Source organism: Plecotus auritus, assembly GCF_963455305.1.
Source record: "Plecotus auritus genome assembly, chromosome: 3".
Classification (NCBI taxonomy): Eukaryota; Metazoa; Chordata; class Mammalia; order Chiroptera; family Vespertilionidae; genus Plecotus; species Plecotus auritus.
The window spans coordinates 43,246,007-43,389,803 of NC_137772.1; the positions used below are offsets into that span (position 1 = coordinate 43,246,007).

General features: G+C 45.6%; 2 protein-coding genes across 6 annotated transcripts in view; one reads left to right on the forward strand and one right to left on the reverse strand.

The window, feature by feature from the left end:
- The first annotated feature begins 315 nt into the window (after positions 1–315).
- STK24 (serine/threonine kinase 24) lies at positions 316–107,858 on the forward strand. Its single transcript, XM_080658856.1, has 11 exons — positions 316–784; positions 48,963–49,193; positions 79,818–79,874; positions 85,222–85,330; positions 85,598–85,755; positions 95,824–96,009; positions 98,425–98,570; positions 99,922–100,051; positions 101,240–101,308; positions 102,550–102,686; positions 106,830–107,858. Exons 1-11 carry the CDS (start codon positions 743–745, stop codon positions 106,864–106,866), a joined length of 1,302 nt encoding a protein of 433 aa, XP_080514982.1. The 5' UTR covers positions 316–742; the 3' UTR covers positions 106,867–107,858.
- A 2,894-nt stretch (positions 107,859–110,752) lies between these two features.
- The window catches only part of FARP1 (FERM, ARH/RhoGEF and pleckstrin domain protein 1), a 309,946-nt gene continuing 276,901 nt past the window's right edge, over positions 110,753–143,797 (reverse strand). For all 5 annotated transcript variants that reach the window (XM_080658853.1, XM_080658851.1, XM_080658855.1 and 2 more), the window contains exons 17-27: positions 136,833–136,914; positions 130,486–130,723; positions 126,965–127,095; positions 121,376–121,444; positions 121,055–121,144; positions 120,289–120,371; positions 120,100–120,212; positions 119,392–119,558; positions 114,524–114,631; positions 113,935–114,086; positions 110,753–112,261 (exon numbers count right to left, since the gene is read on the reverse strand). In XM_080658853.1, coding sequence (XP_080514979.1) covers positions 112,180–112,261; positions 113,935–114,086; positions 114,524–114,631; positions 119,392–119,558; positions 120,100–120,212; positions 120,289–120,371; positions 121,055–121,144; positions 121,376–121,444; positions 126,965–127,095; positions 130,486–130,723; positions 136,833–136,914 — 1,315 coding nt within the window. In that variant the 3' untranslated portion in view covers positions 110,753–112,179. The remainder of the gene's footprint in view (positions 112,262–113,934; positions 114,087–114,523; positions 114,632–119,391; positions 119,559–120,099; positions 120,213–120,288; positions 120,372–121,054; positions 121,145–121,375; positions 121,445–126,964; positions 127,096–130,485; positions 130,724–136,832; positions 136,915–143,797) is intronic.

Below are 143,797 nucleotides of genomic sequence, written 5' to 3' on the forward strand. Positions count from 1 at the left end.
GCCCGGAGCCGTTCCCCTGGGCAGGTGGGGTAGGGGGGCTAGCTTGGAGAGCTGGAGGAAGATGGCAGAGTAAGAGTTGGTATGAACCAGCGCCAGACTTCCTAAGCTCCCCACCGAGCCCAGGCCAGGCCCCTTCCCCGCGCCGGGAGGACCCCGGCTGAGGTTCCCTCCCCGCATCCAGCGCCCTTCTCCCCGTTCCACCACCGGAGGCGGGAGCAGCTCGCCCGCGACGCTCGGGTCCCTGCCAGCCCGGCAGGCGGCGGCGCAGGCGGTGCGGCCTAGGGCGCCGGCGGCCGCGAGCCTCCTCCCCCTCCCGGAAGCGCGGGGCGGGGTCCCAGGCCGGGCCGCGGAGGCGGGCGCGGGGGCCGGGGCGGGGCGCGCGGCGCTCGCTGGCTCGGCCGTCTGTGCGCGCCCACTCCGGCTCCAGGCCGCCGGGCTCCCGCCGAGCAGCAGCGGCAGCGGCGGCGCAGCAGCTCGCGGCGAGGCCCCGCGCCCCTCGCAGCCGCCCCCGGGCGCCGTGCATGGAGACGCCGTCCGCCGCTCGCCGCTGAGCCACCGTCCGGCCCGGGACCCGCGGGGGCTGGGGTGGCCTCGGGCTCCCGCCGGCCCCGCCGAAGCCGGACTCGGGCTTGGCCGGCCGCCCCCGCCGCCCGAGGACTGCGCGTGGCCCGCGGGCCTCGTCGCCCGCGTGAATTGCCGCGGCCCGGCCGTCCCGTCCCAGGAAGTGGCCGTCCCGATCGCCATGGCTCACTCCCCGGTGCAGTCGGGCCTGCCCGGCATGCAGGTAGGCAGGAGCCGGGCCGCCGAGGGAAGGAGGGGGGAGAGATGCGCGGGCCCGGGCGGAAGCGGGGAACTTGGCGGTGTAAACACGGCCCCCCCACGCCGCCCCTTCCGGGGTCGCGCCGGCCCCTCGCGCCGCGCTCCCGGCCCCCCGGGCGCCCCTGCCCGGCGCCGCACTCTCGGGCCTGGGGTGGGGGCGAGGGACCTGGGGCTGCGGCCTGGAGGCGGCCCTCGCTGGCTTGGAGTCGCGGTGGTTAGGGAAGGATGCGGGGTGCCGGTGGGGTGCGGGCCGCCTCGCCCCCCCCGCTACCCTCTGCTCCTAGCGTCTCGGAGCGGCAGGCCCAGCGCTGCTCCAGCCCCCGGGGAGGAGGGCGGTGGGAAGTGCCCTTGGAAGCCCTGGCGCCGTCTCTGGGCCCTGCGCGCCGCAGGGGGGCGGGGGGCGGGGGGCGGCGGAGGCCCCTTCCCCTCCCGCGGAGCCGGCAGTTAAATTGAGGCGGGAGGGGAGCCCGGGGCGCGCTGCGACCCGTCCGGGCCCGGCCGGCCGGGCGGAGGAGGAGGGTGGGGTGGAGGAAGGTGTAGCTGCCAGCCCCACTTCCAGCGCGTTTGTTCCGCCCGTTTCCTTTTGGTGCAGACGGAGGGGAAAGTGCGAGCCTGTAAACCTGGAACCAGGAATCAGTGGGACAACATGCACTCGAGTGTCCCGAGTGGAGGCTGACCCGGCGAGCCCGGGGCACTGGGCTTTTTTACGTTGAGACTTGATTGGATCCAGATGAGTTCCTCTCCAGGAAACCTCTTCGCTGATACTTTGTGGCATCTTGCCTACCAGTGACTTTTTTCTGGCGGGGGGGGGGGGGGCGGGGGGAGGAGTTGAATTTCAAATTTACACGAATACATTCACGTTTTTCTTTGTTGGGGGCTGTTTTGGGCCCTTTGAAAAACAAAATCACCATCCTTGGCTGATTTGTAATGTTGTTAAGCATGTAAGTGGTGGCAAAGTAATTGGGACTGAAATCTCGATGTAGTTAGTAGGGTATGTCCTTAAAGTTTTGTTCTCCCAGTTTAGTTAAGCGAGTGAGCCTAAGAAAACAGCCACAGTATCCAAGCGGATTATTTATTTTTAAAGGCATCTACCGGCTCATGCTCTCTTCCTTCGCTCTTGAGGGCTGAGAGGAACAGGGCTGGGACCTGGCCTCCTGGAAGTCGGGAATCTGTTCCCCTCTTCCCAGGCAGATCATTTTCTCTCTCTCTCTTAAACCATAAAAAGGAACCTGGATTTCACTGTTACGGTTTGAAATAGAAAAATAGTAACATAATGTTGCCAGAATTATAGTCCAAGGTTTGTTTGCTTTTTAAAGGAGTAGCAGTTTAAGTTAGTATCTGAAGAGTGTGCTTCAAGAAAACTGCCCTTGTATTTCATCTAAAGAGTTTTAAAACTCAACAGGCATTTAAAACCTAAGCTTCAGCTGACTGCTAGGTGAAAATCAGATGTGGTTTCTTGGTATTTCCTAAAGTTCCTGCTTTGGTTTGGTTTGAATTGGAAGGCAGGGTGAACTGGGTGAAAAATTATTTCTGACCAGTAGAGCAAGAAGGCCCTCTTGTAATGATAAAAAAAAATAAAAAAAAAAATGCTTCCTTTAAGACTGACTTACGCTGTTAATCAGGTTGCAGTCTAGCACAAATGCCTCCCTTAGTGTTTACCACGAGGTATTCAGCCTTTGTGGAAAGAGAATTAGTTTGAAAAGGTACTTAAAGCCCCACTGGCCGGTGCCCTGAAGTCAGTATCACATGGTATCAGGTCTTAGGACTTTTTTTTGTCCTCACTTTTTCCTTTTTTCAAGGGTGTGGACCAACATTTTTAAATCATGGGCAAAGAAGGTGAATTTCCTTTAATAATTTTGCCTCTCAAATAAATACAGTGTATTTCCTAGGTAATGTTACAAGGGAGCAGTTTTTATTTTCCTTTTGCAGTATAAAAGCTGATGAGTTTTTATTTGGTTAAAACAACCACATTTGCAGCTGTTACAGTGTCAGAAGTGCAAAGGTGACTTCTGACAGTCATCCCAGCATTTACAGCTACGAACTGTTTGATACTATATTTGTATTGTACATCTACAAACTCTATAGTTGTTTTTAGTGTGCCATTTGGGGAAGAACATCCTCCCCCCAAAAAACAAGCACATTTATTTTCTTTGCATTAGCAGCTGCTGCTGCCCGGGGAGGCTTTCTTCAGAGTTGTTAGAGTATTATGTTACAGGCATGCCTGGCTTTGACTGTTCTCTAGGATAAAACAGAACTACTAACCCTTCTGTGCCCTGTCCTGATACATCACAGGTCCCTTGCTTTTTTTCCTATCTCGTCTCCTGAACAGGGCTTATAAGGAGCTCACTTAAAAATTTCAGAAAGGCATCAGAGTGCATTGGCAGCCTAGGCAAAGATGCTTAAAAAATAAACCTGAATGAAAGGACATTTTAGTATAAACATAATTTTTCACTATTTTGCAAAGCATTTTTATGTCTCTTGATTCTTACTGGTACCACTTGAAGCGTAGGTATTATCTAGATATGGAAACCAGCAGAGCCTCATTGAACTGATGAAGGTGAGATAGTGGTGTGTGGCAAATTTGTGACTTGAAACCAGGTTATTTTCTACCTTTAAGGCCATACTTCCTACCATGATGTATTATTGCTTTATTATTACTTTTGCAGAAATTAACATTTATTTCATTTCAACTTGGGTTTGCTGAAGAAATTAGAAGTATAAGACTGATATTTTATTTATTCAATCAGTTATTGAACACTCTTGTGCCAGGGCCTAGGTGATTGATGTCTGTAAATCTGAATGACTTACCATTATAAATAAATGTTTAATGGAGGTTGCCAGGGGCCTTTCCTTTTTTACCTTCCACTCCTCAGTTTCATGTTAACACGAAGGGTGGGGGTGTAGAAATCATGAACTGAACGTGGTAACCACAAGGAGACGTGAAGAAATTAGGTTGATTTGTGGATTTAACTACAACCAGTGGTTCTCAACCTTTCTAATGCCGAGACCCTTTAATACAGTTCCTCATGTTGTGGTGACCCCCAACCATAAAATTATTTTCGTTGCTACTTCATAACTGTAATTTTGCTACTGTTATGAATCGTAATGTAAATATCTGTGTTTTCTGATGGTCTTAGGCTCTTCAGCAGCGGTTCTCAACCTGTGCTAGCTGGGTCGCCTAAGACCATCGGAAAACACAGATATTTACATTACGATTCATAACAGTAGCAAAATTACAGTTATGAAGTAGCAACGAAAATAATTTTATGGTTGGGGGTCCACCACAACATGAGGAGCTGTATTAAAGGGTTGTGGCATTAGAAAGGTTGAGAACCACTGACTACACCCTGTCCTTCATTGAACATATGGCGTTTCATTCAACTTAATTAAGATTAAAAGAAAATCAAGCATCAGTTCCAGGAAAGTGCAATGAACAGCTTATAGTTTGCATCAATTGTAATTTAAAAAGAATTAGATTTGGTCTACAAATTTCTATTACAGAATTTCATCAGTCACTTTTAAACTTTTCTGGGCCTTGACCCCTGTAAGAAATATATTTTACATCAACACCTGAAGTAGTTGTGTGATGTATTTTATTTAAAAAAAAGGAACTGGTTGCAACACTAAATTGATTTCACAGCTGAGTGGTTTTGACCTAAGTTTGACCTAAGTTCAATTAGCATGTTTTAAGGATGTCATAAGTATAAGATAGTGTCACATTTCAAAGTATAGACATAGCTAAAAAACGGAAAGTTCCTCCTGGTCAGCATCATCCTTCCATTTCTCTAGCTGCTTGGGGAAACCTTTGCCTGAGAACGCCCCTTTGTGTGGGGAGACCAAGAAAGACACTTAATGGCCAGTTTGGATGCATCGGGAGCTTTTCTCAAGTGCTCTTGCTTACCCTGGGGAAACCTGTGTGCTCTGCAAAATCTGGGAAATGAAGGCAAACAGAAGGACAGCTGCATTTAATTGTGGCTTAAGTGCTCTTGTCCTATTTTTCCCTCTTAGTGTCACATTTCCGTAGTTTTTTTCCTGTTTCCATGGAAGAGGCCTCCCCATGTTCAGCCTGTTACCATCGGCACCTTGGGGAAAGGTTGGCATGTTACAGTGTGGACATGAGGGTATTTGTGTGTTAGGTTCTGAAAGCGCTTTGAAGGAAATGTTGAGCTGTAGAAGTGTGGACTAGTGTTGGAAAGCGTTGGGCTAGGTGGGGAGCCTGTGTTCATGCAGCACATTTGTCTGTGGAGTGTGCTGTCGCAGCCATGGGAGGTGTAGGTGAGAAACGCCTTTGGGCCTGTCCTCAGGATCTCAGCAGCCTAGTGAGGGCCCATTCAGATGAATAACGGAGGTGCTAGCTGTGGTTGGGAAGCTGGTTTTCAGGGCTGGGGGAGGAGGGGCATCTCAGGCCCAGGGAAGAGGGCCGTTGTGGTAGGAAAATGTGGAAGGAGTTGGATTCTGGCGAGTGCTCTGTGCCAGTTTGGAAGGCAGCAGCAGTGCTTTAGCTCAGAGGAATCCCAGGGTAGTGCGAGTAGGAGTGGAGAAGACTGAGTGGTTGGAGGTCCCAGTGCCAGCAGGATAGCCATGTGGACCTTTTCACAAGGCTGACCAAGCCTTGGCCATCTGACCTCTCAATGACCATTTTATAGTCTTTCATTTATTTATAGTCTTTCATTTATTTATTCTCTTATTGCTGGAGCAATAGGGAAAATAAAGGCACATTTTTTCTATAACTGTTAGTTGCCTAAAGTTGGTTTTTTTTTGAATACCTATTTTAATACTTTATATTCCCTCTTTTCCTATGTCACCAAAACTTAACAGTGTTAACAATTTCTTTTGCTTAAAAGTGTGTTTTTGGGCCCTGGCCGGTGTGCTCAGCTGTTAGAGCGACAGCCCACGCACCAAAGGGTCTCAGGATCCACTCTCAGTCAAGGGCACATACTGGATTGGCAGTTTGATCCCTGGCCCCCTTCAGGGCACATTCGGGAGGCAACCAATAGATGTTCTCTCACATTGTTGTTTTTCTCTCCCTTTCCTTTTTTCCACTCTCTGAAAATCAATGGGGGACAAAATATGTCCTCAGGTGACAATTAAAAAATTATAATAAAAGCTAGACCCTGGCAAAGACTGCACCTAGTTCTGTGCTGAAATAAACTATAATTCTTTCCTAGTACTTGATGACTTAATAAAGAACCTGGTCCCATTACTGATAACTAATTAACCTTGGGAAAGTTACCGTTTGAGCCTAAGTTTTCTCATCTCTACAATGGGGTAATTTTTTAAAAAAAGTGTTGTTGCGGGATGAGAGTTGTCAGAAGATTTTTAAAAATTAAAATATATAATTTGGAGGAGTCCAAGGCATTTTGGTTCGCATCTCAGATCTGGGAACTTTTTGATAGTATATTACATAGAACCAAGGGAGCTTCAAGTAGAAATTGGTCAGATTAGATTTTTTTCTAGGCAGCGAATGTAGCACAGTGTTCCAGAGGAGAGTGGTGAGGATAAGTGGCAGTTATTGTCAGTATATTCTTGTTCCTTTTTGTAATCTTTGTCCTCATTTTTGAGCTACGGCTGGAGTGGAGCTGAGCTTACTTATTTCATTTGATGCAGGTTGACTTTGCTTTTCAGTTGAACAGTGTTTTTCTAGGACCTTGGTTCTAGATGTAGTGTGAGTGGTTACTGAAGAAATGAGGCTGTTGGTAGTTGCTGCTGCTTTCTGGTGTATTTTTGCAGTCCTACTAAAGCCAGAGTCAGGAGTCCTTTGATCTCTTGAGAAACATACCAGGGCACTCTCTATTTGGGTGATTTCTCCCAGTGATTCAGAGTTGCCTGCTTGGAAACTCATACCTGCAGGAAACAGACCACACCCAACCAACTCTTCTGTGGCTTTTTTTCTGCTTTAGCTGAACATTGTTATCATGAATGGAATCTTGTGGCAGGAGTGCAGAAAATAGAAGTTGCCCTGTGATATCCCTCTCTTGCTGCTTAGAGTCAACTGCTGTCATTGGACCAGTCATTTCCCATAGTTCATATTTTTGCATTGCAGTGTATTTAAAACTCTTTTTCTTGGGAAAAGAAAAAGAAAAACAGCTATTGCAACACCTGGCTCCTGGGGGTAAACATGAGTTTCCTAATCTAAAACTTGGCTCCCTGGTTTCCAGGGTTGAGATTAGAGAAAATAAAACAAGTTGTACCTTTGTTTGCTACAAAGTATAAGACATCCCAAATTGTGGATTACAAAGTAGTCTATGTACACACCCCTGAACTGCAGAGCCCTTGTTGACTTTAGGGACCTTTCATTATGTTCTCAGGAATGTTCTTCGTCAGCAAAAGGAATCTTACCTGGTCAGCATCCTGTTGGTATCTGAATAAATTGTGGGAACATTTCAGGTTTTATGTTAATGCTTACCAAATATGTAGCTGTTTATCTTCTTATTATTTTAAGTCTCTTTCTATTTTTAAAAAGACTTTTAGGCCTTGAGATTTCAAAGGACCATGTAGACCCAAATCCTTTTATAAAATTTTAAATATTTAGGATTTTAATTTATAGTTTATTAAAGAAATAATACATGTCTTACAGAGTCAGATGGCTTCATAAGGTTTGCTTGGAAAGATAGCAGTTACTCATCCCTTGCCTCCATTTTCTCCTCCCCAGAGGCATCCCCTTTGATCTCTCTTAGCTGATTGTTGTTACTCCTTTGTTTATAAAGAATAAAGATTGCTGTTACTTTTTTTCTTGTTTTCAGACATCCCTTTTGAAGATGAGGATTTAGTTCTCTTCTTGCCTCCTTCACTCTCCTGTTATCTCCCCTTCCTCTACCCAATATAGTTACACTGTAACTTTGGTTAGATCAGTGTGAACATTAATGTGACTGTGTAAACAGTATTCACAACCCAGCCATTAGTAAACCAGGATTACTTTTCAAATCCTTTTTGGAAGTTGTTTTTGGTAATGTACTTAGTTCTGACAGCTGTAACAAAATAGCTTAGACTGGGTGGCTTAACCAACATTTATTTCTCACAGTTCTGGGGGTTGGGAAGTCAGAGATCAAGGTACTGACAGATTTAGTGTCTGGTGAGAACCCTTGTTCATTGACAGTGTCTTATTGCTGTGTCCTCACATGTTCTCTCTTTTCTTAAACTCTATTATTTGGATGTTGGACCTTCTGGACTGGCTTTGGTCTTTCCTTTTGTGATAAAGGCTACCTTCAGATGTCCACTCATGTCAGAGTGGGTTGGAAATCTGAGCCCTCGAATGAGGCTTTTTTAAGCTAAGAGATGTTGAAACCAATATGTGGGGTGTTTGAGTCTGAGTTTGTTGTCGCATGATATTGAAGAATGAAGCCACAGACCAAAGGGAACCAAAGTTTGAAGAAGCCAGTCCTGGAAAAGGTGCAGCTGGGGTTCCAGGAGCAGGCCAGTATTCTGAGCTTTCTTTCCATGTTACAGCCAGGTGTTAAAGTCTATGTGGGCGCGGGGGTGCATCAACCCAAGAATCTAGCTGGGGGGCAGAGGTGGTGAGAAGCAGGAAGCGCATGGCTTTTTTGTGTACATATATGCTTGTTAGTTGCTGATTAGTCCTTTCAAAGAATTTTGCCTTAGTAACATCCTTGAGATTGGTTTATACACCTTACTGTTTTGTGATTGGTAATCTGCAAGCTGCCTGCCTTAGCAACATTCATACATTTTAAAGCTCATGTCTCCCACAGGCACCCTTCCTTTCCAGCCCAGTTGGGGTGCCTTAGTAACTCTGCCTAGTTGGGTTCCTGGTTCTATTCTCCCCCCTCCCCCACCCCTAATGGTCCCAGTCCTTGTCTATCTAGTTTCCCTTTGGCTCCTACTGGACTGGAGAATTGAGAAATGGCTTATGTCAGTTTCTTTTAGCTTTTTATACACATTTTCTTTTGGAAGCCTTCCCTGGAACCTTCTGACCTGCTCCTGGACTGGTGGTCCTTGTTCACAGTTGATGTACCCCTCATGCTGATGCCTGGTCCCTTCTCTGGCCTGAGGCCTTATGCTGAGGCCTTACGCCCACCTGAACACTGGATGGAGGGAAAGGACTCAGTCTTACGTGGCTTCACTCTGTGCCAGAAACCCTCGGTTTTCCTGTCCAGGGAATATGCTTTCAGTTGTTTCCTCGATAGGGGAGGCATGTATCAGTTGCCTGGTGTGAAGAGTGGGCAAGGCAGTCCAGTATCTGACCAGTTCTTTAACTCCTCCTCATTGTAGGTGCTCCCTTCCAGAGGTACCTGTGCTGCCAATTCCTGAGTTTTGGGGATTTGGTTCAGCACGGTGACTGGAGTTGATTCTCTGCTTTCTCCACCTCTTGTTGAGCATTTGTTTTCTCCTCTCCATCTTTTTTCCCACTACCCACTTTCCAGCTTCTGGAATTTCATCGCTGTTGGTCTTCTCTCCCCTTCTTGTACACAGAGGGTTTGGTTCGTCTTTCAAGAAAACCCTCCTTAGTGGGATTTCAGGATTAACCAAAATAGATGTGCATGCTCTCTACCTGGAAGTTACTGTTCTTCAGTCCTATCTAATAAGAGTAATATGCAAATTAACCATCACTCGTCTACACCCACAAGCCACGCCCACAAGCCAATCAGGAGCAAATATGCAAATAAACCCAACCAAGATGGCTATGGCCACAGAGAGCAGGAGGGAGGCTTGGGTTTCCCTGGCAATGGAGGAAGCCAAGCTTTCCGCCTGCCCTTGCTGGCCCAGGCCTCCACTCAAGGCTACAAAGTTTCAATGATAGAAGATACATATCCAAACAGAAATGGTGGCAGCCATGGAGCTGGAAAGAGCAGGAGGCTAGGGTTGCCCCCGGTGATGGAGGAAGCCAAGCTTTCCGCACACCCTGGCCGACCCAGGCCTCCGCTTTAGGCTACAAAGTTTCAATTATAGAAGATACGTAAATCCCAATAGAAATGGCTGCCGCCACGGAGCAAGCAGAAGGCTTGGCTCCGCTCCAGGCTACAAAGTTTCAATTGTAGAAGATAAATAAATCCCAGATACCAGGGCCTCCACTTGGGTCGCCGGGGGATGTGGGCAGCCTGCAAACCACCACAGGCCCCTCGCCCAGGCCGCCCCACGCCCCAAGGAAACCCCCACCCTGATCCAGGACACCCTTCAGGGCAAACCAGCTGGCCCCAACCCATGCACCAGGCCTCTGTCCTATCTAATAAAAGAGTAATATGCAGATTGACCATCACTCCAACACACAAGATGGCTGCCCCCATGTGGTCAAAGATCCTGCCCCCATGTGGACACAAGATGGCCACCACAAGATGGCCAGCAGGGGAGGGCAGCTGGGAGGGACCAGGCCTGCAAGGGAGGGCAGTTGGGGGCAATCAATCCTGCAGGGGAGGGCAGTTAGGGGTGACCAAGCTGGCAGAGGAGGGAAGTTGGGGGCGACCAGGCCTGCAGGGAAAGGCAGTTGGGAGGGACCAGGCCTGCAGGGGAGAGCAGTTGGGGGGGACCAGGCCTGCAGGGGAGGGCAGTTGGGGGGGACCCAGGCCTGCAGGGGAGAGCAGTTGGGGGGGACCGGCCTGCAGGGGAGGGCAGTTAGGGGTGACCAGGCCTGCAAGGGAGGGCAGTTAGGGGAAAACAGGCTGGCAAGGGAGCAGTTAGGCATCAATCAGGCTGGCAGGGGAGTGGTTAGGGGGTGATCAGGCTGGCAGGCAGAAGCGATTAGGGGCAATCAGGAAGGCAGGCAGGTGAGCAATTGGGAGCCAGCAGTCCTGGATTATGAGAGGTATGTCCGACTGCTTGTGGTGGGATCTGCTTGTGGTGGGATCGGGCCTAAATGGGCAGTCGGACATCCCTCAGGGGTCCCAGATTGGAGAGGGTGCAGGCTGGGCTGAGGGACCACCCCCCGTGCACGAATTTCGTGCACCGGGCCTCTAGTTTATAAATGAATGAATGAATAGAATTTTTTTAAAGTGAAAGTTCTATCCCCTCCCCCCTTTATTTTTAAAATCTATTGTTGAAAGTATTATATATGTCCTCTTTTTTCTCCCACGGATTCCTTCTAGCCGCTAGCCCACCCCAGTTCCTCACCACCTTATCATCTGTGTTCATGGGTTATGAATTCAAGGGCAGGACTGCTTGGGGCCTGAGGGTGGGGAAGGACTCTTCAGCCACACTGTTCTCTCCTGTCATTGGAGATTGCAGATTGGGAGATTGCTCCTTCCGTTTTCTCTCTGTAAGTAAGCAGCCCTATAAACCTATGCTTGTTTTTCCACATCCTTAACAGTCAGTGACCTCTACCTCCCTAACTCGAACCGAGAACCCCCTTTTCTCCATTCTGTATCATTTACTGGTCCCAAGATCTTGTGGGCACAGAACCATTTCAGGGAGCCCTCTTTGGAGAAACATTTGCTTAAGTTGATTGATGTTTTGGGGGCTCAGCCCATGGTCCAGAGTTGAGTGTCTGCTTCTTGGGAGTGTGGTGGGGGCCGCGTTAGCCATGGCTGTATGTTTTGTGGCTCTCAGCACAGGACTTGGGCACAGGTGCACAGCGGGTGTTGAATAGCTTGCCAGGGTGGTTCAGGAGCCCGTGTGGCAGATGCAGTTTGCTGCTAGTCAAAGGACTGCAGACTCAGGAATGGAGGGGGTGTCTCTATGCTCAGTGCACCAGCACAAGATGGGGCACTGAACCACGCTGTGCCTTCCACACTTGACACGATGGATGAATGACTCAAGGGTGCAGATAGAAACAGGGAAGGCTGCTCTTTGGGATACTGCCTTAAAGTGGTTTCCTACATAAGAACAAAGTACTTTTATTGGGTAGAAATTTACAGTGATAAACCGCTGAGTGAAAATGAAAGAACTTGGGGATTAGGTGCTAGCCAGCAGCTATTTTAGGCACAGTTTTATAGAACTTTACAGTCGTTTTCAGAGTGGTTAATTCAAAGTTGTTAAATTGCTACCTGAACTCCTGATGAACTGAGAACCTGCTGAAGAAAGGTATTGTTTGAACGTTCCTTTAGTGTGTTCATGAACTTTCGTTGTGCCAAACATTCTAGAGAGGTAATTTAAAAAGAAAAGAAGAACAAAGAATTACTTCCTCAGCAGTTCCAACTGGTAGGGGGATTTGTTTTTCCTTCTTTTCACTATGTTACCTGAGTAGTGGAAGCCTTCTAGGAAGGGAATTGAATTTTATTGCACTCCTCCTTAGGGCCAGGCCCTGTGGTAGGCTGCTTATGCCCTTGGGCTGTCCTTAGGCCTGTGTATAGGACTGGGCTGTTAAACTCTAGTTTCACAGATGACAAAGCTTAATGCTGGGGGTGGGGTTGGGGGAGGGAGGGGCCCTCAGCTAGAAAACAGCCCCCAGTTGGTATCGGAGCTCTAAGCATTTATGGTTTTTGCTTCTCTACAGCAGAATGCCTCCTAGCAAGCATTTCAGATCCTGAGCCTCCACCACATGGGCTCCTGTTTCATTGTGCATACAGCTTCCACGAAACCGTCCTAGTTCAGGGTTAGTCACTGGTGGCATTTGTAGGCACTTTTATTTCCACTATTAAAAAATATTTTTATTGATTTCAGAGAGGAAGGGAGAGGGAGAGAGAGATAGAAACATCAATGATGAGAGAGAATCATTGATCGGCTTCCTCCTGCATGTCCCCCGCTGGGGATTGAGCCATTTAGACAGGGCATGTGCCCTGACCAGGAATTGAACTGTGACCTCCTGGATCATAGATTGATGCTCAACTACTAAGCCACGCTGGCCGTGCTCCACTATTGTTTTTTTTTACTTTTAAAGAAGAATTTGTTCATGTTCCAGTGTTACTTTTAATTGGCATCTTGGAAGTTAGTATTGTAGGTGTGGGGGAAATGACTTAGACTTTAAGATGTTTTCCTTGTTCTTCCTTTATCTCTATTCTGTCTAGAGATAAAGCTCTTAGGCCCTCCTGTGTAGTGGCATGGAGCCTTAGACTGGCTTCTGTTTATTGCCTTTCAGGTATTCCCATATTGTTTTGAACTGGGAAGCAATATTAACTGAAAAACCCTGTAAATCTAGCACAATGGTTTTCACATTTTAGTGTTTATCCTCATCACCTGGAGGGTTTGATAAAATTCTGGCTGTAGGTCTGGGATGGGGTTTTTGTTTCTGTGGCTGCCTCAGGGGCCACACTTTGAGAACCACTGCCTTGGACATTAAAACTCCTAAATCCCTACTGCTCCCTGCTGAGGAGCATACTACTGCGATGCCCGTTGAATCACAGCGCAGTGGAAACCATGCTTGGGACTGTGGCTTGTATTTCAGAAGACTGACTTGGAATCCCTGGTCTACCTTTGGGAGTTGAATAAGCTTTGGATCGAAAGAATTACTGGAGCCTTACTATGTTAGCATGTATTGTAAACTGTTGTGGGGCAGAGGAGCATGTGTGCTCCTGTTGTCTTTATGACCTTGGAACCTTATTTTTTAAGAATTGCATCTCTTGACTTAGGGCTAGCATTCCTGGGGTTCTTTTGGAAAATCCTGAGCCAGAACAAAAGCCCTGAACCTGATAATCTTCCACACTAACTAGTTTTTGTCATGTCACTCCCTGCTGAAGAACATTTGGTGGCTTCCTGTTGTTTTCTGAACAAATATAAACTCCAGCTTAAAATTAAGGGTCTGTGTTAATAATACCCAGCTTCCTTTTGGGCAGCTTTCCAACCACCTCTCCTGTCAGCTCACCTCATCTCCCTGTGCTCCTCCTGCCTTGGAGAACCTGCTCACCCCTGCAGGATACCCCCAGATTCTTTGCCTGGTAACCCCTGGCGAGCTGTTAGTTATTTATATCATGTTGCCTCTTTTTCTTAATTGCATTTTAAGGAAGGACCTTCAAAGAAGGCCAGTACCAACCAGCCAGCTCCCTCTCATTGTTAGGACACAGGCCCCTGGATGAGCACCTGCTGGGGTTGGGGGTCCAGTTAGGAAATAAATGGACTCTCTTCGGGCAGCCTTGGCTTCCTTTTCTTGTAATGTTCTGTTAACACTTAATTGAAGATTTTACACCAGTGTGTGTATATATATATATCTGAACTGGGAAAAATACTCTGGATCAGTAGACCTTTTAATGTTTGGAATGTCTGATATGATTTTTAATTTTAAAAATAGTCTTTATTAGCGTGTACTGCAATTGGCTAGACTTTGATCTTACCAGACTTGCTTTTTTGAAGGTTTTATTTTATTTATTTATTTATTTATTCTTTTTGGGGGGGGGTTGGTACTTTTTTATTTTTTAAAGGTCATTGTAATTTTTCTGTGGTTTGTAAATGGCATATTAAGCAGATGTAGGAGATGGACTGTGACAGGGAAGGAAGTTGTGAGGTTTGGACTCTTTTCCTTTGTCAGTGAAGAATCTGAAGTCTTTTTAAAAACCCAGCTTATGTCATTCAGAATGATTTCCTCCATATTGTCTTCTTCAAGAAAAATGAAGCACTTAAAAGTGAAACTGCTTCATTTCCTGGCCTTCGTCAGGCTGTGTGTGAAGCAGGCTAGGATGTGATTGAAGGGTGCTCACCTAGTAATAGTGGTGGTCTCGGGTCGCACTCCCAAAGGGGTCTGGGGTCATTAGTGCCAGCAGCCTGAGGGCATGACCCCAGCAATTGGGGGATGAAATTTCTTCTCCCCATAGGCATGAAGTAAAGTCATATTTTAAAGTTACCACATAATTTAAAACAGTTTTGAGTTGAAAAGCAAGTTTCCCTAGAGATCTACCTGACTCCTCAGATGAATTACTGTTTATGTGGAGCAAATGGTTTCTTTAGGGTAGGCTTTCTCAGCCACCCCTCTCAAATATGTATGCACATATATGTTGATGTACACATGTGTGTGCATATAAAAAGTGTTATTTTGGTTTTTTTTCGTATTGTAATCTGACTTTATGAGTAAGTAGCTTAAAAGAAGCTCGTGCTATAGCACTCCTGGTCAGAATTCATCTTTCCTCTTTATTTCTAAAAGGCACAAAATCGTCAACATCCTGTAAAATAATTGGAATGAAAAGTTAAGATAAAATATTTTAAGCCTTTTAATGTATTGTTATTACTAGTGGCCCAGTGCATGAAATTCATGCACAGGGGGCGGGGTTTCCTCAGCCCAGCCTGCACCCTCTCCAATCGGGGATCCCTTGGGGGATGTCCGACTGCCGGTTTAGGCCTGATCCCTGGGAAACCGCAGCCAGACATCCCTCTCGCAATCTGGGACTGCTGGCTCCTAATTGCTCACCTGCCTGCCTGCCTGATCGCCCCTAACCTCTCTGCCTGCCTGCCTGGTTGCCCCTAACTGCCTCTGCCTGCCTGCCTGATCGCCCCTAACTGCTGTCCCCTGCCGGCCTGATCTCGCCTCCAACTGCTCTCCCCTGCAGGCCTGATCTTGCCCCCAACTTCCTTAAAACCCCTCCTCAGCCCCCACCTTAGGTTCTGCCTTCACAGTTCACCCAGATTAGGTTCTGATTGGTCGGTTTCTATTCCAGTCAGCATCAAAAGCTCTGCCTCCTAGGCTGCCATTGGCTCCTCAGAGTTCACCCACATTTGATTCTGATTGGTCGGTTTCTATGCCAGTCAGCATCTCTGGGCCTATCAGGGCCTGATCAGAGAGGCGGCGCTAATCAGCACCCCCTCCCCCCCTCGGAGGCCTGGAGAGAAACAGAGGCGCGGATGTTCAACAGCTGCTACGGAGGCTGCAGATCAGACCCTGCCTCTTTCTCTGGGCCTCTCTTCAGGCCTGATCCGCAGCCCCCTCGGCAGTCAGTGCTAGGTTGGTATGGCAACCTAGCACTGACTACAGGACTGACTTCCGGTGTTCAGATGAGTCTTCGGTCGTTTTGGACATTACGGACCCTGGGTTTTTATATATTAGGATTATTACTTTTTCTGTTAATTCTCACCCAAGGATATTTTTCCATTGATTCTCAGAGAGAGTGGAAGGGAGTGAAGAGACACAGGGAGAGAGAGAAACATCAATGTGAGAAAGACACATTGATTGGTTGCTTCCTCACACTCCCCCAACTGGGCCCGGGGATTGAGCCTGCAACTGAGGTACATGTCCTTGAATGGAATTGAACCCATGACCCTTCAGTCCATGGGCCATTGCTCTATCCACTAAGCCAAACCAGTCAGGGCTTCTAATGGTTATTTTAATGTCTTAACTGACTTACCCTGGCCTCCTTTAATGAAAGGCATGTCTCATCTTTAGGACACAGAGTTATAGTCAGATGCACATTCCTGTTTGGCTCTGTTGGTTAGAATAATTTCTCTGCTTTCTTTTGCCTTTGGGTAAAGAAAAAAAATATTCTTTCTCCCCCTTAACATTATTTTTGGAAAACACTGTTACTGTTATTTAATGAGGTTTTTGTAGTTAATTGCTTTGCTTACATTGATAAGCTAGACCAGTGGTCGGCAAACTGCGGCTCGTGAGCCACATGCGGCTTGTGAGCCGCGGTTTGCCGCTCTGTTGACGAATGAGTTTGCCGACCACTGAGCTAGACCATTCACCCAGTGGTATTACAAATTCACCTTGTGCTCCTTGCTCCTTGCCCAGAGGACACTGTATGTGGACTGGGGTCCACAAAGACTCTGTGTGTGTGTGTGTGTGTGTGTGTGTGTGTGTAACCACTCTCCTTTCTGGGCCACCTCTGGGCTGTTGATTAAGGGGCCTGAGGAAGATGAATGGGGAATTCTGCCTGAATTATGTTCTTCTTAATTGTCCTTCAGATGAATACACTGTGTATGTGATGAATATTCTAGTTTTAGAATAGCTTTTATATCCTTTTCTGTTTCTTTATAGTCGTTCTGTTTGATGAAAAAGTGTGGAAGACATGGAAATTTGCAGGACTATGAGAGGCACAAATATTGTGACTTAAAATTGCTGCTGAACGAACATTTACCCCCAAATGGGACCAGTCTGCTTTTTAACAATTTCATAGTGAATGCATTTTAACTGAGGGGCAGTAGTCATTGAAATAATAACATACCATGCATACATGTTTCAAGGTGCATACACGAGTGAGGGACTGCTGGCTGTAACTCCAGCACTGAAGACAGGACACTGGACTCCGGGCTGCCTGGAGCAGCCTATGGGCTGGAGCACTGAGACGGCATCAATCCCACAGTGCTCAGATGTTCCTGCCAAATGGGCTCTTAGATCTTCCCTTTAAGGAATATGAAGAACAGTTGAGTTTCAGGATTTTGGATAAAGGGCATGGACCTATAGTGCCCTTGTACCATTTATATGTAAAATGAATGGAAAAACTTAAGGAGAAATATAAGGTAATAACATGAGAATTTAGCATTTCTGAATTTTGCTAGACCAAATTTGCTTTTTTTCTTTATTCAAATGAAAGATTTTTAGGTACTTGTTTAACTCTTATGAGAGTAACACGGAAATGGAAACTTGTTGGATAGAAGTACAATTAAAGAAAAAGAGGAAGTGTTGTCAGACTGTGTCATAAATATCGTTGCTATTTTAAGCTGAGAAACTCTAACTGTAGAATTTGACCATTTACCTTATAGTATTTTATAAAACTGAAAAACTAACAAGGGATATATTAATATTTTGATTGTAATTTATTCACCATTGTTACAATTTGATGCAAAAAAAAGCAAATTTTTGTGTGTGTCAGAAATAACATTTAAACTATGGGTAGTTCCTGTGTTTCAGACTTCATTTTTGAGTTTGTTGGTTAGAAATCCAGTATGTTTTCTTGTAGAAATTAGTTTATAAATGGTGGTTAAGTTGAGAGGCTAGTCTAGAAAAGTCTAACTGAACTATAACGTTAAGAGTTAAGTTCCTGGTTCTGAAGGCAGGAAGCGAGTTGGTATAAGAGTTGGAAGAGAAAGAAGAATTTCTTTACTCTTGGTGCAGGGCTGGTCCCGTGCAATATATCCGAGTTCAGATTGGTCTGTTGTTGTACTGTGCTGGCCCTCACTGTTACCTCCAGTCTCCTCCTCCATCCTTCAGTGCCTTCTTGATACCATGACTCCAGTGTGATGCCCTCTTTCCTACATCCCTTTAGTAGGTTTCAAAAGTTCTCACTTAAAATTCCTATTCCTTGTTTTAAAATTGATTTTAGTTAGATGTTGGGAAAACACTTATACAGTTCATATGAGGTAGTATAGTCCTTTTAAAAATATATATATGTTTATTGTTTTCAGAGAGGAAAGGAGAGGGAGAGAGAGATAGAAACATCAATGATGAGAATCATTGATTGGTTGGCTGCTGCACGCCTCCCACTGGGGATTGAGCCTGAAACCCCAGGCATGTGCTTTGACTGAAATCAAACCACTACTTCCTGGTTCATAGGTGGACGCTTAGCCACTGACCCACACTGGCCAGGCAGTAGTAGTTCTTTTTAAATATAGGAAGAATGTCTGTTAATCTAAATCAGGGGTGGGGTACCTTTTTTCTGCCAAGGGCCATTTGGATATTTATAATATCATTCGCTTATATAATTCACTTAATATAAATTTATGTTGCTGTGAAAAAAGCTCATAGACTTATTGAATTTCGAGTCCTGTCTATCTAACAGGTGGGATATAAGGAAGTGAAAATTTGATGACATTATATAAAGAACTAGAGACCCGATGCATGAAATTTGTGCAAGAGTAGGCCTTCCTTCCCCCAGCTGCCAGCACTGGCTTCCTTCTGGCACCTGGGACCTGGGCCTCCCTTGCAGCCCCCGCTTTGTCAGGAAGAACTTCTGGTCTAATTAGCATATTACACTTTTATTGTTATAGACTAGAGCAGTGGTCGACAAACTGCGGCTCGTGAGCTCCAGGCGGCTCACGAGCCACGGTTTGCCGCTCTGTTGACTAATGAGTTTGCCGACCACTGGACTAGAGGCCCGGTGATCGAAATTTGTGCATGGGGGGTTGCAGGGGAGGGTCCCATCAGCCCAGCCTGCACCCTCTCCAATCCAGGACCCCTTGAGGATGTCTGACTGCCGGTTTAGGCCTGATTCGGGGGCTGCTGGCTCCTAACTGTTCACCTGCCTGCCTGCCTGGTCACCCCCAACTGCCCCCCTGCTGGCCTGGTTGCCCCCAACTGCTCCCCTCCCTCCCCTGCTGGCCTGGTCGACCCATGCAGCCTGCTGTTCAGTCATTTGGTCGTCCCTCACTAACCCCCTTCCGGCTTGGTCGCCCCATGCAGCCTGCTGTTTGGTCGTTCATCTGGTTGTTGTGGTCGTGACGGCCCCTGGCTTTTTATATATTAGGATGATGTTTAGGGTTGAAGAAATCTGCCAAGTGTCAGACAATGTGCTGGCATTGGGATTAGGTAGACAAATGATAAACCCTGGCTTCAAGGAGTTTACAGTCTAATTAGCAGAGGCATGTATGTAAGCATATATTTCAGTGGGATACACAGAGTTGAAGAAGGAAGTATAACGCACAGAAGTAGCACAGAGGAGGGAGCAATTAACTATTGAGGTGGCAACTTGAAGATTAATAAGGAGATGATGCCTGAGTTCTGTTCTAGAAGAATTTCTGTTCAAGGCAAAAGGAATCTGACAGATTTGTTTTTTTAAAAGAACAGAATGTTTGGGAAAGTGTAAGAATTTAGTTTTGTTGGACTTCAAAGGGAAATAAAAAACAAGAGACATGAGGTTAAAGAAGGTGGTTGGGAACAAGAACCATGCTGAGTGGTTTGGGCTTTAGCCTTTTAGGTGATGTGAAATTCTCAGGAAAATTTGAAGTGGCAGAATGAGACCAATTTGGGGTTTAACAGTTTGGTGGTTGGACTGTAGAGGGCAGAGGCTGGTCTCTCAGCCTGGAGACCGTTCCTGTGGCCCAGGGGAGAGCTTATCAGGATTGGATTGAGTCACCAGTAGCTGGGTGAGGAGGAGGGGGAGTAATTTGCAAGGGAGCTGTGGGTAGATTGGGACATGTTTGTTGATGATGGCGATGGAGGGAGGGAGGGAGGAGTCCTAGGATGGCCTCTAGGGTTCTGGCTTGGGTATGTTGGTTACCAATTGGTATAGAACAGTGGTCGTCGGCAAACTGCGGCTCTCGAGCCACATGCGGCTCGAGAGCCGCGGTTTGCCACTCTGTTGACTGATGAGTTTGCCGACCACTGGTATAGAAGATAAAGATATCTATTCTATCTAGATAAGAATTCTATTTCAGATAACTGGAGTAGAGGTGGAGGAAATGAGTAGATGGTTACATATATGGGTCTGGAACATGGGGGAAGAGCCCCGGCTGGGGACTGAGGCTGGTGGTTTATTAATTGGGTCACCAGTGGTGGAGAGCAGTAGAACAGGTGTGAGCACTATGAAGACGGTGATTGAAAAGGGAGGAGCCTGTGTTTCAGCTCTCACAGGCACCGAGGTGCTCCACCTGGCTTTACTTGCCTTCACAGAGTCCACACTGCTGTCAGTGCCAGGGCTTTTCTACTCGAGATTTCCACATGGGCCCCCGGTGGATGGAGGGGGAGAGAGGGGCAGTGTAATTGGCTAATCTGTTTTCAGTGGGAGCAGATCATGAGTTGATTGTTCATAAGTCAAGAGCAGCTTGTATGTAGTTTCTTAAGTGTCAAGACTTACTTTTTAAAGGTTTTATTAGATAAATCATCTGTCAGAGCTCCAAGTACCTAGTATTTTAATTTTTACCCTAAAACTCATTAATGTGTACTTTCATGGATGTCATTCCTGAAATAGATTAGAACGTAACTTCAAATAATTTGTATAGCAAAATTTAACAAGGATGTTGTTCGGGCATATTGGTTACACCTGCAAAAATTGGTGTAGAAGCCTCTTTGGTTAACTTAGTGGTCGGCAAACTCATTAGTCAACAGAGCCAAATATCAACAGTACAACGATTGAAATTTCTTTTGAGAGCCAAATTTTTTAAACTTAAACTTCTTCTAATGCCACTTCTTCAAAACAGACTCGCCCAGGCCATGGTATTTTGTGGAAGAGCCACACTCAAGGGGCCAAAGAGCTGCATGTGGCTCGGGAGCCGCAGTTTGCCTACCACTGGAACTAAACCAAGGAAACTTTCATCTTAACCCAGATGGATGATACTAAGCTTCCTGTGGTGCTTCTTACCCCACCTGGCACAACCTGGAGAGTAATAAAAAATACTGAAACACTGATAGGGGTAGGATGTTTTAAGTATTCATGTTATTAAAATTTTACTTTACTGTTTGTACAGTTTAAGCATTATAAAATGCTACTTTTATATAAGAAAGGGATGTTGGCATTTCATCTAGTTGGTTTAGGGGCATGATGTTTTAGACAACTTGGGGGTCTGGAAATGATGTTTTATTAAACTTGGCAGGTTAAATCAGAATTCCGGTTTTATGACTATCTTAGCCAGAGGTAATCTTAGTAATTAAAGTGAAATGGCCCATTTTAAAGTTCTGTTCTGGCAGTGGGCATTAAATGTCTGCAAAGTGTGGGCTCTCTGGGATTAACTAGAATAATGGGGGTATATATTTTTTAATAGACTTCATGTCTTAGAGCAGTTTTAGGTTAACAACAAAATTGAGTGGAAGATACAGAGATTCCCCATATATCTCCCTCTGCTACCATCAGTATTCTGCAATAGATTATATTTGTTATAATTGATGAACCTACATTGACACATCATTATCACCCAAAGTCCATGGTTTACATTAGGGTGCACTCCTGGAGTTGTATATTTTATGGGTTATTTTTCTGTATATATAATTTTTTCCTTATTGGCTTCTTCAGTTTCTGATTCAAGCAAAAGTAATTTCTCTTCGTGTGATGGTACTTGGATCACTCTTGTCTCTATCATCATGAAAACTGCATCCACTTGGGGTTCTCAAGGTGAGAGTGTATGAAATTAAATCCTGAGAAGTCAGTGGCTCTCAGCAACCACCCAGGATCCCCATAAGGGAAGATACTGTACTAACAGGACAGTCCTTTTGGTCCTGTGTCCCTCCAATTATTTTGAGACTCTTAAGTTAAAAAACTAAATGTCCACTCTGAAAATGGAGGTTCCCTTTTCTCTACACAGATTCCGCCCCCCCGCCCCCTTTTATTTTTAAATTTTGACTACTTAAAATTTCCCCTATCTTGCCCTTTACCAGCTGGGTCAAGTGGAAGGAGATCTCACCCCAGGGATGGAACAGGCAGGCACTCCCTTAGCCTTTGCAAGTGGTTTGCCTCTGAGCCTCTTCTGCCTCCCCCACCTCCCCCGCTTCTCCCGCCTCCCTGCTTTTGCAGTTTCTGAGGCCCTGTGAAGCTGCTGCCCTCACCTTGTTGACCTGGCCTCATGTTTCTCTCATGTTTCTGACCTTGGTTTGGTACTTACGGTCTAGATCACTTCCTTAACTCCAGTTCTTGTGGAAGGTTGTTAGGGATTGTAAGGAGGGAAAAATGCCACATGGTGCTTCTCCCCTCCCCCCCAACTAATGTGTTTTTTCTTTTTAATTGAGCTATTACAAATATTAATTCACTTAAAATATTATAGAAATAATAAATAACTTACTGTAAAAAATTGAACTCTACAAAATTTTATGATTTTATTCCCCAGGGCTAACTAATGTTGAGAGTATATGTTCTGTGGTTACCTTAATTGCAAAGAATTGTTACTATATCCTCCATTCAGAACTGGAATTCCATTTGATGTTTTCTTTTCTTCCCTATCATAGCAATTCCGTCAGAAATGTCACTAACTTCTAACCAAGACCCCTTAAGCAATCCAATTTCTACCAGCACTTAAGTGCTTTCGTAGTGCTGATGAGACATGATACTCATTCTTCAACCAGTAGAGATTTATTGGATGTCTGCTAGGTTTAATGCACCATGCTAGAGGCTGAGGGAACGGATGAGCTATTTCCGCTGTTCTTAATGCACACACAGCCCAGCTTTGTTGGGCAGACATTCCAGCAAGCAAGTGCTGGGAGTACAAGGTGAGTGATATTAACCAAATTGGGTGAAAGAAAGGAAGTCTTGCTGGAGGAGGTGGCATTCAAGTGAATTTAAGCAATTCTTTTAAAAATTTTAATATATTTCTTTATTGAGCACTTTTTTAGTGCCAGGCACCATATTGGGCACTGAGGACATAGCAGGGACAAAATAAAAAACTAAACGAAATTAACATTGTAGTTGGAACCAGTCAAAATAAATAATTGACCAGTAGACAAGATACTATCAGAAAGAAATTGTGATCATGAAGAAAATAAATCAGAATAATACCAAAGAGCATACAGGGGCAGGGAACCAGAGACTCCTGTAGATGGGTGCAGGGAGAGGGCCTCCCTGGGCATGTAACTTCTGAGCTGAGTCCTAGGTGAGAAGAAAGAGCATCTGTGAGAAGATGGTATCTGAGAGAGCATGACAAACAGGCTACAAAGAACATCAAGTACCTGCTCTGTCAGACCAGCCTTTTCCCCAGAAATAGCAATGCTGGAGGATATTGTCTTCACAATATCCAAGCATAGAATTTTGCAATTCTTATGTTTGTATCTGTATCTACATCTGTATTCAGCAACTCCTTAAGGAGCTACTGGGTAAAAGGCATTCTGGGCAGATAGGGTCTGTTCATAGAATTGTCTGTAGTTTAGGGTGACTGGTGGAGAGGAGTAAGACTCAGTCAGGTTTCTTCTCCTCCTCCGCCTGAGATAATGGGAATAAAAAGGTATTAGAAAGATTTTAGTTTGGAGTGGGATAAAAGTGCTAAAAAACAAAGGAAATATGGTGTGGGTTTCTCCTTATTGGATTGGATAATCTGGATCAATCTTAAGGTGGCCTTGGTGGCTTCTCAGTATATTTCTGATTTGCTTCAGGGACAGATCACAATGAGAGATTGGAAACCTAGGTGGGTCTTGATTTATATAGGCTGATCCTATATGTCTGTATATTTTTTAGAAGTTGAGCTTAATCTTCATTCCTGATACAGAAGAGTGCCATCTATCTATATAATAAAAGCCTAAGCGACCATTATGGTGGAACGACCAGAATGACCAGTCGCCATGATGCGCACTGACCACTAGGGGGAAGACGGTCAACGCAGGAGCTGCCCCCTGGTGGTCAGTGCACTCCCACAGGAAGCGCCGCTCAGCCAGAAGCTGGGCTCACGGCTGGCGAGTGCAGTGGTGGTGGTGGGAGCCTCTCCTGCCTCCACGGCAGCACTAAGGAGCAGCAAACTGAGCGGTAAGGAGCGAGCAGGCTGGCAGTAAGGAGCAAGGGATCATGGATTGCGAGAGGGCGCAGGCCGGGCTGAGGGACCACCCTCCCCAGTGCACGAATTTCGTGCACCAGGCCTCTAGTCCTATATAATCCTATATAATAAAGAGGTAATATGCAAATTGACCCTCACACCCTCACAAGATGGCTGCATACAACCAGGCCAGCAAAGGGGGGGGCGGTTAGGGACGACCATATGACTGAACAAGCAGGCTGTGTGGGCTGACCAGGCCGGCAGGGGGGTTAGTGAGGGATGACCAAACAACTGAACAGCAGGCTGCGCGGGACAACCAGGCTGGCAGGGGGTACAGTTGGGGGCAACCAGGCAAGCTGTGGGGGGGGCAGTTGGGGGCGACCAGGCCAATGGGGGGCAGTTAGGGGCAATCAGGCTGGCACACAGAGGCAGTTAGGGGCGACCAGGTAGGCAGGCAGGTGAGCAATTAGGAGCCAGCGGTCCAGGATTGTAAAAGGGTTGTCCGACTGCCGGACATCCCCTGAGGGGTCCCGTAATTGAGAGGGTGCAGGCTGGGCTGAGGGGACCCCCCCCCCCCAGGTGCATGAATTTCGTGCACCAGGCCTCTAGTGTGTGTGTGTGTGTGTGTGTGTGTGTGTGTGTGTGTGTATACTAATAAAAGCCTAAGTGGCCCTCGCACGTGACGTTGCCACAAGATGGCCACCACAAGATGGCCAAGTGCACAGAGGAGGCGGGGCGCAGCAGCCACTTCATGTGGTGAGGATTGGGGGTCGAGCATTTCCTCTGCCTCATGCAGAGGAGGTGGGTCCCGGCGGAGAAGGCAGGTTGTGGCAGGGGAGGGAAGTTGGGGGCGATCAGGCCAGCAGAGGAGCAGTTCGGTGTCAATCAGGCCAGCAGGGGAGTGGTTAGGGGGTGATCAGGCTGGCAGGCAGAAGCGGTTAGGGGCAATCAGGCAGGCAGGCAGGCAGGCAGGCAGACAGGCAAGCAAGCCGTTATGAGCCAGCAGTCCTGGATTGTGAGAGGGATGTCCAACTGCCAGCATAGGCCTGATCCCGCACATCCTCCAAGGGGTCCCAGATTGGAGAGAGTGCAGGCCGGGCTGAGGGACATCCTCCCCCCACCCCTGTGCATGAATTTCATGCACTGGGCCACTAGTATGTGTGTGTGTGTGTATATATATGTTTTTTTTTTTTTTTTTTCCCCAGAGAGAAAGGGAGAGAAAGAGAGAGAAACATCAATGATGAGAGAGAATCATTGATCAGCTGCCTCCTACATGCCCTCTCCTGGGGCTAGAGCCCATAACCCGGGCATGTGCCTTGACCGGGAATTGAACTGTGACCTCCTGGTTCATGGGCTGACACTCAGCCACTGAGCCACACTGGCCAAGCGAGAAGAGTAGTTTTTTAAAAAATTGGGTCGAATACATTTGGAGCACAGTGTGTTTTATAAATGGTTTCATTTTATTTTCATACTTAGAGTTGGGTCTTCAGAACTAAACAGTAAAATTTATACAAAAATAACATGCAAACGAACGTTTTTTACCTTTGAGCCAAAAGCTTTGGGATTTCTCTCATCTGAGGAAAGAATGGCCCTGCCAGTGAGCTTTCATGGGAGGCCAGTGTATTAGGGAAGCACAGTTGGACTTCAGTTATGGTTACTGGTGGTTTGTCTTCTGAGAAAACCACAAAATTGTAGGAAGGAGGCTGCATACACACACACACACACACACACACACACACACACACACACATTTTTAAAAAAACAGACTTACCTTTTCTGTAAAATTACCTCAATAGGCAGTGATGTTTTGTGAATTAGGATGATAACTTGGTTGTCCAGGGGAAACCTGCAGCATTACAACTCCAGCTGCTGTAAATAAATGTATTAATATGCTAAATGAGTGAGTGAGGTTCCTGTAGAAAAGTCAGGATCATTAAGTGGAACAGTTGTAGGATGTGACTTCCTACTCTGTCAGGTTACTCCAAGCATAGGCTGGCAGGGCAGAGGAGAGGTGGGTGGCATTAGGCTAATGGAGGAAGTTGATAAGCTCAGTTGACTGTATTTTTCAAATGGTTGGAGCAAAAAATTCCCTTAACTGAAACCATTGTGTTTCATAGCATTTTTGTTATCTATGTGGTCTCAGGATGGAGCTGCTGCTGGAGTTGTATTAGCAATAGCCTAACTGTAGAGGCCCCTGAATCACAACCATTGTGGTCCTAGCTCCAGCAATAATTGGGGTCTTCTCTATTATTATTTAGAGCTCACATGAGAGATCCAGATGCACATTGAATGTCATACAGTAGATTAAGTAGTTTATTAATTTTTCATAGAAAAGATGTAGCATGAGGGAGAATAGTGACATATGTATGTGGTCAGGTGTGTAATTTGCGGATAAACTCTTGAGATGTGTCAGGCATGATTTATCTTCCCATCAGTTGAAATGTACTATGTGATATTCATCTGTGTTTCAACTAATAATGCTTGTAATTCTGACAGTTCTGACTCAAGGAAAATGCAACTAAGGTGCATCTATAATGGGAACATGGGAACATTAGTTGTGTATTAGTTTTTTTTTTTTAAATTAGTTTTCCTGTTTTATTCACAGAGAAACTAGAGTATGTATGCATTTTTATTCATCTCTTATAGATGAATAAACTAAGGCCCAGACTCAAACTTTTTAAACAGGGGGCAAGTTCACTGTCCCTCAGACCGTTGGAGGGCCGGACTATAGTTTTAAAAAAAACTATGAACAAATTCCTATGCGCACTGCGGGCCCAGGACGAGTCGGCTGCTAAGCAGGACAGGCAGCGGCACCCGGTGGGCCGGATAAATGTCCTCGGCGGGCCGCATGTGGCCCGCGGGCCGCAGTTTGAGGACGTCTGGGAGAAACAAATAAATAGTAAAAGGTGGAGATGGATTTGAATCCACATGCATTTGGCGCCACGTTATTTTCACACTGTGCCAGGTTCACCAGTAGATTTACCCACTGGAATGTAGAGTTAGGGTTTCCTCTTGAGTTCTCAAGGGAGAAGAGAGGGAATTGGTGATCCAGCCCCATCAATGGTATCACCTACCATGAGGGTTTAACAGCAGGTTGTTTAGTATGGTGAAGAACTACAGCTTGAGATTGATTTATTGGAGTATTTTATTGGATAGGTCATTGAGGCTGTGATATTGAAGCATAGAAAAGGTTACTTGTATGTGTTGTGCATTTTTTTCAGTTTGCTCAGTTGGTCAGAAAGAGTTGAAAGTAAGGCCAAGGTTACTGGCTTGATAGCTGAACAAAACTGGGAGACTGACAGAGGAAACAATGATGGCCAGTTGAAGATTACACCTCCTAATCTTTCCTCTCCCACCCCCATGGCGTCCCCTAACAAGAATCTGTGGACAAGAAGTGTCTTGGTACAAATATTGGGGAAACAGTGCACAGCTAGCACCCTATTGACTTTTTACTATGTGTCATCTTTAAATTTTTTTAATATAAAAAATTGTGCCTTAAGCCCTGGCCGGGTTGCTCAGTTGGTTGGATTGTTGTCTCGTACACCAAAAGGTTGCGGGTTTGATTCCTGTTTGTGGCACAGACCTAGGTTGTGGGTTCGATCTCCAATGGGGGTGTGTACGGGAGGCAACTGATTGATGTTTCTCACGTTGATTTTTTTTTTCTCTCTAAAAATCAATAAATATATCTTTAGGATAAAAAAAAATTCTTCTTTAAAATAATTAGATATAGGAAGAAAGGGAACCTGAGCTGTTAGAGGGCCTTAGAAATCAAGGTGTGAATAACTAAAATGGTTCACCTGACAAGCATGAAGAGATTGTGTTATGTCAGTTTTTAGTTGAGAAAATCCATCTTCTTGGCTCTTTTGAGCCTGTTGCTTGGTTCTCGACACCTTTGTGGAAGTGAGAAACGGGATTTTAACTTTCCATGGTGGAGGTTATGCTACCTGCTTTTGTGGGACTGGTGATAAGAAGACCTGTTGTGGGTGATAATTTGGAAGATGAGCAGCTAGACTGCCTGTTTTTTGGGTTGTTTGAAAGGAAGCCAGGTAGAAACACAACAGCTAATCTTGTGGTAGGTAAGGCCGTTGCTGCCTCTGTAAGCACTTGAGTTGGTCAGTGAAGGAAGAAAGCCTTTGTTCACCATATTCTTGGCAGAATTGGTCACTTTATGACAATATCATCCATAGTTGAAGCTTTTTGACAGGTCTCATAGTTTTATCATAAAAAAAGCAAAACAAAATATAAAAAGGATTTTACAATGAATTACTCAAATGTTATTTGAGTTATGTAACATCTAGTGAAAAGAACGTAAGTGGGTCTTTGAAAGTAAAGAGTGGGGTGTCTTTTCATTTATGGGCTTGGCCATTTGAGATCTGCTTGGACTGGTAGGGACCTGTCTGGAGGGAGAACAGTTTTAGGGAGAAGGTGATCAATGCTACGTGCAGGCCAGCACTTTCTTGACCATGTGTCCATTGTGAAAGGTAAATCATACTCTTCAGACTTTGCTATTGTGAACATGTCATTGTTTTTAAATTTAATGATTTCATATATCTGAGTTACTTCTGTTTCTTCAGTGAAATGTAGAATGACAAAGGTTTTAAGACTGGTATTGAATTATATCATATCTGAAGAATTTCTCATGATCTCCCTATTCTTTGTTTAATCCTCACCCGAGGATATGTCTTCATTACTTTTAGAGAGGGGGAGAGAGGGAGAGAGAGAATGAGAGAGAGAGAGAGAAAGAGAGAGAGAGAGAGAGAGAGAGAGAGAGAAAGGTATGAGAAAGAAACATTGATTGGTTGCCTCCTGTACAGGCCCTGACTGGGGATTAAACTTGCAACCTGAGTATGTGCCCTGACCAGGAATCGAACCTGCAACCTTTTGGTGTACCAGACAATGCTCCAACCAACTAAGCCACTCGGTCAGGGCTCATGAACTCCCAATTTTCAAACAACTTTCATGTTTCCTTTTTACCTTCTGAATAAAAATTTTAAGTGGGTTTAAAAATAAATGCAAATATAGCTGGATTTAAGTTTTCTTGAGATTTTAAGAGGATTTATCTTTTTTAGTATTTTCATTTTGTTTATTGGTTCTCCTTATGGAGAGAATTATTTAAAAGTAATGCAATAATTACAGTGTTTGGTATAATATAATTCAGGATGTTTAATTTAATATAGAAGGACATTTGCTGCTTTTAGCTTCTTTATTATCCAGATTGATTTAGGAAATGGATTAGAGATGTCTGGTAACCAGTCTTTTGTAGCCAGAATGGTTTGATTCAAGAATTCTGGACTATCTTCTTTCTGAAATCAGGCCTGGCCTTCTCTCATCTTTCATTGTACCTACGTGTAGAAAGGTTATAGCCCACTTTTCTTAGTACATTTGTAAAATAAGCTTATTGTTAACAATTCGGACAATGCAGAAAGACATCAATTAAAAAAAACATAGATAGCTCTAGTCAGTTTGGCTCAGTGGATAGAGCGTCAGCCTGGAGTCCAAGGGGTCCTGAATTCGTTTCTGGTCAGGGGCTTATGCCTTAGTTACAGGCTCCTCCTTGGCCTGGGCCCTGGTCGGGATGCGTGCAGGAGGCAACCAGTCCATGTATTTCTCTCACACCGATGTTTCTCTCTGTCATTCCCTCTCTTTCACTCTCTATAAAAGATCAATGGAAAAATATCCTTGGGTGAGGATTAACAACAAAAAAATAAACAAACAATTTAAAAACACATAGATAACCACTGTTAATATTTTAGTGTACAGTCTTCCAAAGTTACCCCTCCCCACACACATACCACAAAAATGGAACCATTATATGTGTACTGTTCTATAATACGCTTTTTCCTTTTAAACATTAGGATGATTTTTATGTCAATAAATCAACATTATTTTGAGTGGCTCGTTGGTATTTCATTGTATGGCTGCAGGATAATGCCTGTAATTCTACACTGACATCTGCATAGGTAGTTTGCAACTTGAAAAAAAAATTATGGAGAACTCTAATGAATATATGAATGTTTTACTCATCTATTTATTTCCTTAGGATAATCTAGAAGTGAGATTTTTGCTGCTCCCTTATTTGCATTTTTAAGAAACAGTGCATACGTGTGTATATATAGAGTCTTTGTTGCTTCTATATGTAGCATCTTCTGTGACCACTTTTATCTTTTTAGCTTCTCATTTTTAAGTGATTTTTTTTGGTCCTCTCTGTCATTGTTTTCAGCAGTGTCGCCTACTTTTGCTACTTTTAATGTGATGTTTACTTGGTAATGGTTTTTATTAACTTATCTCCAAATGTGTTGATCCTTCTTGAGATTGTTAAAAAAAAGAGTGTCCCAGTTTTCTTTAATTTCGGTGAAGAGTCGTAAAGGAGCATTTGTATGAACTGGTTCCCCTCTCCCTTGGGAATTCCTCTGAAAGGTGTTTCCTTCTGCCTTTGGCTGGTTGTATTTCCTTTTCACATCCCCTTTTCTTTTCCAGGCATCTCTGCTTGCTCCTGTGTGGAGTCCTTTGGCTTAGGAGGCATCTCTGCAGAGACTAGTGCAGGGACAGGGAGCCCCTCCAAAGTGCCTGCCCATGTGGGTCAGCTCTGTTCTCCAGCACCTGACAGTTCTCTGCCCGTCATGGAGCCTGCCTCCCCTTGGTCTTCTGTGACTCGATGGTCCAGTTAGAGCTGAAGGGAAGGCTGGGCTCCTCTGCCTTTGGTCCGAAGTGGGCAAGCTGGTCTCTCTCTTCCTTGTTGGGGAAGTAGAGATGCCCTCATCTGCCAGGCCTCCCTGGGCTGCTTTGTGGTATGAACCAGGTGCCCAGAGGCTGGGTCTTGTTACCCCAGAATCCTGCCCTCAGCCTTAACCCCTAGAAAAGGGCATCTCCCTTTCAAAGAAGGTGCTTCTTGCCCCAGGCCTGGCGAGTTGTGGATTAATTCTCTCCTCTTCCCTGGCTTTGGCACAGTTGTCACTGTATTTTGCAGATAGTCTTTGTTATCTGTAGTTTTCGGTTATGGCTGTTTTCTAGTCTTATTGTAGATGGACTTGTTTTCTCATTTTCATTCTTTTAGTTATTTCAGTGTGGATTAGAGGAGAGAAGCATATATGTGTCTTTCCTGTTGCCTTTACCTGAAGTGTCCTCATAGTTATTTTTAAGCTTGGGTTCCATCAACATGACTGATTGCGAATTAGAGATAATCTGTGTTGCATGCTATTCGCATTAAGTATAGGACCAAGAAGGACTTAGAAGTAAAATGAAGTTTCTTTTGCATTAATATGTGGTTTATCTAGAATAGATAGATATCTAGTAGTAAACAGTTAACTATTTTGGTGGGAATCCTTTAAAGATAAGCCTGTTAGTTTAAATATTTCTTTAACAGTGTTTATTGATCACTTTCCCATTGGTAGGAGATGATGTGGGTCATTGTAATCAGTTGGGATAGCAGGAGCCCTGCAGTCACTGGCCCTGCTCTGTTGTCTGGTTCTGACCCAGCCCGCCCCACGAGCTGCAGCAGTGCGGGTAGGAGCCATGCACACCTTCTTTAGAGAAGGGCCTTGCAGAGATCACCTCCCGGATTCCATTTGCAGAATTGAAGAAATTACTGAGAGGAGGATAACTTTAAGGAGAAACTGGCAGATATCTGGTGTCTTTTTGTGTCAGGAGCAAATCCTTTTTTTGGCATACATCTTTATTATTTCAGTAGGGTAGTTTCAGACTTGACCCTGTGGGAGGTGGCTGGCTTTTCCTCTCACAGCTGGGGTGGTCTTCTGGGCCATCCCTTAATTCAGTGATGCCCTTGGGCACTGCCTGGGAGTGGAGGGTTTGCTGCTGCACCAGGGGCACCAGGTTGCTGGCCTTCATTATCTGTGCATTTCCTCTCTTGACCGGTGATCAAAGCCACTTAGGGTCAATGTCACCCTTCCCCATTCTGCTGCTTCTAATCTGTTGTGGGTTAGGAACCCAGGTATTGGCCTTCCTTAGAGTATGTGTTGATTGTGGACCTGAATCTTCTGAGATAGGGATTGGGGTTCCCTCCTGTGAACAGTAGTGCATGTGAATTCAGGGCTCAGGATTCCTGACTCTATTTCTGTGCTTGGAGGCCTAAATTTTTGCTCTGTGCTTCTGGAAGGCTGAGGTTTCTAAAATCTGACCTCTGAACCAAAGTAGAATTATTATACTTGAATAATTGTGTGAGCTTTAGTTAAGTGTATGCATACTTCTTGTTTCAGTCCAGCCAGGGGAGCAAATTTGTTGCATTATTCATTTGATTTTCCCTTCAACTGTTAAGTTCTCTCATTTGGGAATGCAGCAGCTCTGTTATTGGGTAAGGGAGGGCTTTCACTGGAGTGATGAACTTTTGGAGGATAGCATCAACAGCTGGTTTTTGTTTTATTCAGCCAGAGAGCAGAGCCATGCTTGTCTTCCCTCTTATTTTCCCTTTGCTGGCATTTTCAAGCCCAGGATGGCTTCAGTTAGGTGGCTTCCCTAATATATTGTCTGGCTGGAGAGTTTTAAGCTTCTGTGACTAGAGGGTCTGAAGTTTTTCTGTTCCATTATCTCCACAAATACACCCATTCTTGTCAGACTGTACTGTATGTTATGATTTCGAGTTTGGGAATTTAGGGGTCTGAATTTAAACAGGTGTTGTAGCTCAGTGAGTGTTAGTACTGGGACATATAGAGAAATAGAATAAAAGATGAAGACTTATGAAGTGAACTCCATCATCCACTTGCCCAGGTACTGTGGTCTGCTTTGCTTCCCCTCAGTTTAATTGAGTGTTTCCTCTCCATGCCAAGGAGATTTGATACAGAAGGGGCCCTGGGAATTCACAGCCAGGAAACCTGAGTATTAAGCTCAGCCATGTGAGTTTCAGTGTGTCTGTTTCTTAATGTGAAGTAAATGAACTGTTTTGTATGCTGTTTCTTAGATCTAAGACAGTGGTCGGCAAACTCATTAGTCAACAGAGCGGCTTGCGAGCCGCAGTTTGCCGACCACTGATCTAAGAAGTAAGTCATGTATAGGATGGTGTGAGGGATTACCATGTTACATTTGAATGGAATTGAGAATATGTGAGGTTGGCTCAATTCTAGTTAAATCAGTAAAAATTCAAGCTGGGAGGAAGTTGGAACCAATCTACTGGTAGAGATTGATATTTTCTGTGTTTTTTTTTTAGTGTGCTAAGGATGAATGTATTGTTTTTGTCAGTCCTTTTGCCCTTCCCTAACAGACAAGGGAGTTGGCTGGAACTGTCCTGACTCAGCAGTATTTATTTAGGTTTGCACATTTTTTAAAAGGTTGCTTATTTAAGTCCCCATTTTATAATACTTACCGTGGCTGACATAACAGTCAGCACTGGGTTAGTGGGATGTGGTGCCAGGAAAATATTAAATCATGAGAGCTGTTACCATGTCCAGAAAATAATGCAGTCTTGTGAAGACCTTGGTCTTCAAGTTGGGATACAAAATAGGTAGTCTATGATTATAAATAGCCTATGATTAAAGGAAGTTAAATCAGTGAATCCTCACCCTTTCAAAGAAAAGGAAACCATAACACGAAGGTTAGATGAATTGCCCAAGATCAAAGCAAATATGTGTTAGAGGTGAGATTGGAACCAGTTTGTTGCAAAAGCCTACCTATACCCTGAACCACTACGCTTTGCACTTATATAATGAGGAAGTGTATTGTATTTCTGTATCTGTGTGTCTGAAGCCTGGGATTAAGTAAGATATACACGTGAATTCTAGTAGTGTGGAATTCTGGGTAGCAACACATTTTTACTCACTGCTGCGTTATTTTTGCTACAGTACTAGTTAAGAAAATAAAATCTTGCATTTCGAAGCAAGATTGATGTAGTTCTTCCTTGATAATTATGGTTACTGAAGCAGCCTCCTCTTTAGATGCTGTTTGGTGGACATAAAATAGCACAGAACACAAATGAGTCACAGCTTATTCCATTGCTTTGCTTCCTGTATTTAATTCCTTAGGACAGTATCTGGTGCATTTATTAAATTGACTGCTTCTAGGTAAAAAATAATATCTTTCCTGAAAATATAAGAATTATTTTAACTTAGATTATAATTTCCCCAAACCTGCACCTTTTCTGAATCCATTACCAATCATGTGCTTTCTTTTCTACTCACAACCACAAAGGTTTCCCTAATAACTGCTATTATGAAAACATAGGAAACAAATTTTAGAACAACTATTGCACTTCATAAATGGTTGGTCAGGATACGTCTTGAAATGTTGGGATCATATTTTAATCAGCTTGAAGCTTCCTGGACACATTCGCTTTGTGGCCTTTACAGGGTAGAAGTGTAGACAAGGATGGGAAGTTTTGGCAAGTCATGAAATTATGGAAAGAGATAAGACTTTATTATTTTGTTTTTTAAAAAGTCATTCATTCATGGACATTTTAGCACTCACTCTATGCCAAGTGAAAATGCTAGATGTTGGGGTAAAGTGAACTGAATGAATTCTTTGCCCTTACAAAGTGATTTGTGGGAGATGGATGAATACAGAAATGTAACATGCTTTTTCTTTTTAAAAAGCTCTGTTGTGGTATATTTTACATATCATAAAAATGCCCTCCTTACAGGTGTACAATTCAGTGATTTTTTAGTAACTTTACCAAGTGGTGTAGCCATTATCATAAATCAGTTTATAACATTTTCATCCCCAGCATCATTTCTCACATTCTCAGCCCCAGGAAACCCCTCATCTGCTTTTTGTCTCCATCAGTTTGCCTTTCATATAAGTGAAATCATACAGAATGTGGTCTCTTGTGACTGGCTCCTTTCACTTAGCATGTTTTTGAGTTTCATACTTTGCTCCAGTTTATTACTGTGAATAGTATCCCTTTGTATGGAGGTACCACATTTTGTCTATCCATCCACCAGTTGATGGGCATTTAGATTGTTACTGGTGTTTTGCTATTATGAATAATGCTGTTATGAACATTAGTGTCTATATCTTTGGATGTATGGATGTATGTTTTCAGTTCTCTCTCTTTTTAAAAATATATTTTTATTGACTTCAGAGAGGAAGGGAGAGGGAGAGAGAGATAGATACATCAGTGATGAGAGAATATTGATCAGCTGCTTCCTGAACGCCCCCTACTGGGGATCGAGCCCACAACCTGGGCATATGCCCTTGACCGGAATCGAACCCGGGACCCTTCAGTCCAGAGGCTGGCGCTCTATCCACTGAGCCAAACAAGTTAGGGCTGTTTTCAGTTCTCTTGTGAGTTGAGTTTCTGGGTCACATGGTTTTATGTTTAATTTCATGAGAAATTGTCTTACTGCTTTCTGAAATGGCTGTATCATTTCACATTCCTCCAGCAGTTTATTATAGAAAGGGACAACATATTGTGGCTTTAATTGATTTGCCACTACTTCCAATATAACATCGATATATCAATATGGCAAAGTGGAGAAAAGCAACCAATGACAACAAAAAGTGGTGTTACATTATTTACTCTTTTGGAGGCATTTTAGTGTTGTAGACAGCTTAACCCACCAGTGGAAGAATGTGTGGTTCAGGGCAATATGATTGGAGAGAACAGAATGGAAATTGATAATAGTGTACAAAGTGGTGAGTATGTTGAGATATATACACAGTTTGTCCTTTCTATTTTGTCTTGGTGGGTGTCAGGATCTGTGGAATAAGTTTTGGTTATTACCCTTTTCTTTCATATATCTCTCAGCCAGGGACTCCTGTGGCTCATTTAATTTTCCTTACGGTATCCTCCAGAAATTGTGACAGGTTTTAGAAGGACTGAACAAAGTAATATCTTTGTGATTTTCTCAGCAGTGACAGAATTCTTTCACTTTAGTTTGGGTCTAATTTAGAAGCAAAATAGAAGGGATGTCAGAAGTCCTGTGGGACAGAAATAATGATGAGGTGAGCCTAGGAGGTTAGATGGCAGGTGGGCCGGCCTGGGGTTTAAATTTGTACTTTCCTGATGATTAGTGATGTTGAGCATCTTTTTATATATATTACTAGAGGCCCGATGCATGAAATCTATGCAAGGGCCTTGGCCCCCCGCTGCTGCCAGCCATGGCCAGGGGCCTCTGCCACCTCTGCCTCGGCCCCCACCTGCAGTGGCTTCATCCGGAAGGAAGGACGTGTGGTCTAATTAGCATATTTCGCTTTTATTATTATAGCTTGGCCATCTGTATGTTCTTTTTTTTTTTTTTTTTTTTTTTTTTTTTTTTTTTTTTAAATATATTTTATTGATTTTTTACAGAGAGGAAGGGAGAGGGATAGAGAGTCAGAAACATCGATGAGAGAGAAACATCGATCAGCTGCCTCCTGCACACTCCCCACCGGGTATGTGCCCGCAACCAAGGTACATGCCCTTGACCGGAATCGAACCTGGGACCCTTGAGTCCGCAGGCCGACGCTCTATCCACTGAGCCAAACCGGTTAGGGCCTGTATGTTCTTTTGATTCAGGTTCTCTGCCCATTTTTTCCTAAATGGATTGCTTTTTTTTTTTTTTTTGGTATTAAGTTGTATAAGTTCCTTATATAATTTGAATATTAACCCTTTATTGACTATATCATTGGCAAATATCTCCTCACGTTCAGTATGTTGTCTTTTCATTTTGTTAATGGTTTCCTTTGCAGTGCAAAAACTTTTTAGTTTGTTGTAGTCCCACTTAAAAATTTTTCTTTTGTTGCCAAAAAGATATTGCTAAGAGTGATGTCAAAGAATGTGTACTCTTTAGCTTCCAGTCTCACATCTGTAAAAGTCGCTGCTTCAGAGGGTTAGGTGAGGAGATAATGAGACTAGCTCAAGTGAGGGAAGCTCTGGGTACAATGTTGGAAGTGCTCAAACGCTCATGTTTCTTTCTCTCCCTTTGGGGCAGCTAGAGGACGGCGAAAGGAGTGAGGAGGAATGGGGGAGAGAGTGAGGGCATTTGCTGGTGTGCTGAGTGATGCATAGAAGTTATTTTTGAGAGGTCACACAGTTCCTGTTGCCCTTTCAGAGCTGGTACTGGGTTCCTTTGTTGGGATTAGGCAGTGTTACTACTATGATAGGCGATGGACAAAATTTTGTTTAGACGATCTGGATGGTCTAGCACTGGGATCGATAAACTACAGCTGCCCTTGGCCTGTTTTTAAAGGGCTGTTAAAGAACGAATATGCACCTGAGACTGGCCCAGGAGCCTGAGGTGTTTACTGTCTGGCTGCGCACAGAAGAGGGTTGCTGTCCCTGCTCTAGCCTCTAGAGCAGTGGTTCTCAACGTAGGGCACATGCCCCACAGGGGGGCAATTTGATTTTTGAGGGGCAATTCGAGAATGAGTTATTAACAGTGAATTTTTTGCATTTCTTATGATTCTAGGGGCCTCATATAGAGTATATAAATACATATTGTGACATACTTATGCATTTCAGTTCTCTATTATATTTTGAAACTTATTTGCTATTTTTTCATATCACTTACTATTTTTTAAACAATTTCTTCCTCAGTACTTCAGCTGTCTTTTCGTACTTTTATTTTTCTCTTTCATGGATGCCATGTTCTTTGGAAGCTTGTTTAGACCAAGTTAATGGCCTTTTAGACTTCCTCCATGTGAATAGGAGTTCACTTTTTGAATAATAAGAATTATATGTCACAGGGAGGGGCATCAGGATTTTAGAGATGCTTAGGGGGGGCATGGCCAAAAAATGGTTGGGAACCACTGCTCTAGAGTCTTTAACCCTCCCAAGATTACACAGGACAGCTGATTTGGCGGCAGTCACCTTACTGATTGACACAGAGCCACAGGAATTCTGTGAACTATGAGATTAGGTAACACTGAATGCATCTCACACTCTCTCTGGCCTTGCCGCCCCTCTAGGGATAAAAGAACATGCAGACAGACAGACACACACACACACACACACACACACACACACACACACACACACACACACACACACCACCCCCCACCCCCAATAGGATTCCTGTATTCCTGTTTGTGACAAGTCGTCCTTGTCCATGACCTTATTAGCATTCCATTTCAGCCATTTTCCTTTTGATGCCTCTAAAAGCTGAAGGATTTTCAACTAAAGGAAATTTGATTATTGATTGAAATAGATATACACCAAAACTGTTTGGCCTGTTTTTAGAACAGAGTTCCCTGACAGTCACTGTTACTGCAAGCTTTTATTAAATGCTACAGGAAGGTGAGTTCACCTGTAGGGAGTTGGAGGTCGTATCAGATTGTATTCCTTTTGCTGATATTAACATTCCAGTGTAATAACCCAAAGGAATTCCTTGCCAGGTAGGTTCCTCTCTAATCAGGTGTCCTACAAACCTTGCAGCTTACAGGCACTTTCTAGTCCAGAGGATGACCCATGATACACAGAGATTTACACTCTACTTAATACCTGTGGGGACCTTGTTCAAGTGACCTGCCCTTTGCCTCCTGGGGTGGTTGTAAGGTCAGAAAGGAATAGTTACAGAAACTTCTTAGCATGGAGTCTTTGGATGGAGGAGCTTTGGAAAGGGTGCTGCTATTTGTTAATGCTCATTACAGTAGGGTCAGAATCTTTTCCATGTCTTGCTTGTTATTTGCATTTAGGTTTTAATAAAGAAGGTGCCAGGATTCATTTCTCAGTGAGCTATATGATTATTTGGAATGCATTGATTTTTCATCAGGTGATTGCCCAACAATACCATCCTGATTTTGGTATTTGTTTTGGTCTCGGCCTGCTTGTCATCTCAAGAAACCCCAGGCCTTCTTTTTTCAGCCAGAGAGGGCAGCCTTTCATAGAAGAGTGAGTGAACCAGCTACCACTGGGAGAACCTGCTGGGGACTCAGGGTGTAGAAGCTGAGCCAGGACTATGGAGCTTTGTGACCACGGGCAAGTTGAACCCTCAGGCCCCTGCTTCCTTGGCTCCCTCTGCTATCAGTCCTCTTCTGGACCAAGAGGAATATGAATGAGACAACCCAGCAGAGTATTTGGCACCGGGCACACAGCAGAACAGTAGTTGCAGCCTCAACCTTTTGTTCAAACCATTGCCATCAATGAGGATCTGAGAGCTTCTCCAGGCAGCCTTCCAGCCTGGACCCTCTCCCCCGCACACACCAGGGGTACGTGTCCAGACGGCTGCACCCTAAGTCTGAGAATGCGTTCCCTAACATGGCTTCTTCCTGAACTCTGACCTCGGAGCTTCTAACGGTGGTTTCCTAAGGGGTGTGTGTATGGGAGGAGGGGTTATTAGATGCCCAGGCTAGAAACAATAGATTCACTTAGCTGGTGCAGCCAATTTTTTTTCTCATTTTAAATGTGTGTTTTTTTAAAATTGTATTTCCTTTTTTTTAATTTTTTATTAGCTAAAGCAGTTTCTACCATAAATAAATATCCATTTAAAGATGAACAGATGCTGGGACTAGGATTCCCTAAAAGTCCTAGTAATTTGAATATGTAGGTCTAGATATCGAAATTTGTAGGGTTTAACACCTGCCTCAGATTTCTTTTTTTATAGAATATTCAGTTTCTTCTAGATTATGTAATTGTTGCAGGGTTGAAATAAAGTGTATAATACGGAGGAAATGAGTTGCCAGATTGTGGGGGCATTTGTAACGTGTGTAGGAGAGTTCAGGTAGGGAACTGAATCCTGCCATTTAGAAAAGGAAACGGCCTGGTAATGGAAGCAGGCCAGGAGAGCTTGCCTGGTAGTGATTAGTAGATTTCTTGTAATTTGGAGGAAAGCATGTTTCTATATAAACGTGTGATTTGGGCCTCTAATGGAAAAAAAATGATTTTTATATCATTTAGCTAGGAATGAGACTTTTCTGCTAAAGAATATTTGAGAATTAAAGAAATCTGACAGTTCTTTGAGCCAATTGGAGCCATTTTCTGTTTAAAGATCTTTGGTAAATAAGGTTTTTATATTGGAGATTTTTAGATTAACCAACTAGTTAATATGCAAAACACTCTTTGGGGCTAGAGGTGGAGAATGGATATGGCAGGTCAATGACTAGGTTGATAGCAGAAGCAGAGGAGGAAGGGATTGGAGAGGAGAAGAAGAAAATGTGAGCTGCAGGGAGATGCCCCCTCCCCTGCATTGATGGGGTTCCCTCCCAGGTGGAGAAAGTGGGTATGCACTATGAAAATCCTCCAGGCGTTACCATGGCATCCTACTTCCTACAGAGCTTGGAGCAGTCTCCTGGACTAGACCTCTGGTTCTCATCTTGGCTGCATGTTGGAATCTTCTGGGGAGTTTTAAATAACTAGGGCCCAGTGCACGAATTTGTGCACCTTGAAAGGAACTGTGGGTCCACGAGGCTGCAATGGCACAGGGGTGGGTCTTGGTCCATCCTCCGTGCCCCTGCCTGGCCCCTCCTGCCGTGGCCCTGGTCCCCTGTCTGCCAGCAGCCCCACTCCCGCTGCCGCCACTGCCACGTGCTGACAGCGCCAGCCCCGCTCTCACCCACTGACAGCGTGGAGTGGTTGGGGCCAGCGCCAACAGAGGGTGTGAGCGGGGCCAGTGCAAGTGTTGGGCAGGACCGTGGCATGAATTTTCAGTAACCACCAGAGGCTTGCCCCAATGACAGTGACCAGCGCCCCATCTTGGTTTGGTGCCCCCGCTCACCTACTCCACCATCCCGCCTCGCCTGACACCCGCCATGTTCCACGCTCTGCCACCTGCTGCCAATGCCTGCCATGTTCCGCACATGCCCCCTGGTGGTCAGTGCACGTCATAGCGACCAGTTGTTCGGTTGTCCAACTGTTCGGTCTATTTGCATATATAGATTCCGATGCTGGAGTCCCATTCTCAGAGATTTGGGTTTAAGAGTTCAGGGTGAGGCTGGGGCACCGAGTGGTTTAAGGCTCCCTGACTGCAGCCCTTGGTGAGGATCACTAACCACACACAGTGGGAGGGCCACCCTGTAAGCCACCACTGTTCCTCATCGTCTACACCCTTCCCCACAGGGTTTCCTTGTCCCATTTACAGTACTGCATCTGTGTGGTTTTGCTCACTTATGAAGGAGGCTAAGGCCATCTTGGAGACGGTAGACACCATTGGGTGGGTGATTGTTAATTCCATCCAGGAACTTATTACTGTCTTTTGTACCTTTGAAGGGTGCTGGCTGACTAAATAGGAAACTATATTGCAAATTTGTTCCTCCTCCTCAAGGGGAGCCCTGGTTTTCTGAGTCTGAATTTGTTGTAAAAATAAAAGTCCTGACTTTAGACTTTCTTATCAAGTCAAAATGAGAAGCTCCCAATAGATTTCTTCTCTTCCGTTCATGTCAAAATGTGCCTTGGGTTGGCTGCTGGGGGAACACCAATGATCTTATTGTGGGGTGGGGGGGTGGTGCACACTGATGTGTGTTGATGACAGTTCCTGGTAGCAAGACACCCTCCCTGCAAGTGTGTGTGTGTGTGTGTGTGTGTGTGTGTGTGTGTGTGTGTGTGTGTGTGTTGGGGGGCGGGATTCTGAGGGCCAAGGAGGAGGCCAGGGATGTGCCAGCCAAGTTTCTTTGCTGCTTCCACTCCCAGAGTTGAGTGGTTTTTGGACATTGCAGATATTTTTGGCTGAGAAAATTCCCATAAAAGGGCATTTGGCTTTTTGGGGGTCCTGTTTTTGTTTCGTTTTTTATGGTTTACAAGCTTTACATTGGCATTGGATGTATATATTCCTGTATGTATTTTATTAAAAGGGCAACTTGATTTTCAGATGGTGGAAGCATGGGAAAGATCCCGGTAAAGAGTGAGCCTTAAACTTGTAGAATGGGAGAAAAACTTTACAGGGTAATAGGCTTGATTAGACAAATTTCCCACTGTTACTTTCAGTATAGCATGCTTTTTGAAATGTAATGGTTAATCTGATGAGGTGGGTTTCCAGGGCATTTTATTTGCTTGTAATTAGCCTTAAGATTTCTTATTTATGGGGAGAAGAATAAGTTGTATAAAACTAGGAATATGAAATTCAGCCATATTTAAAAACAATAGTTTTTAATCTCTCTTTGGGATTGTGTTGCATTGTGTTATACATGGTATGTTCTCAGTAAGTGATTTGGCCAGTGTTTGATGGTTTCTAAAAATGTATCCAAAGTCCAGTGCTATTTTAAAGATGACCTCACCTCACTGGTTCTTTTTTTATTTTTTTTTAAATATATTTTTGTTGATTTCAGAGAGGAAGGGAAAGGGTGAGAGAGATAGAAACATCAATTGATCGGCTGCTTCCTGCACACCTCCCTACTGGGGATCGAGCCCGCAACCTGGGCATAGGCCCTGACCGGAATCGAACCCACAACTGCTAAACCAAGCAACTTTCCTTATGTTCCTGTGTAAGTAGTGTTACCCCGTTTTATAGACCTGGAAACAGGCTGAGTGGTTCAGTAACTTGCTTAGCTGAGGTCTGAGCTTGTGTTTAGACTTCAAGTGCCTATGGCCTCCTAGAAACCATTGTTTTGGAAAATAATTTAAGCATTCAGAAGGACAGTATTGAATAACTCTGTCCCATAGCTTATTTTGGGGATGCATCTATTGTCTTATCTCTCCAGGTATTGTATAGTCACTGCCCCAAATGAAATATTTTGCAAAACCAGAGCAAAGCTTGGTGCACACTGGGCTGCACAATTTTTTAGGCTATGGCTGTATTTTTCTTATGTCCATGTAATGCTCTGAATTTGGGCTGAGTTTTTGTTTTTGATTATTTGGTTATGTCTGAGACTGCTTTCTAAGGAAGTTTGTGTGTTGCCTAGAGTTAGCAAGATTATAAGATAACGTTCTTCAGTGGTAGATCATCATCTTGAGGGGAAAAGAACCTATAAAATGTTAATCCAGTTTGCAGCCCAGGGCATTAAAAATGTGTTCTGGGAAACAGGAAACGGCAGCCTCTGCCTTTGCTTAAGGGAGTTGTCAGGTTTTAGTGGGTTTGAAATAGCAAATGGGAATTTTCCACCTGTAATGGTGAAATAAGAGTGGCCCCTTTGAAGCTTAAAAGATTTTTTTTGGAATTTGAATAAGTTTGTATTTAAACATTTATTTATTTTTTATTAATCCTCATCTGAGGATATTCGTTTTTCCATTGATTTTTAGAGAGAGTGGAAGAGAGGGGGAGACACACACACAGAGAAACATCCATGTGAGTGGGACACATCGATTGGTTGCCTCCCACATGCATCTTGACTGGGGCATGGGATTAAGCCTGCAATAGAGATATGCGCCCCTGAACAGAATTGAACCCGCAACCCTTCATTCCACGGGCTGATGCTCTAACCACTAGGCCAAAGTAGCTAGGGCTTAATAAATTTATTTTTAAATAATTTAAGACTTATAAGAAGTTGATGACGGGTAGTTTTGTGTGCCCTTCACCTAGCTTTCCCCGGTGGTAATACCATACTATACTGTAAAACCAGGAAATTGATGTTGGCGCACTGCTGTTTACTCAGGTGTAGATCTTAATTCACAGGCCACCAGTTTTGGCCTGTGCTTTCCTAAATTTTGGCTTTTAGTTCTGTGGTTCCATCACCACAAAGAATCTTCCTGTGATACCCCTAACTCATCACTTCCTTCCTTCACCATACCCCAAGCAACCACAGGTCTGTTCTCCCATCACTCTAATTGTGTCACTTCGAGATTTTTCTATAAATGGAACCATACCGAATGCAACCCTTGATGCTTGTACAGTGTTAAAAAGTTGGGTAAGTGGGGGTAGTGGCAGGAAGTGGGACTAGAAAGGTGCTATGGGGTTTAGATTCAAAAGTGTTCGTGACTTCAGTCTTGAGAGACAGTATGTTCCTGGTTGTTTAAGCAGTGAAGGAAGATCATGAGCTTTGAGGAAGCTAAACTGCCAGTTGGTTGGAGGCTCAGCTGGTATGGGTGAGGGAGAGGCAGGAGTGTGGCAGGGGGGACCACATGGAGAGAGACATGTTGGAAGAATGAAGGGTACAGTTTGTAGGTATAAGCAAGGGATCGGGGTACAGGGATTTCCCGCTTTGAAAGTGGGAGATAATAACTATTAGCAGTGGAACACATGGAAAGCCTGGGAGAATCGGCAGATAGGGAAGGACAAGATAACACTGAACAGTCATGATGAGACCTGTTGGTAATAGGGCTACACCAGGCTGGCAAATAGGTTCCACCTCTGTGCCGAGTGGGCTGACTTTTTGGTGGCTGCCTAGTGGTGGGGTGAGGTCTGAGTTCAGCTCTAGGAGGAGCGTCCTGCAGTTTATTAGGGATGCTTGCCAGGTTCAGAAGAGGGGAGGGGGTACCCCTGCCACAACTTCGCTTCCTGGTCTAGACCTCCTGAACTACAGTGTTCTCTTGTCTGTTGCTGCAGGGATAGTGATGTGTAAGTAGCAGGTGTTAGAACACATCAAACTTAGTTCCTTTTTCTTTTCATGGAAAAACAAAAGTGAATAGCTGAAGAGCAGCAATTTTCAACTGTTATGTCACAAGAACTTTAAAAACATGAAATATCTGACCACACACACTGAGTCACAAGAATTTTAAAAACATGCAGTATCTGACCTCTTTTCCCTTAGATTGTCAAATAAAAAAAAATGACAACAGCCAAAACAACAGTAGCTGTCTGGTGAGTGGGATGTTTATGTGCAGGCAACACCACCCCATCCCTCCCAGGGGCATGTGGGAGGAGGGTCCTAGATGGGCTGGTAGACCTTTCTAATTGGGGATGATGACCCGTATTTAGTTCAGCATAAACCTTTCTGAAAAGAAAATTCTCAAGATGTTTGGCAGAATGGCACCTTTGCTACCAAGGAAATCTTTCCTCAGAGAATAGATTCTGGCAGCAGAATTTTGAATGTCCTGTTTGAAATAAGCCATCATTGGCATTGATTTTCTTACGGCCATTGGGCTACACTGCATGGAAATGAGTTTATGCAAGAATTGCCAAATGGCAAGGACCCCTGCTTGTTTAGTGTCCTGCTGTCATCATCTTAGCAGATGTCTCCCTTCTTGCCAGGGACAGTTTTTAGTAGCCCCGTTAACAGTTGCTAACAGTGACAGAGTGCCGAGTGACACCACACTTGAGCAGATGCAAGACCAGCAACTGCCGCTTTACAGGTGCAGACTTGGGAAAGGGCTTGGAGGAAGATAGTCAAGCAGCAGTGCAAACAGCTGGTTCTAAGCTGTCGGAGACCAGGCAAATGGAAAATCAGGCCGTTTATTAACCTGAAACCTATCCAGTCCTGGCCGCCATGCTCAGTGGTTAGAGCGTCAGCCAGACTGAAGGGTCTCGGGTTCGCTCCTGGGCCTGATGTGGCTCGTTTAGGAGGCAACCAATTGATGTGTCTCTCTCACATTGATGTTTCTCTCTCTCTTTCCCTCCCTCCCTCCCTCCCTCCCTCCCTCCCTCCCTCCCTCCCTCCCTCCCTCCCCCCTCTCCCTTTCACTCTCTCTCAATGGAAAAAATATCATTGGGTGAGGATTAACAACAACAAAAAAACATGAAACCTGTCCAGAGTGTAGAACATCTATTAGTCTCCCCACCCCCACCCCTGGAATGGACAGGTTCTTCCTGCAATGATCTCTGTTGAATCTGTTATGTTATGATTAGTTTTGTGTGATTAATTACCCCAGAACTTCATGACCTAAAACAATAATGAGTTAGTATTTCTCATGATTGCTCAGTTTGACTGGAGGTTTTTCTGCATGTCTGCTTGGATTCACTCATGTACCTGTGGTCAGCTAGAGTTGCTGGCCTGGGCTCTGAGGGACAGCATGGGCATCTCTCTCCATGTCTGCAGTGGCCCTGGGTGTGTGGCTAGTGCCTTGGTTCTCAAAGTGTGGTACCCAGGCCACCAGCAGCTGTATCACCTGGACACTCTGGTTCTTGAGCCCCACACCAAATTTACTGAGTCAGGAACTCCGGGGTGGGGCCAGGCAATCTGTGTTCTAACAATTCTTCCAGCTGATCCTGATGCTCCTGAGAATTCAGGCTCTCCTTACCCTACTATTCCCTCCTTCCAGGCTATCTGTCTCTCTGAATTAGGATCCTGTTTGTGTCAGTGTAAGGGGGTTTTCTTACTGGTCATGAGACATTTGTTGACCATCAGTTATTGTGCCCATGCACACTGGTATCGAGGTAAGACACAGTCTTTGAACGCCCTCCGCTTACAGTCTAACACAGGTGTAGTGTGCTGTGGGAGGTTGGCCAGTTCAGCAGGGGAAATAATGAATTCACTTGGTATATATTGAGTTTGCCGTGTCCTGGTAGAAAGAGATATCTAGCAAGTAATTGATTCTAGGACTTAAAACACAAAAGGCAAGGCTGGAGCTAGCAATTTGAAAGTCCCCATGCATGCCATAATTCAAAACAAGTTTCTCAAATGTGGCTATTTATCGGAATCAATGTGTGTGTGTGTGTGGGGGGGGGGGTGTCTTTAAAAAATGTGGACTATGCACTCCTCACCCCCATATGTTTGAGTGTTTAGGGTCTGTAAGTGTCCTAGGTGTTTCTGACCAGCCAGATTTGGGGAACACAGTCCTAAACCATGAAACGGTATAACCTGGAGAGGAGAGAAGAATAGGAGGCTAAGTCTGGGACCTTGGGGGGACTGCCTGTGATTATGCGCTGATATAGGTAGTCGGTACAGGAAGACACCTCTGGAACTAGGGGGCCTGGAAGAAGATGAGTGGAGAGCAGGGTTGTAGACGCCAAGGGATTGGAGAGTTACTAGAGGAGGGAGTTTGAGGAGGATCAGATGCACAGCGCTGCATCATTGGCGCCGGAGCTGGAGCCAGGCTGCAGTGGTGACCAGTGAGGGGTGGGCACCGGACGGAGGGCAACCAGTGAAGCAGGGAAGGGGTGTGTGTGTGTGTGTGTGTGTGTGTGTGTGTGTGTGTGTGTGAAGTAAGTGCAAGAGGGTTATTAATGAACTCACATCCTGGAGAAGAGAAGGATGGATTCAAAGGCCCAGCTTTTAGGATTGGCCCTGAAGAAAAGGAGAGCCACCCTCTCTCATCCTGGGGAGAAGGAGATAAAAGAGAAAGTGTATGAAAATAGGAGAGTTTGTAGCTGCTGAAAATGTCTGTGTCCCTTTTCCCTGGCAACTCCAGGGTGCATTTTTCCTTTATTTTGTTAATTTTTACTGATAGGATTGGTGGGTTTTGTGAGCTTTTACATTGATCAGTGTGCAGTCTCAAATAGGGCCTTTTTGGTGTTAATGAGGCCACCCATGGCTGTGGCACCCCAAGACCTCCCCATTAGAAATGGGCTGGCTGGGTTTCAGCAGTTCCCTTGTAAAGTACTGCTTGGGACTCCTGTGTTTCCCCTTGGAAAGCAAGTTAATGGTTAGTGCCTAGTTAAACCCACAAAGCTCATTTAACTCAGAATGCTGCCGATAATTGCTGTAATGCTGTGTCTGTGAGCCCTATATGTTTATCCATCTATGGACCTCTCTTCTTCCTATGCCTCTTATTCTTTCTCTTTTCAACCCTTCTTTCCTTCTCTTACTCATTTTCCCACATCATTTCAGTTTCCTTGAAGGAGTAATAAGCTTTGAGACTTGGCCCGGCGTCCTCTTGCTCATATGCAGTGTTTCTGAGGGACGGTGTATCTGTCTGTAGGGTTGGTGGCTCCCAGAGTCCTTCCTCACTCGGCGGGGCTGCAGACCGGTGCTTGGGGCTGGGCATTTCCTCGTGGTGAGACGTGCAGCACCCCTCAGCTCTCCTGGCTAAATGCCAGTATTGCCCCTCAGTTTGTGACAAACACCCTCTCATATATTTCCACGTGCCCCCCTCCCCGCACTGCCTCCCCCCCCCCCCCCCCCCCCCCCGCCCCAGATGACAGCTGTTCACACATCTTTGGTCAGAGCTCTCAGGATGGGTATTGGAGTCCCTACAGCTGGATTCCTTGGAATTGGCACTGTGTGTGTGTTTTCAATTAACCAGGTTGGTGGGTAAGAGCTTTTAGAAGGTATTCAAGGGCATGATGTTTACATGACAAAGGAAAACAGGTTGCTTTTTGTTTCCTGGATCTGGTTAAAATATTTAGTTAGGCCATTACAGTAGCTGAAAGTGAAGGTACATGACACAGTATTTGTTGGACTTTAAAATCATGCCTGTTAGGAAGTAAGTAAGGGTATAAATGTTTTTCCCTATTACATAATATAGCTATTTAACCTATATTTTAGTATATAGCAGTGGTTCCCAACCTTTCTTTGGCCATGCCCCACCTAAGCATCTCTAAAATGCTGATGCACCCCCCTCCCCCACATAAAATTTTTATTATTCAAAAAGTGAACTCCTATTCACATGGAGGAAGCCTAAAAGGCCATTAACTTGGTCTAAACAAGCTTCCAAAGAACATGGCATCCATGAAAGAGAAAAGGAATGAAAGGACAGTTGAAGAACTGAGGGAAGAAATCACTAAGAAATTGTTTAAAAAAATAATATGAAGTGATATGAAAAATACCAAATAAAGTTTCAAAACATATAATAGAGAACTGAAATGCATAAATGTCACAATATATATTTATATATTGTTTATGAGGCCCCTAGAACCAGCCAGGTTTGGGGAACACGGTCCTAAACCATGAAACTGTAGGATAACCTGGGGAGGAGAGCAAAAAATTCACTGTTAACTCATTCTCAAATTGCCCCCCTTAAAAAATCAAGTCCCCTCCCCGCCATGGGGCATGTGCCCCACAATGGGAACCACTGGTATATAGCAACCTGAATTTAGACAATTTGGGAGAAGGGAGAAAGTGGAATTTTTACTTAGACAAGAGTGATTTTTCAATAAATCCATATATAGTCAAATAAGTGTTTTGATTTTTATTTACTTTAACTATACAAGTGCTGGAGCCTTTCCCAGCTTTTCTAATCTGTGTATTTGTTTGTTTACACGCTTGCTGTATTTATAGTCCAATGCACACATGTAAGGGAGACTTGCAAATCTTTAAATCCTAAGTGTGAAGAATTGTGGTCACAACCAGCCTAATCCTTAAATGAGGAAGATGGGTCAGTCCTTGAAAGACTATGGTCTGAGTGTTACAAATAAGTACAAGGAAAAAGCAGTCCCAGTGCTGTGAGTCATTGATGTTTCCCTTTCTTTTTCCTACAGAACCTAAAAGCAGATCCAGAAGAGCTTTTTACAAAGCTAGAGAAAATTGGAAAGGGCTCTTTTGGTGAGGTGTTCAAAGGCATTGACAATCGGACTCAGAAAGTGGTTGCCATAAAAATCATTGATCTGGAAGAAGCTGAAGATGAGATAGAGGACATTCAACAGGAAATCACAGTGCTGAGTCAGTGTGATAGTCCATACGTAACCAAATATTATGGATCCTATCTGAAGGTAAGGCTTAAAAATAAAAACAGGATTTTCCATGAGGCAGCACTTGCCTGAGACGGAGCAGTGTGTGTGAAGGACTTCAATAAATAGCACAGCGGGTTTCCAGAGGAAGGAGAAACGTTTCGACCTTTGCAATCAAAAGAACTGGGCTTTGATAGTTTTATCATCTTAAATGTCACTATGGAAACATATTTTTGATAGAAGTGTTTGATACTGAAATTGCCTTTCCAACAAAACAGTATTTCCAAGGGGACTTTGTCATCAAAATGCGTTTCTTACTAAGTTATTATAATGATACCGTTAAACACCTAATTTTAGCATGGCTTATGACAACTCATGCCAACCTGAGAATATTAGTCTTTTGATATTTCGGTTATCAAATGTGGTTTGATTTACCGCTGTTTTAAAGAATTGATAATGTTGCTTAGTGAGCAGTTTATCTACATTTGACTTTTAAGGATTCTAGGTAAGTACTTACTTAAATAAAATAGTAATTATAATACAACATGACACAATGTCCTTGATCTTCACCAGTTCTTTAAGTGGAAAAGAACAGTAGTAAAACTGTTCTTTTCAGTCTTGCATGGAACCACTTTAGACGTTGCAGGGTAAAAATTTCATACCACTAAGAAAGTTCAAGACTATTCCTGTGTTCCAAGTTCCTTGACATATGCTTGTTTTACTGAACTTAGAAATGTAGTATCTTTCAAAATGGGGTTTTGGAAATCTTAAGAACTGGTGAAAAAATTATGAACTAATTCTTGTGGAAACTAAAACTTCATAGGTAGAAAGAATACTTCCAGAGGGAGGCAGCAATACGTCCCAATAATGGAAGACTAGGCCTCCTCCTGTCCTAGCTTTATCCTCTAAATTCTCTATGTTGCCATTTGCAACTTACTCTCTTGTCAAAGGGGTAGTGCAGGCTTTCATTTTTGTGGAAATGTGATAAGGTATAAGTGGAAGAGTGAGCATTTTGAGAACCATTGACTCACTAAAATGAATATGTAAAGCAAGTCAAATTGAGTGGTAATGCTATTTTTTTTTTCACAGCCTAAAGGCTGGCAATATGTCATAGGGTTAAGTGTACCATTTTGAAATGGAAAGGATTCATTTTGGAGTCAGATGTCATCGACATGAATCTTGCTTGTCTGGGTGTGTGGCCTTGAGCAAGTTTTTTATTTTAAATAACGTCCCTGTTTCCTCATTTGTAAAATGGGAAATAATGGAAAATACCTCATTGTTGCAAAGATGAAATGGAATTGCATGAAAGAATCTGACATGTAGTAGCTACTTAATAAGTGTTATTTTCCTTGATTGATTGATTTTATTCATACCTCATCTCTGAAATTACCTTGCAATGAAGGAAGTACCAACTGAGGTCAAAGCAAGGAGGAGGAAGTGTGCAATAACAGTGGATGTTGCTGTGGGTGTGCATTCACTTTGGGACTTAACAGGGCAAAAAGGGAGTACGTGACTTCCATATGGGAAAGCAAAGGTTTCTTGATGTTGAATTTCTATTGAGAAAAAGCAAACATCTAAAGAAACCCAACTTGAACTCTCCACTGTAACTTACTGTCCTTTGTGAAATGACTTCAACAATAGTTTCATGGTAAATTCAGAGTTGGGCTTCATGTGGTATTCTAATGTGTTTTAATATGAATTATGGTACCTTTGGCAAAGGAAATGTGGAAGATCCTTACAACTTTCAGGTGATTTATACCATCTAATATTTAACTATGGAATTAAGGATCAAGTGGTTCAAAAGTATATTCTTCAACCTTAGTTGCTTAGCAGAATTTTTACTGCATTCGGGAATAAATGGCTTTATTTAGCCAAACATGATGTTACCTTGACTGTGTATACTGAGAGATTCTTCCTGGTAAGTCCTATAATTGCCTGAGTCACTAATTATAGAACATACATTTCAAGTCAACCTAACCTTGATCTAGAGATGCCCAGTGAATTTATTTAATCAACATAATGTTGGCTGCTAGAATAACCTCCTAAATGTATAATGGCTCAATATGATAGATGCTTATTTCTTATTCACTGGTAGCCCTACTTTATGGGCAGTTTTTCTCCAAACCAGCAGTCGTCAACCGGTGGTCCGTGGACCACTGGTGGTCCATGAGGTCCGAAAGGTTGGCTACCACTGCTCCAAACAGTGATTGAGGAACCCAAGTTCCTTCTATCTTGTTGCTCCCTTCTTCCATTTGTGGACTTGCCTGCTTTAAGTCTCATGGGGGCAAAAAAATGGAGGCTCCTGTGGGAAGTTTTCATGTGCCTAGGCCTAGACATAGAGCACATTATTTCTTTCTGCCCACATTGCCCTGGCCAGAAGTCAGGCACAGGACCACACCTAACTTAGGCGAGGTTGGAAAATGTCATCTAATTGTGTGCTTCATGGAAGAGGAAATGGGCTTGGTGCTCAGCTAGCCATTCCTTTCCAAAGCCACTTACTATGTTGACTCTCCACGTAGGATAAGAAGTTTTGATAATTTTGTCTACAATGTCTAGTATATTTTACTAGATAGATTGTTGTTTAGAAAATAACTGCCTCAGGAATGCCAGGAATAGTATCACAATTTCTTAAATCGTGTAAAGATGATTCTGTCTCACTTGACTAAAAACATAATGAACTGCTCATGTTAAACCATATTAACTATCATAAGTTGGACAGGGTGAGAATCCAAGATCTGTGATTGTATCTGCCCAATCTTGTAGAACAGAGTTTCATTAATTTCCTTGGCCCAGAGGAAGACCCTCAGTGATGATCCAGAGGCTGTTTTTCCGTCCTCTAGTTAGGTTAATGAAGTTTAAATTAGTATAGTTCTGTCAAGTAAGGTAAAAATTAAATTGATGTGAGAGACAAATGGGTCTTTGACATAAAGTTGAAAAGAATTGTGGTTTATATGGTTGATTGCCCTTTAAAAAACGAACAAACCGTAGTGTTGTCAGAGGTAATATTCTTAGTTTTTTTAAGTAGTGATGGGAGAGAGGGCCTTAGGATTTCACTTAGTGTTAAGGGGCTTTACATTTTCATAGAGCAAGATGGGCCAAAGAGGAAGTTAGCAGAAAATGGTTTCTTTATTACTGGGTTAGTATTAAAAGTTCTCATAATGATGTTTTGGTTTCAATCATCTAGTCTAGGAAAAGAGATTAAAAACAATAGGTAAGTAGTCATCTTTGTTGTAGTATGAATATTAAGGAGACATGGCCATGGTGTGAATGGTTGCTTAATAGTGGATTCAGATCCCTGACTTAGAGTAAAATTTTCTTCAGTTCCTAAAAATTTTTAGGGTAGTTTTACCCATTGGATTCACTAGAAAAGTGATATGAAAAAGTCCCTTGATGAGTTTTAGAAAACAAAGTCCTCTATGTAAGTACAGCTTCTTCTGGTAAAGGACTGATTGTGTTGTGTATGTTACAGATATATGTACTCTGGCATAGTTTTTTAAAGTTATATTCTTTTGATTTGTCATTAGAGTAGTATTAATGAATGAAAAAGCAAGAAAGATGCTAATAGCTTGCCTTTTTTTTTTTTTTTTTCATTTTAAACATGGTATGTCATTCATAGTGCTAAAGCAGAGGTCTTCCCACTCTAGCCTCTGAGCTTTGGGCTAACTGCCTAGCCCAGTGGTCGGCAAACTCAGTCAACAGAGCCAAATACCAACAGTACAACAATTGAAATTTCTTTTGAGAGCCAAATTTTTTAAACTTAAACTTCTAACGCCACTTCTTCAAAATAGACTCGCCCAGGCTGTGGTATTTTGTGGAAGAGCCACACTCAAGGGGCCAAAGAGCCGCATGTGGCTCGTGAGCTGCAGTTTGCCGACCACGGGCCTAGCCAATAAAATGGCCTTTTTTATTTCATTAAATTAAACAAGGAGAGTTAAGCTTGTTTTGATATTTTTTGATTTGTGGCACCGTCATCATTGATCTATGTAGACCCTTGTCTATTTTGATCCATTTTATTATTTCATCCTTCATCTCCAGTGCACTGCTCTTTTGTACCACAAGTTGTGATGTGTCTTAGGACAGCTTCCTTCTTTCTTTATAGGCTTTACCTATGGGCAGGTAAAGGGTCACTTTTTCCTGGAAGCATTTGCTTGTTCAAGTACCAGAAACCTTTCTCAGAAGCCTCCCCAGACCACTTTCCTCATATTTCATTCATCAGAACTGAGTCACAGGCTGATCCCTCAGTCAGCCCCTGGCTGTGGGATGGGGCCACCTCATTGGTTCCCACCAAACAGAATTTACCTCTGGAGCTGGAAGAAGGGTCACTAGAGCTTCCCCAGTGTCACAAAGTCCGGGGAGAGAGAAATAGGGAGGTGGTGGATCAACCAACAACGCCTCTGACAAGGGGTTCTGGTGGGTCCTGCCCTTGATGTGCCCATTTTTGACCATCTGCTCTATGCCACCACCGTTCTGAGAAGTCTGGCATCTGCTCACATATGAGCCCTCCCTGTGGGTATGGCCAGTGGGAGTCCACTGGGAAGCTTGAGCATTTCAGCCAGACAGTGGGTCTGCTGGCTCACCATTTCACACTTGCCTTGAATCCTAGGCTGTTAAATATCATCTTCAAAAGAACATATTGTCCTAGTGTTGAAGTTTTATTTACTGCCTCCTTATTTCTTGGGTAGTTTAACAGGAAATTCTTGCCTAGCATGTATAAATGGTTTTATTTAATCCTCAATACATAGATTATGTTCACCTCTATAGCTCATATGTCTTAAGTGAATGGATTTGGATTTGTTCCAGTAACTATGGCCCACTTTGACATGGATCCAGAAGCCTAGCCAATCTATTAAGAAAAAAAAAAAAATCTTTCCTATGTTGCTGGGAAATTGGAAATGGAGAGCTGCTTCAGCTGCCAGAGCTGGTTGTCACATCAGCCCATGCAGGGTGGCCTTGTCCCTCAAACCTGCCAAGAATCCCATTTTGGTTTTGTGGTCCTGCAGCTTTCTTTGTCTGCGCATCCTTCCTTGCTCTTTGCCTGTGGATGTTTCTGTAGTGGTCCATAAAACGGTCTGGCAGAGTAGCCGGTCCAGTAACTTATTAACACACTTGCTTTCTGCAGAAACGAGTTCCTACTGACAGCTGTGTTTGTTTATTCTTCACCCTTAACATCCTAGGGTAGGTTCTTTGTGGTACCATTGCTTTTTTGTCTGACAATTGAGACCTGTTGGGCCCTGAAGGACTGAATCATGTGGAGTTAGTTCTTGGTCATTTCAAGAGTGGAGGAAGGGTCCTAACCGGTTTGGCTCAGTGGATAGAGCGTCGGCCTGCGGACTGAAGGGTCCCAGGTTTGCTTCCAGTCAAGGGCATGTACCCTGGTTGCGGGCACATCCCCAGTAGGGGGGTGTGCAAGAGGCAGCTGATTGATGTTTCTCTCTCATCAGTGTTTCTAACTCTCTATCCTTCTCCCTTCCTCTCTGTAAAAAATCAATAAAAAAATATATATTTTTTTATAAAAAAAAAGTGGAGGAAGGGATTTAGACATTTCCCTTTTGGAAACCTACCAGACCTAAAGGTTTTTGGTCTATTTGGGAGTCCTTTTGTCCCTGTTATTCTGATTCATCTTAAAAGAAGCAAGTTACTTTGTTGGGGACTTTTCCTCTATCCTATTTGGATATCTAAAAGATTAATTGAACCAAACCTTTAAGACAGAGGCATTTTCCCTCATAAAGCTCTTTATGAGTAGATTGTTATTTTCCTTCTTTCCTTCCTATGGGTGATGCACAGGTATTCTGAAGTACTATTTGCATTACTGAGGTGGCAAGGATCAAATATCTTTAGACATTTCTGTGCCTGAAGGAAAGAGGATTTTTTTTAAAGGAAATTGTGAGATGATATACAATAGAATACATGCAAATAGTTGGCTAACTCTGCAGTTAGTGGGGAAGAATCGATGTTTTGGCTATTTACTGTTAAGTATTACATTGGGTGAGGTGCATTTTTACACTGGATGAGGTACTTAACTTAGTTTCCTGAATTTTGATGATTTTTGGTTGACTTAGTATGAGATTGACTTTGTGATTCATTATATGCTTCTGTTGGCCCTAGTGACTTTCCCCTGTCATTATCAGTGGAGATAGGTCAATGGCAAGGTTGATTCTAGACCAGTGCCTACAGAAGTTAGTTACCTGTATTTTTCATTTACATTCACGCATTTTCTCTTGCTTCTAGTCAAGGCTGGTATAGGGTGGCACATGGGTTTTGGAGTCATTTTGGGGCACATCATTTAAACTGGTCTGATGAGTTGGCTTGTGTTGAAATGTGTGATAGAAGACACTGATTCTTTAAAAGTAACAATTGATTTATACCTCTTCTTTGGGAAGGAAATGCTATTATACTCGCTTTCTGTCCTGAGGTGTAGCATGAGACTTCTTGTCTTTCTCTTGCCTCTTCTATACCTAGGTGGATTCTGGGTACTTTTCTTTTTGAAAGTTAAGATCCAGTCAGAAATCTTTCAGACTTGTCCCTAGAAGAAAGGGGGCATACATATGCCAAATGCAAAACCACAATGATTTCTTTGATTGCAGGGACCTTTGGCCAGCTTGCAGTAAGAACTTGCCTTTAGAAGATCCTTTGGTTCCCTTCAATGTCTCCCTCTCCTCAAAGGGATGGCAGCCCGATGGACAGTGGGCACATGACCCTGACATCGACAGACTTCCGTGGAGGTAAGCTGCTCTGTCAGTGTCGCCCAGGCAGACATGCACCTTCCTCATCAGTCCTGAGCCCTGCCTCCATCCACACCTTGTACACATGTGGTCAGAGAACTTGAGGCTTTTTTCTCTTGCTTCTAGCCATGGCTAGGGTTCTGGCACCTGAGGTAACAAATATTCCTTGTTCCCTGGGACTTAGAAATGAGTGGAATGAAAGGCTTCTGTGGCAGCTTTCTCCTGGTTGAGATGGTATCTTGAACTCATGGACAATCCTTTATGGCTCTGTGTCTGTCTACCATTGCACATTGGGCTTAATTCTGGCCACTGGTGCCATTTGGGGACAAGTTGCAAAGAGTCTGTTCCCGCTTCTCACTTGTATTAGGAAATAAATTATTGATGGAGTTGCTGTTAACTGTTGTGGTGTATACCCTCGCCTGAGTCTGGTGCTAATGTGTACAAATTTTAGAGACCAAGCTCTGAACTTGTTAGAAGGTATTGCTCCAAATCTTGATCCAGGCCAGGCACAGAGGACCAGAATCATACGTGTCTCTAGAAAGTGGATTGCAGGCCTGGACAAGCTTGATGGTTGTTGGCAGAAATGCAGCTTCCTCCTGCTGTATTCTAAAGGAACAGGTTTATCAGAATAAATTAGTGTGTTTCCTAGCATATTTTTGTTGTTTTGTTTTTGTTTCAGTTACGCACTTAGGTTGCAGTGTTGAAAAGAGGAGAAATTTTAACTAAGGTCCTTGGGAAAACCTTCAGGGAGTGAACTTCCTACACTTTTACTGTCTTAATGTAAAACTGAGAGTTTACGTATGGCTGCCAAAATTGATTTTAACCCAAGTATGATCCTTCTCACTTTAATAGAGGTCACATTTACTTTTCAACACTGATGGGGAGAGTGGGTGTTGCAGGACTTGCTAGCCCTTTTTTGGGGTCTTTATTCTAACTCATTAAGATAATCTTTATGACTTGTCAGGATTCTAACCTCATTGGCACACTTAGCGGCTGAGCTCCTGCAAGGCTCTGGCTAGTGTAGAATGTATTAAGAAGATTATCTCCTGGTTCCTGTATGCTCCTTTACTTTTCAGGTCTCTCACTATGTGCTCGCTTTCTAAGAGGTGCATTAAGCCCTGTGCGATCCCTTGCTCTTTCCTTTACGGGCCCTGGGAACAGGAAGCAGCAGCTTTAATGAAAGGCCTCCATGTACACAGTGAACTTCAAAGTAATCGCAGGAGGTTAGGAACTCAAGGTTATTAAGTGAATTTAAATTCTAGCTTCACATATTGGTTTAATAATGTACCAAGTTTGATAACTACTTTTTCTGGTTTTAATCCAGTTTCTGTCTCCATTTTATAATCGGGAGCTTAGAACTGGTCCATTGGAGTAGCTGTCAACTAGAGTGGCACGTTCTTAGTCTCTGACTTTCTATTTTCTTCTTTGAGCAAATAACTATTGGGTCCCTTTACCTATATTGGATGCACCGCAAGTGTTTAGAGTTGTGTCCGTCTTTAACTTGTTTTTAAAAATTGGGATCTCTTGTTTGGTAAGTTGGGATCTCTTATCTGGCAGTTTGGCTTAGGATTGGAGCCCATAGAGCACATTTAACTAGGGTGCACTTGTGCCATTCTGAGAAAAACAGTTTGGAGAACAGGAGAGGAGGTCAGGTGAGGGCAGAGTAAGATGAGTGTGTGGCCTCTTGGATCTGTTTCTTGGAGTTTCTCCAGCACTGACTTAGGAGTGGAGAGCCGAGACAGCATCTTAAAGAAAATAACCTCGATTAGTGTTGGAGACTCTGGGAGAAGCCTGGGTAAGATTTCCCTGGGACAGAGAGCAAGGAGATGGGGAGATTTGAGAGAGAGAGAGAGAGAGAGAGAGAGAGAGAGAGAGAGAGAGAGAAAGAGAGAGATATCAGGGAAATTTCTTAGTAAAGATACTGAACTGAAGGAGAGAGAAAGGAAAGCCAATTGGAACTTTGGGCTGTATCAGACTGTCCTTTAGGTGATGGCTTGTGTGCTGTCCCACCCTAGACAGGAGCTGTAGACGAGTGCTGTTCAGTGTTGGGTAACTTGAGAGTGAACTGGATGTGATCACAGCAGGCTATTCTGTGCACGTACCCAGTTTTCATAGTTTATTATTCAGATAGCATGGTTTTCTGTTCCTAAATTTTAAGAAAGGGAATTTCACTTGAAAAGTCTTCCCCTGAAAGTTTGTCACCGGTGACGTCAGCCTCTTTGCTGTCCCAGTTCCCTACCCACCTCTCTTGGCTGTCCCTGGCACCACCCCCCCGGGGGGGGCGGGGCAGTGTCTGTGCACAGCCTCTGCTCCCCAGGAAATGAGATGGCAGTGTGCAGGTTGGTGTGGCTCTGCTGGGGGTTGCTCTGCTCCTGGCAGACCACTTCATTGTCTCCCTGAGAGGCTATGCAAGTGAACCCAAATTCAGTTCCTGAAAACTGTTTTTAGTCACTTTGGTTAATTAGAGGCTCAAGAATTTCAAACCACATATACGAGGTGTGAATAATGTGAATATAAAAATTTTTGAAACCCTCTGTTGTGGTTCCCCCCCTCCCCCCCTTTTTGTATTCTCATTTCAAAGTTTAAGCAGTAACTTGAATGACCAGGTTGGTTCTAGAAAGACAGTGTGTTGGCTAGTCTGACATGGATGTGCCTGTTTTACTCATCATAAATAATAAGAAGAAAAAAATAAGAAAAGGTGTGGGCACTTGAGGACATTGAAGTGTGTGATGTGTAATTTAAAAATTGTGAGCCTCCCATTGTTCTCATGAGTCTTGAATAATGAAGCTTACTACTAATATCACTCACAGTGTATTAAGTTAGGCCTTCCCAACTTTTGTATGTTGAATTAAACTTCCTCGTCACTTGGAGTACTGCTGAAGTAAGAACTTTCAGAAGCCCCCATGGGAAGATGGGATGTTTGTTTGCCTCAAGTTACATTCCTCAGATTCCAAAGTCCCCTGCCCCTTAAGCCAGTCCTGGAAAAGGTGCAGCTGGGGTTCCAGCAGAGCTAGAAACAAAGCCAGTGTCCAGAGCTTCCATTCCATGTTGCAGCCAGTATAGTTCAGCTTCCAAGTTAATTAAAGTCCATTAGTCCATTGTGGGAGTCCCACATGGCCCTGAGCCATGTGGATGCAGAGGAGCACAGTGTGTGTGTGTGTGCATGTGCTTCCTTTGTTTGGATGTTTAAATATTGCAGTGGCCACATCCATCCTGGCCACTAATTTGTTCCCAGGTATGTCTGGCAGGTAGTCACCCTCCCATGTCATTCAGACTTGACTGGGTATGCATCTATTGTCCAGTCCCTTCCCCCATCAGTCAGCAGGGAACAGACTTAGCAAAGCTGTATAAATGGCATGCCTATATTATTTAGCCTTCCCTTTCCTCCTTTCCTGTTAAGTAATAACCAAGTTATTACAACGGCACCAGAATCTCATTATCATAGGCACATAATTGGGCTCCATGAATGGAGAGGAGGTAATAAAGGGTCTCAGGTTGACTGGTGAGATGCAAGCTATCCAATGGACAGCTCCTAGCTGATAGCTTCCTAGGGGCTCCTAGGAGGAGCTCCATTCTTGGAGATAATAGTAGGTGCTACCTGATGAAATTTTGGATGTGTTTCATTTACCAGGTTTCTGTTCCTGTATTCTCAGAGCATTTGAGACTCTTAAGGGAGGCAAATATGCAGCATTTCCTAAATGTGTTTCCTTGTGGGATCCTCCGTTCTCTTTTTTAATGGTAAATTTCATTCGATACTGAGTCCCTGGCAGATCAACATACCTGGGAAGATGAATCTTAGGAAACATTATGTGGTTAAGGACCTAGTAGGTCTGGAGATGCCAAGTTAGCAGTAAGTAATCACATTCTGCCAGTCTCCTGCTGTTTTGCTGTCTTTGAAAAGCATTTTTTAAAATGTTGGTGTTTTAAAAACTGGATGAATTAACAAAGACCATGAAGCAATAAATAAAAGGCAACTACTGAAGTAGCATGTTAATGTTTTAAACAGTTTTATTTTCCAGTGAATGGTTTTCTGAGTGATGCTGTGGAATTTGAGAGAAAACAAGGTATGAAGTATTTGGCCATATCCTGTTCCTCAGGAAACAAAGTAATGTTACACAAAATCATGAGCTGAAACCTACTGCAGGTTAAAATGTTAAGGAATAGAAATTGTTGGGGGACTGAGGGGGTTCTGATTAACACCATGTAACCTTAAAATCCATTTGTCTCAATTTTTCTTGAAATCATTCTAAAGCTATTTCTAAGCTATCTCTTCCTCAGGTGGGTGTGGTTCATGCGTTTTATTTAATGCGAATTTGAGTGTTAATAAGCTACTTGGTTGGCTGTGTAGAGAGCAACAGTGGGCAAGGCAGTGACGACCCTGGCCCTCAGGTCTGGGGAACATGACAGCCTTTCTCTGATTGGATTCCAGTATCTTTGTTTGCTGTTCTTTACCTTGGTTACTGTTGGTGGTTGGCTGTTTTTGTTGCTTGCTTGTTGTTGTTTTTTTGCCCGCTTTTAAGTACTGCCGGAGCTCCCAAGCCTTAGCTCCAAACTTGGACCTCTCTGAGCCACAGATTTGATTGTGGAAGCATTTGCCAGCCAGCTTCCCTGGAGTATCTATGGGAACTTCACAATCAGCATGCCCAAAGCAGTGAATTCTCTGATGAGCTGGGTCTCTGGAAATCAAAAGTTCCCATAATCAAGGGATTGATTAGAAAGAGCTTATTTAATCTAGAGGTAGTAACTTAAAACAGGAACATAGGGGGGCTTTGAAAACCGCGCATGCCCTGTCCCACCCCTGAACTGGGATCTCTAAGCGATGACCTGGTGGTGTTTATGAATGGCCTGGTTTAAATTCCTGTGGTGCAGCATCTCCCTTAGGCCGACACCTTAGAAACGTGTGGGGCTTTGTAAGAGTGAGCCTGTCAGGACACAAGGCCTTTATTTGAAGCTGTTTTCAGAGGAGCCATGTGGAAGGCCCTCATGAAATTAACCAGCGGTCTCTAGGAGGCAGGAAATCTGGAGACAGTTACTAGAACATTCTTTACCAGCGGCTGTGTGGGATGCCTTAGTTGCTCCCACATCCCGCTTTCCCTCCCCTTTCTGTTAACGTTGCTCCTAGGACTCCCCAGGCAGGAGAACTCAGGTAGGTTGGCTGCAGCAGGTGATCCCCACTGTCCCTTTGAAGGAGGTGGGGAGACAGTGCGGGAGGGGAGTGATAAGCCTTCTCCCATGTTGTTGGCACAGGTTCTGTGGCCTTACAGGCTCTGACACACAACCTACCACTCTGGCCTTTCAGCCTCTGCACAGCTTGTTTCCCTTGATCATTCTTGCTGCTGTAATTGAGGGATGGAGATGACTTTAGGAGAAGTCAGAATGACCCAGGTTCAGCACCTGTTCTTGAGCCCATCACAGTGCCTGTTTTTCTATACATCTTGTCATCCACTCACCTCAACTCTAGGGATGGGAGGAAAAAGCCTCCTTCTCGCCTTTCCTCCAAATGGAGGACACACCACCAAGCAAGGTGGGGCCAGGGTTAGCGTGGGTTTAGAGGCAAAGGCCAGCAGGGGCCTGCTGGGTGTGTGCGTAGAGCTGCCTCCGTGAGCTAGCCAGTAGGACCCTCACCATATCTCTGGAGCACTTAATTCAGTGATTCAAAGACTATGGCCCATAATTTGAAGTGAACAATGTGAGATTGGGAAATTAGGTTTTAGCCTCTAATTTGTGGGGCATCTTTGCTGTTTTTGTGGCATGGAAAGTAAAAGCCTATCTAATAAAGAGGAAATATGCTAATTAACCATCACTCCATCACAAAGATGGCTGCACCCACAGCTGAGGCCAAGTTCCCATAAGGAGCCTTAACAAGCAATCAGCAGGGACCTGAGGCTACACCCTCCCCTGCTCCCGTGGGGCTTGACAGGGGACCTCAGGCCAGCAGTGCTTGACAGGCGAATCTCAGGCCGCGCCCCCCACCCGGCGGGGCTTGACAGGGGACCTCAGGCCACCTTCCACACTTGGCAGAGCTTGACAGGGGACCTCAAGGTGCGCTTCCCGTCCTGGTGCTGGGCTAGGGGACCTCAGGCTGCTCCCCCCGCCCCAGTGCCAGGCCAGGGGACCTCAGGCCGCACCCCCCCACCAGGTGGGGCTTGACAGGGGACTTCAGGCCGTGCCCCCCACCCCGGCACCAGTCCGGGGGACCTCAGGCCACATCCCCCTCCCCAGCACCGAGCCAGGGGACCTGAGGCTGTACCCCCCTCCCTGGTGGGGCTTGACATGGGACCTCAAGGTGCACCCCCAGTGCTGGGTCGGGGGAACTCAGGCCGCGCCCCCCGCCCGGGGGGACCTGAGGCTGCACACCCCTGCCGTTGTGGCTTGATAGGGGACCTGAGGCTGTACCCCCCTTCCCGGTGCTAGGCTGGGGGACCTGAGGCTGCCCCCCGCCTGGTGGGGCTTAACGGGGGAACTCAGGCCATGTCCCACACCTGGCGGGGCTTGACGGGGGACCTCAAGGCACGCCCCACCACCCCGCTCTGGGCTGGGGTACCTCAGGCCATATCCCCTGTCCTGGCACCGGGCCAGGGGACCTGAGGCTACGTTCCTGTCCGGCAGGGCTTGACAAGGGTGGGACTAGCCAGGTCTGGATCTATCCCAAAGGGGTGCGGCCAGGTCTGGGTCTCACGCGATTTTGAGGCACATGTGGGTGGGCAGGGACTTGACTCTGGGTCCCGTGATGTGCCCCAGACCCTGACAGGAGGAACGTTTCCATATACATTTTACTAATTTTCTTTCATCTCTGACACTTCTATTATAGAGAAAGGGCAAATAGCAATATTAATTTATTTCCTCTATTTAATCCCCTTTTAATGTGCACGAATTTCATGCACCGGGCCACTAGTAAGTGAACATAAAATATTTAATATGGTAGGTGTGGGAAAAAGAAATAATACAAAGAGAATTTTCTTGATGGTACTCAAGGTGGGAGACTGCAAACCAATACACAGAACACATGGGGGATCTGACCCAGCAAGTGCTGTAGGGGACGGGGCTGCAGTGGTTGGGTGGTCTCCCGGGGAGATGGCTCTGAGCCAAGACCCGAGAATGAAGGCAGGAAGCAGCCTGGCTGTTTGGAGGAAGAGTGCTGTGGGCAGAGGAGATGGCGAGGAACAGCCTGGCAGATAAGGAATGCTTTCATGTGGGGCTTGCTCGCTTCCTGGGCCTGTGCCAGAATCTGTCTGGTGGAGTTGGGAGGAATCTGGAATATACTTGTTGCTTCTAGAAATGCTCGACTAAGATTGATAGACTCTAAGTATATTAAAACTTGGAAAGGAGAGTGGAATGCGTGCCAGGAAATGATATGATTTGTCCATTTTATCATCTGTTTTGTGATTCCTTTGGGTTGTTTTCTTAGGTTTTTGGCTTATTTTGATTTCAGGGTTACTTCCAAATAACTGTCTAGTTGCCATGCTTCTTATTTCTCTTTTCACTATGTATTGTCTTTAATTAATCTACTCTGCTCTAAAGAAAATGGGTTTTGGGTTTATGATTCTTCTTAAGGACATGAATACAGTAAGTAGAGTCTCTGAAAAGAAGAAATTTATGTACATTTTAATAAACATGATCACATGCACAGCTCTTTGAAACCTCCTTTGAGCAGTAATTTCCCAGCTGTTTACAAATTGGGTTTTTTGTTTTGTGGAGGGGGAGGCACAGCACTCTTTAAGAAGGACCAAATTGTTGGTCTACACCCAGAGGAGACCACTGATGCTGGCCCAGGGCAGAGCCCCGCTGATAGATGCTGCCTCGTTTTAGTCCTGGGTTTCTGGTCGCACAGAGAACCGGCGGCAGCAGCCTGTCGCTGGTCCCGCAGCAGTGGGCGGATAGCTTTTCCCCTGCACAGTAGCCTCATGCCTTCCGTCTGACATGGCGGTGCGACTTCTTTTCTCCATGAGAATTTCCTTTCTCTGAGCAGTAAACAAAAGCTCTATCCTTGTGGCTTGAGTTAGGATTTTAACGATGTTCTCTAGCACTTGTCAAGGTTTGGAGCTCATCCTGGTTGATTCCAGATTTGAGAGAGGATGTCTGCGGTGCTTCCATTGCCTCAGCTCGCAGAGTCGTCATTTCCCTGTATTAATGGGTGCTCGTCTGGGCCCTTGGTTGGAACAGCAGAATTCCCCTCTTCCACATGCACCCACACAGTGGCAGCCTCCCTCCAAGGCCTCCTCTGCTTTGGAAGTCCTCTGCTGCATTCCGCATTGGCCTCAGCCAGCTGCAACCTCTGGGAGAGGGAGGAGCTCATCTGTTTTCTCGGGGAGTGGTTTTTACTATGCAAGTAACTGTCCTTATGTTACTGGGAAAAACAGAAAAGATACATGACGTCCCTGGTGTCAGACTCCAGGGTGACGGGATAAAAGCAGAACCACTTACTTTTTTGGGAGGTGGACTAAACAAATCTGCAAGTAAATTTTACTTTGAAATCATAAGGGAATACATTTTATTTTGCAATCAATCATGGGAAAAAAATTGTAGGCCCAGTGCCAACGATAATATAAAAGGTCTGCTTTGAAATGTTTCTGAGGATGGGGACTGTGGATTCCTTTCTCTCTCCCGAACACACTGTCCCAGTGTAATTGAAAGTCCCTGAAGACATTTGGCAGCTCCAGTGTATGTTTTTCTACCCCAAAAGTTGAATGAATTAAAATTTCAATAGGCTAAATATTTTACTTCATCAAAAAGGAACCCAGCTCTATTTCTGGCTGTTACCTGTAGTTTAAAAGAAGCATTTACTATATTTCTAGTTCTCTTTGTCTCATCATACATGTTTTGCACATTTAAACCTCTGTTTGGAGTAGCTAAACACAGCTGATAGCTAATTATGCCAAGGTCCCCCCCCCCCCCCCCCCGTAAAACTTCTGTATTTCTGAGTAAATTTTTAAAAAATGGTATGGTATATGACGTCACAAATCTTACCTAGGTTATGTAATGAGGGGCTGCGTAGTATGTAATTAAAGAGAAGACTGATTCCTAGTGAGGTAAGTGAACTTTCTCCTGTCTGGTAGTTTATGCAGCAAGCATGACATTTAGGTATTTGGGTAAATAATGACATTTGCTTCAAAATAAGAACAATGGACTGCAGAGCCAAGCCCTTTATTGAATCGTGCCTGCCAGTAACACGTCGTCATGACCACTGCTGACTGACCATGGTTTGCCAGGTGCTGGACCCTGGGCACCTGGGGTTTGCATGTCTGATTATAAATTGAGAACATGTGCATGTATCTAACTGTTCACTGTAAATACACCTGTGCAGAAAATAAAACATTAGGAAATGGCCACAGCGTTGGAAGAGAAGCAGAGGGTTCAAGTAGCAGAAACATTTCCTCAGTCCAGTCCAGCATTGAGCAGACACGCATATTGAAAACTCCCTTTGGAAGCTGTTTGCCTTTAGACCAAATGCTACACAAGGCAGTCATAGTGTAAATATGAATTTGCCACCTGTGCATTTGAAACACATCATATATTTTTGGTGAATCTACCAATTCCATAAATTGTTAATATTAAAGACACCTCATTAAAAATCTGTAAAACACAATGAAGTCTTTATTCTTTCTCACCACACTCACCCTCTGACTTGGACTTATCTGATCTCTTTGGGCTGTGTCTTTATCAAAGAATTAATGCTAAATCCTCAATAATCACTTTTGGTTTTATTGTTTTTGTGGTAGATATTTCTGACATGTTGCATAAGGACCATTGAGATCACCTATCAGAGGGTAAGGTTGTAATTAACTGAAACGTTTCACTTTTGCAGAAAGAGCATATTGTTAACTTATAGCAAGATTTATGGCATAGAACTTGCTCAATTTGGTGATTTGTAATCATTTACTGATGTTTGCTCTTTATTGAGGATTGATACAAGGAAGGAAAGAAAAAGCCTTATTTTACCTCCCAGGGCACTTTTTTCATGCTTCTCTTTGTTACTTCTGTACCCTCAGATTTAGATGATATGTGAGTGTATTTCTTGTAAGCGTCCTTAAGTTTAAGCAGTGATTTTATTCATCTTAATGTCTACCAGCATTCAGCACAGAAACTCCCCTTAATAGATTTATTGCTGTGTTGTGTCAAATCTATGCTGATGGAAGCGAGGAACATCTGTACCCTTTGGGGAGAGTTAATTACTAAAATCCGTGAACACGGAAGCACACAGTTCAAGGTCGTCTCTACCAGAAGAGACAATCCTGTGACGTATGCCCCAAGAAGAGCTTTATAGGGAATGCCCAGTGTTCTTTCCAATTTATTAAAGGGCATTAGGACAATAATCCTTAAACGGGGCATGATGGAGGGCTGTGTGTGAATCCCTCAAAGTATACGCATACATTTTGTAAATTGATGCACTTTCAGCAGTCAGATTAGAGTTCCTTGATTTCTGAAACAGTTAAATGTTAAGAATAGTTACATTAGAATGTATTTTCCTCACTGGAATTCTTTAGAAATTGCTTAGAAGTCATGATTATTTTATTGTGATTCTGGCTTAGGTTTCTGACTCAGTGTCAGAGTATCTGAATTTGAGTCCCAGTTGCTCTCCTTTCTTCCCATTGACTAGGTATCTTAATTTGTAAAATGTTAAGACAGTCCAGCTGGGTGTAGCTCAGTGGTTAAGTTTTGACCCCTGAACCAGAAGGTCACGGTTCAATTCCTGGTCAGGGCACATGCCTGGGTTGTGGGCGCCATCCCCAGTAGGGGGTGTGCAGGAAGCAGCTGATCAGTGATTCTCTCTCATCATTGATGTTTCTATCTTTCCCTCTCACTTTCTCTCTGAAAAAAAAGTATATGTATGTATAAATATGTATGTATATGTAGATTTTATATATATATATGTATGTATGTGTGTGTGTGTATGTGTATGTATGTGTGTGTGTGTATATATATATATATATATGATTACCCTCTGCTTCTCTTCCAACGCTGTGGCCACTTCCTAATGTTTTATTTTCTGCACCGGTGTATTTACAGTGAACAGTTAGATACATGCATATATATATATATATATATATATATATATATATATATATATATGAGATCTCCCATTTCACAGTTGTTTCCAACACTAGAAGACAGTATGATTGCATCAAATGAAATGCTCTCTATGAAGGTATTTAATAACTTGTGAGGTGCCACTGCATTGCATGAATGCAAAATGGTGGTGGGGACCCCACCTACTTGACCAGCAGAAAGACACTAGAAATTCTGGGGCCACCCATTGTGAAGAAGAATGTGGCCGTCCCTAATCCCGTGGAGGACTCGGCCCTCCCCTCCTTCAGTGAATGTCGCCACCCAACACTGGGTCACAGCTGAGTGGCCCCTGGTGGTCAGAGGGGATGGAAGATGGCCTGGGAGGACAGCAGTTCTCCTGCAAGAAAGTGAGAGTTGACCTCTCTTCCTGTCCTTTCAGGTTTCTGTCAAACCAAGGCTGACTGGTTGTTAAGTACAGATACCAAGGCAAGTTCAGGCCTGAAAACACTGCAGACCAAGCTGTGCTGTGCTGAGCAAATCCTGAGAGTTGGGGGGTGGGAGGTGGGGGCAAGTGGTATTAGAAAGTCAGATGAAAAAATGTTACCTGTGCAGAGACTCTCACACATAAAGTTCATTTCCAAAAGCACCTTTTTCTTCTCTAGAAATAAGCCTCTTGGTGCCCAGGCAGCACTGCGTCCCTGCACATAGAAAAGCACTGGTTGCCATAGTACCCTCCCTCTTCCCGGGAGTTTTGTCCATTCCTTAGCAGGAACCTCCTCCACCTCCTTCAGGCCCTTTCCCAGGTGTAAGTATTATGTTGTGATGTCATGAAAAGTCCTGTGGGTCAGGATAGTTGCTAGAATATTCTGTTTTATTCAAGGACAAAATCATTTGAACTTCTAGCTGTCTGTTCGTTTGTCTATCTTTATACAGAAGCGGTTTATTGATCACTTTTCTTATCCATAGTTCTTGTTCTTTCTGAGTAAATTTTAATTTATAAATTACAAAGAAATGATCTGTTTGATTCTGGATTTTCAAATTTACTATCATAAAATATTGCAGTCTGTTTGCATTTAAAATTTTTTTCCTCTGTAATTTTTTTTTTTTTTTTTTTTGCTATACTTGCAAATTAGTGTGTTTGGTATTTTGTTCTTGATTACAGACACTGGAGGTTATTTTTTAAGATTAATGTATAGTCTTATTCTAATATTTTCTGTTAATTATATATGTATCTTTATCTTTATTAATTCTTTACTTTCCTTAGGTTGGTTCCTTTCCTTAGGCTTCTGTCTTCCTTCCTAACTTTTGGGTTGAACATTTAATTTTTTTCTTTTTCGGCTTGGTAATAGGAATACATAGTGCTGTAAGTTTTCCTTTGGCTCTTTTCTGTAGTTTCTGGTATGTATTGTTTCCAACATCATGTTTTGATTTTTTTTGTTTGAGCTAAGGATTTGATCCAGTAATTTACAGTTGCTTTGTTTCCCTTTGTGCTGTTTCAGGTCTTATTGTATAACCTTATTTTTAATTGCGTATTGTGGCCTTTCTCCCATTTCACAGTTGTTTCCAACACTAGAAGACTTTCCTTGCCTTTGTCCTCCTCTCAGGGCCTGGGAAGAGAGAGGGAAGCCTGGGCCCACCCCCTTTCTCCTGTCCCCACCCCTTTTCTCATCAGTGCGCTTATCCTTGGTGTGCGGAACTATTCCCCTTCCACCTGGGTGCCTCAGGATTGCTTTGGGATGAGCAGAGAAGGGGTGTGCCAATGGGATGAGAGGTGGTGAGGCCAGGTGAAGGCTTCAGGACCTGCTGCGTTCTTGGATCTGCAAGTTCCTTTACTCTTCTGGCTCTTTTTCTAGGGCCTGGGCCTACTACAGCTGCCTCATAGGATGTGCTGAGCACTGGTGGAAATAATGTGTGTACGTGGGCACCTAGCACTGTGCCTCACACACAAAAGGTACACCACAGCGTGTTCCTCCTCTCCTGCTCCACCAGGCGAGTCGCAGGCTTTCCATGCTGCAGTCCATGCCCTGTGCATCAGGCTGGTGCTGGGTCCCCACCTCTCTCCTTCACTCCAGCAGCCTCTTCAGACAGTATTGACAGATCATTTTTCCACAGAAATTCCGTTTTTCTGTTTTTTAAATGTAAGGCCTTCTTCCCTATTGGAGCCTGTTACAGACCCACAGCTGCTGTGTCATTCCGCCTCTGCCTTCAGTTGTGTTGCTGAGATAAGACGCAAGTTCAAAATGCACTTGAGAAGTAGGGTAGCCAATGGGGAAAGTGACTCAAAGGGATTTAATGTTCTGTGCTTGTGGGATCATCTTATTATGTAAGGATTAGTAAAATGATAGGGACTGACCTTGATTTACTTGGGATGACTCGCATCCAGGGGTGGGCAAAAGTAGGCTTACAGTTACTTTTAATAGGAAAAAAATACATAATATAAGAATAAATAATAATACAAGAATAAACTGTTACACATACAACTGTAAACCTACTTTTGCCCATACTTGTATATTCTGAGCACCCCTTCACTTAAAAATATTGCTATATATCACTTGTTAGAAAGGAAAACAACTTTTCCTCTACCCTCTTTTTGACTAGGAGGTCTGCAAATTAAAATGACAAAAGACAGATTAAAAGGAGAAAAGTTTATAAGTGTGCATACTCATTAAATGATAAAGATAGAGGCTTATATCCTAATTAAGGAAAAGAGAGGGGAAGAACAAATGTGTTTCTTTAGGAAAGACAAATGGGATTTTACAGCAGATAAGAAAATATGTGCTGCTCTCCCTACAGATGGGAGAGGTCCTGCTTCCTCCTTCAGGCCAGGGGGATTTATGGTAGGTTTATTCTGTTCTTCCTCCTGAGAGCAGGCCCACCCCAAAGAGGGGATTTATGCAGCCTCGCCTCCCAGAAATTGCTGCTTTAGTCAGATAAGGGAAGCTCCTAGCAGTCTTCTTTCTGCATCTATTAAATAGAAGATGTTTTCAGCTTAAAATAATCTTCATACTAACCCAAAGGGCTCCCAGTGGGTCCCCACACACTAAATTTCACTGTATCAGTTACCATCTCTGTGCTGGTTCCAACCTCTCTCCCAAACTCCAAAACCATATTTTTCAACTGTTGCTCTGGTGTATCTACCAGACTGTCCCATCAATATTGCAGAAGTACAAAGAGCCATCTCGGCTTCCCTCTCCTGTCCACCTAGTTGTCCTCTTTCTGACCTTCCTATCTGTATTCCTGGAGTCCTCACTTACTGCGGCTCAAACTAGCGGAAACACTCATCAGTGCCACTTCTAGAATGTCTCCAGGTCTCGCCCTGACCTGCTCATTCATTCTATCATGTAGGTAGTTGCTGGTTACTTCTCCTCCTGTCTGAAAGTTTTGATTTCCCATTGCTTATTAAGTTAAGCTGAAACTCCACCAACTGGCATTATTCTCATCTGCTTAGCTGAACAGGATCACTTGTTTATTCCTTAACAATCCCAGGTATCTGCCAGAAACACTCCTGTCACCCTGCCCCAGTCAGCCTTAGTACTTTTTCTTATTTTTTATTTTATTATTATTATTATTATTTTATTGTCTAAAGTTTTACATATGTCTTCTTTTTCCCCAATTGACCCCCTCCCTCATCACTTCCCACCCCGGGTAAGCCCCCACCGCCCCAGTGTCTGTGTCCATTAGTTATACTAATATGCATACATATAAGTCCTTTGGTTGCTCTCTATCCCCTCCTCCCCTACCATTTGTCTCTAGATAGATCTGTTCTTGTTCATCAAATTATGTTGATCATTATATCCCACATATGAATGAGATCATGTGATATTTATCTTTCTCCGACTGGCTTATTTTGCTTAGCATAATGCTCTCCAGCCATGCTGTTGCAAATGGTAAAAGTTCCTTTTTTATTTTTTTTTAATTTTATTTATTTTTTTTATTAAGGTATTATATGTGTACATATCTTACCATTGCTCCCCCCCACACCCCACTCCCATACATGCCCTCACCCTCCAATGTTTTGCATCCATTGGTTATTCTTATATGCATGCATATAAGTCCTTCTGTTGATCTCTTATTTCCCCTACCTCTCCCTAACCTTCCCGCTGTAATTTGACAGTCTGTTTGATGCTTTACTGCCTCTGTATCTATCTTTTTGTTCATCAGTTTATAATGTTTTTTATTATCCACAAATGAGTGAGATCATGTGGTATTTTTCTTTCATTGACTGGCTTATTTCACTTTAGCATAATGTTCTCCAATTCCATCCAGGTTGCTACAAATGGTAAGAATTCCTTCTTTTTTATGGCAGCATAGTATTCCATTGTATAGATGTACCACAGTTTTTTAATCCACTCATCTGCTGATGGGCACGTAGGCTGTTTCCAAATCTTAGCTATTATAAATTGTGCTGCTATGAACATAGGGGTGAATATATATCTTTTCTGATTGGTGTTTCTGTTTTCTTGGGATATAGTCCTAGGAGTGGGATTACTGGGTCAAATGGGAGTTCCATTTTTAACTTTTTGAGAAAACTCCATACTGTTCTCCACAGTTACTGCACCAGTCTGCATTCTTACCAGCAGTGCATGAAGGTTCCTTTTTCTCCACATCCTCGCCAGCACTTGTCGTTTGTTGATTTGTTGATGATAGCCATTCTGACAGGTGTGAGATGGTATCTCATTGTTGTTTTGATTTGCATCTCTCAGATGATTAGTGACTTTGAGCATGTTTTCATATGTCTCTGGGCCTTCTGTATGTCCTCTTTCGAAAAGTGTCTATTTAGTTCCTTTGACCATTTTTTGATTGGATCGTTTATCTTCCTTTTGTTAAGTTGTATGAGTTTGCTGTAAATTTTGGAGATTAAACCCTTATCGGAAATATCATTGGCAAATATGTTCTCCCATGCAGTGGGCTTTCTTGTTGTTTTGTTGATGGTTTCTTTTTCTGTGCAGAAACTTTTTATTTTGATGTAATCCCATTTGTTTATTTTCTCCTTAGTCTTCATTGCCCTAGGGGCTGTGTCTGTAAAGATATTGCTATGACATATGTCTGCTATTTTGCCACCTATGGAATCTTGTAGGATTTTTATGGTTTCCCGTCTTACATTCAAGTCCTTTAGCCATTTTGAGTTTGTTTTTGTGTATGGTGTAAGTTGGTGGTCTAGTTTCATTTTTTTGCATGTATCTGTCCAAATTTCCCAGCACCACTTATTAAAGAGACTGTTTTTACTCCATTGTATGCTCTTGCCTCCTTTGTTAAATATTAATTGAGCATAATGGCTTGGGTCAATTTCTGGGTTCTCTATTCTGTTCCATTGGTCTATATGTCTGTTCTTGTGCCAGTACCAGGCAGTTTTGAGAACTGTGGCTTGGTAATATAGCTTGATATCTGGTAATGTGATCCCTCCAACTTTATTCTTCTTTCTCAGGATTGCTGTGCCTATTCGGGGTCTTTTTTTATTCCAGATGAATTTTTGGAGAGTTTGTTCTAGATCTTTGAAATATACTGTTGGTATATTAATGGGGATTGCATTGAATCTGTAGATTGCTTTGGGTAGTATGGACATTTTAATGATGTTGATTTAATGATGTTGAAGAACTTAGTTCTTCAAGTTGCAGCTCAAATACCACTTCTCTCTTGGAGTCTCATCTAAGCCTTCTCCTCATTCAGTTCAGATGGACCTCTCTGAACACCCATGGCATTTTGTATCTCTTTTGTGGCGCCCAGTGCAGGCTGTCTGATTGTAGTTATTTGTCCACTTTTTCTATTATGAAAAGTTTCTTAAAGTCAGAGTCTAGATATATATCGTGTTCATAGTAGCTGTCTAAATTATTTAAGAAATGGTAGCATCAGTGAACAGGAAACAAGTTTTTTGAGGTCAGGAACCATATTCTGTACCTTGAATACAATTGGAAGGCTGTGATGTCAGGGAGTCTCTGAGGGACTGGTCTCAGGGTCAGAGAGCTGGTAAGGGTCAGAGGCAGGATTTAAATCCTATCTCAACATTCTGTGTTCATGCCCACATCTTAACAAAAAAGCATCTTTGCTTTAAAAACCATATTGTTAAGGAAGTCTTACCCCATCTATCTACCTATCTATCTATCTATCTATCTATCTATCTATCTATCTAAAAGGCTTAAGTGACCGGCCGACCAGCCGGTACCTATGACGTGCACTGACCACCAGGGGGCAGACGCTCAACGCAGGAGCTGCCGAGCTGCAGTGACTTGGCAGTGGCGGTTCTCGGGTGACACATGGTTCTCAGGTGATGCATCCCAGAACCAGAGAGGAGGGAGCCTGGTTCCTCGCTGCGCCTCGTGATTCCTGAATCTGGTTTACTGCACACTTGCATTTGCGTTCCACACCCTATACGACAGCAACTTTGTGGAGTGCTCTCTCGCACTCTGGGACCCGTCGGGGGATGTCTGAGAGCTGGTTTTGGCCCGATCCCCACAGGCCAGGCTGAGGGACCCCACCTGCCAGAGGGACCCCGCTCACTGTGCAGACTCCCTTCAAGCTGTGGCTCCACTCCAGGCATTCTAATTAATGTCCTTTCAATGTGCACAAATCCATGCACTGGGCCACTCGTATTTTAATAAAACCTGCTGTACTTTAGATGATTCTTGGGCTCAGCCTTTTGTTACGGCTAATGAATTTGGATGCAGTGTAGATGCAAAGTGGACTTAACTTCATTTTAGAATTTCTGTGTAATATATCTTGTTAACTGTGTGGAATCTTACCCTGTCTTGTTTACCTTGTTTTAACCTTCCTGTCATCTGTTGTCTGCCAAGCCCCCTTTCCCCTGAAAAGGGAGCCCCCATTTTCAGTCACCAGCACAGGTTCTTAGAAAGCAGTTGCCAACAATTCAGGTTGCCTGTAAGTGGCATCATTATTGATGTTGTGTCGCCATTAAATTAATTTCTGCAAGCAAAAACTACCAAAAGCAAAACCCAAAGACAAATGAGGAAAATGCTGCGTTTGCAGATCATGTTGCAGAAAGCTAATTTTCTTAATGTTAGAAGCTCCCATTTTTAACAAAGGTCTGTAACCCAGTAAAAGAAATGGACAAAGGAAATGAATTAAGGGTTCATAGAAAATAAACACGACCCTCCAATACATAAAAGTGTTCAACTTTACAATAAGAGAGAGATGAACTCCTTTAGATACCATTATTTTCCACTTATGGATTGATGACTGTCCTCATTTTCTGCCCTAATGAAGTACCACAGATGGCATGGCTTGAAACAACAGAAATTCATTTCCCCACAAACCTGGAGGTTGGAAGTCTGAGATAAGTCCCGGTTGGTTTCCTCTCGGGCCTGGCTTACAGGTGGATGTCTTCTCTCAGTGTCTTCACTGGTCTTCCCTCTGTGGGTACCTTTTACATTTTGAATCCTGAATTAATTAAGTAAGCCATTTTCTTTCCTCATATGGGAAAATTATAGGAACATTCATGATTTATGTTGTTTGAGGTAATTTTTAAAAAATGAAATTATTCTGATTAAAATTATTCTTGTTTTAAGAACTCTTCTCATTTATTTCTCTTAAAGTGCCTCACAGGTCGCCGTTTGTGAGGTTTATGGGGGCAGTGCTTGCACATCAGGGCAGGGACAGCGTGGTCCTCTGGTCACTGAGAACAGGCCAAGTGTGTCTTTGACCAGACCATTCTTTTCGACACTTTTGCCTCAAGGCTGGGAGGGCAGTAATTATTTTTTAATTCTAGTATAGAATGTGTATGAATCATTGTTCCAGATTTTATTTTCCTTATACACTCCCACGCATAGAAATACTATTTGGTGTTGTCAATTGGGCTGTTTTGGTTTCTGCAGGTTATTTTAAGGCATTTATGGGTGATGATGTTGATAAGCTAATACCACTTTGCATATGTTTAGTACTTCGAACTTTGCAGAGTGATTTCACATTCATTATCTCATTTTATTGTCAATTGAACTGGGAGGTTTAGAAACATGGAGATTATTATCGTTTTTTTAGGGCTGAGGAATCCAAAGCTTGGGTGTCTCATGGTAAGTAAGTGATAGTCTTCTAGCTGGAGGTTTCAGGGTTCCTATCTGCAAAACTGACTCGGCTGGAATGAGGAGGGAATTATTTGTCAGTGCTTCTGGTCTAGTAGCACTTGATCATACAGTGAAGTGGCTTTCACTGAGGGTGATTTTGGCTTTTTGAGGCCATCAGAAATGTCTGAGAACCTTTTGGTCATCAGAACTGGAGACGTGGTACTGGCACCTAGTGGGTAGAGAGCCAGGGATGCTGCTAGAGACTCTATAGGCACCAGACAGTGCCCACAGAGAGGATTGTTCCCCACATGTCAGTGTCAAGGATGAGAAACCCTGGTGTAGCTGCTCGCCATTCCTGGGTGGAGGATGAGATGGCCCTCTCTCTGAGGCGAGAGGAAGGTGAGGACAGTGCTTGGAGGTGGAGAATGAAGGAGGGTGATGGGTACCCTGAATCAGTATCCTCAGAGAACTGCCCTGTGAGCTGGACTTGCAGGGAGTCTAGCAGAGAGATCCCCTGTGCAGAAACCTGCAGGTATTGGACTGGGGTGCATTCTGGGGCCGTGGAGCAGAGCATGTGGAAATGAGGTGGGGAGACAGAGAGTACATGCTTTGTGAAGGGCACTAGTTCACCAAGCCAGAGTTCGAAAGTCATGACAGAATTTAGTAGAAGCTCTCAGATATTTTAAAATCAGAAGTTTGTTGTTGTTTCTTAAGATAAGAGATTGACTCACTCTCTATAATGTTGGGTGGACACCTTTATGTCAAACCGCTCAAATTGTACCCCGTACCTCCTTCCCCTGGGCTTTCTGTCAGTAGATGGCACTGCCAGGTGTTCCTTCAAGTGAGGCCAAAGCCAAAGTCGCTTTGACCTCCTTGCGCACCACCCAGTCCTGTCATTTCTGCTTCCCAAGCCTCTCCAGATGATGTCACACTCACCTTCGCCTTCACCTTTCCCCAGACTGTACATGAGCCTTTAACTATTTCCAGCCACTTCTCCACACACATTGAGTGCTTGCCAAACGAGCATTGCTTTGGTACCCTTCAGCGCCTTAGGAGAAAGTCTGACATGTTTACCCCCAGCTATTACAAGATTGGCCTTTCTCTGTCACTCCCCACCCGCCCCTCCCTGTGCCCTCTTTCCATTAGGTCTTTGATGCTGCCTCTTCCCTGCCTTGCAGCTTCACTCCTGCCATCTGGATGCTGACCTGCATTTCTCCCTCTGGTCCCCTCCCTCCACTTCTCCCCTGACCCCAGTGCCAACTCATCATTCAGGTTCTGATGTGAGCTGCCAGGTCCCTGCTATACCCTCTCATGGCACCCACTTGTGAGTTACAGTTAGTCAAGCATCGTTGAAGCTTGTCTTCAGCTCTAAAAGGCAAGCTCCCTGTGTGGAAGGGAGGTGCTCACCCTGCTTATTGCTGCCTCCCGGTGCTCGCCCCTGGGAAAAGCTGCCCAGTGGCATCTCAGCCAGGAGTGAGTGGGGACTGGCCGACTCTCCGTGGCAAGATGAGTGACACGCCCAGTAAGGTCAGAAAGCAAGTATAGGCAAGAGGCGGTGGCCAGTGGAGCCTTTCGCGATGCAATTCCCATTTTATTCCCCAATTAGTGGATTAGTGGTGCTGATGGAATTGGGGACAAAAACACATTAGTCATAGGACCTAGCTAAGGTACTTAAAATGCAGTGGCCTGAAAAAAGAACCTACTGCTGTTTTCCTAAGTGCCCTTGAATCTGGTGGACTTCATGTTTACATAATAGCATTCATACCCCAGCAGGTGTGGTACCAGGAAGCAGCTGGATGAAAATAGAAACCGGCTGGTCTTTTTACTGCATCTTCCTCTCCAGAAAGGCGGGGTCTCTACTATGAAAGGGTGGGGCTTTAGCCTTTTAGCTGGAGAGCAGCTGGTTTGCCAGTTGTCCACTGGAAATGGGTCACTTATCTCTGAAAGGAAGAACTAATACTTTAAAGTGTTGTTTTGTTTCCTTGGGTAGGTAGTTACTTGCTAGGCTAACCCAGGATGGAGCTTTGGAATGGCAGACAAGGTGTGGTCACTTGTGTCTAGTTCCAAGAAGCAGTGTGGTGACACTGGAATCTCCAGAGTCAGCAAAGGCTGTTCCCAGGGTGTCCTATTGCACAGCTCCCTGCAGTGGGGAGTGAGGTGAGGAGAGATTACAGACCTGCTGAGAGTTTATCTTGCTCTTGTAAACTTGCCCTTAATGCCCATAAAATAATAAAAGAGATGGGAGCTGGGTCAAACAGCCCCATAAAAAAAAAGGGAATGAGAGTAGAAATCCAAGTTCCCTTAGAGAGGAAAACAATTTAAATTTCCCATGTCATCAAAAATGGTATTGGGCATTCCCTGGAATAATTTATTTCTAGCTACCAGACAGGATGCTTTTGGAATGCTTGGAAGGAGCAACACAACATTCTCTAGTAGCAAGTGTTAGATCTGCCATTGGGCATATTTGTGAACAGAGAAGAGAGGAAGGTTGGAGATCACTCTTTCTGATAGGAAGTTCTCTTTAAGTTAGAACCAGGAGGTGATTGAGCCTGTTCAAGGCAGGTGCCCTTGACTGGATGAGTGGTTGTTAAGTGAGGAGATCTTTGTATGTATAAGGTGGATTCCAAACACATCATTTAAGGCTTCTTTCTGTGCCTTTTCCAATCTAGACTTAAATGATCTTCATCATATTAATAGTCAAGGCCTTTTAAAAGCTTGTAAGTGAAAAAAAAAAAAAAAGAGAGACATATGTACTACTATTTGTAATACTTCAAACAATAAAAAAAATTAAAAAAAATAAAAGCTTGTAAGTGTTCTATATATAGTCAAACGTGGACTGTCTATTTAGGATATTATAGAATTGACTTCAGATGTCAGGGTTTGTTTTAAATTTTAGAAGGGATTTTTTTTTTTTTTTGCAAGTGCAGAGCAGGCATCAGTGCCTCCCTGAGTGAGTGCAGTCGGTGTGATCGACCCTTCCTTGGCTGCAGAGCACCACAGGTAGCCTTCCTGAGCTCGAGTGTGCCAGGCACTGTCCCCTGGCGCTTAGACAAGTAAATCTAAAATGGAAATCAGACCAGTAGGTCTAAAGCAAAAGTCTGTTCAGCGTATGGGGCCAGTGAGGGTTTTCCTGACAGGGAACTGCTGAGGTGAAATGGCCGAGAAGCCAGAGTCCTGTCACTAGAACTAGGAGTCCATGCCACCCGACAGAGGGGCCTTCTTGGGGATGATCTGAAGGGCAACGGCACAGTTCTGTCCTGAAGGTACAAGAGCCTTGGAAGAGGTTTTGTTTTTCTATCCTGTTTTGATGCACACGAAAGCTACCATAAAACACTGAGTTAGCAATGAATCTTGCTGATAAAGCATACCCATGGACATGGCTCCCAGGCAGTGGGCCAGAACACCTCTAGCGCTGCGATGGGTCAGCCACCACAGTATCACTGAAGGGTTACCTGCCATCGGTGCTGTTATGGGTTATTCATATCACCAGCTGTTGTTCTGTTCTGGCACTTAGCTGAGCATGGGTCAGAAGCTTAGAGAGGAAATACCTTCCCAGGCCCCTCAGCTTGTAAGGAGGGGTCAGAATCCCAATCCTGGTCTGGCTCATTCCCAAGCCTGAGTCTTCCTGACCACCGCACGGGAAGAACAGTGCAGATATTTGCTTGCTTCTTTCAAGGGAGAAGCAGTTTGGGATTTATGTTTCAAAAGAGAACGCTGGAAGTCACGGGAGCTGCATGAGAGAGAAAAGGAAAAGACAGAGTCACAAATGGCACCTCACCCCGCTGGTGCGGGGAGCTAGGTAGACACACTCAGACTTAGTTCAGCATGGGCCTCCTCTCCTGGAGCTCCCTGAGAGAGCACGGTGGCCTCTGGAGGTCTGAAATGGGCTGCCCTCTGCGAAGCTCAGGCTAGCTGGCCAGCCCACCACCCCACCTCTGGAGCATTGCCTTTCCCTTTACTCATAGGGATGAGGGTCAGTCCCTGCATCACAGCTGCAGGCCACAGAAAAGGAAGTGACCTGCTCCCAGGATTGTGTGCTCCAGGCACCTGGTTGACACCTGGGCGGAGACTGTGTGGCTGCTGCTGGACTGAACTGGCTTTGGGGACTGGATCTCAAACCCTACTGTGCTTGTGGGTCATGGCCTGAGGTTGTTTACGAGCGGAGCCCCCTGTGGTCCCATCTTGTCCCATCTTCAGAATTGGCTGGTCCAGAAGGTCTGGTCACCTGTCTGGAAGAGTCTGGCACAGGGCCTGGCCAGACATGGCAGCCCCTCTGACACAGGAGGCCTCTTGCCCACGGCTTGCTGGGCACATTTTCCTTGATGGCATATATCTTTATATATAAAAGCCTAAATGACCAGACAACCAGACAATTGGCGGGTCGCTATGACATCCACTGACCACCAGGGGGCAGACACTCAACGCAGGAGCTTCCCCCTGATGGTCAGTGCGCTCCCACAGTGGGAGCATTGCTGAGCTGACAGATGGGTGCCAGATGCCAGGCTGACAGCTGGCAAGTGCAGCTGAGACAGTACGAGCCTCTCCCGTGGACAATCCCCCTGCACGCCCAAGCAGCGGCGGTGGCCGGTGCAGCGGGGCTGGGATGAGTGGGAGTGGTGCTGTGCTCAGCCCAGCCTCAGGCTCCTCCCTGGCCGCCGGCTGCTTCATGCACTACTTCATGCTGTGTGGGATCAACGTGGACAGTGGGCCTGATAAGCTGGCGGGTAAGGCCAGGCTGCAGCAGTGCGGAGGTCCACTGATCCCCACAGGCCAGGCTGAGGGACCCCACTGGTGCACAAATCCGTGCACTGGACCTCTAGTGTATTTATAAAATTTTATGGTTTCAAAATAACAAAAAATACCTGTAGATTATTTTTTTTCTGGTTTTGCTCATTTTAAAAGTAATTCCCTTTTTGTTTTTATAGGATACTAAGTTGTGGATAATAATGGAATATCTTGGTGGAGGCTCCGCACTAGATCTAGTAAGTATTATGTAGGAAGCCTGTGCATTAAGGCTCTTCTTGGTTTTGAAAGTAATTCTGTTTATACATTTCCGTTACTCTCTTTAAGTTCTATGAAAAATAGACCAAACTCTTTCTTCTAATATGTATTTCTGCTTCTGATATATTATTGACAATTACAGGTCTACTTTTGAAACCAGTTTTGTTGTTTCTTGGGAAGCCCATGAACTCATTCATAAAAGCCAAGAAGGACTTTGCCTGTCACTATCTTACTGAAGATCAGTTTGCTAGTTTTCCAAAACTGGTTTTAACTTTTGTAGAGCTAATACCCCATCATTGTTTTAAATTTCAGGTAGTAACTTAGCTTCCAAAATATGTGGGCAATATTTTAATTTATAATTAATTAGAATTAGGATTTTAACAAATTAAACCGTTTTCAAAGTAAGACCCAGGCAGAGTGTGAGGCCTGCAGCACGCTGTTCATACCAGAGCAGTGGGCAGGGTATGCAGCGGGGTGCAGAGGAGCCGGGCCGGCACCCGTGCCTGGCTGCTGCCTGGCCTAGACCTACTGCGCCATTAGTGTGCGCCACTGTTTCCCACACGAGATAGGGAGCTAGGTATAGGATGACCTTAAAGTCACAGTCTGGGACTTGCTTCTCATGGTAAAACACGGTTTACATGTTGGCCTCTGGCAAGATGCTCCGAAACAACCAGTGAATCATAGGCATTGTTTAAGTATTCCTTGAAGCACAGTATATGCAAAATCATTTCTTAAAAGATTGCACACAGTAGTTTAGCACTTGACATCTTGCCGCCCCTGTGGCTATGCAGTGAAATTAATGTCATCAGCCCTCTTTCCTACCTGTCCTACAAAAGCTGGCCTTTGGGTGAGTGGTGATTTCCGGGACAGGCCTAACCTATCATTTTGGTATTAGAGGGTGGGTCCTGCCTGATGGAAAGTCGTCAAGTGATGGTCTGCATTATTCACTGCTCAGCATGAGAGCTGAAGGAAGCCGTTTTTTAGTGGTTATAGTCTACATAGGTTTTATTCACTAAGGAAAGAAGTGCCCTCCGATTAAAAGGAGCTTGCTTTCTCACAATAATAGTAGCAATTCTTAGTTTTTTGGGGGAAGGTAAAACTAATGTTATAAACCATAAAAACAGTTGGTCAAAACGATGTTCAAAGGAAATTTCAAGAAAAATATTTAATACGGTATTGAACCATTACATTAAAATGGGAACAGTGACAGAACAGCTGGATAAATTTTATGACTTGCTTCACTGCTTTCCCATAAATATACACACACAAAGAATTTCATTTTTTTTACTCTTTTGGGAAATACTTCAGGACTGTAGAAAATTATCTCATTTTGTTTAATTAGATTTCCTATTATCTTAAGTGAATTTCATTTGTGGCATATATAAAGTTGTTCGTGGGGACTCTTGTCTGACCTCAAGTTTTTCAGGGCAGCAATTCTAGTCTCTAAATGCTATAATTTATTCATTATTAACGCCACAGTTATTTACTTATTTAGTGGTAACTTTCTTTGGAGCTTTGACTTGAAGTCTGTGAAATTTTAGATATTACAGTTGGAAGAAATGTAGAACTCACCATTTGAAAAAAAGTCTAGTGGAGTATGAGAGCCCCAGCAAATTGCCATCTACTTTGCACTCAATGGCCCTGGTGACAAGAACCAGGCATCCTTTTTGGATGTCCCTAATCAGCTCGTTTTCATTGATGAGGAAACAGGACACTCAGGTTAGGTGGCCCAGCTCGCAAACAGAGCTGGACTTTGGACCTCCTTGTGACCAGGTGCAAAAAGTCTGTGGCCTTCCCTGATCCCATGCTGTCCTTCCCCTCCCTCTGACCTCGTCGTATCTTTCTCCACTTCTCTGCCCCCAACTCACTGAGCAGAAGACACACTTTACACAAATTATCTTTTACATATTGAAAACTATTAGTATTATTTTGAGAGGGTCTTATGTTTATAACAGATTTTAAAAACCAAGATATTGCCCTAACCGGTTTGGCTCAGTGGATAGAGCATCGGCCTGCGGACTGAAGGGTCCCAGGTTTGATTCCGGTGAAGGGCATGTACCTGGGTTGCGAGCACATCCCCAGTAGGGGGCGTGCAGGAGGCAGCTGATCGATGTCTCTCTCTCATCGATGTTTCTAACTCTCTATCCCTCTCTCTTCCTCTCTGTAAAAAATCAATAAAATATATTAAAAAAAAACAACCAAGATATTGTCATATAAAAATCTGATACCGCCCTAACCGGTTTGGCTCAGTGGATAGCGTGTCGGCCTGCAGACTCAAGGGTCCCAGGTTCGATTCTGGTCTAGGGCATGTACCTTGGTTGTGGGCACATCCCCAGTAGGGGGTGTGCAGGAGGCAGCTGATGTTTCTCTCTCATCAATGTTTCTAACTCTCTCTCCCTCTCCCTTCCTCTCTGTAAAAAATCAATAAAAAATATATTTAAAAAAAATCTGATACCATGTAGAGATGTTTGGCAAACTTGAACATGTATCCACAAAATGTTTTTAAAAAATGAGACGACGTATTCATTAAGGTTTAGACGGAGCTGCTGTTGTAGGGCCCCAGTGTCTCACACAAGATAGAAATTTATTTCTCTCCCACATGATGGGATCATTGGGCTCTAGTCCATGTGGTCACCGGGGTCCTGCACTAGTGGGTGGTCCTACCATCTGTATCCCATGGCATTCCCTGATCTTCAGTCATGCTTTCTGGCTGCCAGTGTTCCAAGGCCAAGGCCAGGAAAGGGCCATGTGTCACTTCTCATGTTCCACTGGGGAGAACTTACTCACATGGCCGTACGTGCTGCTGCTGAGGTGGGCAGGTGTGGCCTCTAGTTGAGTGGCCACGTTCCTGGCTAATGGTGTCCGCTGCAGAGGAAGGCTGAGAGTACAGACTTGGGGAGAGGGAATTAGAGTCACCCAGAGGTGAGATGCAGCTGGTAGTCTTTCTTTTATAACAATTATTTGAAAATTTCACAGTTCTCTTAATAATAGAGACTGCCATGTTTATAATGCCTAGAAATGGTAATGGTGGAGAATGCTAATATATGACTCTGAGAACTTAGCTCAACCTGGTCTTACCACTAGTGAGGATTTCTGTCATGTAGAAAGCAACTGAATACCGCTTATAGTGAGTTTTGACACCAAGGACATCCACTGTACCCCCCAAATAAAGAATAAGTCATTGGGGTCGGTGTGTAGGCCAGATTTAAAAGGGCCAGTTCTCAGTGATCCAGGAAGAGATTTTTCTGTTAGTTTTACTGAACTCTTCTTATCTCTCCTAGCTGATGACACCAGGCTGCTCTGCTGTTTCTTTCCAGAGACTGGGTAATAATAGAAGGGAGGTTGACGTTAAGCCCAAGCCTAGCCCCATGTTGCTAATGGTCTGCGTGGAGTGGAGGAAGGCGTGGACTTGCATTCTGTGATACAACTTTGAACAACTGTGTTCTGGTGGTGTGAATAAGAGCATATATGCCAGCATCTCTGCCCTTCTCTTTCCCCTAGGTCAGTGGTTGGCAAACTGCGGCTCACGAGCCGCAGTTTGCCGACCACTGCCCTAGGTTATGAGAAAAGTGGCTTTTCCTCATTTTGAGTGCTAAAACTTGTATTTTCTATGAACACTCAAAAAGTAGATGTGGAGAAGGCAGACAGGCAGGGTTTCCAGATTGTGTCTTTGGAACAGTAGTCTCAATGTGTGTTTCTTGAAAATAAGATTCTTGGGGTCCGATAACTGGGAACAGTTAGGTTCTGTGGAACAAAGTGTGTGACCTGTTGCATCAGTCGGAGGTAACTTGGATAGTATTTTGATTACCATTTGGGATACTTCCTTGCAGACTAGTTGGCCCAGGCAGTGGGACTTTCTCTGAGCACATAACACCGAGTAAAACGACAGTGAGCAGCACGTTGTCTCACACCTGAGTGCTGAGGTGAGGCACCGAGGAGCTGCTCCATCACAGGTGTGCCCTGCTGCCTGATGGCCAGGATCCTAGGGAGCCAACATTAGGATGAGAACCTCCCCTCCTTCACCCAGACTTTGTGGGTTTTTGTGTAGACAGGTTGGGCCAGTGAGCAGAGGCGGCACAGCTCGCTAGATGAGCCAGAAGGCGGTTCCAGGCACGAGTACAGTTGTCGTGAAGCAGAAAGGGGTCTCAGCTTCCCCGCCCGCCGCCACCTTCCCAGCCCGCCGCCACCTTCCCAGCCACGGCCCTGACACACACCAAGGACTGCCTGTCTGAGAAAGTGTGCTGTCAGGCAGAACTCGACCTAACGAGGCGGGTCTTAGTTTTTATTCCCTGGGCTTTTAAAGCATCTGTCTTTTTAAAGCGTGCTTGGTGATGTCACAGGATCGTATGGGCTAAGATGTGTGGGTTTGGGTTATGATGCATTCACTGTCAAGTCTGAAGACGTAATTCCGAGGACTGTTGTTCAGATGAAAAATTGATAGGCTATTAGAATTCTGCCCCCCTGCCCCCCGTCTGACAGGTCCATGACCAGTTCTTTTGAGGGTGTTCAGTTGTTTTGCTGAACTAATTTATGTAATTATTTAGTTGTGGTTGAATTCCCACTCTGCAAGTGATGGTGGATCTACCCAATTTGAACTGAGCTTTAGAACCCATTTTTTTCCCCCTTTTGAAAAGGGCATATATGTAGTTGACATTTCTTCCTTACACTTTATACATTTATCAACATCAAAGAGTCACTATAAATTTCTTTGAGTTTCTCAGAATAAAATTTTTCAGAGGTAATTATTACCTCATTTGGGATAATATAGTAAGTTATTTTTGTTATATAACATATATATTTATAAAAATAAATAAAATATAACAAAAAATACCAGTCATTGGAAATTGAGTTCTTTTAGCTGTCTTCCCCCAAGCTTTAAATTTTAGGTTTAAAAAATTCTGGTGCAGGGGTATCCTCAGAACCAGTGGGCTCCTAGGCCTTCTCTTTGGACCACTGTGTTTTGATGACCATTACACATGGACAGAGCCACGCTGCTTCATACCCTACCCAGCAGGTACTGGGAGTCTCGGGGCTTTTGCTTTCTGGACTAAAACCCCTTATGGCCCACCACAGTGGGGCTGACCACGGACTTTCTCACTGGCCCTACCCTACTTTAATTTTTAGCCAGCTTTGCTTCACTCAGCAAAGTCATTTTCTCTGTCTTATTGTTGTTTTGGGGCCCTTTAAGTAGGTTTTAATTGCCTAGACAAAATGCCTGTTTTGGAGTAGATTTTCATTATTGTTCATTTAACATGGGTATTGACTGTTTTATAATTTCAAATGTCTTAGAATCATATAAGTAACTTTAACACTTTTTTTTTTTGTTAGTTAGAACCTGGGCCTTTAGATGAAACTCAGATTGCTACTATATTAAGAGAAATACTGAAAGGACTTGATTATTTGCATTCGGAGAAGAAAATTCATAGAGACATTAAAGGTAAGAAAGCATCTTGTTTTTATTCCTTTGAAAACCTCAGGTAGATAGGACCGTGCTGCAGAGTAAAGCTGTGCTTTTCTTCTCCGGGGGGCTGTCCGTGCAGCATGCCGGGGTGGGTGTGAGGGATGTCTGCTCAGAAGCATAGCCTTGTTGCCTGTTCTTGTTGAGCACATGATCTCTCTGAGGAGAGGACGGAAACATTCCCAAAATGATAATGGACGGAACAGTACAAATAATATCAAGAGGCATCTTGGTTTTATTTTGCAGCTGCCAATGTTCTGCTCTCTGAACATGGAGAGGTGAAGCTGGCTGATTTTGGAGTGGCGGGCCAGCTGACGGATACCCAGATAAAAAGAAATACCTTCGTGGGCACCCCTTTCTGGATGGCACCTGAAGTCATCAAACAGTCAGCCTATGACTCAAAGGTAACAGCTGACACTTCACCATCGCTGGGTCTGGAGAGTTCTCCCCTCTTGTATTTTTACCTTATAGCTCTTCCAGTGAGAGTGAAGACTGGCACCTTGAAGTAGGTCATAAAGGTCGTTGGACCTTGGTTAAAAACAGGTTTCTTCGCTGTCTCCTGCTGTATCATGCAGTACCCTTTATTTATCCAGTCCACAGTCAGTGAGGTTTTCAGCGTAATGTCTGCTTGGTGGTGGTGCTGGGGAGCACCGAGAAAATGGTGTTTGAAGGTGAGTGTGGAGGGACGGATGATCAAGGTGGTGGCCAAGGTAAAGGCAGCCAGTAGAGCGATGTGGGGTGTGGGTCCACAGAGAGGGCTCGGGGGCTGTTTGTGTATGGGTGATAGTCGAGGCCTGAGTGGAGGGGGTGAAGGAAGAGGGCTGTGAACAGAACTCTGAACGATATATTTAAGGGACAAGGACAGAAAGAGGATCCCACAAGAGAAACAGCCCACAAAAATGGAATAATGCTTTTTGAGGTTGCTACAGAACCTTCCTGTCATTATTTTTAGTACCCCGTTAGATTGTTATTCTCACAGGCTCCTAACCAACATGTGGCAGAATTATAATTCCCTTTTTCCATCCTCTCTCTTTTTTAATGCTCACCCGAGGACATGCTTATTGATTTTAGAGAGAGGGAGAAGGGGAAAGAAAGAGGGAGAGGGAGAAAGAAAGAGGCTGCCGGAGACCTTCTCCCTCCCGTCTTTCTCCCTAGTGCAGGGTCTCTGGGTTTTGCCAAAGGCAGCCTCTGAGCATCAAAAGATTTCACTGTGGAGCTTTGCCACCTTTGTTCCTGGCATACTTACCAAGATCAGATGCTCTTATCTGATCAGTAGAAGTTGCAGCATTCTTTTTGGGTAGATTAAAAGGTGCAAACTCACAGGGAATGCACACTTGGTTTGGTAGCTCAAGAAACTGTCACTGACTGTTTAGTTACCTTTTTCTCTGGCTTATGTTAAAAGCTAAATCTTTCATTTGCTTGGATCATACCCAATGGCTATTTTTTTTAAAACATTTTTGTATTTTAAAAAAATTTTCTATTGACTCTTTACTGGGAACCATGCGTGAAAATATGCTTATGTGAAATTTGCTTCCCAGGTTTGTTGACCCAGGAGGTGTGGAAATTGCAGATAAGGCTGATGTCTATGCCTGAGTTTTTGGGGCTTATCAGAAGTGGGGTTCCAGAGGCTGGGCCCTTAGGGATGATGTCACACACACCCTCATTAGTTGTGACTCTGGGCTAGCAGCTCTTCTTAAGAACAGTGCCTGACAAAGGGCCCTTTTCCGAGTTGCTTTGTGAAGTATCCTTCCAGTGACTGCCACCCTCTCCGAGACTTGCCTGAGGGCAGTTTATGTTCTTACAGGGGCACCCTGGTCTCCTGATAGCACAAATTTAACTCAGCTTCTTTCCAGTTCTCCCTTCCATTCTTCCTTGTGGGTGTTTTTCCTACTGGTCTCTGTGTTACAGGTAAAGAGCTTAACAGGTGCAGGGTTCTGTTAACATCATCATGGGAGCACACCACTCAACCGCAGCCCCCATTGAGAAGGAGTCCTTGGTCATCAGTAACAGTTATTCTGTATTGTCACTTAGGGTCGTGTCACCTGGAACCGTCCATATAGGAAAACAACTGTTCACAAATGTCTGCAGTGCAAAGCACTAGCTTCCATAGCTTTTGACTTGAACTCCTATTGAAATTCCAATAAGATGGATCTAGACAAAGTCGGGCAACACATGAAGAGATGCAGGCCATTCCATTTGGGCACACACACATACTGACTCGCAAAGGAGGGTCAGGCTGGGAAGAAAAAGGATTTATCTGCCTCACTAGCATCTTCATCTCACCAAACAAAAAGAGGACTAAGTCTTAGTTTTACGTATATATCTACAAGCTTATTTAACACAACCAGTTCTTACACCAGTGTCTTTGACCCTTTGTCATTTGTCTGGGCTGCTTAGGTGTTCTGTCTGAGATTGCACATGCAGGGCATCTTACTGTCGATCTCAGTTCTTAACTTGAGCTCAGTGTTACTAAGTAATGATAGCTGGTATGTCTGAAGAACCTTCATCATAACTGTTATTGTTACTATTAAGGGGATTTAGGGCAGCTTAGTTGGTTTAAGAAGTCCTCAGACTTTGAAGGTGGTGCTAAGGCAGAAAACTCTGCTCTCTGACAAGGAAGCCTTTGCTTTCCTTGTTAGAGCAGGGTCTTGGGCTGCAGAACTTTCACACCCCCCTTCCTTTGTAAGGTTATTATGATAGTGTGTCAGGAAATGGATTGGACTTGGGTAAAAACTTTGCCTGTTTCATGTCCTTTTCTCTGTACTCATTCATTCGATCTTCACTGTAGTTGTGCCCAGTGCTGTGCTAAATAATTTACATCTTCAGTGAGTAATGGCAGTACCGGGTGTCAGGTGCTCTAACAGGTAAGCGGGAGTGCAGGGGGGCTGAGTGAGGGACATCAGAACAAGCTGAGCAAGGAGTCAGACATAGGGCTTTTCAGCCCCTCAAAGATAAGGGAAGGGCATTTGGCCCAAGTCCATGTAGGAAAGGGCAGGACATTTATATTTGGATTGTACATTGTGGTGAAGAATGTGCTAGGGGATGAGGCCAGAGAATGTGACTTGCCTGTTAAGTGAAACGACATCCTGTAGACACTGAGAGGCCAGTGTCAGTATTCTCCTGTAAGTAACTCTTCCCATTTTGGTCTCAAAAGCAGTACATACTCCTTAATCTGGAAAATACAGGGGGGGAAGGAGATGAAAAGAGAACCATCTGTAGCCCTACCACCCAAGCACAAGCTACATCATTTTGGTATCCAGTCATCTCTGACATAACCGTTGGCAGTCTGACCGTGGTAAAAAGTGGAAATGGGTGATGTATTGAAGGGAAAAGTAAAATTGTTAAAGATGAGGGAAAACACGGTGGTTGCTGGAGTCTGCAGTTGGCCCGTCCACCGCAATGCAGGACTGGCCCTCCCCGACCTGATGCTGAGCCACCGGCCTCCCCGGCCCTGTGCAGGATCAGGATTTGCCCACAGACCCTGCTGTAAGGAGCCCTGGAGGTGGGGGAAGGATGGGAGTGGGAACAGCATCCAACAGCAGGCTTTATTTTAGCATGTAGTCACGATGGCGCCTTTTTGGATCAATCATATAATTGCTGTGTAGCGCAAGTGATCTTTACACCTCTAGATGCTGCTTATAAAAGTGTACCTAAATATTGCATCTAATTAAGTAAATCATTTATATTTAATCCATTTGGATCTATTTGTTGACTGGTTATAACTGTGATTTGGGTTTTCCAGGGTTTCCTCCCTGTTCCTCTTGATTATAGAGTTGACTGTAGTTCCTTCTAGAATATTTTCTATGCACTATTTTTTATGCTACTTAAATTGCATTGTCTGCAGATTTGTAGCCAGCTTACTTCTACTTAAAGATTGCAGTGATTGGTATTGCAGGGATTTAGAATGCTGGATATTGGTACCCACTCAACCTGCAGCCCCATTGAGAAAGAATCCTTAGTCATCAGCAACAGTTCCTCTGTTGTCACTTAGGATTGTGCCACCTAGAACCGTTCATGTAGGAAAACATCTGTTCACAAATGTCTACAGTACAAAGCACTAGCCCCTCACAGCTTTTGACTTGAACTCACATTGAAAATCCTGTTTTTCTTTTTTAAAATTTATTTTCTTTATTGATTAAGGCACTACATATGTGTTCTTATCCCCCCCCCCCCCCCGTCACCTCCTCACTCATGCCCTCACCCCCCTGGTGTCTGTGTCCATTAGTTAGGCTTATATGCATGCATACAAGTCCTTTGGTTGATCTCTCCTCCTATCTCCTCCCCCGCCCCTGCTCCCCCTTCCCTCTGAGGTTTGATGGTCTCATTGATGCTTCTCTGCCTCTGGATCTGTTTTTGTTCATCACTTTAAGTTGTTCATTATATTCCACAAATGAGTGAGATCATGTGATATTTATCTTTCTCCAACTGACTTATTTCGCTTAGCATAATGCTCTCCAGGTCCATCCATGCTGTTGCAAATGGTAGGAGTTCCTTCCTTTTTACCACAGCATAGTATTCCATTGTGTAGATCGGTGGTTGGCAAACCGCGGCTCGCGAGCCACATGCGGCTCTTTGGCCCCTTGAGTGTGGCTCTTCCACAAAATACCATGGCCTGGGCGAGTCTATTTTGAAGAAGTGGCGTTAGAAGAAGTTTAAGTTTAAAAAATGTGGCTCTCAAAAGAAATTTCTATCGTTGTATGTTGATAATTGGCTCTGTTGACTAATGAGTTTGCCGACCACTGGTGTAGATGTACCACGGTTTTCTAATCCACTCATCTGCTGATGGGCACTTAGGCTGTTCCCAAATCTTAGCTATTGCAAATTGTGCTGCTATGAACATAGGGGTGCATATATCCTTTCTGATTGGTGTTTCTAGTTTCTTTGGATAACAAGTCTCTTCTTCTTTTTTTTTTTCCCCACAGTTACATTCATATTTAATTTAATTTAATTTATTTTTTTAATAAATCTTTATTGTTCAGATTATTACAGGTGTTCCTCTTTTCTTTCCCCCACAGCTCCCCTCCACCTGATACCCCACCCCTTACCCTTACCCCCTGCCACTGTCTTCATCCATAGGTGTAAGATTTTTGTCCAATCTCTTCCCGCACCCCTCACACCCCCTTCCCCCTGAGAATTGTCAGTCCACTCCCTTTCTGTGTCCCTGATTCTATTATATTCACCAGTCCATTCTGTTCTTCAGATTTTTTATTCACTTGATTTTCAGATTCACTTGTTGGTAGGCATGTATTTGATGTCATTTTGTTGTTCATAATTTTTATCTTTAGCTTTTTCTTCTTCTTCCTCTTCTTAAAGAATACCCTTCAGCATTTCATGTAATCCTGGTTTGGTGGTGATGAACTCCTTTAGCTTTTTCTTGTCTGTGAAGCTCTTTATCTGACCTTCAACTCTGAATGATAGCTTTGCTGGGTAGAGTAATCTTGGTTGTAGGTTCTTGCTGTTCATCACTTTGAATATGAATATTTCTTGCCACTCCCGTCTGGCCTGCATAGTTTCTTTTGAGAAATCAGCTGACAGTCATATGGGTACTCCCTTGTAGGTAACTAACCGTTTTTCTTTTGCTGCTTTCAAGATTCTCTCTTTGTCTTTTGCCCTTGGTATTTTAATTATGATGTGTCTTGGTGTGGTCCTCTTTGGATTCCTCTTGTATGGGGTTCTGTGCGCTTCCTGGACTTGTAATTCTATTTCTTTCACCAGGTAGGGAAAGTTTTCTGTCATTATTTCTTCTAATAGGTTTTCAATATTTTGCTCTCTCTCTTCTCCTGGCACCCCAAAAATTCGGATGTTGGTACGCTTAAAGTTGTCCCAGAGGCTCCTTACACTATCTTCATATTTTTGGATTCTTTTTTCTTTTTGTTTTTCTGTTTGGGTGTTTTTTGTTTCTTCATATTTCAGATCTTTGGTTTGATTCTTGGGGTATGTTGATCTACAGTTGAGTTTCTGTATATTCTTTATTTTAGACAGTGTATGCTTAATTTTTGACTGGTCCTTTTCCATTTTTTTGGTATTCTCATTAAGATCCTTAAAGGTCTCACTAAGTTCCTCAGAGGTTTTTAGAAGATTCTTGAGTAACCTTATAAATGTGGTTCTGAACTCTGTCATCCAGTAGTTTGCTTTCCTCCATTTCTTTCATTCGTGACATGTTTCTTTGTCTCCACATTTTGGCTGCTTCCCTGTGTTGATGGAGTGGCTTTGTGTGGTAGGTGACCTATAGGGGCCAGTAGCTCAGCCTCCCCAATCACCTGAGGTGGAAGCTCTTGGTACACCCCTTTGTGGGCTGAGTGCAAAGTCTTCGTGTAGTTAAGCCTTGATTGCTGTTGGTACACTGGGAGGAATTGACCTCCAGGCCAATTGGCTGTGAGGACCCGCTGTGTCTATAATGGAAGAACTGCTGCGCTGAAGACACGCTTATGGTGCAGGACTTGTTTCAGTGGGGCTTTGGTGCTCACTGAGTCTGCCTCTTGAATGTGTCACTTATGGATGTGAGGAGTTGAAATCTGGTGTCTCACACTGACCCCGAGGTACACTGGCTTTTGGATCTCCAATGGGGTGTAGGTCAGCTACTGTCTGAGGCCACCCAGCAAGAGCTACAGTGAGAACTACAGTTTTCTCCTCTTTGCTTGGGGTTTGGAGGTTTTGGAGCTGTCTGACCCGGGCTGCAAGTTTGCTAGGTTAAGCTGCGATATGGCAGGCCATTCATATGCTAAAGCTGCTGCTTGGAGCTTGGATGGGTTTGTAGGTTGTGCAGGGTGGGGTCTCAGGGCATCACTAGGCTAGGGAGTGGCAAACAGCGATGGCTGCCAGTTAGCCGGCTCTGCGTCTCTGACTGCATCCCCGTGCCCCGCACCCCAGCGCAGTAAACAGTTATTCCTGCATGCAGCTCTGCAAGCAAGCCACCCTCACTTTCCAACCCAATGGCAGACAGTCCAGCTTCTCCCCGTAGGAGTTTGGGTCCCCCGCGTCTCCCCAGAAACTGGATTTCAGAGTAATCGGGGGCTTGTCTCCCTTTGGGTTGAAAAAAGCAATGCCTGCCACCAGCGTGGATCGCGTGCCTCCATACCTCAGCTTTTCAGCGCTTGTGCACGTCTCAGTGCTCTTTTCTCTTTCCTTCTAGTTGTAGAACTTCCACTCAGACAGCTTTCCCGTGGTTCTGGGTGATAGACGTTTTGTCTTTTAGTTGTAGTTTTGAAATTGTTGTGCGAGGCAGCAGTTCAGGTGTTTACTTACGCCGCCATCTTGGATCCTCCGTGACTCTCTTCTTATACTTGAATTTAATTGCTTTGGAAATGTCTGTCCTTCCCCCACATAACATTTTAAAACGTAGACACATGTTGTACATCGGATGCCATATTTCCTAGGTACAGTCATAAGACAAACCCATTTGCATGTATGATTCCCAATCGGTGTCATGATTGTTGAGTGCGTGGTACTTCAATAAGTTAATGTGCCACATCAGCTTAGGCATTCTTAAGGCTTAGTGTAAGTAAAGCTGCCATTGAATATTTTTGGCAGCATAAGCTATTTTCTAAATCTAAAATGTATTTATTTAGGATAGATTCCTAGAAGTGGAATTAATTGGTTTTAACAAGTTTGGATATTTTTATGGCTTTTGAAACATGATGCCAAATTGCTTGCTGTTTGTTTGAGTACCAGTCAAGGTTTCCAAGTCAGTCAGGAGTGTGTTCGATGTCTGCAGAGGGAGCCTGCCGTCAGGAAGACACTTGAGGAGCCCCCTACCGAAGTCCCAGGAGAGGGAGCTCTGAACTAAGCCAGGCAAGAGGGCTGGCGGGGCGACCCAGGGCGCCGAGATGTCAGGAGCCACACACCCGGCACTTGGTGATGGAGGAGGATATAGAGAAGGGTCCCGAGAGGCTGGGGTGACACTCCAGTTCCTGGGTAGGCTGGCTGCCTTGGAGGTTGGCATGTGCTTTGTCTTGACAAGGTTATGCTGGTGACTCCCGGGGGAGCAGGTGAGTGATGCCCTGCTCTTCTCTGGAGACTCGGCTGCATAATAGGTGGGGCTGCGATGCTGTTTCCTTGGTTAACGTCGGTTGGTCCACCTTGGCAGGTGGAAGGGGTGCCAGGTCCTCAAAGTCTTGCTGCCTGTTTGGGTATTGTCTAGCGTGGTGCCCAATAGCAAGCCCTCGGACCACAGGGAAATGAGTGCCCACACATCTGTGACAGACTGCCAGCAGACACGCCACCGGCCAGGGCCTTCTGGCTACGGAGTGGGTTTAAGTGGTACCGGGTGCGGAGGGGTCTGGAGGTACATCCATCAGAGGTCGTCTGGACAAAGGTCCCGCATCCACACTCGGTGGGAGGCAGGCTTTGCCAACAGCAGCAGCTCGGGTGAAACCCAGGGCGGGTGGATTAGCAATGGATGGGAGCCATGCAGACTTTAGGAAGGACCCTGTTGAGTAGAGGGGTTGCTGTGGCAGGAGAGTCGTGCTCTCTGTCCTCGCTGCCGCCTCAGCTCATGCATGCTGCCCTCACGCCTGGTACCTGCACACGAGGCAGGTCCTTCTGCCACTCCAGTTATGGGTGCTCACTACAGGCACCCATCTTCCTCCTCCTGGGAGAGAGGGACTCTGGAATAAGTCACATTTTGCTGATTTTAAAAATAATACACAGGTAAGATAAAGCAGAGTGCAGGTTGCAGATAGAAGGAAAACAGGCATATTGCTCCTGATACTGGTTCATCTAGACCTTTAGTAAAATGTACAAAGAATTTAGAGCAAACTTGCTTATTCCTGCCTTTGCTGAGAACAGGAGAATATGAAGTATGTGCTAGGCCTGGCATATATGTGCCAGGGAGATGGTAGTGAGGGTTTCTCATACTCTCTAGGATTGCGGGAACATGGCTGATGAATCCTTTCCAGGTAATTAAAGGTGAAAAATGTCTGGGTCCTGACCTGAATGGGGCTTCAGGCTTTCTATCTCCTTGCTATAGGGTGAGTGTGAGAGAGATATAGGTTCTCACTTAATTGCCTGGAGTTATGGTGGGTTTACAGTGCAGTGACAAGAGCAGAGAAGCCGTACTAAGACTGAGTACAGTGGAGGGCTTGGCCCTCCATCCCCTGCAAGGCCACAAGCGCGGGCTAGGCAAGGGGAGGATCAGGCATCTGGACACTGGATGCCCCCACATGGCACCCGCTAACTCCTCCCAACAGTGAATCTAATCAAGCCTCCAGACTTAAGGAACCCACTGGGTATTTGACAGGAAATCCAGGAGTAGAACACATTAAATGACACCAGGAAGAAACCAGACAAATCTAGAATTGGGGCCTATTTCTTCCTCAAGTCAGTGACACTGGGGAGATGAGGGAGTGAACTGTACAGGTTAAAGGAGCCTTAGGCCACCTAACAATCAGTTGTAGCATCCGGGCCTTGTTTGGATCCTGATTCAAATAAACCATGAAAAGACTTTTGAACAGTTGAGAAAATTATTACATGATGTTAAGTTATTACATAATATTGAATTATTATGTGATAAGGAGTTATTGTTAATTTTAAATGTTGATAGTAGTAAAAAGTCCTTAAATTGGTAAACTGAGGTATTCAAGGAAAATGTCATGATGTTTTTTATCTGCTATATACTATGGTGAATAATAGCTAAAACTTACGGTGTTAATGATTATTGAATTCATTGGTCAGTGGTCGGTAAACTGCGGCTCGCGAGTCACATGCGGCTCTTTGGCCCCTTGAGTGTGGCTCTTCCACAAAATACCATGGCCTGGGCGAGTTTATTTTGAAGAAGTGGGGTTAGAAGAAGTTTAAGTTTAAAAAATGTGGCTCTCAAAAGAAATTTCAATCGTTGTACTGTTGATATTTGGCTCTGTTGACTAATGAGTTTGCCGACCACTGGGCAGGGTAAATGGGGTGCATTGTACAAGTATTTTCCACTTCTTTGTGTGTTTGAACAAGTTCTGAGTGCTGTGTTAGGCACCTTGCATAGCCACTTGTTGTTATTCCTGTTTTACAGATGAGGGAACTAGACTCAGGGGTTAGGTCTTTGTCTGAGGTCATGAGACTCTCCTGGTAGAGCTACAACTTAACTCGGAGCATTATGTTAGTTCTGAGCACTGCCTGACTGGCAAACACACCTCACTCCCCCATCTGCCCTCTCTGCTCTTCTCTGACTATCTCCTGTTGACTGCCTCAGGGGGCCTCAGTTGACATTGGATGCATTATACCTCCAACAGCAAGAGGAAGAGGAGTACTCGTAAAAGCCACCTTCAGTACAGAGATAGAAGCTGTTTTGTGTATTATTTTCTCCTGTGCGTTGCTTATTTTGAATTTAAACCAAAGGCTTATCTTTCTTATTTGCAGTTAAAGATGTTTTCAAAACCTTAAAAGTTCATCGAGATGTATTCTCTCTCCCCCACCCCCTGAAGTATATTTATTTGAATTTACTCCTGCTTGGTGGTTCTCTAAAGATGCTTTTTTTGTTGCAGGCAGATATCTGGTCCCTGGGCATAACAGCTATAGAGCTTGCAAAAGGGGAACCACCTCATTCTGAGCTGCACCCCATGAAGGTTTTATTCCTCATTCCAAAGAACAACCCTCCGACGCTGGAAGGAAACTACAGCAAGCCCCTCAAGGAGTTTGTGGAGGCCTGTTTGAACAAGGAGCCGAGCTTTGTGAGTTTCAGATCAGAATGGCCCACATCTCTTCATGAGTGGCCCGACTTGGTCTAAATCCATCTTATTGGAATTTCTTTTATCACTAATGTCAGCTGTCTTCACAGTCTCATTTGTTGTCTTTTTCTACATGGGTATGATTGATTTCTTTGCATTGAAAATACGTTTTTATTGTTATTTTACCTTTGAAGGATACAATTTATTTTTTTAGCATCTCATACCTCATTGAGCTTAGAGACTATTCTCCTTAATATTACATGTGTAATAATAAGTTTTTCATTTTATAGTGGTAGGTCAGGCTATAAATTATTAAGCTATTTTTAATAATCGCAAAGTCTGGCCTGAAAAATAATAGCAAAATAATTTTTAAAGTAAATGCTTTCAGTTTCTACTTGGCATGTGTCAGGAAAGAAAGGCAAGTAAAATATAAGTGAGCCACCCACTTTGCCCCCACCCCCTTCTTTATGTTTGATGGACTCTGGCAGAGCCGTGTAGCAGTACCGACTACATAGTTTCAGCCTCATTTTCTCTCTGAATTAGGACATTATTTTGAAAGTTATCTGTATATTTTGGTGTGTGTATAGCACCATATGTCCTTGTTTTGTCTATGAATTTTCCAGCAGGGTTAGCTGGAACCCCCCCTTCTGTTCATGAACTCTTATCTAAAAATGGGTGATTAGTTTTACAAGAGCACCGTGGTTTTCTAATATGATGCCAGTTTTGGTAAAGGAATTGGATGGCGAGTGCAACCTATTCTGAGATCCTCAAGGGGTTGCAAAGTACACCAACCATCGGTGGTGTGGGTCTGCTGTTCTCCATTGCCACAATGCTCTGAAATTTACATCATGCTGTTAGTTCCTAGTCACAAGGCACCAGTACCCAGAAGTTACACCCACACCCATCTATATCTTCCCATTATAAACGTACTTCCAGTCCAGCCGGTGTGCCTCAGTGATTGAGTGTTGACGTATGAACCAGGAGGTCATGGTTTGATTCCTGGACAGGGCACATGCCCAGGTTGCAGGCTCGATCCCCTGAAGGGGTGTGCAGGAGGCAGCCAATCGATGATTCTCTCTCTCCCTCTCCCTTCCTCTCTGAAATCAATACAAATATATTTTAAAAAACTACAAAAACCCATACTTCCAGTATTGGCTTGCTTGCCAGTGTACATATCTCCACCCTGGCCTTGACCCCAGGTGCACTGAGAGAAGGATGAGAAGCTGAGAATGCAAGCACTTCGGAGATGCTTGGAGTTTCACGGTCCCGTGGACAGGGAGAAATACCTGAGATGACCCACGTTTTTCACAAGCTTAAATTTGAGAAACATGCCTGGCTCTTGTTAATAAAGCTTTAGAAATTCAGAGTAAGCGGCAGCTTAGTCTGACTCGTGTTGTTTGTGTGTTCCCCCTGCCTGCTCCAATTTGGGCTTCACTCAGCTGCCTTGGGAAGCATGTTCCCTGTAATTGGTTTTGCCAACCTCAAGGGCAGAGCAGTTGGCCACAGTCAAAGCATGCTGGCTGGCTGTGGCCATCCTGAGCCCAGGGCCTGGATGAAGTCCTCACTGGACCACAAGGAAAGAGGCAGACTTGTGAAACCAGCATTTCTAAGTTGGGGCTGGATGACTGAGAACTCAGGTACTCTTTGAGCAACTAAGAAAAAGGAATCTCCTGGCTCCTTTGTAGTTTCTTCTAGATGGATCCAAATGAACATGTTTCTTATTTTGGGGGATGGAGCCAAATATTAATATAGTAAGTTAACAAGGTAATACGAAACATGTTTTCTCTCTTGCCAGCATTTGCAATAAAATGTTTTATAGAACCTAGGAGGCATATTCTAGCTCTTTTAGATGATTTCTGTGAAATTCTCTGGAGCATTTTCTAGGTAAATTGGGTGGTTTTCTGAGAATTTAACATTAGATACTAAATGCTACTGTACACAGAGTCCCACCCACGGGTACTGAATGGCTTATTCTTTGAATAGGTCTTAGGGGGAAAAACTTTGAAGTAGAACTTGCTCTTTAGGTATTAATGTGGTTGTTTGACTTTTTTTTTTAATCCTCACCTGAGAATATTTTTTCCATTGATTAATAGAGAGAGTGGAAGGGAGGGGAGGGAGGGAGGGAGAGAGAGAAAGAGAGAGAGAGAAAGAAAAAGAAAGAGACATCAATTGGTTGCCTCCCGCAGGCACCCCCACTGGGGCTAGGGAACCTACAACTGAGAAGTATGTGCCCTTGACTGGGAATTGAACCCATGGCCCTTGGGTGTAAGGGCTGACACTGTAATCCCTGAGCCAAACCAGCCAAGGCTGTTAGGCCTTTTGAGGCAGAAGTCTAACCTTTGGGGTAGAATCAAGTGGAATGCAGGGACTTCATCTTGTGCTTTTTCTGTTTTCATTGTTTGGTGGTTTGTTTCCCAGAGACCCACTGCAAAGGAGTTACTGAAACACAAGTTTATAATACGCAATGCGAAGAAAACATCCTACTTGACGGAGCTAATCGACAGGTACAAGCGGTGGAAGGCCGAGCAGAGCCATGAAGACTCCAGCTCAGAAGACTCTGACACGTAAGCCTGCTCCGCCCGAGTCGTTCGAGTGTGTGTGAGCCAGAGCATGCGCCCTTGACTGCATTGTGCCTGAGAGTGTTGTGTTTTTCTAGTCTTTTCTTTGGGGTGGGCTTTGGGTTCCTTTCCTTTTATTTTTTCTTAAAGACAATCCAGGTTGATGGTTCACCTCGTGTTACGGAGTTTCCTGCATAAAGCCTGAGTGATAAAACTGCGTAAACGGAACTTGACCTGGTTTCTTTTTCTTTTGTTATACTTCATGCTCTTAAAACACTGATCAGATGAAACTGCTTTAAATACAGATTTTAAGAAGATACGAATGTATGTTTTTGTGATTCTGTGTTGTGTTCTGGTAGAGGCTTCGCACTGTAACAGCGCTGTACCAGGAAGCTACTAAAAATGGAATTCCAAGTTAAGCACCTAGGAATTCCGTTAGCTGAGGATGAATTGGGTGGAGGGCCATTTCAGGGGAAAGCTGGACTCATGGCTCTGACATAAAAGGGAAAGGAATCTGAATGGGGATGAGAACAAGTGTTTTCTGAAGGTCTCCAGGCAATTCCATTATAAAGCCAGGAGTGAGAACCACGGATCAGGAATTGTTGAGCTCTAGACGTTGAGAAATTAGGGTGGTAGCACTGAGGATGGAAAGATGAACGTGGAGTCTGGCCATGGCTTTGGGGAAAGGAGGAGACGGTCCAGACTTCAGCATGTGGCGGGTGCCGCTGAAATGGGGACACTGGAGAAGATCTGGGGAAGAAACCGAGTTTGTGTGGGACGTGTTCAAGTTGCTGATAGGATGTCCGAGAGGATGTGTCCAGTTGAGAGTGGCATTGAGGTTTGAGTTTGGGAGAGATACAGATTTAGAGTCACCGTGGTTATTGGAGCCATGAGAACAAATGGTGTCCTTCCCAGCATGTCTGCAGAGTGAGAAGGGCCCTGCGGCCCAGCACCAAATCTTAGGAAATGCCAGCATAAAGGCTGAGCCTGTGAATGATGTGGGTCAGAAGAAATTCAGTTTGTCCTATTTGGGAAGAGATGCTGCTTTCATTTGAGGAGGATAGGGGACGGGAAGGTGTGGATGCAGCAGGCATTGTGGGGATCACCCTCTGATGGTCTCTCTTCTCTGAGTTGGGAGGCAGGCTTGTCTTATGAAGCCCAAGAGGGACTGGAAGTGAGTGTCACTGGTGGGGAGAGAGGAGAGTGGAAATTGGTGTGGGGTGTGAGGGTGAGATGGAGAAGGCATGCATGGGAAGCTGGGCAGCCTAAGTGCTCAGTTGGGGTTTGAGAGGCCACCCGTGGGGTCTTAGCCCCGCAGAGCAGCTCATCACGGGTCCTCCTGGATTTCTGTGTTAAGGGAAACGGACACGGATGGTCAAGCATCTGGAGGCAGCGACTCTAGCGACTGGATCTTCACGATCCGAGAGAAAGATCCAAAGAGTCTTGAGAATGGAACTCTTCAGCCATCGGATTTAGACAGAAATAAGGTATGCTTGCTGGTATGAGAGGGACCAACACTTGTCACCAGTCAGCATTTTCAGTCACCTTTCTGTCAGGGTGAGGTGGCCCCTCATGGCGGCCTGCTTTAGAGTTTTGCTGACAATGAATTGGCAGAGCAGGAGATTTTGTTCGGCTGATTACTCAAAGTCAGACCTACAATGCTGATTTCTGCTCTCTGTAGGCCTGCCCTTCTGTGGGATCAGCATTTCCTGATGTTTGAATATACAGTGGGAATTACGGGGTGCGGTAGTGGGTGAGGTTTGAAATGACTTTCTAGCTCTCTTGACAGGACTGTCCCTATTTTCCATATATGGTTATTCATATAAGCTACTAGAATTTTGGGATTAAGTTTTATTAAAGGTCATTAAAACCACAGTAGCATATCACATCACACTTATAAAATGACTATATTCAACAAACAAGTGCTGGTAAGGATGTGGAGAAAAGGGAACCCTCGTGCACTGTTGGTGGGAATGCAGACTGGTACAGCCACTGTGGAAAACAGTATGGAGGTTTCTCAAAAATTAAAATAGAACTACCATATGATCTAGTAGTTCCACTTCTGAGTATTTATCTGAAGAAATCCAAAACACTAATTTGAAAGAATATATGTACTCCTATGTTCATTGCAGCATTATTTACAATAGGCAAGATATGAAAGCAACTTACGTGCCCATCAGTAGATAAATGGATAAAGATGTAGTACATATATACAATGGACTATATTACTAAGTCATAAAAAAAGAATGAAATCTTACCATTTGTGACAACATGGATGGACCTAGAGGGTATTTATGCTAAATTAAATAAGTCAGAGAAGACAAACACCATATGATTTCACTTACATGTGGAATCTAAAAATAAATAAATGAACAAATGCGAAACAAACTCATTGAACAATCTGATGTTTGCCAGATAGGAGGGCTTGGAGGACTGAGTGAAAAGGTGAAGGGATCAAGAAGTACAAATTGGAAGAACCAATAGTCCCGGGGATGGAGAGCACATAGGGAATATAGTCACTCATGTATTTGCTGTGGATGGGGTCAGATGGGTGCTAGACTTATCCGGGGGAGCACTTCATAAATTACATTATACTTGGGTAGCACCTGTCTGAAGTTTATTGAATTTTTGTAAATGTCAGATATGTCTAATTACCTTTTTTTTTCTTCCCCAAGATGAAAGACATCCCAAAGAGGCCTTTCTCTCAGTGTTTATCTACAATTATTTCTCCTCTGTTTGCAGAGGTAAGATGCCCAGCTGACTTGGGGGAGAGGGGACATGAGAAGGGAGAGGAAGCAGGGGGAGTGTTGCCAGTGGAATCTGGGAGGTGAGGACCAGCAGGAGGTGCAGGCCGATGCCCTAACCACTGAACAATGCCGGCCAGGGCCCATTTCCTTCTTTCGTATGTTTGGAAGATTGGTCCTTCTAGTTGTCTAGATGCTCCCTTGCTTTCCTGTGACCCTGCTGTTGTCATTTCTTCAGGACAAACAGGTAATTAGAGAAAATGGGGTGTATTTGCTCATTTGTCTGAAGCTGTTTGTTATGGGGCACTTGAAGAAACTATTCTAAAGTCATTATTCAGAATTAATGAATTAATCCTGGAGGTAATGATTTTTTTTCTGGCTAACCTAAAGGTAAACTCACAGGCCATTGTTTGCAGAATGAGACTGATGCGGGGAATGGTAGCATGTGTTCATACAAGCTGGAAAAGCCAAAGCTGTTTTGTAAACTGTTCATTAAAGATGAAATTGAGGAGGGGACTCCTGATGAGGAGGTCATGTTTTTTCTCTGCTGCTGCCACCTGGAGCCTGCACTGAGGGCTCTCAGTCCTGCCCTTGGCTGCGTCTTGCCCTGAGTAGCTGCCCTTTTGCATTGCACGTTGTGCCGCATTTCTGAGAGACTGAATTGACCTTCCATTGAGGAAGGAGCCTGCAGACTGTGTAATGGTTCTCAAGGGAGCAGAGGTGCCCGGAGGGGCATACAGATCCCAGAATTTAGAGCTGGCACTTATTTACACGAACTAGAATATTTTGAGAAAAGAGGACCAAAAAGACAGTTTGTCAGCATCTAAGAACCAACCTATCAACCGCAGTAAGCTTTAGATTAGATAGCCCGTGTGGAAACTAGCACTGAGTAATTTTGAAATTACTTTTCTGGTATAAGATTGGGTTGAAATGGAAAAAGAAAATGGGACAGCCTGTCATGAACAGATTTGAAAAGGTGCATAGGACGCCAGTTGTCTCTGTTCACGCTAGTGCAGGTAGGGGCTCAGGTCTGACGAATGACCTTTCTGTACAGTGTTCTCGGCATCCAAACACTGTTCATTGAGAGGAATGGGAGGTGAACCAGTGGCTGTGCTGGGTCCCTGCCAGGACTCGTGTGGCTGGAGCCATTGTGGACCACACGTTGTGTTATTCTCTAGAACAGATGCTCCTTGGTTCCTGTGCTCGTGTGTGTCATGCTGTTCATGTTTGTGTCTTTTAAGTTGAAGGAGAAGAGCCAGGCATGTGGTGGTAACATGGGGTCCATAGAAGAACTGCGAGGGGCCATCTACCTGGCGGAAGAGGCATGCCCCGGGATCTCGGACACCATGGTGGCCCAGCTGGTGCAGCGGCTCCAGAGGTAACTGCCACCAGGCCTGCAGCGAGGTCACTGCTTCCGGGCAGGAGAGCCCCGCGGAGGTCACTCCACGCTTGCCCTGTGACTTCCATAGGCTGGGTGTGGGACCCCTTCAAATGGACTGCTCTGCTACCCGCCCTTTGTCAGCGTGGCACTTTGTTCTTAGTCTGTTCTGTTACCTTGTTCTCAGTTCTGAAAATCATGTGCACGAAGGATACAAATCTGGAAACGACTGGGAAGGACCACAGGACTTCGTGGCACATAAATATCTGTCTGCTCTAATGATGCAGCCTAGTTATACAGTCCTTAGCCATATGTTGGTAATTCTCCATTTGGGTTTAAAGTTAAATGTCCAAAAATTCCAGAAGTTTGGGCTTGGCGAGTCCCGTGAGAATGGATGCGGTCTGTGATTTTCCATGGGTGGCTGTGCTGGTTTTCTACTTGGCCTTTTGTCCTGACTTGTGTGCACTGACTGACTTGCGACGTGCTCCCTGCGCCCACCAGTGGCCCTGATTGCCGGTGAGGAGTAGTGATCTGGGTCTCCCTACCCACTCTCTTGAACTTGTTTTAGGAGTCTCCTGTGGAGGAGGTCACTCTGACTGCCCCAGCCCCCAGCATAAGTACAGTCATTTGGGGGTGTTTAGAGATAACAGAGGTGTGCTGTCCAGCGGCTCTGTGGCTCATCTCTCCTCCACTCCCCAAACCTTCAACACTCCTGAGCATAAGTCATGTCACTGCTTTGACATCCACCTTCCAGGTGACTTTTCAGGCTACTCAGTCACTTCCAAATGATGGCAGGGCTGGTGACAATCAGGGGCCTTGCAGGTCTCTTCTGAGGGGTCAGCTTGACAGTACGTAAAGAAGTTTGGGGTATGTGCGTCCCCTTGGTCACCTCTTAGGCGTGATGGAAGGAGCCACCTGATGTCCTGTGAAGAGTCCCTCTAAAGAGGGGCATCCAGAGAAAACCTTAATTCTGACCCTGCAGGTGTATTCTCCTAACTCTCAGGTTCCTTTGTCAAAGACATCCCAACTTTCTAACTTGCTCTAAAGTTTAGGCTAGAGAATTAAGACTTTACTTGGTCACCTTCGATTTTGAGGCCATCCCTTTTGATACTAATGAATTTCAGAAATAAAGGAAAACAGAATAAAGAGGTCATTTTATCCTCACACAAGCACTGTTGTTACCATGTCTGTGGGTATCTATCCACCATGTGTATGCAGTTAATTTCTAACATAGCTTGTTCTAACATTCATCGAATGTTTTATCTTAGCATCCCATAAGCTTTTCTCCTATCCTATATAATAAAAGCATAGTATGCAGATTGTCCCCTCGACCAGAGTTCATCTGGGAGTTTGACCAGGGGGTGGGCCTGGCTGGAGGCAGGGAGGGAGTACCTGGCTGGAGGCCAGCAGCTGGCAGCTGCTATGGACCCTACCAGTGCATGAATTTCGTGCACTGGGCCTCTAGTTACTTAATAATGGTCTGTTTTTCTTAACTTCACAAAGAAACTTGGTATCACTTCCCAGCTCATTTTAGTGACATTTACTTCTGATTAAAAAACACCTTTAAATCTTGAACAGATAGAACTAACCCAGAAACCAGTGGCATTATCTTGTTTTGGGTTTTGTTTTCTGCTTTTGTAGAGTCACTTTTTAAGACTGATATTTTCCACATTGTCTCAAATTGCTTGAAATTGTAAGTGATTTATATATGTGACTTGATTTTCCTGCAGCTCCAGGGTTCGGGTGGTGGCCTGTGTGTTTAATTGGTCTGTCTCTCAGTTCTCCTTTCTTTAGTTGCTGATATGAGTTAATCTGTACCAGTGCTGTCTAATAGAAAGATAATGTGAGCTATGCAGAATTTAAAATTTTCTAGTAGCCACATTAAAAAAAAGTGAAAAGAAAGTAAAAAAATTGTAAATTCCTGGCCGGGTGGCTCAGTTGGCTGGAGTGTCCTCCTGTACAGCGAAAGGTCGCAGGTTTGATTCCGGTCCATGTGCATACCCAGATTGCTGGTTCAGTCCCTGGTTGGGGTTCATAAGGGAGGCAACTGATCAATGTTCCTCTTCCTCTCCCCCTCCCTCTCTCTACTAGTAAAATCAATTCGAAAAACATATCCTCAGGTGAGGATTCAAAAAAAGTTAAAAAAGGAACAAGTGAAATTAGTTTTTAAAATATGTTTTTTAACCCATTGCATCCAAAATCTCATTTTAACATGTAATCAGTGTTAGCATCATCAGTTAGGTATTTCACATTCGTTTCAGTACTAAGGCTTTGCAGTCCAGTGTGTGTTTTACATTTCACACACATCCTTTCAGGTGCTCAGCAGCCATATATAATGCAAATATAACTACCCACTGTCCATATTGTGCTTGAAGTTTTACTTCCCAGTGATGCCTTAGACATGCTGAGTCAGCATTCTTTTTTCTTCCCCGGACTGGTCTTGCTTGTGTCTCTTTCCTTTGTGGTGTGCGAATCCTGTCTCCTCCTCAGTCATCAGGTGACCCTGCTCCTGGGGTCCTTATCTGCTTCCCCCAGGCCTTGGCTGCTACTGTACGCTTACTCCTCCTGGGATCCCCAAGCTCTTCCTGTGTGTCCCTCACCCAGATGCCGCCAAACCACAGAGGCCCTTACTCATGCCTCATTACTTATTTTATTCCCAGATGCATTAGTCAGTGGATCACCTCAAAAACGAGAACTGGCCCAGCTGGCGTGGCTCAGTGGTTGAGCATCAGCCTATGGACCAGGAGGTCACGGTTCGATTCCAGTCAAGGGCACTTGCCCAGGTTGCGGGCTCAACCCCCAGTGTGGGGTGTGGTGTGCAGGAAGCAGCCAGTCAAGGATTCTCTCTCATCATTGATGTTTCTATCTCTCCCTCTCCCTTCTCTGAAATCAATAAAAATATATTTAAAAACAAACAACAACAAAAAAAAAAATGAGAACTGCCTTTTCTAAAGCATTTTGAAGGCTTCCTGTAGGTCTTAGTTGAGTTAATGTGCGGATCCTTTGTGTGGATCCACTCCTCCCAGGACTTCGGCATTTATGTTTCTTAAAAAGTGAGCCTTAGGATCTGTGGCTAAAGCATGCCTTTCAGGAGGATCTTGTGGGAGCACTTGTTCTCTGGCAGAGTGCTGAGTATTATAAATGCCTGGGAAGAAGAACTCTAGGTTGGAATACTTACGTAAGTCTCATTAAATGTGTCCTCAGTCATCTGCTGTGACTGGGTCCGTTTTGAGGTGTCTGAGGGAATCTTGGCCATGAGGGGACCTCGCACCCTCACCGCAACCTTTTTTATATTCCAAAGCAAGACAATACTGTGGGATTGCTGGAAAATAGAAGGAAGTATACATGATCCTACCACTCTAGCCCATTATCATCATTTTTGGTGCATTGCCTTCCATTATTATAAATGTGTCTTGAACTTACTAATTTTTTACATTTCTGAAAAGTATAGTGCTCACATACTTTTTTGGGCATTTTTTTTGTGTTTGGGATAAACAAATTGTAAAACTATGTGTACAATTTTGCGCACTTATTGACGTGTATAGATTTCATTGCTTAAATATAATTACAATTTCTAATATGTTCTTTTATTCAGCCGCTTTATTTACTTAGCCATTTCTCTGTTGTTGGACATCAGAGTGCTTCCTAATTATTGTAATTACAAAAAACCTAGGAGACAGTTTCAGGAAGTAGGTTACCTGAGCAAGCCTCAGTTTATTTGTGGCCAAAAGTGTTTCTTTGCACTGGTCCTCAAACCAGCCATGTTTGTGCATTCCTGGAATCTTACTCTGTCTTTGGTTAATACCGATTTTTCAATCTGATTATAAGTAAAGGCGTATCGTTTACTGTTTTAGTCATACAGTTTTCTCTCCTGGGAGGCTGAACACATTCTTACTTTTTATTACATACTTTTAGTTCTTTTGTGGCTGAATTTAACTTACTGAAAAATTTTTGTTGGGATCATGATTTTGTTCATTTTTATGAATTCTTTATATAATAATCCATTGATAGTTGCTCCATATTTTGATGACTTGGCAGTGTATGAAAATTAATAGGACTTTGGTTATTGTTTGAATTTTTGCAATTTTTTTAATTTTGAGAAATGACATTTGTTTACTTCTATTTCTCTCTGTTTTTTCCTAGATACTCGCTAAGTGGTGGAGGAACTTCGTCCCACTGAACTTCCTTTGGCATTTGGGGTTTTGTTTTTTCTTTCTTCTTCATCCTGCTCCTTTTAAACAGTCAATGAAAGCCTTTGCTGACTCCGCTGAAGAGCTGCACCGAGGGCCGGCCCAGCCGAGGCTGCCCAAACAGGCCTCAGCGTCCTTCCTCGCTGGCCTCGGCCGGATAAGTCTAGATGGGTGGGGAGGGTCAGCTCCTTCCAGCGACCATTTTATTTTATTATTCTTGTTTTTAATTTTAACCATAGTGCACATATCAAGGAAAGTGTCTTTAAAAACAAATACAAACCCTGAAATGTATATTTGGGATTATGATAAGGCAACTGAAGAAATGAAACCTCAGGTATCCTGCTTTAAGTTGTGCTCCCCTCCCTGGGAGACGGAGAATCGCTCTGGTGGCTCAGTGTACAGATTTGTATATAGTGTCATTTTTACGGAAACCCTTTTGGCGTGCATAAGGAATCACTGTGTACAAATTGGCCAAGTGCTTCTGTAGATAATGTCAGTGGAGTAAATATTTGACAGGCCATAACTTGAGTCTATTGCCTTGCCTTTATTACATGTAAATTTTGAATTATGTGACCAGTGATTTGGGTTTTATTTTGTATTTGCAGGGTTTGCCATTAATAATAATTAATGCCCCTCTTAAGGAACACTCCTATTTGTACCTCAACAAATGCAAATTTTCCTCGTTTGCCCTACAACCCTTTTGGTACACTTAGAAGTTGATTTCCTTTTTCATTGATGGTACTATTTCTTAGTGGTTTAAATTGGAACATATCTTGTGTCATGAAGCTTTAAATTATTATTTTAAGTTTCTCCCCAATGAAGTGCTCTCGTCTCACATTCGTTTGGAATCGTTCCACTGCCAGTGCCGCGCCAGCTGTCCATTCTCCCATTTGATTTTGTTGCACCTGTAGTGAAAGCTGCGTATTGTCTTTCCCACCTAAAATGTCTGGATGCTCACACAAATAAATTTTATAACACTTTCCTTGCATACTTTCTCTGAAACGTGACTTGAGAGGGCAGCGCGCCTGCTGTGTGTGTGTGTGTGTGTGGTTGTGTGGTGAGATGAGGCATTTTAGAATGCTCTAGGAAGAAGTGCCCATATTCAAAATGCTGGATGTTCAGGTCAGTTCCCTATGCAACTTTAAAAATTAGTCACTGAGGAGATAGGATTGAATTCTGCTGATTTGTAAAATTGCGCGCTCTCTTCCCAGGGACCTCAATTAAGGGTTATTTTGTTCTCATACAGAAGCTTGTGTGGCTAGCTTGGCAGCCAGGTGTCTGCTTTTCTTGGCTTGTGACAGGGTCTTGCTTGCCAATGGGGCATCAATCTCTGGGTTTGTGGTATGGGAATAGAGTTCTGACAGCAATTCGACTGTCTGATTGAAGTACGCGTGGCACTTATATTTTTGATATGAATCATTGTCACCTCTTGTTGGTGTGGCAGTTCTTGAGGGGAAGACAGGACTTTCGGAGGCAAGGGAGTTACTGGGTAAACTGGGATGGAAGGTCAGGAACCTGTCAGCCTAGTGGCCTGGAAGTTAACGAGAGAAGACAGAGGCCCGAGTGAGAGGCGTTTGGGTTTAGGTTTGGTAGTTTTAAATCCTAAAATTAAAATTTGTTTTTTAAATTAGAAGTAGATTTGGGTGAAATTTCTATAAAGGATACACTTTGGTTAGGGGATACAGAACTGAGTTGCTAATTCCTATTGTACGTGCTATTCTGCAGCAAGGTTGTTAACTTGAACAATAAATTTTGTGTTTCCTTTTGTGTTTCCAAGAGTATTCTGTATGCGGGAGCTTTGATTTCCCGTTGTGAGGCCTAAGCCAAAGATGAGTTTTGTTCATTACAGGAGAATCACTCAAAGATCGAGCAGTGTTCCCCCAAAGTGCTTGTCTGATTTTAAGACGGACAACCTAGACAGCAGCTGACTTAAAGTTCCTAAAATTTGCCAGTGGACAGTGGAATATCAAGAAGATGCTGAAGCCAATCTTAAATACAAGTAATGGTTAGTAGATAGTCTGCAATCACTAGATCATTATACACAATGCTATCTCCCAGATAAAGTAGAAAATGACTCTCTTAATTGGTAGGAAGTATCTTCTGTTGATTAAGCTTCCTGGGAAAGATGTGGTTTAACTGAATGTTAAAAGTACATTCAATCTCTTCTGAACTGTTACTTTCTGTAGACACACAAACTCAGCTTGTTTTGAAGGGCATGTTCTTTAGCCAAGGAGGCTAGCATTTGGGTGTCCACTTCAAGTCCTTTATTAAAGACAGATCAGGTACCAGAGCTACAAGGAGACCTGCCTCCAACCATATAGACTGCTGTTGGTGTTGAGCCAGACCTGGGAGCTCAGCGTTCAAGATGAATTTACTAACACTCGGAAGTCTCTCGATGCCAAACCCCAGCAGCTAAGAGCTTGTCCGTAGAGACTGCAGATGGTGGTGGTGCTCCCAGCGGGGGAGACGGTTTCACACACAAGCACAGCTGCCACCTTCTGGAAACCGAGGCAGGGGGCCGGCCGTCTTGATGCAACCAAGTGCCACACACCTTCCGAATCTGACAGTTTTGTTCTCGAGTTGGTCTTGTGGAGTGTCTAGTTCTTCACGTAGCATTTGTACCTTTCTTTTGGCAAAACATATGGTCTGTTTATAAGTGTTTTTATATGTTCTTCCTTAAAAATACGGCTTCTGTATTTCTGCTATAAAATACGGCAATAAATGGGGAGTGCTGCAAGGTGTGTTCTTAAGCACAGGTACTGTATCATGCAAGGGTCAATAAAGTTCACAGAAAACAATGGTTTTTGTAAGTCCGTGTCTTATGTGTAGAGGGAATAGAGTGAACCCCCCTCCCCCAAATTTATATGTTGAAATCCTAATGCCCAGTGTGATGGCACTAGGAGGGAGTGATTAGGTCATGAGGGTGGAGCCTTCCTGATGCGATGAGTGTCCACACAGAAGAGACCACAGAAATCCCTCGCCCTTCCACCATGTGAGGATGCATCGAGGCTGGCTGTTACCAGGAAGGCTCTCAGCAGACACGGAGTCTGCCGGCACCTCGATCTTGGGATTCTCAGCCCCCCTTGGTCTGTGGCATTTTTGTGATAGTAGCCGGGATGGACCAAGACAGAGGGTGGCTCTGAAGCTGTTCCTGGCAGCTTGGGGGCAGTGAATTGCCCACATGATTTGGACTTAGTTTTCTTTCTTTAATATTTTGATTTTAAAGGAGGGAGAGGGAGAGAAATATCAATGATGAGAATCACTGATCAGCTGCCTCCTGTACACCCCATGGAGATCGAGTCTGCAACCCTGGCATGTGCCCTGACCTAGAGTTGAACAGTGACCACCTGGTTCATAGGTCTACGCTCAACCACCGAGCCATGCCAGAGTTAGGTTTTCTTTGAAGTCACGGGGGAGCAGGGAGCACAGAGGTGCTACTCAGATCTGAGCCGTTTCCAGCAAACGGTTTGGAATCCTTCAGAAATACTGAGGTGGGAGTTTTCCTGCTCGTGCCTGCCGTTGGGGCTGCTCAGCGTCCCAGGGTGCTGGTCTTGCCCCTGGGGTGTATGTGGGAGAAGCCTCAGGGAACTCCTCTCTAAGGCCCCTTTCCTAAAAGGAGTGGGGAGCCCCTCCCTGTCTGCTTTACCCTCCTCCATTGGGTTTAGTCCTTGTCTTATATAGCTACTGGGATCAGTCTCCGAGAAATGCCTGGTCTCCAGGTGCAGAGACTATAAGATAGAACTTTTTCAAAACGCCGTCTTAAAGAGTCTGGTTTTCTCTTTCACATTCACCCGCAGTGACCAGCCAACCCCGCCCCTCGCCGGCAGAGACACCAACCCACCTGAATTAGATGAAAATGAAGCCAAGAGACAAGGTAGGTTGTTTTGCCTTAAAACTTCAATATGCTGGATTGTGGCGTGAGGTATTTTTATTCCCTTTTGTTAGTACTTAAAACCATCTGGTACACATTGTAAGGCAAATGATTAACACGTCTCAAGCTACTCGTCCATTTGTACATTGCCGATTCCACGCAGTCAGTCACAGCTCCACGGAGTTGGGGTGGTCCTGCGTGTCTTAGGTGAGGGCTTTCCCAGCGGTGGTGCAGGATGGGGAGGACTGTGTCGATTAGCCACCCCTATGGACTGCGTCAGAAAGGGCTTAAGAACACTGGGGAATAGCAGCCACTGCTCTCACAGAGAATAGGCAAACGGGTTTTGATTAGTGGGCCCAGTATTACTGGAAACCATGTTCCCTGTGTTGTCCGACTGTCAAGGTTGTGCAATGTCATACTGTCCTACCCCGTACCTGGGGGAATGAGTATAAAAAAGGAAAAAAGAATGTTTTTGAAGACAGGCACAATATATACTACTACTGAATGCGCAGTTCCAAACCACAGTTGAGTAGGATATAGATAGGTATGACGATGGGTGCCAGGGGACTCCGCACCATCCTTCATGGTGCTTTCACACCCACGGAAGCTCACAAATTCCATAACGTAACATCACAAATGGCCCTGATTACTGACATACAGGTTTCATGCTTGTGAAACAGCAAAACACCCACAGCTTAATATCTTCCCATTGTATATACCACTCACACACAGTACAGTGATAATCTAGACATCGCACTGGACTTCTGCTTCTCTTAGCAGAAAACAACCTGCTACAGTTTGTAAATAGTCATCACTTGAACAATTTGGTCAGCTTGCACCAGGAAGTAGGTCTGGGAGCCAGCGTCTCACTGGAGCACGAGACCCCAGAGTGGCACGTAGTGTGCGGCAAATCACTTACTAATCAAAGAAGTAACTTCCTATTATTATAAAAGTAGAAAGATTGAAAAAAAAATGAAATCTGAAAATGATCTCATTTGCTTAAGACTGTGCCATGTGTATTGCAAACACCGTTTTCTTAAAATGCAGCAGCCTAGAAAGAGAAAAAGAAGAGCACTTGCCCTGTCTTTTGGTCAAACGGATGTTTGTACTGCTTTTAAGGTGCAGTCGTGGAGGAGAAATTGTCATTTGGCACTATATTAATGACAATGTTTTAATACTGGCACAAGCTAAAAACAGCCCGTCAAGGGAATGACAGAAAATGCCACCAGCATTGGGAGGTGGGAGCACTTCTGTTCAGATGGGAAATGAACAGTGGAAAGACAAGGTTAGAGATGGTTCTGCAGAGACAGGTGAGAGAGGCTGTAAAACCATGTTTGTGTTTTCCAGACAGGCGTTAATTTTACTAGGCATCATTAACAGAACGGCTGCCAGGAAAGCAGCCACGGCTGAGCCAGCTGACGGCGTCCTGCCATCAGTACACATGGGATTCTTTGTGACTCAGAGAGAGGGCACGGGAGGCCGCGCTGGTGGCACTTCGGATCACCTCCATCCACCTAGAGTAAGAAAGCAAAACGGCTGTCAGGGGCCACTTTTTACAAACGCATGTCTCTGATTTCTTTTATTTCTGCCATTTTAGCAGGTGGGTTCTTAAATGAACTATCAGCACCCCCGTAATAGAAAACAGGGTTAGGGTGACTTCAGGTGTTCCTCGGTCTGTTTGAGAACTGTTGACCTCCGTGTACTCAATTTCCAGACGTGCCTTGCCCAAGATGTGTCAGCCCATCTCTTTAGAGCCATGAGAGGTGAGGTGGCGCCTGGCTGTCTAGGAACGAACGCTCAGTCTCGTAACCCTTCCTACGGACACCGGTGTGCACCCCGTCCTGCGTATGGGACTGTTTTCTGTGTTTGAGTACGTGTAGGATACTGGTAATTTTCAGATGCCTGGGGACACTGGCGTTTTCTGGAGACGTTGCTGGTTGTCACAACGGAGGGAGAGCAACTGACATCGAGGGGTAGCGGCCACGGGTGTTGCCATTAAGCACCTGCAGTGCACAGCATGGACCCTAACAAAGAATCGTCTGGTCTAAGGTGTAGGCGGTGCTCAGGCTGAGAGAACATGGCGTGCCGAGCTTCTTGCCTTCATGGAGCTTACACTGGGCTTTGGACATTCCGTAATCGTCTTTTCAGGGTCGCACACTGAAGGCTGGCTTATCCTTGCCACAATAGTGACAAGATCCCATCTTGGATAAATTTTCTAGCCCAGGATCAAGTTTGAGAATTGCTATGCCCCGGTTCACTGCTCAAGCAGTACAGCTTAGAGCAGGGGTGGGCAAACTTTTTGACTCGAGGGCCACAATGGGTTCTTAAACTGGACCGGAGGGCCAGAACAAAAGCATGGATGGAGTGTTTGTGTGAACTAATATAAATTCAAAGTAAAGGAGCGGAGGGGAGAGCAAGAGAACCGGATAGAACAGCCGGATCCGGCCCGCGGGCCGTAGTTTGCCCAAGGCTGGCTTAGAGGCTGCTGCTGTGGGAGGTTATGGGAGGTACTCCTGGTTTTAAGCCACTGTGCTCTCTTTACTAGGGATTGTGCACAGAGCAAAGCCAGCCCATCGATTAGAAACCCTTTTGGGGTCAGTGTCAGTAGGTGGTGGGGAAACAAGTTAGGTGAGAGACTGCTGCCCTTTCTGTGGCCTGAGGACACCATATGTGGTGGCTTCGCACTGACAGAAGCTTACACAGTCTCATCAGGGTGCAGTTCCAGGGGCCCAGAATTTACCCTTGACATTTCAGGAACAGACTGAAGCCACTGGTCAAACATGGTGGTCTGGCTCTCGTACTGTCTCGAGTCTCACTAATAAGGTAACTGAGAGGCACTAGGATTCCTAAACTTCCTCATGTGGTCTTTTGATCGGAAACTTAACCTTTGACCACAGCCCATCAGGAATGTTAGGACTAAACAGCTACAGAAGCCACAGACTGATGAACACACGTTAGAGATTTAAAAGTGTGTAGCGTTAACCAGCACTGCAGGTTAAGGATGGAGAATGTTTCTCTGGGAGCAGAAGGGGACTCTGGTGGAGGGACCCCAATTTATCCTCGGCACCTGCCAGGGTCAGAAGGACAAGGGCAGGAATGCCCACAGTGGGCTCTCCTAACAGCTTGCCTGGGAGAAATCCTATTGTTTAAGAGATGAGTGGCCCTTTTCTGCAGGGGGGACATTTACCTTTCAAACGTGTATTCACTTTCGGCCCGGAAGTAGTACACGTGGGACTTGAAGTGCAGCTTGAACACGTAGTCCTTGTGGATGTCCTCGGACTCCGAGGGAATGGTGAGCGAATAGCCAAGCAGGGGCAGGCTGGCCAGGGGGTGATTGTCCTGGGAAGGCCAACAGAAGGTGGTGTTGGAGAGGTGGCCACAGGCGTTGAGCGGGCTGCAGCCTCTTACCCTGCAGCAGCTCTGGGAGCCGAGGCACTTGGTCCTGGCCAGTGCTCCGTGGGCCAGCTAGTGCATCCCAGCCAGGACACAGGCCATCAGTTCAGTCGCTGCCCCTCCCCAACCAACCAGCACCCAGGTCGCCCTTTAGCAAATGATGTCAGCCTCCACCTGAGTGGAGGGTCTCATGCATGTGGCCTCTTGTTGGCCCCCTTCCGACACCTGGCTGCTTTCTCTCCATGCCTGCCCCATGACAGGGGAGGGTGTGGTGTTGGGGGTCCCTAAGGCTCTCCCCAGCCTGCACACTAAATGCTCTATCCCAAGGGTCACAGGGCCCCTGCCCTGGTGCGGGGGCGGGGGTGTGGGGGGGGGGCACATACCTGGTGTGACTTATAGAAGAATAGGCAGAAGTTTGTGAACACCACCCACAGCTTCTGCCACCCGTTGCTGTTTTTGAATTTCCTCAGCAGGTTCCCAGACAGCTGATTCTGAAAGACAAGTAGGCCTGTAAGGCGCATAGGTGGGGCCCACACACCTGGGCCTGTGGAAAGGACCACACACAGTCCCCTCAGTCCAGGGGGGCTTCCTGAGACTGACTGACAGTGGCCTTTCTCCCTGCTAGGTGGACCGCATGATGTGGTTAATTCTTTTTGTCACCTATTATGGGTTGAATTATGTCCCCATCTTCCCCAAAAGATGTGCTAACCTCAGAATGTGGCCTTGGAAATAGCGTCCTCACAGCTATAATTAAGAGGCAACTGTAAGGAAGCAAGGCAGGCCCTTAGTCCCCATGGCTGATGTCCTTATGCGAGAGGAGAGACGGACTGCAGGGATGGACGAGCCGAAGAACACCATGGCCAGCAAACCACACAAGGGGGAGAGGCAAGGAGGGGTCCTCCCTTACAAGTTTTAGAGGGAGCTGGCCCTCTTGACACCTAGATTTCCAGAGTCATGACACAAATCTCGTTAAGCCACCCAATTGGCAGTGCCTTGCTATGGCAGCCATAGGTAGAGATCCAACACCCCTCAATCAGGAGCCCTCACTGAGCCCCACACCAGCAGCTCCTGGCTGCCATCTAGTGGCCCGGGCAGAACACTGGCTTTTGGGAGAGGTGACCTCTCCCCAGGAACTAAAGGAAGAGTAACTGGCAGGGCATGCTGGTAGCCCCTGTGACCACACAGGGTTGCTGTGAACTGCCAGGCAGCCGAGGCGACACCACACGCAGAGATGCATGTCCTCGCGGGCTCTCCAGAGCCCCTCCGTCACTGGCTGTGAAGAGGACACCGAGAAGGCCGTCCACGTCCCTTGATGGCAGCTCATTCTCAGGGAGACTCACCGCGGAGGAACATGGTGGGATGGTCACAGCTTTGTGAATATGACTGATCGTTCACTTACGAGTGGTTACATGGCCACATCTGCCACAATTAACAAGATGCGTAAAAAATATACTGAGTCTACTTCTATCCCTTTGGTACTTATCCAATAACTTGTATTTCACCCAATAAACATTTTAGAGTACCCTCTTAAGTAAGGTGGGAGTTGAGACGAAAGGTTTAGATGTGTTTGCCTTCAAGTTGCTCATAGTCTGATGGGGAGACAGGAATGAAGTAGATCAGGCTGACAGGACACAGGAAGTAGAGCTCGTCCTGTGGGCTGGAGTAAGCTGAACTGAGGGGGATGCCACAGAAGAAGGGGGTGTCCTATCCCCCTGTCTGGCTGCCACTCACCCACTGGCTGAAAGGCACAGAGAACGGGGGGTCCCCTGGGTCCCAGCAGGTGATGGCACAACCAGAGTTGGGGATGTGGTGCTGCTGCAACATCACAGTGCATCACACTGGAGGCAAGGAGGACAGCACACGTTCTTTTCTTTGTAATTCACGTGTTTATGCTGAATCAAATTCCCCCAGACAGTCCTAAAGATCTTTCAGATGCCATTATCTGTGGAGCGAGCCAGTCCCACCGGGTGGTATACACACTGGATTGAGGCAGGTTCAAGAGAATGCTCTAGCTGCCACTATCTTCAATCCTTTCTGGAACACGCAAGGGTATAAACTGAGTAATAGCCTAGGTGCTTCTTAACCATTCCCACTGGCCTCGCCTCCCAATGCCACTGAAACTGCCTCCAGTACGTTTCAGCCTCCTGCTCTGCTCACAAACCCCGAGCTCTCAGGAGGCTGCACCCTTCTGTCTCTGAGGATGACTCTTAGGTCAGGACCAGTCTCCATCCTTGACCCAGAGCAGCCGGCACCCCATTTCCTTGCTATCTTTCACAGTGGTCTCTCCCCTCTCCCTGGCTTCCAAACTGCTCAGTCCCTGTTGGGTATAATGTATGTTCAACTCCAAAGTCCTGATACCTGTGGAGGTGATCTTATTTGGAAACCAGGCCTTTTCAGATGTTAGCAAATTAAGAGGAGGTCATACTGGAGTGTGTGTATGTGTGTGTGTGGGGGAGGTCCTAATTCTGATGACTAATCCTATATAATAAAAACCTAATATGCAAATAGACTGAACTGCGGAATGACTGGTGGAACGACCGGTTGCTATGACATGAACTGACGACCAGGGAGCATATGCAGGAGCTGCTCCCAGGCCCCAGGCCAGTCAAGGCAGGTGCCAGTGGGGGCCCCCTCACAGAGGGAGGTGACAGGAAGGTGGGGGCAGGGCCGGCGAGCTGGCGGCACCAGGCCAGCCAAGGCAGGTGCCAGCAGGGGCCCCCCAATTGCCCTGCTGCTCACCCCACAGATAGGCCCTGATTGCCGGCCAGGCCTAGGGACCCTACCCATGCACGAATTTCGTGCACCGGGCCTCTAGTGTCCTTATAAGGAGAGGATGACATTTCAACACAAGACATACAGCCAAACTGCCAAATGAGACGGAGGTTGAGGTCAGAATGATGTGTCCACAAGACTAGAAACACCAAGGGTTGCCGGTCATCACCAGAAGCCAAGAGGCATGGAGCACACCCTCCCCAGGGCCTCTAGCAGGAGCCAACACCTGCTCTTGGACCACTGCCCTCCAGCAGTGTTAGAAGATATTCTGTAGCAGCCACAGACAACTAAGTCCCCACCGCCAACTCTCCCTCTGTGCTGTCCTTCCATCCCGATCCTCATCTGTATCCAGATCCCTCCCGGATCTCTGCCGCCTCCAATCCCTCCAAAGGCGAGTTTGCCTGCTGGCCATCCCAGCCTTGCGTGAACCCCCAGTGCCCGCTGGCTTGGCCACAGACTTGTAGCTCATCTTTGTGGTGTCCCCAAACCTCCCCGTGACTCATTCTACCTATGTGAGTCCTATAGGAGACACCTGGGAGAGAGGGAGCGGAGACCGAGAAGGAGCTGCTTGCTTCCCTTTGCCAGGTGGCAGGGCCTGGGCCTGGAAGAAGGGAGCTTGCCTGTCAGGCGGGGTGGACATGCATCTGGCACCCAAAGGAGCCCAGCATGGACACCAGCTGAAGGCATGCACCTGGGGAAGGGGGTCTGGCAAAGGAGGGGTGTTTGCCGTGACAGATGAGTCAATTCCATGTGTTGAACCTGCATTTTTGCCACCTTAAAACCACACCCAGGGGCTTGCTTTCATGCTCTATAGTTCTCGGCAAACTTCTCCAAGGGCCACATGGTAAAAGATACTTGCAATTGTAGTAGCCACTCAGAAATAAAACCCGTGCTTGGCTCATGGGCTGTAAGCAACCAGCGCTGGGCAGGATTTGGCCCGTGGGCCGCTGTCTGCTGACTCGGCTGCTAGACTCACCTGACCATATGGACGAAGGACTGCAGCTGTGTGGACAGCCACCCAGAAGAGCTGGCCCCGAGGAAGCATCTCTGGGCTGCCCATGACCTACCTCCCTTGGGTATTTGTTGCATTCTTGAATGACCTATGTGCCTCGGGGGTTAAGAAGGTTTCAAGCCTAGAGGTCCCACACCTTGACAGTTGTAACTACACCTCACCTCATGGAGGATGGTGGGGAGCAGGCAGCAACGAGCCCCCTCATGCGCTGCACTCCCACCAGCTGCACTCCCACCAGCTGCACTGGACTGGGCTGGGTCTGATCAGGTGTTTTCCCACCAGATGGTCACGGGTTCTTCCCCACTCCCCTTGCTGGAAAGATCCCCGTCCCCTGGAAGAAATCTCCAGCCGACAAGCTTTGCAAACAGACCCAGTGTGACGGGAGGGAGAAGCTGAGTACAGAGGGCCTGTGGGAGGGAAGAGGCTGCCCACGGGGGCGGAGAGGGATGTTCTCTGCAGCCCACGGGAGGGCCAGGCGCGGCCGGGGAGCCTCAGAGTGTCCCCTTGAGGGTGTCTTCAGAAGCAGATATGGGTTTTAGGAGGCAAACTCGAAATCAGCAGCTCCACAGAGCTATGAAGGTCACCTCCAGAAAACAGTCTCAGAATCCCTGCAGACCACCGTCCGCCAAGGATGTGTGACACATCCCCAATACTGCTGGTTCAAAGAGCAAACACACCGCTGCTCCTGGCACAGTCTCTCATGGGGCACTGGGACAGCGTCTTTAGGAATTCAGAACTCTCAGGTTTTAGAAAGATAATCCTGTGCGTCTACCATATAGCACCCCGGCAGTGGGGCCTGGGCGCCACCCAGAACCAGACATGGAGATTGTATGATGAAACATGACCATTCACACAAAACACGGCCCAAGCTTCTCAACCGCTCAGGTCAGGTTCTGCTGCCAGCGGGACCAGAAGGGAACTTGGCGTTCAGAGCTAGCTGGGTGTGGCGTTTTCTGAAAGGGTAGGGATTATGGGCCTGGACTAGAGGATACTTGGGGAATGGGGTTTGGAGGACTCTGGAAGGTGCAGTCACAATCTGGGGGAGCCCCACCACCAAAACTAACTCAGGACAACTCCCAGAGCCCCCGGGGAGGCTGTGCCGTGGCCCTGGCGGGGGTCAGCTTTCTGACCCTTCTGCCTCCTTGTACCCGATTCAGGGTGTGTGGGGTGGCTGCTCTAGGATGTGGCAACCTTGGCGCTGGGAGCTCTCCATCCGCCTGCACTGGGGCCGTTTCTCTGTCTCTGTGGCGCGGACACATGCCTAAATGCACGACAGTCCCTGCCCCATAGCTGACTCCATGAAAGGAAGGGAAACTGGGGCGATGGAGATAGCCAGAGAACAAAAACGGTGGGGATGAATGAAGGCCAAGAGATGCGGTCACATTCACCTGAGAGGTCGAGCCAAATGCTCAAAGGATGAGTCATCCTTGTGCCCTCACCCCCACCCTGGGGTCACAGCCAGGGTACCTCCACGGCCACGCTGAAGTCCACCATGGAGACGCTGGTGTTGCGATGCCAGCACACGTGCACCATGGTGTTGCCGCGGTGGGGGGCCTGGCGCTCTAGCGAGGTGCGGGAAGCGCTGAGGTCGTCCTCGGACTCTTGGTCGGCCACTGTGGCCTCATCGGGGGACTCTGTGGATGTGGCAAAAGGCGGTGCTTCTGATCTCTGCTCACCAGAGGGGCCCTTTCCTGACCCCTCCCAGGAGCTGAATGGGCCTGGATGGTTGGAAGCACTCAGTGATGTGGCCCCATGTCCCCACTGCAGCCACTGAATAGGAAGTCACACTAGCAGCCACTTGCCTGTCAGGGCCCCCCTCCCCCTCCCTGAGAGGGCCCCAGCACATCTGGGCACTGGGCCGCTGCTTGCCCAGCATGGGGATGGCCTGCTTTCTCTCCCTGGTCGGTCACATTCCGTATGACAAGCAGCGATGCTGGCCCAGAAAAGATGCCTTCCCTGCTCCCTCACTTTTAAGGCTTTTTATATTTTTAGGAAATGGAATTTCCTGATTTTTAGCTTAAATACGAATGTAGTCCACGGATCTGAGGCCCACCAGGTAAGATGACTTCAAGTGCATAGGCTGCTCACCCTCTGAAGCCAGAGCTGCCCGTCCCTCAGCTAACTCCTGGGAGCAGTGGGCCTGCGCCACACCAGGAAGGCCTCCCCCACACTTACTGTTGTCAGGGGGGCTGCTGGCAAGGAACTCGGGAGTGGGGCCACTGCTCTTCTCTGCCAAATCAATGGCCATCTGTATGTCCTCAACCCACTTCTCCATCTCGGATCGGGAGCTGAAGAAGAGACGGATGTCAGGTTTTCAGACCACCGCAGGTCGAAGGGTAAACAGGTAAGAGGGCCCCGTGTTACCTGGCGGCCACGATGATGGACTGCCGCTGGCCCCGCAGGGTGAGGCAGTGGGGCACGCCCCACTCGTCTTCACTTTTCTCGATCTGTGGGGTGAGCGTTCTTAACGTTACTGCCAAGGAGCAAGCAAGACACTCAGTACATTTTCAGATGTTCACTGAAAGGACCATGGCTCGAAGAAACAAGTCAGAAAACCAGAAAGGGAGAAGAAAGATCAAAAGGCACTGACTATTTTCCGGTAGAGCTCATACGCTGCCCTTCATCCAACCACTCGGGTGAATGTGGGTATACGCCAGGGAACAATCCTGGGCTGACTGGCCCGGCTGCATCTGCCAACCAAGGGTCACAGAATACGGACACCTGCCCACTGGCACATCTTGAGGAAGGACAGGTGGCTCCCTGGTCTCTGCGTGGGCTCCATGACTCCACGTGGGTGGTGAGGATAGTCTCCCGGCCCCCAGGGCCAGGCACAGTGCCGTGGGAGGCACGTTCACCCCACATGGCCATGTCATCTTGCTTCCACTTAATTCCAGGAGCAGGATACCCACGAACTCCACATGCAGAGGAGGAGCCAGGTCACGGCCCCTCTCCAGGGAACCTGAACAAGTGAGGTTCCCGAGGCACCTGGGATGCTCTCACTTCCTTGTCAAGTCCCTCCTTTTCCTTCCCCACGTCACCGTCCCTGGCTCAGGCTCCCTTCAGCCAGGCACACAGCCTGCAGGCAGCCCAGAGGGTGAGGCCCGGTCTCGTGCCAGGGCTGCGTACTCACGGTCATGCCGTAGAGCGGGAGCTGCCCGTGCACTTTAAACTGATTCGAGATCGTCAGTCCCCGACTTGTGTACAGCAAGACGTCGTTGAACTAGAGGACAAGGACAAGTGCAGCTGAGATGCATGGGCTCCGTTTGAAATCAAAACGTGCAGAAAGTGTTTTCAAAATACTGCATGACAATTCGTTGATCTCAACAACTCCAAGCTGAGCAGCAAAGCTGCTCCTCCTGCCTCCCAGGTGACCCCCATGGGCAGCAGAGGCCTGGCCCTGCTGCCCATGGACCACGGACCATAGGGAGGACAAACAGCTCTCACCACTTACCAGGAAAAACATGCGCTGCTGCAGCCCCTTCCCAGAGAGCTTGCTGAGGCTTCCCAGGCGAATGAATTCCTGCGGAGAAAACAGACCCCAAGCGTTGGCTGGGAGCGTGCAAACCTGGGTCCACACAGAGACGCTGGCTTCCTCACACCATGGTCCCTTTCACGCTAAAAATCATAGCGATCACATTAACTGTGTATTGAATGCTGTGTTCCGCCTCCTCATTCCCAGGAACCTGTTGGCAGGGACCAGGGCTCCACCAACAGAGAGGAAACCAGCACTCAGGTCCAGTGGTGTGGCCCTGGTTCACAGGCCTGTAATTATGCACTTATCCCCCGGGGCCTGCAGGCTTCCCACTGTGGGGGAGGGAAAAGGACCCGACCAGATACAAACTGGCAGCAAGGGTCCAGAAGACAGACACGCCCCAGGAGAGTACTATGAACAGAGGAATCTTTCCCATGACTTGGAACTCTGGTTCTCAAAAGCTAGTGACTCTGTTCTAGGATAACGGAGCAAGAAGCAAACGTATCTAAGGAACTCTTCCTCCTGAACTGAACTCTGAGAGGGTATGAACCATTTGGGGCCACTTAACCCTCCCCCCCCCCACACACAACTCATTATTTTAAAATCGTAGTAAAATACACATAAAATTTTCCACTCATGTATGCGAGGTGTGCCTCCTGTCTAGGTCCAGACCTTTTCATCATCCTAAGGCAGTGGTCAGCAAACTCATTAGTCAACAGAGCCACATATCAACAGTACAACGTTTGAAATTTCTTTTGAGAGCCAAATTTTTTAAACTTGAACTTCTTCTAACACCACTTCTTCAAAATAGACTCGCCCAGGCTGTGGTATTTTGTGGAAGAGCCACACTCAAGGGGCCAAAGAGCCGCATGTGGCTTGTGAGCCGCAGTTTGCCGACCACTGTCCTAAGGGAATGCTGTGCCTAGTAAGAAGCCTCCCATTTCCCTTCCCTTAGCACCTGGCAGCCACCACTCTGGTTTTTTGTTTGTTTGTTTTGGAAACTCTCTAGATTTGCCTCGTCTGGATATTTCATGTAAATCGAGTTTATAATATGTGGCCTTCTGTGTCTTCATTCACTTCACATGCTATATTTAACTTGCATCATGTAGTGTGGATCAGAGCTTCACTCCTTCCACAAATGTTCTGTGGCTGAACATTTCATCATATGGACTGACCATATTTTGTGTATCCATTCACCTGTCGATGGGACATTTTGGTGGTTTCCCCTTCGGGCTACAGAGAGTAGTGCTGCCATGGACAGTCATGTTCAAATTTTTGTCTGAATACCTGTTCTCAATTCTTCTGGGTATATGCCCAGGCGTGGAATTGCTGGGTCACATGGGAATTCTCTGGTTAACCTATTGTGGAACCTCTAAACTGGTTTCCACAGCTCTGCTGTTAAAACATAGTTGCAAGTTCTTGTCTCTGTCCCCTTCCCTTGGATGTGGGTGGGCTGGTGACTGATTTGACCAATCCGGTATGGAAGTGATGCCATGTGACCTGAGACTAGATCATAAAACAACATGTAGCCTCTATGTCCTTGGGAGCAGTTGCTCTTGGAGCCCTGAGGCGCACATAATCAGTAAGACTACCCTGGATCTAGGCTCGTGAGACCCCTCATGGACTCTCTGTGCAGTCCCAGCTGAGCCCAGCCTCCGGCCATCCCTGCCAGGTGTCAGCCTTGGACCCTCCAGACCAGCCCTATGTCAATGGGACCCCTATCAGTGCCACATAGAGCAGAAGAATCACCTGGCTGAGCCCTGACCAATTCTTGATTCACAAAACCATGGCACCTACCAAAAGGCTGTTTTCAGCCACTAATTATCAGAGTAGCGTGTCACATAACAAGATTCCTGGAACACCTGCCACAAGATATTTCTGTGTTCCCAGCATCTGAGCCAGGAATAGGGACTCAGCCAACTCATTGTGATTCTATAGCCTTCTGCACAGCCTAACAACTCTCGTCCTTTATGATACATGAATCAAAGACTATGTCTGCTAGTAATTTCACTGAGTAATTTTGGGGCTCAACAAAGTAACAATAAATACTTGCAGGGCTATAGGGTGGACATAAACAATACGATGTGAGGAAATGGTGTCTAGGGGACCACTTTCAACATGGAAGGGCATCAGAGAATGAGAACAGTGATCCTAGCGTGCTATCACTCTTGTTTCTACCTCACATGTTTGTTGCCATTGGAACACATGCATTTCCTATAGAATTTCAGGGATCCCGACTGTAACCTGTGTGGGAAGGAGAAGACGGTGGCCTGAGGCACTCACTGCTGAAAGCAAAGGGAGCGTGGTCTTGTGTGTGTTCCAGGGGCTCCAGGGCCAGGGAGGGGCCATGGACTCAGATGTCAATGTCTGAGGGCTGGAGATGGAAAATGTCTCTTGCCTAGAACTTTTCTTTAAAAAAAAAAATATGGAACAAGGGAAAAAAGAAAAGGCCCCTAATGGCCTTAAGCTCAAGCTGCTTCCTTCTGAAGGGAAATCCATCCAAAGATGTCCAGGCCTCTGAGTTTTAACCAGGTGACCCCACTCCCCCCACCCTACCTGCCCGTCCCTGCTTCCTTTCTGTTCTGTTTAGTGAAAAGGAAATGCTCCTGTAACCTAGACAGCCTGTCCAGGAAGAACTCTCTCAGGCACACAAGTCCCAGGACAGAAAAACACCCTCAGGGAATAGTCCTGCCTCCCAGGACATGATACCAGGCAGGCTGACCCCAGCAGGAGGGCCAGTGGGACCATGTCTGAAAGCCATGTTAGGGATTAGACTGCAGGTAGTTTAGGGGGCGTTTCTACGTAAAACTATCTGCTCCTCTTTAAATCTCAGTTTTTCAAATTCCACCTGTAGACAAATCTATCAGAGTCTCCCTTCCGCCCATTAGGTTATGTGATAATGAAAGTTAATTAATGATAATCTATTGGCCTTGGGGTGTGGAGTGCCCCATCCTAGAACTTGCTCCTCTGAGAGCCTGAGCCCTCCAAGTCACTCAGGGTTGACTTGGAGCAGTGAATGGCTCTGAAGCCAGCCGATGAGCAAAAGAATATGCAAATAAGGTGGGTCTGCAGTTAGTAACCAGCACCCCAATTCTGACCTCACCCTTAAAACAATGACCTTTAACTTAGCATGTGGTGTGTGCCTCATATGTGCTGTGTGCGTATATTAGCTCCATACATGAGCTTGTACAATTCAATATTATCATCCCCATTTTCCAGGTGAGAAAACTGAAAAGCAAAATGATTAGAAACTTGCCCTAAACCACCTGGTCAGCTATGGGTAACAGAGCCCGTATTTGGCTAAAAGCTTACGATGCCTTCTACAATGCTGTGCTGTGTAACCAATAACATACCAAGTGTACACTTAGTCCATTCAAATAAATGCAAGTGGGGGAAGGGGAAGATAATTCATATTTATTGTTCCTTTTACCCCTTAAGTCTCATTCTATCCTCGTGACCTAGGGAGGAGAGGATATGATCCGTGTTCCAGAAGGGGAGGACCGTCCAGTTGGTGGAACGTCCCAGCTTTGGTGGAGCTAGAATTTAAACCCAGGACCACCTACTCCAAGCCAATGCTCCTCCCAGCACCATGGAAACCTCTCCTCAAAATAAACGCGTTACAAAGGGTCTGTTTGCCATGTAGCATAATGTACTACATATTTTATAACACCCAAAGTTAAGAGAAAAGTACATTGATTCCACAGGGCTCTCCTAAGAGTTCTGCGTGGATGGGTAAACGTGGTCACGGGTGGAGGCCTGGCGGGATTTTCTCAGCTGCAGAGCTGAAACAAATCCCAGTTTTAACCACCCCCTCAGCACGGACACGTAACTCTTCTGACAGCCTTTCCCAAGTGGTTTCCAGTCAGTTTTGCATTAGGCTTCCTGACAGAAATACTAAATACAGTCAAACCTCAGTTCCCGAATGTCTCCCATCTTGAACAATTCAGTTCTTGACCAAATTGTTAATTGAACCTGTTAACTCTTTCTCGCTGATACATCAGCATGACAGAAAACATTCTCAGGCCATACAAAAAGGAGAGAATAGGCGAGTGAGTCAGTTTACTGCTAAACCTCGCATTAACATCTCAGGAAATTGTGCTGTGACTATTTTTGTGGGTTTTTATGGTGTGTGTGTGTTTTTTTCTTTTCTTTTTTTGCTGTTGAAATGGATGGTTAGTACAATTTTAAAATATAAAAAGGCTATCAAGAATGCTGATGTTGCTAAGGGTGTGAAAGTGCTCACAAAACGATTACAGGCAATTGGAGAGGCAGAAAATGGTTGATTTGGATAAAGGGAAAGCAGTTACCCGTGACAGCATTTCAGAGGCAGTGACATGTGAAAAAGCGAAGATGCTACATCTGACCTCCTGAAAGATAATCCTGGAAGGAGCGCTGAAAGTGATCTGTTTAAGGCCAGTAGGGGCTGGTTCAATACATTTAAGAAAAGAGATGTTTGTGTATAGATTAAACAGTACATTAGACTAGTACTTTATTTAAGAAAGGTTAAAACAGAATCATTTGGGGGTCTGGGATGAATTAATTCAATTTACATTATTTTTAATGGGGGAAAAATGATTGGGTTTTCAAACAAATAGCCTCTCGAACAGCCGTCTGAAATGAATTAAGTCCGAGAACTGAGGTTCCACAGTACACAGAGATGTTCCCACATCTTCCCTAAGCTGCACGGTGAAAGGTTTCCAGGGCAGCTACCTGTCAGATGCAACTGAGAGCCCCGGGCGTAATGGAAACTTGTGTGAAGGTAAAGGCCGGAATGCAGAGACTACAATTCCCTTCTGAACCTGGGTGATGGATAGTTCAAAAGCAGGGAGCTATAGGAGAAAGATCTCATGGAGAGACTTGGTAAGATGGGTCACCTGGCGAACAGTTTTGATTCTTAGGAAGAGAAGTGGAAAAAGGCAGGCCGTGCTGGATCTTGAACATTCCCATGGGCCAGGAGGAAGCGTGTCTGCAGCGAGGCTGCTTCACCGTGCACAGCCTGCATCTCATGAAGGGCTGCCCGGTGAGGTCACAGCACAAATGAAGCGGCAGCTCTCCCAGAATTAGGCTCTGGCTAGAAAGTTATTTTAATTCCTAACTAAAATTACATTATGTACAGAAAAGTGTATCTTTTGAAAATAGTTTCCATACTTACATGGGAATTGATAGCATGATTTCATGCACTAGCTTTTCCTCTGCCTTTTATAGCACTATTTTACCCAATCAAAAATGTTTATCTTCCATTTTCATTTACCTACATTTTAATAAACAAAATAAGCTATCTCAAATTGTCTTAGAACATGGCAGGGGGAAAAAAAGGAAAGAAAAAGCAGAATACTTCATCTACTTAATAAAGGCTTGCTTAATAAAGGCTTATCTCCTTCTAACACGAAATTTTTGAATGTGATATTCAAGGTTTTTCCCCTAATTATTCCCCGGGTGGAAGGAAGCCACTTCAGAAGGACGACATTTTAACTTGGAGTATCTGTGTTCAAAATGCACAAATGTAAGTCACTTCAACACCGCTTTACTGGCTTGGCCTCCAATGCGTGAGAGAATGCAGCTGCTTACCCTTCCTGGAATCACAAGATTGTCGACGCCAATCAAGTCTTTCTTGAGTTCGTGCAGCTTCTGGAAGTTCTCCATCTTGATCATCGTACCGTGGAGCTGGGCCACCATCTCCGTGATCTCCGCCAGCGCCGCTAATGAAGAAACAGCAACACGCAGCATTAAGGGCAGACGAGGGATTTCCCCTCCAACGTTTTTAAGCTCAACTCTGTAGGGCGATAATATCCTGCAGTGGCTGAACTATCTTGGATGCTGTCCTTCTAGGGAAAACACGGCTATGTCTCACAAATAGAAACCGAGTAATTTGCTTTACTTTGTATTTATCTGCTTTGCCCGAGTTTCCCAAAAGCCGTGTGAAAATGTAATTGACCCCTTCATAGCGACATGGTGTATAGCTGCCCTCCAGTGAGAACTGCTTGTTGGCCCAGAGGGGAAACTGCAGGGGAATAGGGTGCCTAGAATTCTGTCCCCAGGGCAGAGATTTTTTACCCCCCTTCTCTGGGAAGAACAGAGAACAGAGGCCACAGGAAAACCTGGGCAAAAGAGGGATCTTTCTGGGAGAGTCTACTGATAGTGCAACTTCTGAGTAATGAACATTCATTCTGGCACCCCCCAGGAGTCATACCGTTTACCAAGATGGTGGCCAAGAACAACTGCAAAACAAAACTTTATTTTGCATTATGGGCACATCTCCCCTACGTGGGTAGACATCCAACATGTACAAGGGGCTAATGCGCAATTAGCACGCAAAGCCACCGTAGCTGAGCATTCACTTATTTTTGTCAAGAAAGCAAGAAATTCTTGCCAACTGAACTTCAGGCATCAGAAAACGAAGCACTTCAATGTTGCAAGGGGAGCATTTCGCCTTCTTGCCTTCTCCCTGGGGATGCCAATTAAATGCTTCCTAGCTAATCACAGGATGCTGTCTAAGCCACAGTGACAGACCCAGGCTTGCTCAATCTTCAGACATTACCAGCCAATTTAGTCCAGTGAACAATTACTGGGCACCAAATGCTCAGTGGGGCGGGGTGCAGGCCTCTAAGAGGAAGGACAGCACCTGGTCCCTCGGGGCTCATGGTGCAGCGTCCTGGGAACAGCTCTCCGACGTTCAGGAACTGTATGTTGAGGTATATTGATTTCCCCAGCCATTTTACTATGAGGCCACCATATGAATGAAGCTACATAACAAATGCTCTTTCCATTAAATTGTCAAAGACAGACTTTTCTCGCTGGGGGCTGTTCAGTACAATGCAATCTGGGTGAGTCAGCCAAGAATAGCACATGGGAAACGAAAGACGCCTCCCGCCCTCCTGGGTGATACAGCTGCACAGCTCCGCGTCCTCGGGACCACAATGGCTTTGGGCCATCCTGTGCAGGCAATGCTGATACAACAGGACAGAACGAGGCAGGCGGGCAGAGGTCATGCAGGCTCACGGGCCAGGCAGGAACCGAGGCTTAAAGGAGGAGCACTGTGCAGGGAGGGACAAGGAGGTGGGAGCAGGGACTCCAGGCAGAGGAATAGAACATGCCAAGGCATGAGGCACCATGGTTTGTCTTAAAGACTGACAGTCTAGCAGGGGTCCTCAAACTTTTTAAACAGGGGGCCAGTTCACTGTCCCTCAGACCGTTGGAGGGCCGGACTATAGTTTAAAAAAAAAAACTATGAACAAATTCCTATGTGCACTGCGGGCCTGGGACGAGTTGGCTGCTAAGCAGGACAGGCAGCGGCACCCGGCGGGCCGGATAAATGTCCTCAGTGGGCCGCATGTGGCCCGCGGGCTGCAGTTTGAGGACGCCTGGTCTACAGCAAAGCAAAACCACGTCTGTGAATTGCCAGTGTCTTCATTGTTTTGCTAAATTTCCTCTCGGGCTGTCCTTTTAAAAACCAATTTGTTGCATCTTCTATAAATTCTAGATACCAACAGTGAATTTTCCAGAACAAACCCCCTATCACCATTCCCCTCCTTAAAACCCTTCCTGTCTTCACTTTACTCTTAGGTTGAGGTCTGCTAGGGTTTCTGAGACCCCATGGGATCTGGTCTCTACTTACTCTTCCAGCCTCACTTCTGCTGCTATCCCTCTGCAGTCCACACAGAACTTCTACTATCTAGAATGTTCCATAGTCTCTGTCCCCTCTGGACCTCTGTATGTGCAGTTCCCAACTCTCTGCTGCACACTCTACCCTCATCCAAGAAAACTCCTACTTATACGCTAGCCCCAAGCTTAGATATCCTCCCCTCAGCCAGCCCCCACCGAGCCTGGAAGGCTGGCCAGGAGCCACCACCCTACTGCACCGGCACCTCCCTCTCACAGGTCAGCCATTGCCCAGGCCCTCGCTCTGTGCCACTGGTGCGTTCCATGAGTAGGGACCGCACCTGCTCCTCTTTCTAATATACTGAGTACTCAGCAGGTGCCCAGTGCGTATCTGCTGCAGATGGGTCGGTGGCCAGATCATGAAGGGTTCTGACTTTAGCCCGAGAACCGAGTATCACCCAGTTTTTATGCAAAGAAGAAATGCACGTAGAAAATGAGGTTACAGGTGACTTGAGATGCGAGGTATTTTTATAATATTTTAGGTGAGAGATACAGGCCTGACATACTAGAGGGTGAGCAAATGTCAAAAGCCACCAGCCCAGCTGGGGAGCGTAGGGGGCACAGCATCAGACCTCAGGGCCCTGTCCCTCGAGGGGCTGATGGTTCAGGCATTAACAGACCACACATCACATGAGAAACGACGATGCGTGGCCCGGTGAAGAGAGCATGGTCTGAAATACCAGCTCTGACCTTTACTGACTGAGTGACAAGTCCCTTACCTCCTCTGAGCCTCCGTCTTCTTATCAATAAAATGGGATGGCAACACTTATTTCATGAGATTGCTAAAGGAGTAAAGGTGTTAACATAGTAAGATACCTGGCACAGTACCTGGCTCAGGAGCTGAGCGAGGGACAGTGAGTATTATCACCATGAGACCGTAGGGCAGGATGGTCAAAAACGTGGGTCCTGGGTTTAGGTTACAAGTCATTTACTTTCCAGCTCTGGGACTCTGGGCAGGTTCCTTTACCTCTCTGGTCTCAGTAGCCTCCCCATCCCATATATAAAATGAACTCACCCCTGCCTTGGGTGAAATGCTTAGTGAAGTCACTGGCACGTTACAAATGTCCAGCAGCAATGAGCACTATTTATTACAAGCTATTTTCCGTGGCCAGTCCAAGGAGCGAGTGATGAGTTTGAACCGTGTAAGGAGGGGAGGGCTTCTCGGAGGGGGCGGACTCTCAGTGTAGCGCCTCCAGGGTTCTCTGCACCAAACCGCCCACGATCAAGGGAGGAAACACGGGCAAAAGCGGAAGGAAAGGAGAGTTCTGAGCGATCCTCACTTTATGGAAAGAGATCACAGGTAATATCTGACCAGGTACTAGAAAGCGGTGCCTGCCCTGTGGGACTATGAAAACCTGGGACACAGCCACAGAGCTCTGCCCCGAGGGGCGCCCCCTGCAGGCTGGTCCCGCGGTGCCTGCCCTGCTCACCTCGGCAGTCCCTGAAGTCGGCCTCGTTGGGCGGGTTGTCCTTGCACAGCCGCTCCAGGACCTGCTTGTAGTGCATGAGCCGGTGCAGCGGGCGCAGGAGGAAGGTGTTGAGCGGCAGGTAGCACACCTTCTGCAGCTCGAAGTCTCTGCACAAGTTCTCCAGCCGCCGGGAGCTCCGGATGCCGGTCTCCAGCGCCTCCAGAGCCTCGCCGTGCTTCCACAGGTGCACAGCCAGTTGCTGTTGGGCCCGGAAGACAAGGGTGGGGAGGGGTCCTGCTCAGCAGAACTGCCTGTGCACGCGGTCCGCCCACTACTGGCCTTCGGAAATGAGGATCACCTCCGCTGTCCTTCATTTCATTAAATTTCCCACGTTTCAAATTTCATGGTTTATTTCATTATACTAAGTTCTTGGGATGAAATAAAAAGCTCTATTAAAGCACTGAGCAGTTTCACACACACAGGGTTTATAGAACAGGAGACATATTAGAGGTGTACATGTTCCTTTAAAAACAAGACGGGCAAAACTGAGGGAAAATAAATGGGCAGGAGCTCCTTCAGGGGCCTGTGGCTTCCCTCCACAAGCCACAGGATGACAGACAGACCGGGCCACTCAATACACGTCACACAGTGACAAACACGTATTCCTGACGGACTCCCCTGGCTGCCCACTGAGTGCGTGCCGCAGCCACCTGCTCTGCGAGATCCCAGGGAGCTGAGGAGAGGCAGGCATGCTCCCTACTCCTCTGGGGTCAGACCCAGATCCTCTGCCACAGCAAACAGTGGTCAGGCTCCAAACCTCCCAGGCCTGCCTGTGCACTTCCTGGTAAACCCAGTTTTAGCAAGAGCCCTGCTAAAGCAGTGAAACCACAGCCTCCCACCCCGGATAGCTGGTCACCCATGACCCTGGGTTCCTCATCTCCCACCAGCCCTCGGACGATGTCTGACCACCCGGCCTGTCTCCGCAGAATCCCCCTCACCCCGAAGTTTGCTTCGTCGTTGCCCATCCTCTGACCCACTCTGCTCCTTGGCTGTGAGTTCCTGCTTGCCCACTGTATGCAAGTTAAGCCCCCCTCATGTAAAACCCCACGGCAGCGGTCCTGAGTAAAGTCTTTAACAAGGATGATTGTTTTTTTCCTTTTCACAAGCCGTGGTGGAGACAGACAGGGTAGAAAGCCTGATGGTAGAGCGTTAAAGGAGGAATGTGGGGAAGAAGTAGGGGGGACATTTCCAGACAGAGAGGGCACTAACGGGATGGGGGACTGGTGACCCCCAGGACTAGGGACCAGCAGTACTTCCCAGGAGTGGCTCCCAACCCCACACCTGCATTCCCAACCCAACACCCCCACTCCACGCTCCAGAAAGGCAGTGAGTCCAGACACAGACCCAATGCCTCCTGCCTCACCTGGGGCCGCCCCGTGATTCTCAACTTCAGGATTGGTGCCACCATCAACCAGTTGCTCAGGACAGAAAACGCTGGAGAACATTCTGGATTCCCTCATTTTTTCAATCCTTCACCAAGTCCTACCAGTTCTACCTCCTTAGACCAGTGGTCGGTAAACCGCGACTCGCGAGCCACATGCGGCTCGCGAGCCGCAGTTTGCCGCTCTGTTGACTAATGAGTTTGCTGACCACTGCCTTAGACCATCAAACGTATGCCTGTCTTCATCACCATGATTTCAGGCCTGTGCCGCCCACCACGGTACTGGTGTCTCCACTGGAATCTCTGCCACCACGCCTCACCCCTCCACCTTCTCACACCTCAGCCACCAACATGAACTTCTTACAATTAAACGGAGCACATCGCCTCTTGCTTGGACACGACAAGAGCTCCCACCATCTTGGGACAACCACCGAGGCTTCAGCAGGTGCACAGTGCTCTTAGGATGTAATCCCTCCCACCCTCCATCATCTCTTGCTACTCACCCTGGGCTGCCCACTGAGCAGTCTGCATTTGATGTGCCAGAGCCTCTGCATATGACACGCCCCCACCCCCGGACCGCCTCACCCGTCAGGGTTAGCTCTGGGGCCTTCCCTGATCTCCAGGCTCAGTTACGACTTGGCTACCCCTCAGAACTTAATGCTGTTTGTCCATCTAAGCCCTTACCACTAGCCTCCCCTGTACAGTTTATTTTGTGACTTCTTAAAAAATATAGAGATTCATAGGAAGGTGAAAGAAATGCACGGGGGGGGGGGGGGGGGGGTGGTCCTATGCACCTTTACCTGGCTTCCTAATGTAACACCTTGCACAACAATAGCACAATAGTGCAACCAGGACACTGACATGGTACAACCCTCAGGGTTTATTAGGATCCCACCAGTTAGTTATACATGCCCTCACTTGTGTGTGCAGGTGCACGTGTATGTGTGCGTGTGTGCGCATGCATGTAGTTCAATGCAATGCTATCACATGGGCAGTCCTGTTTGACTGTGAGAGAGTGTATGTCAGGTCGCCACATCCTCAAGGCCTGATATACACAGCAGGTCTCAATAAATGTCTGTTGCCTGCATGCATTACTGGACAAACGAAGCAATGCATGCAGCAGCAGAGGCAGGAGTCCCGCAAGGATTGAGTGCGTGGAGAGGTGAGCACACAGTCACTGGAACGCGGAGCAGGATGTGAAGAATGGTGAGAAGGGGTCTGGAAAGACTGTCCCGGGCTAGAGTGTGAAGGTTTTCTCATCAGGTTTAGGGTTTGGACTGTATTCTCCAAACCGCAGAGAGACAAGGAGGGTTGTGAGCCTCGTCAGTCAGGCTGTAATATAAATGCTGGTATAAAGGCTCAATGGGAGGCGAGGAGACTCACGGGGAAGCTGGGCGAGTCATCCGGGAAAGAGGAAAGAGCCAGGAAGGAGAAATGTGGCAGGAGTTTAAGAAGGAGATGGGCCAGGAGGTGGAGGCCTGGGGAGAGAGACAACCCGGCCTGGGTGGTTGGTGAAGGGTCAAGGTGAAAGGCGAGGACCTCCTTTCTTTGTGTTGAAGTGCCTTGTGCACTTGGGCAGAGTTTCCAGTGGCAGGTCACTGCATGGGCCAAAGGTTACGATTTGGCTCTCTCTGGCTTTCAGGTGGGGATTGGAGCGCCGCCCAGCTCTCTCAGTCCTGTGCAGAGGGTCTGGGAACAGCAGGAGGGTAAGGACAGTATCCCTGCTGAGCCTCTGCAGATGCAGGTAAACACACAGGTTGGAACGGCGGGAAAGACAGTGCAAGCAGGCGATCACCTTAACACTGTGGACACTAGTGCTTCGGTATCTTCTGCTGCTCCCTTCCATACGTCATTAAAATTCCTTAAAACCAACAATAACAACCACAATAATTTTTAAAAACCCAAATTTCTCCAAATGCCTGCGAGTGGCTCTCTGAGCCTCTCCATCTATTTTTATTTTGCTTGCACAGAGCTCTGCGCTATAAACCTCATGGCATCGGCACAATAAGGAAAACGCCAGCACAGCGGAGGAAGCTGACTAAATGCGGAAACGCTAACTCACCAGACTGAGGAGAAAGAACTGCTATGAGTGGAAATCAGGTATATTTTTAGGTCTTAGGTGCTACGTGAATGGAAAGGAGGGCGGATGTCTACTGAATGTCAGCTCTCCGGGAAGCCAGCAGCTGCCAGAGGGGGCCCCGAGAGAGCTGGTGAACAGGGGTGCTCTGGGGACGGTCCCCGAAGGCTGTGGAATGAACAGGCTGGTCCCCACTGCTGTCCCCAGAGGCCCATGGCGGAGTCCAAGCCTCCGTGAAGTGAGTAAGTGTGGGCTTATCATCTCAGATGAAGGGAACACACTGTGAGAAAAGGCAAAAGGCCCCACTGGGCTGAGGGAAAGTGCAGAACCTGGGAGAAGAGGCTTTCTATAAGAAGATAATTGGGAGGTACAACAGCAACAAAAACATGTCACAGGAGAGGACAAACGGGGTATTTTTAATGAGCGACAAAAGCAGCCTGAAAAGGCTGTACAATGATTTCAACTATATGACGTTCTGGAAAAGACCAAACTCTACAGACGGTAAAAGGTGGGTAGTGCCAGGGGTGGAGGGGTGAAGGGTGGACAGGGGGAGCACAGAGGATTTGTAGGCCGTGAAACTCTGTATGACACTGTCAAGGGGGATACGTGGCATTATGCACTCGGCAAAATCCATGGAATGTACAACACAAAAAGTGAATCCTAATGTAAACTACGGATTTAATTAATAATAATGTGTCAATATGGGATCACCAGTTGTAACAAGTTTGCCTCACAAGATGTAAATGGGGAGGCTGTGTGTGTGTGAGCGTGTGTGTGTGCGTGCATGTGTGTTGATGGTGAGAATATAGAATTATTATATATTATAATTATTATATAGCTAGTAGCCCTGTGCATGAATCTGTGCACCAGTAGGTCGCTGCCACCCTCCTGTACCTCTCCACCCACTGCCCTGCCCTTCTGTAGCTCCCCCCACACCCCCTCATAGCTTGCTGCCCTGCCCCTCCTGTAGCTCTCTGCCGCCCTCTTGTAGTTCGATGCCCCACCCTCCTACAGATCCATGATCCGGTTATTACACCTCACAATATAACGAATTATAAGCATATTCCTCTCTTATTATATACTAAATTTTTAAAAACCACCATGGGGAGTGAAAAGATGTCTGTTACTATTACATCTGAGTTTTGTACGTCAACCTCACTTGTGACATTAACAATACCATAGTTGTAGAACACCCTAGCTAATTATTATTATTTTTTTTTGCATGGAATTCTGCAATTCTGATCACTTCCATGGCCTCTCTCTGATATTGCCTAAAGAGAGGAGTGTGGCTTTTTGAACACCTTGAAAATGCAAGCTATATCTCAGGGTCTGTTAAATAATATCTTTTTTGTTGTTGTTAATCCTTACCCGAGGATATTTTTTCCATTGATTTTACAGAGAATATAAGAGAGAGGGAGAGACAGAGAGAGAGAAACATCGATGTGAGAGAGACACATCGATTGGCTGCCTGTCGCACGTGCCCCAACTGTGGTCGGGGATCGAGCCTGCAAGCAAGGTATGTGCCCTTGACTGGAATCAAACCCATGACCTTTCAGTCCATGGGCCAACGTTGTAACCCATGAGCCAAACCAGCAAAGGGCAATTAAATATCTTGATTTTAAGAGAAACAGGAAATCTCCTAAGAAGCTTTAGATCCTATCTTTTCTACACCATGCATCCCCTCCCCCACAAATCCTCCCCTCATCCTATCTCATGAGATTATATAATTCTAAAGGGAAAACACTGAACTATAAACAATTTAGCCAGATTTTGGGGGAATTAATTCAACCCAAACAGTAACTTTTATTCCATGAGTGCCGTATATGTAGTAACTCCTCAGCTAGTACCGATTGGATGGATAGATGGACAGATGAATGGTTGGACAGACTGAAATGGTGAAAAGTATGAGCAACCTGCCTTCTCCTGGGGGTTAGTAGCTTGCTCTGAGCCGTTATTGGTTAAGGTTATTAGACAGGCTCTGGGCAGCCAAGATACAGGATGATTGCTTTAAAATGCGAACTTAGATAAATTGTGTGAATTGAGATGTTCTATGTTAAAGGAATTAATCATGGGTTAAAATGAAAATGCAAAAATGAAAGTTTCAAATATAAGAGATCGGGCTGATTTAAAAAACGAGGTAGAATATTGACTCAATATATACTGACTTCTTTGGGCAAGTTTTCACTCTTCTGTATCACTATGGATATTGCTGGATGGCTAAAAATACATTTGCCTTGCACACTGACTTTTTAAAGTCATAGATTTGACTGGAATTGAGGCGCAGCTTTGAAACCAGTATTTTTGTCAAGTTTACAAAGCCAAACAATTGGCAAAAAATGAAATGTTCAGTCAGTCAAAGCTTTGTTTACATAATTTTTAAAAAATCTTGTCTTTTAAAAAAATAATTTTTATTGTTTTTTAGAGAGACAGGAAGTGAGAGGAGAGGAGAGAGAGAGACAGAGAAACATCCATTCATTGCCTCCCACATGTGCTCTGACTGGGGAATGAACCTGAACTTTCACTGTACAGAACGACACTCCAACCACTGGACCACACCGGCCAGGGCTACAGTTTTGAATGATCTGCTTGCTAAAAACACCTGTTGTCTTGGTTATAACACAGAGCTTTTGTACGAAAGTGCTTCTTCCCCCAAAGTGGCTGGATTTTCTGTTATGCTCCAAAATGAAATGACCCAGAAAGGCTAGAAGAGTTTACCCCACTTTGTGGTAGGTGCGGACAGTCGCACCGCGTGTTCGTGGAAAGGCTTACTTACGGCGGGCTGGCTGACCCCGCAGCCCCAGTGTATTCTCGCTGGGGAACGTGCTCTGTCTCACCCCCAAAGCAGCTCACCTTCATGGCCTGAACATTCTTCAGCATGACGTCCCCGATTCTTTGGTAATCTCCCCGGATGTGGGCGTTGGAGCGGCCTTCCCTGGAGGCAGAGGCAAGGGATTGGAAACCAAAGGGTGAGCACTGAAAACGAACTGGAAAAGGTCCGAGCCTGAGGTCACAACCTATCAAAATTGAGGTCTTCCTTCCCAATGGCCTCTTTCTCCCTCTTCCTGCCCTGGCTGTCACAGCATCAGCACGGGCAGGAAGCTGTGAAATGACCCCCCGTCATTGTGCAGACAATGAATTCCATTTGTGCTTTGAAAGAGACAGGGCAGACCATGTGCTGACCGTTTTAATTTGGTCTCATTTTACATTTTCTTTCCCGCCATCCACACGTGTTGGTGTCACTGGAACAGCACAGAGATCTCTGTGGTAACTAGCTCAAGAAACCACGTCCACCCCACAGATGGGGACTGACAGACTTGTAAGAAGCAGCAAGACTCAGGCTCAAAAATCAAGGCTCCTGCTCCCATGAGCCCTTAGCATGAAGCATGCACGGAATTGTGTGAAAAGCCCCTGGGAAGAGAAAAGTATGAATGAAAACGTGCAGGAGATCCACGCATGGAGGCGAGAATGGGAAAATGATCCAGAAGAAGGGAGGATGAGGGTCCAGGTACAGAGGCAGGGAGGGGAGGGACCAAGGTCCCCCAGACATGCTGGGTGGGCATTTTCAGCAAGTATTTGGGTAAATATTCATATTTCTTATAGTTTTGTTGATATTGATCATCCAGAGGCTTAAATAGCAGAGAAAAAAGTAATAATAACAGTAGCTAGTACTTATTGAGCTCAGTCCACCACGCTGAGTGCATTTAATGCTCATGGCAGAGTATGAGGCAGGTGCCATTATCACCCGCATTAAACAGCTAGAGGAACTTGATGCACAAAAAAATGGCACCCCGTGTCTAATGCCAGTTGTCACGGGACAGCGAGCTCTGTACTTGAGCCCAGGAGTCTAGCTGGAGCCCACACTCCACACGGCGACACCACTGCACATCTGTGAACATTACCTGATGACTGGGAAGAATGTCTCTGAGACGATTCATGATTTTCAACAACCGACTAGGCTAATGTCTTCGAACCAACTATTCAGGGTGGCCAGAAGCCAACTTACTAGTAAATGGAAGGAATGAGTTAAGAAGAGAAAAGGTAACAATCTGGATACGACACTTCCTGTCGGAAGTGAGAAGTGTTGGGAGTGGGAAAAGCACCTGCCCCAGGAGTCAGGCAGGACTGTGATTCCCCTACAGGTGCATCGCTAGCACACCTCCGGCGACAAGAGAAACAACTTCCCGCTCAGCAGAAGCAGCTGGAGCCTCCAGAACTCTTGACTCCATCACGAACTCATCAAGCATCTCGGAGGGGGAAGGAAAGGCAGCGGGGAAAGCACCTGCTACCAGGGGGTAGAAAAGTCAGGCAGGTAGACCCAGAGGGGCTGGCTCCTCCCAGATCCTGGCGGCCCTCCCACACCACACCACTGACCCCACTGGTTCTAACTGAGCATGTATTACACATTACATCCCAGGGGAGGCAGCACACCCAGACCCATTTGGCAATTAAAGCTTCTCTAAAATATAAGAAGGGCGAGCATCCGTTTTGCCCCCAGCTCCTCCCTGTTTCAGTATCTCCCGGAGACATTGTCTCTCTGTAACCTGTTGCATTCTCATCCAGCTGGAAGTAGAATTCATTCCGCAGCCCTCTGCTTTCTCTTGGCTGCCAAAAGACACATTGCCGGCAGACTGCCCTAATTACCACTCACTTTTATGAACTGAATATAGATTCTATCCTCGCCACTCCTGCCATGGCTCCGGGGACGACTGCCATTACCCTCCCAATGACCTAAACCAGTGTTGACTAATGAGTTTGCCGACCACTGGGATAGGGGCTTAATCACAAGGAACAACAACAGCCTGTAATTATTGGAATCAAGAGTCTAGGTCAGTGGTCGGCAAACTCATTAGTCAACAGAATGGCAAACCGCGGCTCACAAGCCGCATGTGGCTCGCGAGCCGCAGTTTGCCAACCACTGACCTAAACCATCGAGGCATCATCACACCTGTCCCTGGCCAACCTCTCTGGGCTAGTTGGCCCCAAACCTCCTGGTTCTCTGTTCTTTCGCTTCCGGAAGCCTCTGTCCAGGCTTCCGGACTCCTCTGTAGGCCAGTTCTGCAGCTGTCTTTGGCAACCCCTCCTCCTCAGGCTACTCCTAAGCTATCTGGGTTCTCTCGGTGGTTATCTTCTCTCTTCACTTTTTACTTCTATATGCCATCCTCCTATGCCACATGGTTTCAATCCACTTTGTACCTACTGATCCAAGTACTATATTTATCTTTTTAAAATATATAATTTATCGATTCTTTACAGAGAGGAAGGGAGAGGGATAGAAAGTTAGAAACATCAATGAGAGAGAAACATCGATCAGTTGCCTCCTGCACACCCCCTACTGGGGATGTGCCCGCAACCAAGGTACATGCCCTTGACCGGAATCGAACCCGGGACCCTTCAGGCAACAGGCCGACGCTCTATCCACTGAGCCAAACCGGTTAGGGCCAAGTACTATATTTCTTATACCTTCCAGAAGGTTCTGCATGCAGGACCCCACAGGTATCTCAAACTCAACAGGCTACACAGAGTTAATTATCCTGTTGCCTCCAATCCTCTTCCTACATTTTCTTCCTTAATGATGTCCCTGTTCTGCCCCCATCTTAAGCTAGAAATCTTAGTTATCCTCACTCATCTGTGTCTCGCATCCACACCCATGGAGTCAAATTCTACCCCCAAATGGAGAATGCTCCTGACGCAGACTCCGCTTTGCGGTGGAGACAGTCCTCAGCCCATTGCTAATCACTGCAGTGTTCCACCCCATCGCCTGCAGGCTTGAGGGACCTCTGGATTTTGGGCAAATAGTTATTCATCCAATTGCTATGGAGAAGTTTATTGTTTGGCCCTTCTGTTGATCCTGATGTGTGACTGGGTTTGTTGAGAATTTGCTGGGAGTAGAAAGGAGCTTCAGCCCAGAGCTGCGGCTTCCTGCTGTTTATAGCCACAGGCCCCTGCACCTGCCCATCATCACACAGCTTCTAGGAGCTGGAAGGCTCTCCTTCCTTCTTCCCACTGCCCCCTGTCCCTCCCCCCCCCCACTCCTGAACAACTAAAGAGGACCCAGCAACTGAGCCAGATGACTTGATTTTGAATTAATGCCACACATCAATCAAAGGAGGCAAGACACAATTTAGACTTGGTTTGTGGCAGGGGTCCTCGCCGCCGAGGACATTGATCCAGCCCGCCAGGTGCCGCTGCCTGTCCTGCTTAGCAGCCGACTCGTCCCAGGCCCGCAGTGCGCATAGGAATTTGTTCATAGTTTTTTTTTTTAAACTATAGTCCGGTCTGAGGGACAGTGAACTGGCCCCCTGTTTAAAAAGTTTGAGGACCCCTGGTTTGTGGGAATGTAGCTATTATCTGGGACTTAGGTAGTCGACCCCTGTACTTTCAAATGGGCATGCCATTTGACAATGCACATAAGATTGTTAGTTAGTTTGAAGGACATCATTTAGATATTTTAGTGACAGTCGTGTGGATTGGGTGCGCAAGGGGAGAAACGGGGCTCCATGGCCTCCATGAATAACGAGCAATTTACTCCCTCGCACAGATAACGCCGGGCCCGAAGGAAAACGAAGTGCTGGCACGCAGACACAGGCGAGGGACCGAGAGCAGGGGTGGAAGCCAAACTTCCCTGACTTCACTTCCTTTCTTCTTTTGCCAAGAATTTATCAAAAGAAAATGTTCTGATGTTAAAACCCTAAACTGAAGGGGACATTCTTCCTGCATAGGCTTGCTAGCAGAACCCTATCTGTTTCTCTAAGTCTGTAGCATCTTTCAGTTTAGAAACTGCTTTGGGTCAGTATCACCAGCCCCGTGTTGCAGGGAAGACACGATATCAGCAGGCTGGGGCCTGTGAAGTTAATGCAGCCCGTGCAGGCAGCTCTGCCTCCCACCTGCCTGCCCCTCCCCTCTGCAGCACATGCACGTCCCAGCCCTGTGAGGCTCAGCACCCCAGTCAGGCCATGGGAACGGGGTCAAAGCCCGAAGCTCCCGCTGCTTCCAATAGCAATTCCATCATGTTTTTACTTCCTCTACATGTTAAAGCTACCAAACCCTCAAGCCCAAAGCATGTGCTTTATTGTGAAGAGCCAAAAGGTCATGTTCTTATCAAGAACATGAAAAAGTAATTACAACTCTTCCGGAACATCCCCCGGATGTTAACCTCACAAGAAAAGGGCCCTTGTTTAGAAGGCAGGGCCACATATTTGTTGTGTGTGTAATTACCGCACGGCAACAAAGCTGAAAATTCTTTTGACAATTTCACTTTGGAAATCTATGTACCAAGTAGCCTCCCAGATGCTACATTCTGACTCCTGCGCCATGATTCATGCACTCCCAGGATCAACAGCATGTGGTCTCAGCACAGGGCTGAAAACAGATACACGCACAGCCCCGCCCCCTTCCCCCGCCCCCCGAATCTCTGAAACTTGGACCCTCTGGAACACTTCATTGACTACTACATGAGCTGGTCAGTAGCTCAGCAACCGCCAGACCAGGAAGGAGGAGGGAAAGGATAGGAGAACGAGGACCAGTTCCCTGGAAGGGCTGCTGACCAACCTGTCTACAAGCAGGGTGGGGCCACCTCGCAGGGCCTTGACTCTGCCTATTGGCTGTAAATGCAGATGGGGGCAAGGACAACGGGATAAAGCACCAGTCTGCTGCCCCATTCACACCCGCAAGGTCGATATAAAATCCACGTAGAACCCTAAAAGAATGAATGTGCAGCGTGCTGACCTTGCAGGCAATACAATCCCCGACTATGGAGCAGGCACCCTAGGGCCCTGCCCCCTCTGGTGTCAGAGGAGATTCTTTACAGGGAAAGTGACCAGTGAGGACAGGGGCTCTCCCAGCAGCCCAGGGTGAATCCAGGCTCGCTAGTAAACACGCAGCTCTCCCCTTCTCCTCCCAACAAAGCGAAGCGTCATCTCAGTAAAGGAAACACAACAGCGGACTGTGCATCGGGGAGCGGGACGGCTGACTTCTCACCTGGTGCTGTTCCTGGGTGCTCCCTGACCCCGGGAAAACAGGTTTAACTTTGTCAGAAGCCTCATTTGAAAAACAAACATCCCACCCTCATGATTTCTATGATTCTAAATGGAAAAAAAAATTACTTGTGTTCGTGTATCTATGTTAAGTAAAAGGAGAATGCATAAATAAGTGAATAAAAACCAATCTTCCATGAATATGTGGGTGGGGAGGTGACTAGGTTAAAAAAGCTAACAAATTAGCCAGAGTAATAGATTATGCTCAGCTCAATGACTCGAATTCCTCCTGAGAAATGCGTGGTTCGGCGATGCCATCATTGTGCCAACATCACAGAGTGCGCTTACACACACCAGATGGGACAGCCCACCGCACACCTAGGCTAGATGGTACAGCCCACTGCTCTTGGCCTACAGGGCTGTACAGCAGGGGTGGGGAACCTTTTTGCTGCCAGGGCCATTTGGATATTTAGAAGGGCATTTGCAGGCCATACAAAATTGTCAACTTAACACTTAGCCTGCTATATTTGGTCAAACATTTACAGCAACTTTTATATATATATATATATGTAAAAAGATTACACTCTAAAACAGGGGTGGGCAAACTTTTTGACTCGAGGGCCACAATGGGTTCTTAAACTGGACCAGAGGGCCGGAACAAAAGCATGGATGGAGTGTTTGTGTGAACTAATATAAATTCAAAGTAAAGGAGCGGAGGGGAGAGCAAGAGAACCGGATAGAACAGCGGGATCCGGCCCGTGGGCCGTAGTTTGCCCACGGCTGCTCTAAAATAAGGATCAATTGTATAGTAAATACATAAACCAGTGGCATAGCCATGTATTACCAAGTATTAGGTGCTGTACATATCGTGTGCTACACCGTTACAGACCTGCGGCAGAGCAGGTTTGCTTACACCAATCACCACGAACATGTGAGTAATGCGTTGTGACTGGACATTACGGTGGCTACGTCTCTGGGCAACAGGAATTTTTCAGCTCCATTACAATCTTATGGGACCACCATCATATACATGGTCCATTGTTAACTGAAATGTCGTTATGCAGCACATGACTGTTATTTATAGATATATGCCACATGAGCCACATGTACTCTATGTGGATTTCAACATTCTTCACTGAATTTCTATATCCTTTGAAATCCCTGGAGTGGAAAAGCCCATTTAAATATTCCTTCACATCCCTGATTGCTGGGAAGATGTTTGTACAAGGCTGCTTTCACTGGGCCAAGGCGCTCAGGTCTCCCTGGGACAGCTTCAGGTAAGAGAAGCATCGCATCCACGGGCGCCTTCGGCACGTGCCCGCTTCCTGCTCTCGGCTCTTTCTGCCCATCAGTGTCACTGCTGGGTTGCTTAAAGCCATGCCTCTTCTTCTTCTGTGGTTTAACCCCAGACCCAGTTCAGTAAGGGGAGCAAAAGTTATACCCACTCCTGGGCAGGCTGGACCAGACCCAGATGAGACCCGATTTGGTCGCCTGGGTTCAGTCCTATTAATGAGCCACATGTTAAAATGCAGCGAAACAGTGTTTCCAACTCTTCAGCACTCGCTCCCAAGAGTTTTCCAGCAGGTACCCACCTGTGATTCAGGCAACTGAAAAATATCATGTTTATTTTCTAAGAAAAGAAGCTTGCTCTCAAAGCATGGGGACTTTACAGTCAGGAATAACAGATAATCCAAGAAAAACTAGCTTCCACATATGACTGACAACGTGTATGATAAGGAAATAGTCGCCACCAACCATCATCCCTGGGACCCTGGGTGGACAGTGGTGAGCAGGGGATGGGGGGGTGGGCAGAATATAGAGGGAAGATCAGTGACCTTGAAT

Bases quoted from the DNA above. Each gene is read 5' to 3' on its own strand.
- STK24 (XM_080658856.1), top strand. From the start codon at position 743: ATGGCTCACTCCCCGGTGCAGTCGGGCCTGCCCGGCATGCAG. The intron at 85,331-85,597 runs GTAAGAAAGCAT...TTTATTTTGCAG, and splicing joins AATTCATAGAGACATTAAAG to CTGCCAATGTTCTGCTCTCT. The intron at 100,052-101,239 runs GTATGCTTGCTG...TTCTTCCCCAAG, and splicing joins CGGATTTAGACAGAAATAAG to ATGAAAGACATCCCAAAGAG.